General features: G+C 38.9%; 2 protein-coding genes and 1 long non-coding RNA gene across 3 annotated transcripts; all 3 read left to right on the top strand.

Annotated features, from left to right (window-relative positions):
• Positions 1 to 19,594: 19,594 nt before the first annotated feature.
• Positions 19,595 to 66,658, top strand: LOC150080907 (glutamate receptor ionotropic, kainate 2-like). Its single transcript, XM_090380851.1, has 4 exons — positions 19,595 to 19,936; positions 60,099 to 60,254; positions 66,068 to 66,322; positions 66,438 to 66,658. Exons 1-4 carry the CDS (start codon positions 19,831 to 19,833, stop codon positions 66,656 to 66,658), a joined length of 738 nt encoding a protein of 245 aa, XP_090236977.1. The 5' UTR covers positions 19,595 to 19,830.
• Positions 66,659 to 66,744: 86 nt separating this feature from the next.
• LOC150080906 (glutamate receptor ionotropic, kainate 2-like) lies at positions 66,745 to 87,020 on the top strand. Its single transcript, XM_090380850.1, has 11 exons — positions 66,745 to 66,783; positions 66,966 to 67,121; positions 67,214 to 67,363; positions 68,972 to 69,076; positions 69,469 to 69,582; positions 71,264 to 71,467; positions 82,843 to 83,204; positions 83,293 to 83,491; positions 83,902 to 84,127; positions 85,854 to 86,122; positions 86,967 to 87,020. Exons 1-11 carry the CDS (start codon positions 66,745 to 66,747, stop codon positions 87,018 to 87,020), a joined length of 1,878 nt encoding a protein of 625 aa, XP_090236976.1.
• Positions 87,021 to 95,960: 8,940 nt separating this feature from the next.
• On the top strand, positions 95,961 to 104,757 carry LOC150080905 (uncharacterized). Its single transcript, XR_016547440.1, has 2 exons — positions 95,961 to 96,026; positions 104,253 to 104,757. It is a non-coding gene; the product is annotated as an uncharacterized LOC150080905 (long non-coding RNA).
• The last annotated feature ends 17,139 nt before the right edge of the window (positions 104,758 to 121,896 follow it).

The raw sequence follows: 121,896 nt of genomic DNA, 5'->3' as shown, positions 1-121,896 counted from the left end.
GCAAGATGGCGTAGTTTATTTTATGACAGTGTTCAGAGAACTACGCGCTTAATTGTTAAAAACAACAGCGGTTGATAATGAGGTTTTTATATTACCACATTTCAGTGAATTATGATGGTAATCTTTCAACTGTTCTTTGTGTGATCTTATTTTCAGAACAACGAAGAAATATAAAGAAAAAAAGACAGTTTCCCTTCCCTTCTTACGAGTAGAACCATTCTCTTTCTACTGGAGTTGCATTTTATCGGGCGCAGTATGCGAGTCTTTCTCAGATGACAACTTAATAGGAAATTAAATATTCAAAATGTTATCTTGCACTGGTGCTGCCCTCCACCGGAATAAAAGTTTACGAGACCCATTAGCGCCGCATTAAGACAAATACTGCTTGATCAAAGCGCCTATATTTCTAGTAATACACGAAGAATATATAATGCTCTTAAATATCGGCTTTGTGGACTCTTCATACGTGAATTTCCCATCCGAGAAACTTGGCAGTTTCTGAGAATATTCTCGCTATTTTGACAGAACTCTGAGGCGTGTATCCGCACTTCTGGTGAAGGTAATAAATTCGTTGGACTTCCTGTTTACTCACTGCAGGAGCTGGCCCGAACCATGTTGTCATGTGAGCAGTTGTCAGATGTTGACATATGCATTACCACAATGTCTGTGTCCCTGCGTAATGTAAACACGGTGAGACCATAGCAGATGTCCGTAGCAGCAGAGTTGGAGTGGAAAGATGTCGTTCACTCCAGCAGAGTATTGGGATGTTTGCGATTGGTTGTCCGTTATATTCGCTAAGTAATAGCTTTTAGTAGGCATCCCCTCTGGCGTCAAAAAGCAGGCACAGTTGGTCGCACTTGTCGGAAGTATATGCCACCTCATAAGATTGGAAAAGGAGTCGTTCAGATGGAAGATGAAGCAGAAAAATTTGTCCCTTGTAGTGGCGGCTGATCTAAGAAGTACACCCGTGTGCACTGGCTTCTCCAAACGAAGAGTGAGCCGGCCCTACACGCTAAGATATAAAAATAATTGTATTAAAATAAGATTTCTTCATTAAGATCAAGATTTTTGAGATTAATGTGCATAATTAACCTGTGCTTCGTTAACAATTTATATCTTTTTAAGGGAAGAATAATTTATAAGAGGAAAAATTATTGAAAGAAAGAAAGGCATCTTTGTGAGACAGAAAAACCAAAGTATTCCACAAAAAAAAACTAAATAAAAGCTCACATGACTACAATTTATCGAAAACATTAATGGATAATCATCATTACAGACCACTTACTATGAATACTCTATTAAGAAGTTCATTAAAAAAAAAAAAGTACGAGATTTAACATATTAAGTGCAATGTTTATGGATACCAAACGTGCTGCCATCTAGCGGTCATATTGGGAACCTCTTTTTGATTTTTGCGAATAATGATCTTTAATTAGAACTTTTAACGTAAACTGTTAACAAAAGAGAAAAGAAAACAATTAATCATATTTAAATACTTTTATTACTTCCTCTGTGCGCTATATTCTACAATAAATAGTCGGTCACCATCCTTCCACCGGTTTGATCGCAAACAGTTGTTGTTGTGATCCTGCAGTTTCCATTAGGTGTGAAATATCCGCCGTAATTTATCAACAGAGCCATAACAATTAATCTTAGAATTTTTCACGTTCTTTCGAGTGAGTAAAGGAAGGAAGGATCCACCGCAACGATAAGTAACGGTGGTATTTTGCGGCCAATAAAAATCCAACTACGAAGGTCTTTTGTTTAATTAACAGGGTCGATGGATGAATGAATGGACGTTACACGGCAAATCTAATTAGTCCTTCGTTTAAAATGCAGCCACACAGACACGTAACACACACATTTAAACAAATTCCGAAACCCAATAGTCAATTAATTAGCTACAGTTCTGCGAGATGTATTTTTTTCCCCCCCAGTAGACCACATCCCCATTATTTCTGCATCGATTTTTCGATTTTGATCGCCTACATTATCGTGGCAGACCGAATCACCGCATTTCGTTTTTAAATTATGCCTTCGGTTTCCTTATTTTAATGTCTTTAATCGATAATGGATTCTTTTTCTATTATTACTATTGCGATAGCCTCATTACAGTAGTTATTATTCGGTGTTGCAAATTATTATCGGAAAAACAAGGAATTTTTCAGCAAAACGGGTTTATTCTCTCAATTAATTTTGTGCAGTTATTAATTTAATATAAACACAGCGAACTATTAGATTTGAGTGCGTGGTCGAATAAGGCAGACGTTTTAGATTAATTCTACTAAAAAAAAATTCAGTTAAATCTTAATAACCTGTTTGCGACTTGAGACATTTAATAATTAATATTACAAAATATTTATTTTATAATTAAACTATATCTTTTAGCTTAAAAACTTTAAAATTTTCCAAAAGAAAAAAAAATTACTTCGAATGTTGTTTACTAATTTACCGATAGATGGTGCCACGTTCCGCACGCGCTTGTCTATGTTTAAATTCTTGCGTTTGTCTCAAAATTAATTTAATTTGTTTGGTTGGGACAAGATCGTTGGTTTCTTATCAGCTTCCTCGAAATCGCTTTCAGTCAAATAGCTTTGTAAACCTAATTAAACAACTTAATCGATTTACTGGCTTACCACAGGGAGCTGTGGAGGTTATTGACATCAGTATTAAAAATTTATTTATTCGTTTGCAGCATGCGATTTCCTCATTTTCCTCCTTGTGTTTTATTTTCACCCTCTTCTGAATATTTACATATTAATAAGTAAGATAAAACAGTTAACGCGAAGCAGATAAAGCAAAGAGCATGAAAGCGATCAGTTCGAAGATGTAGTAATTATAATTATTATTATGTTAACTGCTCCAAACTGTAATTTATATCCGATAAATGTATTATGTCTGCAGAAGTGTGGTGTGTTCATGGGCCTGGACCATCTACAACCAGGGAAATTGCACAGAATGCAATACCTGAACGTTTAGCTGTTCAACAAGTTCAAACTTTCACTTCAGCTCCATTAAACATCAATCGTGGTGCAAATAACGGAATCATGGACCATGAGACAGTGCCATAGGATAACGTCAGAAGTCTACACTTTCATTGTGCTCTTCACTGAAATTAAGTGGTGGTATTGTAATGATCTGCACTTATTTCACGTGGTTCAGTCCATTGATTATTGTGAATAAAAGACTAACATCGACTTTTGTCCTTAATGACCACTATAATCTGGAAAATTCAATTCTGTCTCCAATTTAGTGGAGAAGGAAATTAATGGAAAGTACAAGATGGTTATTGTGGAGTTTAGGGGCATCAACGACTTCAGCCATATTGCGCCATATTCGTCTGGTGTGCTCTGTGGTTGATTCGCTGTTTTCGGACAAAAAAAACCCGAGCTTCCGGGAATTAAAAACCATGTTCCTCTCTGAGACTGCTTCTCGTGTCATTGAAAATATGGGTAAAATTATGAGGAAGCGTTTACTGACTCGGCCAATTTTCTGAACAACCCAACCATTCGTGTATGACTGCATTGGGAGTACCTGTTTTGTGAAGTGTCTATTTAAAGATGGTGTCAGCAGACGAAGGAGATTATGCGTGCATTACTTCCAGTAGATAATGCGCCACAAAAGTTTCCTTCTTATTATTTTTGCATTTATTATGACTTACAGGGACCTTGTTTTCTTTTGAATCGTTATTTATATCTGTGGTATCTCAAGGTTAGATCGGTCATTTTCTCTCTTGGATACCGGATTATTACTGGTTATGAGGAAACACACTACAGCTTAGTGCAGTTCAAAAGTTCAGTCTCATGAACTGTGTAATCTTTTAGCAGATGTTCGAGTTTATCCTAACGGTGAAGGCACGAATAGCAGCTGGGAAAGACATTCATTCAATCACTTGTAATGTTCCCCAACGGGATCCGTTGGTGTTACAAAAGAGATGACTTGTGAGGCTATCAGGACAATGTCCAAACAGGAGGAATGAAGTTTTCACAGTTTGATATTTATTATATCACTAAGTACACGGTGTGCTCTGGAGTTATTCAGCATAATAGACCTTGATGAGCTCTTCGAATAATTTAGAAATCATGATGCAGTCAATAAAAAGTTTCTGTCGTTTTCAAAGATATTTTGATTCCAAACTGATTAACTGAGATATAAAATAGATCTCCACTATTCAGGAGACAAAAAGAATATCTTTTCTTTCATCAAAGAGTGTTAATTATTATATTAATTATTAACCGTTAAAATTTAAAGTTTTAAAGTCTTCATGCACATCACAGCTGTATGTATTTCCGCTTTTAATCAAAATAGCTAAGTCTTAACTTTATCTCACTCTTAAACTCATAATTGTGGATTGTAACATTGAATTTCTAAATTATAAAAATATCGTTAAACATATTTTATTCAGGTATTTGCGAATTCTTGTTTTCGTAAAGTTAATTAATGACTTTTAATTTAAATGCTTAAAATTTATTAAAACCTTACAAATCGCTTTATATATCACTTTTTAACACTCCTTAATTCTCTAGAAGACTTAAAATAGAAGAGTAATGTAAGTTTTTCGAACCTAAATTGATTTCCATTAACCAGTTGAATATTTCAAATAGATCAGAGTATTAAATTTTGGCAATAAATTCATAAACAATCCATATTTCTTACCAAATAGGAACCGTAATCTTAGTTCGAAGCTATTTAAATAATGGACGAAACGAAAACATGGTGTTTCCCATGACGGATCTTGCAGCGTAGATGGAACATGGTTGCTAAGCGACTAATGAACCGACGAACATTACCATCATTTTGAAGATCCACTATTGAATTTGTTTCCCACGAAAGAGACGCGCAATGTATTAAGACCATCATTCATCTGGCTGTATGATCACATGTGATGTTGGCGTGCATAATCATTCCGTGTATGAAACAAAGCGAACCCGAAATCGGATCAGCTAAAGTGTGGGAAACCTTAAGAGAATGGCTGACTCCGATGGCTTTCCAGTTGAGGGTAGCTTTGCATCTAACAGAAACGATTGGAGACTGTACCTCTTTATAAATTACCGCAAGAATTCAATGGACTATATTAACGTTCTTAAACTCATTTTAAAAAGTAATTAAGATCAACGATTAGCTGGTTATCTGCAACCTACTTTGGACTTTGAGTTTCTCACTTGGCACGGTGCCAGTGTACCAAGATGTAGGGCAACATTTCTTGACGTTTATACACACTTTTAAATCGTTTACCATATTTACTATTCGTGTGTGTCATTAAGGTTATTGATAACCGGTCTATTCAGCAGATCGCGCTAACTAACGCCGAAGCAGTGAAAGTTAACCACCTGAGTTGCAGCAGTCATATCATTGCAGGTTGTTTATCGGCTATTAAGATAACTGTGTTATGTAACTGTATCGCGCCATAAATCACGGGCTGTGTGGCATCTCTGTGCTGGGTCTCTGACTAGTGGCCTACGTATGGTAATTAACTAGATACAATATACAGGGTCATTAAGGGAAGCTGGATTGAACTTTTGTGCTCGCGAGTCACCGCTGAATGCTTAACTGCTGTAAAATTAAGCGAACAGTCATAGAATTGCTACTAGAGTTGGCAGACGTGTCTCTCCAGAGGCTAAGCCCGCAATCATGGAGAGCCACTTCTGGCTACGTTGTACTAGAATGTATAACAACACTCGCACAAGGCCATTTCTACGTATACTATAATCCGTATATACACCAAAATGTTCCTGGAAAGAGGTTGAAAACACGGTTTTAAGATTATCTTGGGTTTATTTTACTTAATTCAGAACGTGGTGCTTATTTCTGATTGTTTTCTGGAAGTACGACAGATTGTAATGTTTCGTGGCTTTTATAGTTATGAGGAGAATTGCCTCTTGATGAATTTTCAACATGGGATTCAAGGGAGGATGCAATTTTTTTCATACGATACATTTAATCTTATTAAAGGGCATTGTGGACCAAAGTAAAATGTCTTCTGTGTTAGAATCTATATGTATTTTGCTGGAATTCAAGTTTCTTCTTATATCAAAGCCCTTTAGCCGTCGGATGGTTGCAAGAGTTTCGAAATAGCGTGGACTGGATATCCAAAACGAGATCTCCACTTTAAAATTATATTAAGATTCAATTTCTGAAGTCGAAAGTCCTATTACTAAAGGGAAGTCCACTTCATTGAAATAATATTGCATAAAGAAAGGCTTTAGTAAGGGTTTTATTAGTATTATAATGGCTAAATAATGCAAGGAAGCGAGCATTTCCTTGCATCTGCCCCCCCCCCCCCCATTATTCGCACCGTTCCGGTTGCCCAAATGTCCAGTTCTGCTTTGAACTTTTCCAAACTATCAGCGCAGATGACAACACGCTTTTCTAAAGTACATGTCATGAGTTCCAGACTTCTGTTGCTCTCCAAAATTTTTTATTTGTGTCCCCTGTTTCATTTCTCTTCTTCCAGTGAAAATATAACTCTCTCTCTCTCTCTCTCTCTCTCTCTCTCTCTCTCTCTCTCTCTCGTTCATTTCAGGGCTTTATACACTTCTATCTGTTCCTTCTCCTAAGATGTCTAGTTTCAAGCTTTGTAATTCGCAGTTTTTAAGTCATTCTTCTTATGGACGTCGATGGGTATCCCTGGCTGACCTGATTGCGCTTCATTGAATCCTTTCAAAAATTTCTACGCGTTTCTACAAATGTGGCGTCCAGACTTGAAAAGGAGCATAATAGCCCTTGCTGCTAATGCGCCAATAAATTGTGCACCAGACTTGAACACAATATCGGAAATGCGAAAACACCATAGCCTTTGTATAAAGGGACAGTGCCATCCTTTTCACTACTTGCGCGGGTCCTATATACACCATAGGCAAGACACTGCATGAAAAAATTCATGTATGACTAAAACGTAACCGCTAAGTTTTTTTTCGCCCTGGAAATCCAGCTAAATTCAACCGACTGACACCTTCTCCTGCACTTTCTCAGTGTCACAGCTGTCAGGGGTGAGATGATGTTTTGTTTAAATATCTAAATAATCTGGTGTATTAATTATTGAACATTCTACTTTCAAATTTATTCTTATTTTTCGTTTAGTTTTAAAGATACCAAAGTTTGAAATGAAATATAGATTGCTAATACGAGAATATTGATTTTACCACGCGACGCATTGAATTATCTGTAGCAAAAGAATGCAGCAGAAATAGAAAATCTGTGAGATAGAGTGGAAAGACTTTGTGAGAGAGAGAAAGAGAGAGAGAGATAAGTCATTAATTAACCTGGCTACTGTCTTTTGAATGCAGTCTCGAAGCTTGAGAGAGGCTTTCGGATCCCCAACCGGGACATAGAAATTTACAGGGTGGTCATAAAGTTCTGCAATGATTTTAATTTTAATAACTAAAGTTATACAAATGATGGAACCATTTTGAAAACATTATATGAAGGTTCAAGTCTTAAAGTTTTTTTTATTATAATAATTTCATCCATGTAAATCTGATTTTTCTTTTGTTATTTTTATATTTTTATCAATTTCTCTTTTATTTGCAGATATTAATGACCCCAAATGGCGACAATTGAAGAAAAAGTTGACTGCGCGCTTTGGCTTGTAGAGTTTGAATCAATAACAGCTGCGAGAAGAAAGTTCGCTACTCATTATGAAAAAGATGCACCTCATAAAAAGTCAACAAGCAGCTGGATGAAGAATTTTAAAGAAACAGGTCAGTTAATGACAAACCACGATTTAGTGGTTTGTCATGATGGCGGCCGCATTGAAATTTGATAATTGAAAACTGCATTAAGAATAAAACTTTAATACCTTTCATATAATTTTTACCGAATGGTTCTATCATTTGTATAACTTTAGTTATTAAAATTTAAAACTGGTGAAGGACTTTACGACCACCCTGTATAACGATAGGGCAATTTTCATATTTGTACAGAGTGAACAGCTGTTTTGAAGAAAAGTAACGCTCGACAGCAAAAAATAAAACCCGGTATTTTGGATGTAGAGGGAACAATTTTTGTAATGTCCTTGTAACAAGAGAGATTAGGAGTCAGGGTAATCCCTAAGAGAAATGTGTGATTTATTATAGAAATCTCTCGTCAAAGATGAGCATATGTGCAGTTTTTGACTACATTATTTTTGTCCCATTGGAGAACTAGCTGTTATAGACAATACTATGCAAAAGATTTCAACTAGTGGAAGAAAGCCATTGATATACAAGAGACAAGAATGGGAGGGAAAAAAACAACCCATAAGCTTGGTGTTGTTGTTAGATTTGTTGGTGCATCAGCAACTTGGGCTATAATGCACACATAAACTTGTTTAGAAGACCGTTATTCCAGGCATGATCAAAATCTTAGAAACGTCAAGGATAATTCCTTGAGTTTCACCAAAGAGTAACATAACTAAAACGCACACGGCCCAAAAAATACGAACCATTGTGTTAAGACAGTCAGAGACAGAAGAAATAGCAATAGATGCAAAGAAAGCTGACGTGGTGTTGATGAAGTGTTGTCTCCTTGAGTATAAAGACCGCACAGGCTGTTCGACTGCAGTAATCTGAAGCCAGATGCGAAAACTGCGTGTTCTATCAGGCTTTGAAGAAAGTCTTATTGCGAGTGCGCAATAAGACCTTCTTTAAGAACTTAGCAAGAGCCACGATTCAAGAAACGAAAGACATTACTGGCTTCCACCGGTATCAACGGACCCAGTCCGTTGATAACGGTGGAAGGATAAATGTCATCCAAGGAGTACCTGGATTTTGTATCAGATTTACTGCACCCTGCAATGTTACACTTTTATTCCTAAGGTAATGGCCACTTTATAGATGAAAATGCACAGCGCATCGTGCCATAATCGTGAAATAATTGCTCGGAGAACATGACAAGGATATTCACCATCTTTCTTGGCCCCCCACAATTATCTCATCTCAATCCTATCGAATCTACATGCCAGTAAGGCTCCTCTGGTTGATGGCATATACCGTATAATCTTAAGGGAGGCGGAAAGTGAGTGCATTGAACCACTGAGGCTAATTATCAGAGCATTATTGGACTCGGGAGTGATTGTTGGATTGAAAAGTGCCAATGTATCTCCAATATATAAGGGTGAAGTGGGAAATTACCGGCCGGTCAATCTAACTTCAATAGTAGGGAAAATCATAGAGGTAATGATCAAGAGTGGAATTCAGAATTGTTTAGATAGAAATGAAATTCTGAAGGATACTCACATGGTTTTGTAAAGAGAAAATCATGTTTAACAAATCTGGTTAGCTATTTTGACAGGGTCACTCATGAACTGGATTTAGGGAATAATTTCGACATTGTTTATTTGGATTTCAGCAAAGCATTTGACTCGGTCTCACATGAGCGGTAACTTTATAAGCTGTAACAGGTTGTAATCACAGGGAAATCCTTAAATGGATAGCAGGATGGCTTCAGGGCAGGAGGCAGAGCGTTGTGATAAATGGTTATTCCTCAGATTGAGTTGGAGTAAGAAGTGGGGTTCCAGTATTAGGACCACTGTTGTTTTTGATTTTCATAAATGACATAGATGAAGAGAGCGTGATGTCTAAATTTGCAGATGATGTAATGGTAGAGTAGTTAATGATCACTGCCAAGCAGAGCTTCTTCAGAGTGACATAGATAGACTTCAGGGATGGTCAGAAAATGGAATCTATGCTTTAATCCAGAAAAGTGCAAGGTCTTAAACCTGGGGAACAATAACCCCGAAATAACCAATATACACTTGGTGGAGTTGAACTAAAGGCCTGACGTAGCCGAGTGGTCAGGAGCGAGAGTGCATAGCACGCGTTCCTTGAGTGGACCGGGGTTCAAGCCCGTGACTACTGAATACGATAAATATTTGTATTGACTATTTATTGTAAACTCTACTGACTTGGTTGTCGTGCCGGAGTATAAACAGAAAAAATTTTTAAATTTTGAAAATTTAAAATCAGTAGTGGAAGAAAGGGACTTGGAAGTTACGATATGGTCATACATGAAAGTTCTCAGAGATTGTAGACAGTTTTCAAGGAAAGCCCGTGGTGTCCTATCGATGATTTATCGGATATTTACTAGTAGAGATAAGGACGTCATAAACTCGTTATATAAGGCTATTATATTAGACTACACTTGTACTCATTATATTAGACTACACTTGGAATTCTGTATTAAAGTGTAGAGACAACACCTAAAAAAAGACATCGAGCTTCTTGAAGGGGTTTGAAGATAACTGGCCTGTTGGCAAAGGGCATCCATATGAGGAAAGACTTCGAATGTGTGGTTTGCACAGCTTAAAAACTTGACACCTTAGACGAGACTTGATGTGTTTAAGGCTCTGAGGCAAAAGTAAAATGAATGAGGAGAAAATGTTCACGGTTACAAATAATTCTAGAACTAGGGGGCATAAATTCAAGTTACGGGAGGAGATGTTTAGACTGGATTGCAGGAACTTTTATTTTAGCCAGCGAGTCGAGTTATAAATTACTGGAATAAGTCACCTACGTGGGTGGTTGAGGCTGACGGGGAAATTCATAGGTTATCTGAACAGTTACCTACAGGAGGAGGGAAACGCATAGGTTGTCTATTTCCTTTTCTTTTATTATTATTATTTTTAAATTTACTAATTGTTATTGTTTTATTCTTTTTTTTTTTTTTTTTTTTTTTTTTTTTTTGCTGGTACAACATATGGCATAGACTTCCTTGTACCATGTAGCCGTTACTAATACTATTGAGAATGTGTAGTATATACTGAAGAGAGTTAATCGGCCACGACGTCTTCTTCCTTCAAATTTTTCGCAGCTACACGATATTATCTGGTCACAATTAGACCACAACTCGCTGTAGACTTCCTGTGGTTCGAAACGAAGGCGGCTCGATTCGATACTGAATAAAGGATCGACACTGACGGAATCCATATTGGCGATCACTGATCAAACGGAAGGTTTCGAGATAGTTTAGGAGTTCGCGGTTGGTGAATTTCGCCATTTCTTTGGAAAGAGTTTTTTTTTTTTTTTTTTTTTTTTTTTTTTTTGTGATGCAGCATCATAAACAGGTTGTAACAGAGGTGGAAGTATAGATGGATGGAAGTTGCAGCCAACAGTTTTGGCAAGGATCCAGAATGCTCGACTACCATTTGGACAAGATGAAAGTTTTCTGTTAGCCTCTTCAAAATCGAGTTTAGTTTGATTAATAACTGTTTAACAATTATTGCAGGCTCTAGTGTAGGCAGAAAATGAAGCTGGAGATTTGGATACAAAGCTAATTGCAATAAGCAACATTTTTATCTTGAAGAGGCTTCGCACATTTATTGTAAACCAAGGCTTTGGCAAAGGATTTGATATTAGGGTATATGCGGATTGAAGAATTTCATCTATATGTTGACATATAGATGAAAAATATAAAAGTTACAGATACAAAGGCGAAGGCAGAATATGTTCGACATCGATGCTCAATATACATTCAGCGTCTGTCCAAGAAGAGTGCGGGGATGCTGTAGATTGACTGGAACAGGAAAGGAGAACAGATCATCCTTTAGTACAGAAGCCACGTAGGACGATGGTGAAATGAAGGTCTAAAATTGCAAGATAGCGTAGGTATCTGCAAAGACTTTTGTTCTGTAGGCCTTATCAACACAAATTGCTTCAGGGTTGATGTTTAAGTCGTTGAGAAGTGCAATCGTGTTTGCTGGGAACATGGGAACTGAGCGAGCTGATTTGGTTGATGGTAGGTCGGATCCCAGATGTTTACCGTTACTTATTCTTCTGTTATTCTTTGGCAGGATGATGAGGTTATCGATGCTGGGAACGTCTAGCCTCTAGCCTACCGGAAATGAGCTTAGAGAGGATAATTATATTGCAAGTGGTAATGATCCGCATGCAAAGGATCATTCCATGCAGCCAATGTAGTATATCCCTAGAGATAGTAAGGGGGATGTCCTGAAGTCCTATTAAGGGATCTAAGAAGCGAATACTCATATTGGGATCGTCGGCAGATTTAAAAACTATACTGATAGTCACATGAAGATGAAAATGGCCATGAGAGAGAGAGAGAGAGAGAGAGAGAGAGAGAGAGAGAGAGAGACCATCACCAATTTGTGATCTATAGTGCCTAGAGGAGCACTAATACTAACTGTTTACTTTGAATGGTTGTTTGTGAGAACATTAAGAGTGTTGGATATTTGGGTCCAATTGTCCGGTATTCTGGAGCCTTCTTCACCCATTCTCTTGTCCTAATTTCAGGAATCTCGCCCCAAATAGTGTATCACGGCTATCATGACCTAATCCCCATCTATACACACACACACAGAGCATAGTAACCTTTACATTGCTACATATTGACACACCACTCCTCCAACCTGTATAGTGACACTTTACTCTTCGAAATTATGATTAAATTCATGCCTGCGCGGTAGCACAGCGGATATAATTACCGCCCTTCCATTAGTTGGTTGGTTGTTGAAGAATTTTAGGCCATTAGCAACTTAGTGCATATTGTGCAGCATATAATTCGATGTGTTTTATGGTCGATTTACTGTTTATGGACGAAAATCTCGTTTCCGGGAGGAAAAACGATGCTACCTTCCCCTGAGACCGACTAACTCAGCCGCGTTGGGAGAAAGCCCCATAAAATTTCTCGCGTCATTAAAGGATTCAAGCTCGGGTCTTTTACCCGGTGTGGGGGAGGACGGCGATTATACCACCTATGTTACCTACAAGAGGCCCACCCTTCCCACACCTGCGGAAAAACCTTAGTCCCCCCCAGAAAACCTTAAGCCCCCCCCAGAAAAGGAAAATCGACCACAGAATGCATGCAATTTTACGCCTCGCAGCCCTAGTCTGTTTAGCGCTTAACAGTCACAGTGGGTGGCGCTTGAGGAGAGCAAGAAACAGATGGTGATGATAATAATAATAAAGTGTTTTTCATAGGGATACTGATGTCATTAAAGCCTGTGGGGTCATCTAAACCTTTTAGTTTTAGCCTCATTACATGTTGGAAGGCATGTCCACTGAACTCGTTTATGGAATAGACTTAGAAAAAAAAAAAAGGGATTTAGATCCCGTCACAACAGTGTGACATTATATTGTCATATAGATGGTATAGCCATTCATAAAACAGATAAAATAAACTGTTGGTCACATGTTACGCAATAGAAGACACAAAGTAATGCCACATCATTCATCCCAAGTTAACCCACAAGGCATATTGACAGTTAAAATGGAGTGCGAGTGGGAATCGCGAACTCAAGAAACAGTTGGCAGAACTGGGATAAGTGTAAGACTTCCAGCCAGAGGAAAACACTTCACAGAATGGGTTACCATGGTTGCACAGCTGTTAATAAGCCGAAGATATCGCCTAGAAAAGTGGATCACTGCATATTTTGGTGCAGACATTGGACTTTGCAACAGTGGAAGAACGTGATGTGAGGTTACGAATAGAGCCACACAGTTCACTGCACTTGGGTGTGGCCTGCGTCCAAAAAACTTGCATATCCAAATTGTAGTGTATCAACAATGAGATTCAGTGTTGACAATGTGATCATATTGGCCTGTTTTACTTAGTTTCGATTGGTTTCTGGTTTAAACCCTGAATGCAATTATCTACTGCAGCATTCTGGACAATTCTGCCTTACCTGTATTATGGCAATGTTTTGAAGAATGGACCATGTTTGCATCAGTTTGGTAGCGTTCCTTGTCAAAAAGCACAGTCGATACAACAGTAGTGTGAAGAGAATAGTGTGTTAATTGTCTTACGGCACCAGGGGATTCCCCCATCTCCGCCGTGTGAGGAGAATAATGTGATGAACCCTGCCGTATCTAGCCCAGAACTCATATTTCAATCCATCACCTTTGGGATGTTTTGAAACAAAAATAAGAATTAACCAATCCTGTACGAGAGTAAGAGAAGCAATAATCATACAACTTGTAAAAAAGTTGATCTAAAAGCAACTTGTAGAAAAGTTGCTTTTAGATCAACTTTCTTAATTTGGGATTCTTCGGTATTCCACAATTTTAAAGTATGCAAATAAAAAAAAAACTCTGTAAATACTGTACCTTTCAGGTTAAGCATACAAGTGTGCCATGTAACCCCGGACACATGTTCCCTGCCTTTGAATGTAAATATCCCCATAGCTTACTGCTGTCCAGTGGGTGGCGCTTGAGCAGAGCAGATGATCATAATAATAATAAAGTGTTTTTCGTAGGGATACTGATGTCATTAAAGCCCGTGGGGTCATCTGAACCTGATATCGATTCGTTTTAGTGCCTCGATACATGTTGGAAGGTAGTATATTTAAAAGATGCAGCTACTTATACTGCCGAATGAGAATAAAGCATGAAGCTTGTTTTAAAATATTTCTTTGTATCAGAATAGTATTTTAGAACATGGAAATCATATTCTTGTCTTCATTGTTTCTAAGAAAAGTAGGCAATCTTCCGGTGTCCATAAGACCTTTTTTTTTATGCTTGGTACCGCAGAATCGCGCTAATTGAATCGAATACATCATTGGACATTTTAACACTTGGTTGATTTCCTCAACTTATGTTTGTTCCGTTGCTTCAGGAGCTGATAAGTTTCATTAATTTCTTCTTCATTTATCTCCTTTTTTTCTTCCTGTGGAAACGAGCTCCGAATTAGGTTTCGATGATACCTCTTCTGTCAGTTATCCAATGAGAAAGATGTCATTGTCTACCGAAATGCGCTTTCCCAGAATCCTTTTCAGTCATCAACTTCTTTTATGGTGCTTCCCTTTTGTTACAGTGGATCTCAGCTTTTCTACCTCTTTTATTTTCCATCACAGACAATGGGCAACACAGTTCTGTACGTATGGGGGCGCGCACACACGAACAAATGATTAGCTACCACAAAATGCATTGTGCCAACTGAGGATGTGTTTTTTTCCCCGGGTTTTGCATGTTATTGTAGTTGTAGCTTGCAAATATGTAGACAATAGATCTAGCCCTGTATAACCTTCCAATGAATAGAAATCTTAATTATATTGACGTTCGCATAACGAGATTTCATTGTGTACCCAACTCCATGATTTGTAATAGCTTCCACGATGATATTTTCAACTATGATTAATATCTCGTGCTTTTAAACCAGTCTGTTACAACTGTTATTAATCCCCTTCTCTATTGTATATCCCTCATTTCGGTCCTTCCTTCATTTTAAGAGATTTCAACGCTCATCATAATCTTATCATATATACACTTTTTCTCCCGGAAATTCGGGTTTTTCTTCCAGCAAAACAAACGAACCACAGACACGCGCAATGTAGTAAATCACTGATGCACCTCAAGTCCTACAACTTCCTCCATACTGTAGCACTTTACTGGTTGTAAAACCACAAAATTCCATCATACTCCAACTGAAAGAAAAAACTGTTGAATTCTCTAATTTTAAAATTTACAATGTCCTGTTTAAAATTCAAATTAAATCTCCTCTATTGTCTTTATACCAGAATATATTTCAGTGTGAATTTTCTACATATTTCATCAGCCTGCGAGATGGCCTAGAAGAAGAAAAGATTTAGATAATCCAAGGAGCAATTTCGGATGATATTTGACAAACAGAAATAAGCACCGGTGGCTCTCCTAAATGTAATTGATAGAGGATTAAGAGTACTATCTGTATGCACACCGAAGAGGATTACTTTTCTGTGTAAATGATGGCGGATAACGAATAATCCAGTTGCTTGTTAAACGGCCAGATGCGGAGGGTAATCAAAGAGCTGAGTGATGGGTAACAGGGATCCCGGAGTGGCGTCTTGAAACAAAGCAGAAGGTCAACGAATTACAGGGCCATTAGGTAAACGAAATCACTGATGCAATGACTGATGGCAACAGAATTATGTGATAGCGAAACGTGCGCAAATATTGAACGTTTCGTGGAAAATTAATTGTCTGATGGCCCTAATATTCGGGGAGGAGGAGGAAGCGAAGCCAGCTAATAGCGAACAATTAAGCCACGTTATAAATATGGCCGAGGTAATTGTGCTAATGAGAATTAATCTATTGCAGATATCTCAGTCCTGAAGAGCTAATTAATTTGCATAGAGAACGAACGGTTTATTTATTTATTTTTTCGAGTTTAATAGATAAACGAAATTGTACAATAACCCGATGAAAACAAATATTTTGCGCTCTTCCTGTTCTTTTTGATTCGGTTGCTAGGCAACGTGTCATAAGGAGATTTGCCGAATACGTAAAGATGTTGCCTGCATCGAGATTAAATATTTATACGGATAATCCTATTGTCTCATATTCTATTCTGGAAACTTCCTTCGGGGGTTTGCAGAGGAAAGGTGTAGTAATGTAGCTACACAAGCGCCATCTGGTCGAATGTGAACGTTTGGATTTTATAATGGCATCGCTTTATGGGCTTGTAATTCAAGAAGCCTTGATTAAAACGTAGCTCGCGAACAATCTAGTAAAAAAAAAAGTTATAAATAATTCAAGAATGTTTTGGAATGTTGCCTGTAGATGGCGTGTTCGAAGAGTTTCAGCGGGGTGCTCAATATTAACGAAGTCAACAATGGTTTTCGGTCTTGCACTTTCAACCTTTGCCATTATTTTTTCTGTTCATTCACTTTCTCTTATTTGCTTTTATTTTTTTCCTCTCATTTTTATCTCTCTATCTTTGGCACTCTCTTGTATATTCTAAAATATATTCTATAGTTTGAAACAACATTTGTGTATTTTGTGCACAAAATCGTTAAATGATGCATGGAGCGCTGATGAAAATTTCATAAAGGGTGATCGAAACGTTTTCGTTTAATCAGGATTACAAATCGAGACACTGCCCTTCTGCGCACTTATATATATCTTTTTATGGGTGGGGAGAATCTGCAAACAGTGTTCCTACAATGATGGACGTGGAAGACTCATCCGCGATATGAACACTGTTAGAAATTTATTATTATGGCACAGCATTTTCTGTGTGTTTGTTTCTGTTTAATTTCTCTCACAGAAGACTGTGTTTTACGGCCCTCGCTAACGACCCTCCTGCTTGCTGTGCCGTGATTTACTGTTTCAAGTCTACAGATTAGACACGCGGGAACAGCACATAAGTGGATGAGGAAGGAACAATATTTCAAACTAATTGTGCCGTATGCGACGCCAATCTCCCGTCCTTTCCGACAGTGGGTTCGTAAAAATCGTTATCACTTTAGTCAAGGAGTTTCATCACGAGTCGGGACTTCGTTTCGCTAATGTTAACTTATTGCTTCGTTAAGAAAAATCATCTTTATTTTTTAAAGATGACGTCACAGCTTCGGATTTGATTTCAGAAAAATATTTTAAGACACAGATTTGCCCCTTTTGGTGTTGCATCACTATTGATGCATCTGCGACGAAGGACGTGATGTTATAAAGTTGTTTTATACTTTTTTTTTAAAACTTAATGCAGTTTGGCGAGTTGAAGTTTACACATCTGGCGTGAGCAATTGTAAATCTCTCTGAAAGTGGAATATTTTCTTTAGTTTGACATAACATTAATGGGGTGTGTTAGAGGTATTGGCAGTTACTTGCGAGGACCTTTTACAGAAGTGGTGCTATGAGAACTGTAACTGCTAATGTAGGTTGGTTGCTTTGGCATTTTTTCGGTACCAAGGATATGTAAGTGAAAGTGGTTATTCATGTGGAATGCGTTAGATGACCGTGAAGCTTTTCTGCTTTGTTGAATGCATTACTGTGTCCTTGAGCCACATTTCAAATGGTCTATTGTGGTTATCGTTGGGGTCAACCAAGCTAAAATGATACAAAAGTACGCTTCAAACAGAGTAATGGGGAATATTCCTGTTACTATGGAGGTCAAGAACAGTTGGCACCATAATAATGTTCACGACAGCGAAGCTACATTCGTCTACTGTGAAGAGGCGGGGTGGGGGCGAAACCCAGTGTGTGATTTTCGAAGCTGTTGTCCAGCTGTTAGTTTTGGAGCAGTGGTGATTAAGGTCGCAGTACGTCAAAACAGGTAGCGATATATCAAATGTCTTTCGCATGTATGAATATGCATTTTGAATCTCTTTTTTTTTTGTTGGGGGAAATGCCACAGTGCTGGTTTTAAAGAATGGTATTGCTCGTTTAACGTGGAACGAAAAAAAAAAAACATTGAAAACATTAATAATCGAGGGGATTCAAACCTTCATAACTTTGGCGAATATGAACACTATTGCTCCACAGGATGGGGGGGAGAGAGAGAGAGAGAGAGAGAGAGAGAGAGAGAGAGAGAGAGAGAGAGAGAGAGAGAGAGAGAGAGAGAGAGAGAGAGAGTAGGGGAAGTGGATACAAATTGAAAGGGATAAAAAAACTTACATGGAAACGGGTGGATAAGAATAAAATGGGGAAAAATCATTAATTAGACGAGACGAGAAACATAATCCGACCAAACTTTCTCGTATTATACACCGTAATTAACAGACAAAACAAATCGATGACTAATTAAAGAGGTCTCATTTTAGTCACTTTATTCTCCCTCTCTCTCTCAGCGTTTCTCCTTCATTAAGACGCCTGTTACTTTCTTTTCGATAAGTAGTCATTCGATGTGCATGTTGTCTGGCTGGCAAGTGGTGCTTTGTTGGGGGCGTTAATTATACAATCCCGCTTCTTTTTCTTTCAGTCTGGATTCGGTTTATCGAACCTATCTGCCTGAATGTCTGTGCCCTTTCAATAGTCTCACAAAAGAAACTAAGCATTTTATTATATACATTAATCATCGGTAAAAATCCAAATTAAGATTCATCGCATTGTTTTTAACCATCTGCGCAAAGGGAACACTTCACGAACCAACATTATATAGTTCTTTTATTTATTTACCATTGAAATGACTCCGATTTATCTGCGTGTTTTGTGTGGTCAATATCTCTGAGCGAACGAAGTGCTACTTTTTTAATATCTTTGTCATGCACAGCCATTCTTTTTAACTTATAACTTTAGCGTTATATTTTATACGTTTTTACTATGATTGAAATCATCACCATCTACCATTGTCCCTTTCATTATGTCTTATTATCATTTGATATTGCGTTTTTATTTCTATATGCGACTATGTACATGGTTGTGTGTGTGTGGGGTGTAGTCATCAGCCACACTAAATGACTCCACATGCTGTAATCGCGTTTATACCTGTAATACGTCTGAATGAATAAATAAATCAATACGAATTCATCACAGGAGGGGATATAAGCAAGAGGATGCTTCGTGCTAACGGTAAGCTCTCGCATCTAGATAAGTCAAGCAAATCACTGCTCAGTTTCGCTCCTTTTATGTATGACACATAAGCGACCTAGCATGGTTGGTGCATCCACACTCGCTCTCTCTGTGTAACAGATTAAAACTAAGCTTACGAGATCACAACGTACACTTTGTGTACGAAGCGGTGTGCGAGATTTGTCTCCAAGTGATATTTCTTCCATGGGATATCACTCCAGCTGTTGCTCTCTTCTCACTCGACCTCCCCACTATAAAATCCCGATGTTTTAAGTCGCATATCGCTCCGTAGCAGCTCACCACGCTCCTTACTGCTGTCAAAGTCGATCGAGTGCGCGCATGCGCACACCGGAACAATTTGGAGCAGTCACAAGAAGAGCTCCGGCAAGCTACTGCTGGAGCCTAAGGAAAAGTCCTTTTGCTCTGGACCTACAAGGAGTGAAGTGTAACCGCTCATATCGTTCTGGTCAGTCGGGTCGTCAACGAGAGATATCCCCACAAACAGAACTCTGTTCGGCCCTTCTTTCTATCGGATAAGAGACGGAGACGGATCAAGAAGGATATGACAACCCGTTCGTCTATCCGAGCAGGAAGGTTTGGATGGAGATGACAGGACTGTGCTTCAGGCGCCAATATGAAATATCAATACACACGTCCCTGGGTCAACATCCTACTGGGAGCTGTACTGTGCTGCCACCTGGTGGCTGTTGGTGCTCAATTACCGGACGTGGTGAAGATCGGTAAGTACAGTTTAATCTGACATAAGCTTGTAGAGCTTTTAGGCCTACTTGAAGTAGCCTCCCCAAGTGCATATATCCGTAAAATAAGGCTGGATATCGCTGTAGGAAAACGGACTCGCCCCTTTCAGTCTTATTTTCGGAATGGATTAAAATTTGCTTTAATGATATTGTAGAAATCGAATCATAGTACACTCGTGCTTGTCAGTCGAGTACTTAGCTCTTAAGAACAGAAGAAATTATCCAACGTTCGTTTTTATACAGATTAATGTACATATCTGTAGTAACTGGATCACTCAGAATTACCGAATGGGGTCCCTTTAGGCGCGTGCACAATTTATACGAAATTCTAAACGCGTCGTTAATCATATACGAGTGAATCCTTCAGTTTCTTTTTCACAATTCTGCTCATCCATTCTTGTAAAAAGGAAGGGGTTGAATTGGCAGATATTAGGACAAAAGAAATCGAAGTTTTAAATTGATTTTATTCTTAAATATTTTTCTAGTTATTTTCAGGGTTCGTAGTCGTACAGTAAATCGGCAATTATTTCATCCGGTGCATTCCTTTCGCAACCTGCATTTGCAGTTTTAATTGGCTATCAGCGAACCTTTTCAGAACTTGTAATTCATTGAACTCTGGATCGATTAGATTCGCATTGTAGCATAGACTGGCACATCGCAATATCCGAAATAATAGAAAGACTAAAAGTATCTAGGGAGGTGTCAATGGTGTGGATTGCCGATTACTTGTAATCTCCTGTAAATCTTTCTTCCCTGCATTTCCCGGTCAGGATCCGGCAGTAGAAGACACATCTGTGCGAGTAACGCGAGTAATTGATTGCCCCATCTCAGTCATCCCATTCCGTTGTCGTCACGATACGGACACCGAAAAGGTCAACGAGAGATAATCTAAGTTGGAAACAGTGTGCGTTTGGATGAAAGAAAAAAGGGTCTTTCTTATGGCGATAAAGAGTCAAACCGATCATCTAGAACTCTCTTTCTTCGTACATGAGTAGCTTTCTGTTAAAGGGAATTATTCTGTTTATTTTTAAGAGGGAGGAACGAATGAAGTAGTAGGAATGCTAATAACATTTCAGTATTCAAGATTTCAAAAACGCTGAAAATAATTTCAGCAATGGTTTAAATCTCCTAGAGTGAGATTTTAAATACCTGATGCTTTAAAAACGTATTTCCATTAAACTAAATAAAAATATGAAAATTTTACTGTACAGGGAGTTTAACACTGATAACATTCCAGTAAATTATTATTCTATTCTATTTTAGCGCATTAAATACACTTTTAAACCATAGTTTCTTTTTTTTTTCCTCTCGAAAATAGTTTTTCATCCCGAAAACAGACGAACCCATCATAGAACAGGTACAATTTACAGAGGATATGCACATCATTGCCTGCGACCTGGGCGTGTATTCTCTTGATGAATATCCAACCCCAGCTTTACCAACGAAGTTCACTTTTCTCTAACCAGATATGGCATTTAACATATAACAATTTGTGATTTTGCAAACAAATATCATTTGCGATTTTAAATCCAAAAAATTCGCAAAACAACCCAATATACACTCAGATGAACACCACAGTATGGATTATCGAGCCCTGGAATATTTGGGATAACGTTTGCTTTATTTCAGCTCTGGTGTGGTCTAAAGTATGCTGTCAGGCAAATCTCCTGTCCAGTTAATTGATTACGAGATCATTTGTTACAGTTGTTAGGAGCTGTACGACTTACATTACCATCACAGATATCCAAAGTACCAAAAAGGTTAAATATCCAATGTCCCATAATATTTTATATACCCGTTTTTTGGAGAGTTTGAAATACATAGCAATAGTAACTGGTACAGTATCATATGGTCGCATCTAGCTTTTTCCATGTTTGTAAATAAACACGAAAGGGTTCTTTGGAAAACCATTGCTGGCATTGAAACTAAATACCAGCCAATCATACAGTATTGTATAGTGCAGCTGAAACTCAAGAGGGAAGGGCTGGAATAAAGATAGCAGTCGTGAACTGTGCATGGTATTCGATCTGAAATAATATAGATGGTCAAATAAAACGTAGAAATGTCAGCAACTGGGTTTTGTTTCAACCGCTCTGTATTTGTCCGATATAAATACATAAACGGGTGCAGTATGCCGCGAGCTGTACAGTACACAAAAGTGATTCCCTCAAAAGCAATGCAGCTTGCTGTAATGTGGTTTTTCATTCCAGTATTTTGAAGTGGAAGTTCTGGAGAAAAGTTTTTGACGTGAAACGTTGTCTGTGTGAGCAACAGTTTATAAGGACATGAATAACATCAAGCTGGTTCGACGGAAAGCCACATTACCGGATTCTGTTGGAAGATGCTCAAACATCCTTCTTAATCTGTAAGATTAGGATTTCTTTGGGCTCATGAAATAAATTCTGAAAGGGAAGCATTTTTATATTGGCCATGATGTGAAATTTGAAATAAGGTGGTGGTTTAAAGATTGCATCAAGCACCAAAATTGCATCAAGCCATTATTTACTTTTATTCTGCTATATTTTCAGCACCAATAAAAGTTTAGAACATTATAATATTGTGTAATTTTTTTTAAAGATTTTTAAAATTTCTCATTTTACCATCATACGTATTTGAGTTAAAGTGCGATACAAATGATAATTTAAGGGAAACATTAGGAAACGAAGAGCTGATCAAAGAACCACACCAGCGTGTTCATTATACACCCATTTTTAACATATGGTACATTCTATGCAACTTTTACTGTCCTTCGAAGTACTTTTTCAGTGGAAATTATGAGACACTTTCACCCTGGAATGTTGTATTAAATCACAACTACTTAAGATTATTACAGGAGTAATTCTCGTAAACGTGTCTTCTTCATAAACTGCATTTTTGAGTCAATGGACGTTAGCGGGATAAAAGAGAAAGTGTTCTGTCCGATGAAATTCGACTTCGGATTTTGAAATCTCACATTTTTATGATTACGTGTCTTATCAGCAATAAGTTGAAAATTTTCTGATAAATCATAACGTTTCCCTTACTAATAAGAAGGGGGGTGTTCCGTTTTATACACGTAGTCATGGTCAAAACTTGCAACCGCGGTGTCAGTTCTGCATGAAGAACAGGTCCAGCAACTTCGCTCAAAAGTGGTGCATTAAATCCGGGCCATGAAACTTGACCTCTGTAGATCTCACAGTTAAGCGACAATCAGAAAGTTCCTTCTGTATAATTTCAGCAATATCCTGGGATATGCATCTGCGCAGGTAGTACAGTTGTTGTAATCACCGTTCTTCTCACACCGAATGGAAAAGGCCTGGGTTCGAATCCCACCAAAGACGTAAACTTTTATGGGCCTTTTCACTTCATGGTTAAGTTAGTCGCCTTCAGGCGTAGATAGCAAAGGCATTTGGTCTGCTGCTCCTAAGTCCATCGTGAAGAAACTTTGGGGAGGGGGGGTCTAGAACTCTGGGTCTTAAAGTGGGCCGATAACTGGGCCTGCCTTATACCACCTCCAAATCACAGTACTACATCAACCTCCGAACACGCCTATCCAACAGTTAGAATCTGGGCAGAAATTCACAATGGGACATTTGTTTGCCTTGGCATTTATTCTTTCTGGTAAGATACCACAAGGATTTAATGTTCTAAAGCCACATTTATCCAGAAAATCTAGAGATGTGATAGAGTGGTTGATTTGAAGACAATTATATATATAGGGAAGAATTAGACGGTATATACGTAATGGTACGGTAATTCGCGCTCCACCATTATTTACACCAACATTATGGTTTTTATACGATTCTATTCAACTGGGCATTCCACGCACCCGAAACAGTGTTGAAGCTTGGCATAAAAGATGGGAGTGTATAAGATGGACGAGCGCATGTTGGCGTATATAGGATCATCGAGGAATTTCAGAAAGAACAGCAACAGGTCGATAACTTGGCTGAATGCATACTTAGTGGTGAATCCTGTTCAAAACGCAGGACGACAGTCGAGAGAGACACGAGAATGACGACAGTTGTGATGGATTGATTACCTTCGCGGTATTGCGCATAATGTATCTTTATAAATATTATTTAATTTTAAAATTTTAATGTTTTTAGCAGCTGTTTTGATTACACGAAAAACATTTTTTTAATTCCAATCAGTTTCTGAGATATGGACTCTAACTTTTTTTTTTTAATATAATCGCTATGTCGGGAATCTGGCAGTCGGGATTTTGGGCGGCACCGGTATATATATAACCTATGTAGTGAAATTCAAGTGTGTGTGTGTTTATGGGCCAATTTGCATGTTTTATGGGCTGATAAATCTGGAACAACTCACGGGGGAACTCAACATCGTCCACCGAAGGATGGACGATGGATGTTATCTTGGTCAACCTCGCTTTCAAGGAATTCGTTGACCTACTCTTTGTGTTTTCCTTACCCATCAAGATAATTCTAGATACTTGACCTATGGCATCTCTAAAAAGCTTGCAGATCTCCTTCTTATATATTGAAGCAGTCAAGGTGTCTATTTCAAAGATGTGGAGATCAATGCGGCTGTTCATCATGATGTCTCCAACCAATTATGGTTCTCATGACCGATGAGAGAGAGAGCTACTTGGCTGTGATTCACCTGCACTTGGGACCATATCTGGCCATCTCATCTTGCGACGATCATGTCATCATTCTGCCACTAGCTATTTTGCTCCAAATATTTCAAATGTCTACTCATTCTAGAGAGAACCGTGTTTTTTTTTTTATTGAGATAGACAAGGAATTAGTGCTACATATGTAATGCACAATTTTATGAACTGTCTAATTTGCACATTAGAAGGAGCTTAAAATTGTATTCTGCTGCACTATTACCGTTTATGACGTTTAAATCACATTCAGGTTATCGAGTTCACGTAAAAATGTAAAATTACATAATTTTGTTAAAGATGTGTGTAGCTCGTATCTTAACTTTAAAATAATGGTGTGTGTGTGTGTGTATATATATATATATATATATATATATATATATATATATATATATATATATATAACGTAAACTGCAGCCATTATCAATCCACTACAGGATGGAAACCTCTCAACAATTCATGTTGAGGGAAATGGGCTATAATCGCCACGCTGGTCCAATGCGGGTTGGCAGATCGACCGTATTTAGCAGTCAGAGGCTTTAACCCCGGTCTACTCAAAGAGCTTGTACTACTGCACTCCCCCTCGTGATTGGCGCACAATAGCCTTCAGCACAGCTTTTGCCCTCAGTACAGCAGCTATCCGACGTGGCATTGATTCAACAAGATATTGGAAGGATTCTGGAGGTATGGCCAACCAAGCTGTGTAAGGTGGTCAGCAATGTAGGTATGGAGATGATTGGTATATCCAGATGCCTGATATGCCTTTCCATAGTGTCCCACAAGTGTTCTATGGGATTAACATAGAAGGAGTTCGGAGGCCAATCGATAAGCTGGAAGTCAGAACTGTGTTCCTCAAACCATTCCTGTACAACAAGTGCCCGATGGCTCGGCGCATTATCATCTTGGAAGACACCATCGCCATTCGGGAAAAAGAGTAACATAGCGGAGTGTACACAGTCAGCAAGCAATTGACGATAGCGGAGACCACTGATGCGTTGTTCCACATACACCTGGGGGCCAAGTTCCTGCCAGTGAAACGTTCTCCACACCATACAACCGCCTCCACCGACTTGCCTTTTGATACCATGCATGATGGATGAAGAGCGTCACGTTGTTGACGCCAAATTCGCACACGACCATCCACGATGTGGAGTAAATAACATGACTCAACACACCTTTTTCCAGTCTTCTAACGTCCAACTTGCATGCTCTCTGCAGCAGTCCAGTCTTTAAGGCCTATGAACCTTGGCTAGGAGAGGATGTTATTGTTATTTGGTTTTTAGGAGCATTAGCAACTAAGGCCATATTGCTCCGGGGATATGCGGTGGTCATTCCCTGACCTTTCCGCATCCTCCGTATTTGGTGGTCACGGGCTCGAACCCCGGTCTAATCAAGAAGCGCATGTTAAGCACTGCTGCTCCTGCCCACCTGGGTAAGGAGGTGCCCTAGGAGAGGATGCCGTAGTTGTCGTCTGCTGGTATAGGCCTTGCATGCGACGCATGGTCATCTCAGATATTGTTCTAGGTTGGCCCATGTTGATTGGGTGGTAAACTCTTCCACAGTGCTGCGCATGTTCGAGTCGTCGGGCCCGGTGCTCACCTCTAACATCAACCTTTCGCTGACCTTTGCAGTTTTGCCGTGGGGTCTTTGTTTGACCATTTTGACGCCAGTCCTGGTACACTTTAACTACGGCGGCCCTCGAACACCCCACCAGTTCAGCCGTTTGGGAAATCGAGGCACCAGCTCGTCGAGCACCCACAATCTGTCCTTTATCAAAGTCCGATGCATGCCAAAGTAAATACTTTCTGGTGATCGCTGTGGATTTTGCTGGGGCGTTCGACTCTCTCTGGTGGCCGAGCGTCCTTGGCAGACTCCGCAAAGCGCATGCGCCCATAAACCTTTACAATACTATCAAAGCATACCTGTCCGAAAGAAGAATTGAAGTCGTAGCACCATTCCAAAGAATAACAAGAAATATCCATAGAGGATGCCCGCGGGGGTCCGTTCTTGGCCCCCTGCTTTGGAATATAGTCTTCGACGACTTCCTTGACACCAACTTGGGGGAAGTAAAGTGTCAAGCCTTCGCAGATGACCTTGCACTGATGGTAGCGGCAGACTCCAGGGGCCATCTGGAGGTACAGACAAACCATGCCCTAGAGATCCTACAACAATGGGCAGAAGAAAACTTCCTACAAACTGAACTGACAAAAACAACGTCGATCCTTCTCAAAGGATCATTAAATATCAGAAGACCTCCGCAAATTAGAATAAAAGGAAAAACGATAAAGTTTACCACCCAAATGAAATATCTAGGTGTCATCCTTGACAACAATCTCTCCTTCCAACCTCATCTCAAGCAACTATGAATAAAAATTAGAAACTACTCTGCACTGGTTGCCCGTGTTACAAGGCGTGACTGGGGCCTGAAAAAGCGAACACTCTCTCTCTCTACTATAAGGCTACATTTATACCAGCAATCTCATATGCTGCTCCAATCTGGTTCCACAAGACAGCCATGGCCGTAAATAAAAGAATTCTTGATTCAATCCAGAGATCAATCTTTCTAACAATAACCCGTGCATGCAGGACTGTCAGTACGCATGTGCTCCAAGTGCTGGCTGGGGTTCTTCCACTGGACCTGGAGATTGTCAGGTGTGGCCTGTCATACTACCTATCTAAAGGGATGCCCGTCACATTCATGGGGTACACCATCGAACCTAGAAATGACAGAAAGACAGAAAAGACCCGATTATTGGGGCATCTAAAACAAGAATGGCAAACCCGCTGGACAAACAGCACCAAAGGAGAAGTGACAAGGAAATTTCTTCCGGACATACACAAAGTGTACCCTAAATCACCGCCTTGGCTCCACCCAGGACTGCACTCCACTTACATCCTGACGGTCATGGACCTTTCAATGAAAAACTTGCAGCCTTTCGGCTTGTGGAGGACCCACATTGTCCATGTGGGGAACGCGAGATCTGGCAACATTTGATGCACCAATGTCCACTGTACGACGACCTACGTGGAATCCTAATCACCAGACTAACTTACTTACCTCAGGACCGGGAACACCATCTTCTGGACAGCTTCGATGAATATAGTGCGCTCGCCAAATTTGCACAAGACTTATTTGCAAGAAGGAGAACACAAATTGCAATCAGTAATGCACGCCGTTAGCCCAAAGCTCCCTGCACATGAGCATCCAAACTGAACCAGACTATGGCCGTTTTGGTGGGACCTCACTCTCTCTCCTAGGATTGAACATCCATCGCAAATGATAGACGATCCGACACCATATATTTTATTATTATTATTATCATCAATTTATTTCTCTTATGAGAACACCCGGTTACAGCCACAGGCTAGAGGGTGAACATACATATACAACTATGTTACAAAACATACATCTATGTTACAGTTATAAAATACATGAAATACATAATATCTGATTTATAATTATCTGGAATATAGAATATTTCAATTATTAATTACTTACTACCGTAAACTGGTAAGAACTTAATACCATGACAATTGAATCATACCTTTTGCTTAAACAGACACAAGTGAAAGTTTCACCGTATTTACATAAACACAAATATTTACAGCCAAACAACGTACAGCATTTGTAACCACAGGAATGACTGCGATACAGTAAAATAAAAAAAAAATTAAAAAAAATTTGAAAGTTCAAATTTCCAGCAGTCGTCTTCTTCTGTGGGATTAGAGTTGTGTAGGTAGGACAATCCTGACATCTATTTCTTGATGGGGTCGGGTTTCCTAAAGCCCAGTGGCTTGTGCCTGGCCGAACAAGGTGCTGGAACTGTATCCTTAATTACATCTGTATTTGCAAGTAAGAGTTTCTGAGAACTTCCTTTCTGTAGGATTTGCAATTGCAGAGCATTTCAGGATTGATATTGAGGTTGTTGAATAGCTGGATGGTGTTTGCTGGAAAGAATCTTCCGAGGCTATCTAACTGCGTAAATGCCGATTTCAGTTGTGGTTTCTTTTCTGCAACTCTTCTTGGTTTTTCGCCGGGTATTTTTATCCACTTTCGGGCTTTCGGTGCGTCCAGTCGTCCCGTTAAAAGCTGAGCGAGGGTCATTATGTTCCTTGATGTTATTGTTTGTCTCCAGGGTGTGACCTCTAAATTGGAGTATAGTATAGCTCTTGAGATGGTAAAAGGCTTAGCTGAAATTCTGTTCAGCCATCTCAAGAGCCAGTATTCGAGTCCTAGAAAGGCTTTGATACTGCATTCGGGAGCTGAAGACCAGATTTGTGCCGCGTATAGGGGAATAGGAGTAACACATCTGTTGATGTATTGCTTCATCAGACCGGGGTCTCTAATACCGGTGAGCTCCTGCCTGGTTGCCCAAAGCGCCGCGTATGTTTTGTTACGGATGTATGCGAAGTGCGGGCGGAAGGTCAGGCCTTCGTCCCACTTGAGACCAAGATCAATAGTGGACATAGTGTTTTTTGTTATGCGGTTCCCGTGGTTTCCCACAAATCCGCGTTAAATACTCTGTTAACATAGCAAAGCCAGTCAGTGTGGGTTATGTGTGAGTAGTGTGTTGTTTGTGTTGTTTGACTGGCCTCTTCGTTACTGGGAGGCGCGATCACCAGGAAGGAGCCTCCCAGCATCCGTCCACTGGCACGAGGAGCCGGACCAGGGAGTAAAAGACATCTGACGGGCCGTCCACACTCTTGCAGGAGCGAGAGTGGGGAGGGACAAGGAAAGAGCGGAGAAGAGACAGGACAGTGGAAGACAGACAAGATAGCGAGGATGACAGAGCGTAGGCATCCTCCCAGGCGAAACGGAGCAGGAAGAGTGCTAGGTGCAGTTGTGGGAGTCCTGAAGAAAGACTGTGGGTAGGAAGAAGAGAATAGGTAAAGTTCAAATTAAAGAGTCCAGGATCGTCACAATGGAGAATCACGACAGGGCTGTCCGCCATTTGCAGTTTCATGTCTGGAAGTTTCCGGTGCTGGGTATCAGTTGCTGTCTAGAGGAGGTTATCCAGGAGTAGTGTTCGGGAGTTGCAGGTAATGCCAGCGACGACGAAAGACCTCGTTGGCATAACTGGTCAGTGCACGGAAGGCATCATTAGATTCCAATAACTTGGTTTCTGGCCGAAGTGATGTAGTGTGGAGGTCTAGGAGTAGTTGGTTTCTTAGATTTAAGTATACGTTACATGAGTGCATCACGTGATCCCAGTCTTCAAGTTCTCCGCAGGTACAGAGGGCATCCTCGACTAGGCCGAACTCTAGAAGGCGTCTCTTGAAGGACCCGTGGCCAGTTAATAGGAAGGAAACATAGACGTTAGGGAAGAACCAAGTGGAACGTTGCTTGTTGATGTAGGTTACCACAGGAAGGAAAAGTTTAGTAGTTGCACCAGTTGTGGAGTTATTCCAGCGGGTTTGCCATAAGTTTATGAATTGTAGCCACACACGTTTATGTTCCTGTTTGATGTTGGTATCGGTACGGGTTTGAATAGTGAGGAATTCAGCTTCCTTATTCTTCTTGATGGCATGAGAAAGTCCGATAAAAGCGACGTGGAGGTCCAAAGGGAGGCGGCCTGTAAGTAGCTGTAGGGCGGCAGTTGATGTCGTTCTACATGCGCGGGTCATTTGTAGTAGCATAAGTCGTTGAATTTGCTGAATTTTACGTTGAGCATGCACTAAAGTCATTCGGTGGTACCATACTTCAGCTCCATATGTGACAATTGGTATAAATACTGCTGAGTATAAAAGGCGTTGAGTTGGTCCTTTAAGACCCCAGTCCTTGCGGGTAAAGCGTGCTAACATAGTGATGTAATTTTTTATCTTTTCTTTGATAGCCTGGATATGAGGAATGAAAGTTCTCCTGTCGTCCAAAATTACTCCTAGGTACTTCACGGATCGGTAGTTTTTCAGTGGGCGGCCATTAAAACGTATGGTAGGAGGTCTGGAGAAGTCCAGTTTGCCTTTTAATAGGAGGGTTTTGCTCTTCTCAGTGGAGACTGAGAGTTTATTTTCCGTGGCCCATACGGACAGAGCAGCGAGAACAACCGTAGCCTGGGTTTCTATGGTGGCGCGGGTGGGGCCATCAATGATAATAACCATGTCGTCGGCATAAGAAAGCTGAGTAGTGTGTGGGTAGTCCCTCAGGAGCCAGTCGTCGAGTATCATGTTCCAGACAGCTGGCCCCAGGATGGAGCCCTGGGGACAGCCTCGGGTTAGATGTCGGGTGATGCAGTGATATTTTGTTTTGATGCTGACCTTGCGGTTAGAGAAGTAGCTTTTGAGGCAGTGGTAGAAATTCCAAGTGCAGTTAGAGACTCTGGCCCTCTGAAGAACGCCCGGCCACCACACTGTGTCAAAAGCTCCTTTGAAGTCAATGAAGATTGCCAGTACATAAGTTGCATCCGACTGTTCTGCAACTTTGAGGGTTTTGGATAGAGCATCAATTGTGGAGCACCCTTGTTTGAATCCAAATTGAAGCGAGGATGCCAAACCACTGGCTTCATATCGGGGTTGGAAGCGGGAGAGCAGCAGTCTCTCAAAAACCTTGCCGAGAATGGGAAGCAGCGCAATCGGGCGATATGCCTTGGAGGTACCTGTGGGATCCTTAGGTAAGAGCCTCAGATTAGCATGCTTCCAACGTGATGGGAAGTTACCCTCATTCAGACAGGTGTTGAAGAGCTGAAGAAGTATCATTGGAGCTATGGCCCAGAGACGTTGCACAGTCTCGCCTTCAATAAAATCCAAACCAGGAGCTTTACCTTTTTTGATTTTTTTAATTGCTGCATCGACTTCTTCTTCTGTGAATGGTTCCTCCATAATATCTGGCTGGAAGCTGGAATTTTGTATTGCTATCATCCTGTGGATGTCAGTATCAGAGTTGGTGTTGTCCTGATATATTAGTTCATCCAGAATCCGGTTGATTGTATCTTCCCAGTGTGTAGTCTCAGACGAGTCATCAGAGCGGACAGAGTGTATGACATCCGTGGATCCCAGCTTATTCCTCACGAGTTTGTGGACTAAACCCCACGGATTCCGGTTCCCCTCAGTCTCGACAAGGGAACGCCAGGAGCTTTGCTTGGCATGGTAAATTTTGTTAGTATATTCACGGCGGACTGCTTTGAATCGGTCTCTATACTGTTCTGCAATGTGAGCAGGTTCAGTCCTTCTCTTGCGTTGGAATTCTTTCCGAGCGCGCTTCAGAGAATTGCGCAGGTTAGCGAGTTCCTGCGACCACCATGGAACAGATCTTGGTTTCCTGGAACATTTTTTCATGGAAGCCTCTGAAGCTTTGAGGAGCAGACTCTGCACAAAGTCTGTTTTCTGCGCACTGTTCATTGATTGGTAGAAGTTGCTAGCTGGGTCATGAAGAGCATCTTGAATTACATTGTCAAACTGGTCCCAGTTCGCTGTTTTAGTAGAGAATCTTACAATATCCTGGATAGGCACTTGACGAGGGAGGGCAGAATCGGTGACACTGTAAGTGATGAGGCGATGGTCGCTAGTAGTGGCTGTGTCATGCACCTGCCAATGGAGGAGTCTATTGCGAAGAGAAGAAGTAGTTAGTGTGATGTCCAGGTTAGACTCTACAGTTCCCGAAGAGTAGGTGGTTGGTTGTCCTGGTCTGTTGATGATTTCAAGGCTGCGTGAGGCAATGAATTCATCTAACATATCTCCTCTTGCATCGGTAGAGGTGTTGAACCATTGTGTTGACCGGGCATTCGAATCTGCGGCTATGATGACATCAGTGTTCTCCAGGAGCAATGTGTGACTGTGCCTTTTGGACGAGGATGCCGTTCACAAATATTGCCATTTTGTTTGGCTTTATTTTATTTGTGAAAGTCATTTGTGCCGTCTTTTTTTCGTTCAACTGCAGTCCGATACAATCTAGATACTCTTGAAGTTCTTTTATTTTAGTATTAGCCACTTGGTTGTGGTATTCAGCTGATTTCTGATCTCCTGAGGTAATAAAAAATTTTATATCATCGGCGTATGTGATGAAGTGCTTCTTGTTCTGGGCTAAGAAGGGTTCGAGGGCTATGGCAAAAAGTGTGGCGGACAATACTCCTCCTTGCGGGACACCTTTATCAACCTCATACGTTGCGCACATGTTTTCGTTTGTCACCGCAATTTGTCTGCGCCAAAGAGTGCTCTTTAATAAATGGAGGGCATTTCCTGTAATGTGGAAGTAGTCCCGCAGAATGACTATGAGAGCTGGGATGGATATGTTATCATACGCGGATGCCACATCTAAATAGACTACGTCCACCTGCTGCTTACTGTTTAGTGCTTGCTGGATCCTTAGCAGTGTCCCCATGCGGACTCCTACTAGACAATGATCTCTCTCTGGACGGGACTCTTTCTCCCATGTGCGACGCAACGACTGGACCACATGACCACAGCAACTCTGCTGCAGCACGTTGCCTGGCGTTCTGAACTGGGCACCTTTTCCCAGTTCACTTTTAAAACCCTATCCCTAGGCAGGGAAGGGGAAGAGATGGGCCTCTGTCTCATCCTCTCCCCTGCCCCCCTTTTCTCCCTGGTGGGGCTTGCTCCATTGACACTCCTGGGATCGCCTTCTCTTTCGTTCCCATACTTCTACCTGTTCTCCCCCCCAATCTTCAGTCTTCCCCCACTCTACCTTTACCGACCGTGAATGTCCCACTGCAAGCTACTAAACTTCAATGTGGAAAATTAAACCTAACCTTCATTTAAAACATATCTCGGCCTTATCTAAACCTCTAGTGTCAACCCCATTTTTTTTTTTTTTTTTACATAGGCCCTAGCCACTGAAATCTCAGGAAATTAGGTGGCAGGGCCTGCCAGAGTAAATAATGTAATACTGGTGTACCTGGTCTGCCTCCACGGGGCCAAGTGTGGGCAACGTTGGGCCTCAGTAGGGGTCCAGCGGCTAAATGACCAGATGAACAACGGTACACGACAATACATATGTACAATATCCACACACTTTTAAATCTCTGGCCTCAACAGTGTTCTGTTTCACATGACAATGTATACTACGCGGAGATGGGGGAAAACCCCTGGTGCCGTTTGACACGAATACACTTTACACAGTCCGGTAAATCCTTCCTTTTACCAATAACGCTCGGAATTTTACTACTTACTGAACCACTGACACCTTATCTATGATACGTAGTCGACTAATACTGCACTCTCGTACCTCATGTAGTGAACGGGTCGCATTCAGTTTTCATAGGGGTGGTCATAATTCAGTGATCACTTAGTGTATATTAGCGTATATATGCCTATAAGTATAAACTTTTTCTTCTCGTATAGTTTGCGTTATCATCTTATAGTTTGGAGGCTTGCCCGTACAGAGCTTTTTAATTTGATTCAAAGTCAGATCTTTTCCACCGGGTGGAAAATATCTGACTTTGAATTCCGCCAACGATGTAAGGAATTTCTATGGGCCTTTTTCACAACGTGTCTGAGTTAGGCGGTCTCAGGAGAGTGTAACATGATTTTGTCTCCCGGAAACTCGGGTGTTTCATCCAGAAAAACAGCAAATCGATCACAGAACATTATCAGTTTACAGCATGTTATATACAGCGCAAAAATTGTCAGTGTTTCTTCACAGCGAGTCCCGGTCTGTCTTTGCCTACATTGTAATTTGGAAAATGAATAAATCTCGAATGTGAAGCACTTTTCCAGAAGAGAAGTGCAGTTCCGTCAGAGAATTGAATAATTATCTATGCTATTCCAGAAATTATTCTTCTCTCTTCTCTTCTGGGGAAGTGCTGCGTATTCGAGGTTTAAAAGTAGGCAATTCTTGGTGAAGAAATTTACAATGAGATGTATAATGACGCCTTTGGGCAACCTCTCCTTGCCTTTATACGCATCTACATACAAAACAAAAATAGTTTGCATTAATTCAAGAAGGGAAAAATCAGAAATCAGTATACAAGAACACTGGTAGAGCGGGTGCTTAGGGCACCCAGTTGATCAATAGATCGTAGAACTTCAATTCTGCACTGGACTCTGTCATAAATTTGAGATTTATTGTTTATTTAACAACTAATAACCAAACCAGTGGCGGCAGCTAAAAGCCGAGAGGCAGAATTAATAAAAACGAAAAGTAGCTCCCTCGTAAAAAGGTTGACGACCCTTGCTGGATGATATTAACTTTGGCTTCTATGCGAGCACCATCTAAGAGCCACTCCACAACATCCTACAAAAAGCAATATGTTCATGAATCATTCACACCCTCGGGCGCCACCAGATGGTGCCCAAGTCATTACGCAATCCCCAGATTATCGTTATTTAGGGCTGCTACTCTTAAAGTGAAATTGTTATCCGATGTCGATAATATTACTTTCTTTTTTTTAATTTCTGCCAATAAGACAGTTGAAGAAACACGCACTTCCATAAAGCTTTAATTGGGCTTTATGGAAGGCTTAAGAATTTGCAACTTTTTCTGATTGAGTAACCGTAAACGTCGAATTTTTAATCAAACCACAGAAATGAATTTTCTTTTGAGAAAGCTAACAAATACTAAGATTGCATACATCTTATGATTCTACAAATTACAACACTGCAATCATCAGTCCACTGTGATGGAAAATATCATAACCGTTGTGAAAGTAAATAAAACATACTCCAACTTCGGCAGTGAATCTCAGATATGGTTTATGCTAAACAACAAGCATGAAATGTGGCGCATGACCCAATGTTGACGTAACAATTGTAAACTGAGCGCGAGCTTCAGCATGATGGAACGCTAGTTGAATATTAGCAAATGATTCCATTTTAACAGTATTCTACTTAACATAACAGCGTAAATTTATAACTTTTGGGTATTTATTTAACCAATTCGGAACTGGAAGCATTGCTTGGCTCAATTTTGCTGTTAGTACGTGTGCAATTTATTATTATTCATTAAAATAATCATCAGATATAGAAACGACTGCCAGTGAATCATCGGATAGAGTAGTAGATGAACTGGCATTAGTAGTAATTATGTACTTAGGATTAAATATTTCCTCTCATCCTTTAATTGTCTTCCTATCCATCTTTGTTGTTGGTGGTGGCATGGAGGCCGCTGTTGTTATTTCTGGGCTAGCTGGTCGCGTGATACGCAATGCACTAAACCTTCTCTACTCCTGGATAACTCAATATATTCCTCCTTGGTTGTAGCCTTTTTATTGTGCCTCGGATAGAACTCTCTTCTATTCTTTGTTAGGAAATTTGTGGCTTCGGAGCTGTCTAGTGCAGCTGTATTTCTCGAGCATCTGGCGACTTCCCAGATTATTTCCTTTATTATGTTCCTATCTGGCGTAACAGTGGCCTTCATTGATCTTCATTTTCAGTTGGGGATTGCAGCACAAACGACTACACGCAAACTTTTCCTATTTCAACGTTTCCTGCAAGACTTGTTAATACATATTTAATATTTACATACCGATGTAAATATTTTTTCCTGAATAATTTATTGCGGCAGAGGGCGCGCAGGTGCATTAGTTGAAAGAAATTTCGGGATAAAGTATAGCGGAGATCGTCCAGGGAATGGGATAACGTTGCAGGTGAGCGAGGTCCCTGGAGAGTTTGGTTAGAGACATCACGTTACGAATAACAAAGTTGGAGGGTGGAATAGCGCACGTATTCATCTACATCTATTATACACAACACCTCGCTTCACTTAGCACTTCTCTCTTTCTACCACTTGGCCTTTTCGGTTTTATCCGTAATCTTTCTTTTTTTGGTCTTCTTTAGTTTTTCTTGGCCTCGCTTTAGTAGTCAATGACCGTCTTTCTTTCTTCAATTCTTTGCTCTTTTATTCAGCAATCAATAGCTTTTTTCCTCTCTCTCTCTCTCTAATTTAATGTAATAAAACACAATGCAATAATCTCATTTAGCAGTTGGGCACATCACTTCAATCCTTATATTATCAAAAAAATAGAACAAGTCCTTTCGAAAATATTCATCGTTAGCATTATTACACTTTTATGCGAACTCAATACACTCACTCGCCCAAATTACAGCCCATGCACTTCATGGCATGGATTTCACTGGATGGCTTAGGGAGTCCAGCTCTAGATTTGACCATTCTCCCATCAGGATATTTGTCAGCTGTTGTATTGTGGTCGGTAGAGAACTGCGAAGCTAAACTGACCTTTCCAACAAATTGCATACATTATCAAGTGGATCGGATCTGAAGAATTAGACTGCCAGTTATATGTCGAAAGTCATGGGGATTTCTCCGAATCATTTAGATAACATTTTTGCATGGTGGATAGTATTAATCAGGCAAACGATGTAAAGAAGTGAAATTATTTTGCAACGCAGAATTGCGATGTATTAAAAGAATCCATCGCAATCCGGGTGAAAATAAAGCATAGCAGAGTGAAGTTGTCCTGATACGACAGAAAGATAGTCATTAGAGATAACACTACCTTCAAACGGTATGAGCGGACTCAATCCGCAACAACAGAACGTACTCCATATCATGATAACAAAATCCGCTTGAATGGTGGACACAAGACAGTCGGAATGCATGGCTTCGTGAAGTTCACGTCACTTTTTCACCTAAAATTGGCGCAAAAAAAAGTGTAAATCGAGACTCATCAGACCTGATGATCTTTTTCCACAGTCCAGGCTTGGAAGCAGTGGCTTTCCTTTACTATCAAATCTCAGATTCTTCAAGTATCGTTGCATAGTTTGGTTGTATAATGGCTTTTTAGTCATTTGTTATACAATGGAACTTCTATTCTGACTCACAGGTAGCTTTAAATTCCAGCGCTCTCCTTCTTGGAGTACCAACTTTGTGCAGCGTTTCTTCCCTTGAGAGCTGCATTCTCCTTTTATCCTCTACTCACTGAGATGCTTGCTTTCGGCAAATCAGTGATGTCCTTTGTTTTCTCAATTATTGCTCGTGCTAAACGTACTCTACCAGAAACATCTTTCTGAAAATCGAAAAGTTCACCTGTCTTTTTCATGACTGAATCGACTAAGAGGCTTCATGGAAAGTGCACAGTATTTACCTCATACAGAGTTCCTTGGTATCAGATGGACACTGTACCATATGACAACTTATATTTCTACACTGTGCGTTTAATCATCTGTTGACGCCAATTGCAAAAGGTTTCGAAATTTGTGGCCAGTGAGTGCATTAAAAGGATGCCACACCATGTCGTTATTTACTACCTATTTTATGAGAACACTGAAGAGGCGATCCCTTACTCTAATAGTCGTTGAACCAGATCGGGAAAGAAACAGATAAAATTTGAATTTGTTATTTTTAATTGACGAATATTGGAATCCAGATAACATCAAGCTGATAAAATCAATTCCTTTCCAACTCTTCTTAAAATTATGATTAATTTTGTCTTTCATTATCTATTTTTTTATTTTTATAACTACTAAGGGGAGAATTTTTCTCAGAATTTAAAATATAAAATTCTTAAATGCAACATGCGAGTCACCCCACACATACGACTCGATCAAAAAGATTATAGTTAATCTTCCATAAAGCCTTGTTACATTTTTAGAAGAGAAGAAATCAGTGCTTCTGAAAATATAGAAAATGACATCGAAATGTGTGAATTATAAAAATTTATGAAGACGAAAAAGAAACTAAGAACTTCTCATTAAAAAACAAATCTTGAATTTCAAATGAATGTAGTTTTTTAACTGAAGGAATATTTTGAAGTTATCTTACCCAATTTTCAACAAACCAATTTCTGTATTAATACATAGAGCACAAGTCTACCTTTCAGTAATTACCTTGGTGTGTTATTTTGACTTTAAATTAATGTGAATGAAAATATATGATACTGGCAGATTGTATTAATGACGTTGCTCATTTTTGGAGAACGTTACCTCTAGATCCGAGACGAATAAACAACTATTTGCATAACAGGTTCTTTCTTCCGAGATAAATTAAATGCACTTTGCACTTCTCTACATAGCCTTTTTTGTAGAACAAATTATGTAAATGTGATTAACAAGTTTACTTAGAAGTCTGGAGAGTGTTTCAAAAGTTTAATTTGCGACAGTTAAATTTTTTTTGGTAGATTGATACTTTTTTTGTTCTTGTTTGGGAATATCAATGTGGATATAAGTTACATGACGAGAAATCTTTCTGTTATTTGATATATACACCTGCAGATTATCGTTAAACATTATATATATATAAAAACATAATTTGTAAACTTAGTTACAGAATTTTTTTTCCCTTTTCATTTGCTAAAAGTTTGGATTTATTATAATCAGCCATCTTGCCTCACCATGCGAGATGGCTGCCACCGTGAAAAATGAAAGACAAACAGTATTGGACAGATGTTGCCAGCCAGCTGCTAATAGCAAACATAAACGTTCTTTTTTTATTCTAAAACACTACTGGTTTGTCCTCTGATTGGTTCTTGACCTCTTCTACACATAATGGGCGAAGTAGATTCGAGATTACCTTATTCCATAAACACGTTTACGATTCTACAATTGGTAGCTTCTGTCTTCAGGTCAGTGGTTACAAACTGAGGATAGAAAACCCACGTCTTCGGCATCTGTGACCTTTCTTTTCGCAGTGACATTTGGATATCGTTCATCTTTTAATAGAAAGAAGAATTTTGTATACTGATTTTATTTAGGAGGAAATAATTTAGGTACACAAACGTAAAATTTAAAATAGCTTATTCTCGTTAGAAAAAGCAAAGACTGTCGAAGCTCTGTCAGGGAGAAGTGGCAGTCAAAGCGACAATTGTCACGAATGCATTTCTTTTCTCTCTTCAGATCATCAATCCCCGCAGGGCATTTTAACCTCAAACTTTTCATTGTAAAACGTCCTACAGGAAATTCTAAAAGGCTTTATGACTTCACCATTGTTCATAGGGTTTGCAATCTAAAAGTATTGAGACGAATAAAATGGGTGTTTAAAGTAATTCTTGATCCCCTGGCATTATTTTCTCTCGGAAATATTTCCTTCTGATTGGCAGCGCCATTGTCTTTTTATCTGAGGCTATTCAAGCCTAAACAACAATAAGTCAGCAAGGAAGATCATGAGTCTAACACTCGGATAACCTCCTTAAAGAAGCAATTTTTAATTCTCTCTCACTCTCTCATTAGCAGAACAAAGTACTTCCTCATCATTTTTCACTCTCTATCCAACACCGGAATTGTTTTGTTCCATAGCTCTCATTTTTCTCTTGCTTCCTTCCACGTTTTTTTTTTCTTTCTTTCTCTTTCCGATTTGAAGTTAGCGTTGTGGAAATTCTTTAGAGGAATTTCTACCAGAGACAGCGATTTTTGGTGCTTGCATTGTAGCAATATGAAGTCTGCAGTCTTCGTTAATACTTTGGTCTGCTTCGTGGACTTTATTTCTTTCTGAATAAGTACAATGAAACAATTTTACACTTTAATCTCCAAATACTGTCTTGCTATTACTCCTATATTATACTTAGTTTGTACGAATTAAATTATAATGTTGACATGGAGCTACAGATTTAAAAACCAATGGTTAACACCAATATTACCATACGCAGTACACGAGCCAAATCTTCTCCGCTATCAATTTCTATCAACCATAATGGGGATGTTAACTCGCTGGTATCTCGTTTTATAAGTAACTCTCATATCGCATGTTTCTGTTTAATAAAAAAAAATTGAACGTTCTTTCCTTGGATAACAGTGACGCAATTGGCCAAATCAATATCATCACCGAATAGGGGATGGGAATGAGAGAAGCAATCTTTAAAATTCTGTCATTTTATCTTTTTTTTTTCTTTCTAAATTTTATATCTGCTGGAAGGTAGCACCACCATCGCCCACATCTCAGAATAAAGCCTTCTATTCCTCTAGGCATCTGGGTACATCTTCTTGATTTCTGTTCAGATCGATCCATTTGGGTAAATGGAAAGAGAGAGGAAAAAAAAAAAGCCGGAATTTATCTTCTCCATTTGGTCACATACGCGTGTAGTTAGTGTGTGTATGATTACTTATTTATAAAAGGGTACCTTTGAGAAAATTTGATTGGGCCGAAGTTCATCTGTGCATGACAAGAAACGAAAATATATGAGATAAGAGAACTGAGCTTAACGTTGAAGTGTTTTTTATGCGGTATTTTTTTCTTTCTTGCTTGAATCTCTTGTTTCTCTCATGAATGCTGATTAGTCTGAAAGCGATGTTCTTTAATATCTAAGAAAAGATCAAAAACTGACATTTTTTTATCGGATAAAAAAGAATAATGTTTCTTTTTTTATTCTTTTGCTCTCACAGAAGATTGCGTACTTCTTTTGATGGCGAAAAATAAAAACCAGTCAACCAAACAAACGTATGTTGTTGATTTTATTAATATTAAAAAATGTAAATTTTATATTTATAGCATTTCCCCGTTTTACAAAACTGAATAGAATTTATAAAATGTTCTACGTAATTTAAACAAAAGAGAATGGAATACACATGCATGGTATTTTTTTAAAATCTTTGAGAAGGAAATTCATTGATATAAAATTAAGGACTTTAATCATCGGGGCATGACTCAACTGAGCCAGAAGAAAGAAAATGAAAGAAAGAGCTCTAGTAATTCGCAACAAGCTGGAAAAGTATGGAGTAAATCTAGAAAATGCGGAGGTCAAGCGCCTAATTATCACTGAAACCAGAATTGTTTTTATCATTACAGGAAAGTTGAATCGAACGAACTACTTGTGAAACTTGTGTGTGTTACACCACCAGGTGGCACCCATAATGACGTTACTGTTGGTTTTTAAGCGCATCAGCGATTCTTAGACCATATTGCTCTGTTCTGTACTATCTGTAGAAGTGTGTTCACGACTGATTTCCATATTGTGCGGGTTGAAAATTCCGAAACTCCAGTGGAAAACCCTACTCCCTCTGTCTGAGATCGGCTAACTCAGATCCGATTGAGAAACCCTATAGACAGTGGTTATAATCACCGTCCTCCCCACACCGGGATTCCCATCAAAAAGCCTTTTATAGGCTTTTTCCCCACTCAGTGGCTGAATTAGTGGATCTCAGACGTGGATAGCAAGGTCCACTCCCCAGAAAACTCGAGTTCATCGTCTGACAAGACACACAAATCGACCAGAGAACACACGCAATTTATGGATATATTACACATATTGCCCTTGTAATACGGATATATTACAGATGAGCAAGTTCTTGAGTGACCTGGATATGACACTTATTTTGTTTCACGTTGTCCTGAAGCACTATTAAAAGGAAATTAACCAGTAGGGTGAGGACCACCTCTTCTAGAAGAAGAATAGGAAGTTGACAGTCTCATGTGGATTTTAGTTCCGTAAATGTGAAAACTGTGTATATTGATCGAAACTGAAGTACTAACGTGTGTGTGTGTGAGAGAGAGAGAGAGAGAGAGAGAGAGAGAGAGAGAGAGAGAGAGAGAGAGAGAGAGAGAGAGAGAGAGAGAGAGAGAGAGAGAGAGAGAGAGAGAGAGAGAACTCGAACTGCTAATTCAAAGCGCTTTTGAAAGTGGGACAGAATTAAGGCTTGGTAGTCACTAATGCTGTATAGAGAAAACAAATAGCCCGTTCTAGAGACCACACAACGCACTGATTACCATAGCCACCAAAGAAGATAACAGACTGAGCAAAATAGGTCCAAGAAAATACCCAGACTCGTTTTATAGAGTTACTGTGGTAGGATGTTATTTAGGGATGCCCATCTTCAGATAGTATCCTGGTAGGAAACCGTTAGTGACTATCTGAATCAATTGTAAGTTGAAACTTCTAAGTAGACATCGCACCCATGCTGAGCTTACAAGAGAGACACTCCAGAGAAGATGGATAGAAGTTGGAGCTACATCAGAAAGACATCAAGAAAAGTTATTTCGAAAACTTAGCCATCGCTTACCATGGTGCCGAGATTGAGAATAAATCTTGAGGCAGTGGTAGTGGATAAGGATAATGCAGAGTGGTGATCATGTCATAGTCCATGTATCAGTTAGTTGCACTTAAATGGCTTATGCCGATGGAAGGTTTAGTACATACTACAGTGTAGCTAGAGCGAAGTTTGCTGGCGGTAGCATAATGGTCTCAGCTTGTTTAACGTGGTTTGCTTATTGGTTGTTGTCTGACGTACATGGAACTGTTAGTGCTAATCCCCACAATAACATCATGTACTATTGTCTTGTCCACTCTTTGGAGGAGGTATACATTAGTATGAAATGTACCCCCATCACACAGATGGGACAATAATGTAGTGGTTTGAACACCCACTTTTTTCAAGCTGTTTTCAAGTAGAAATGAAAAGTATTTGGATTGAGTATGGAAAGAGTTAATAATCAGCGAGTATCAACTGTAAAAATTACAGTGACAAACATAAAGCAGATCAGAAGAAGGTATACCACAATTGGGAGAACTGGTAACTGTTTTTATGCTGTGTAAGGAAAATCGACGAATATCTTTAATGCTTTTCAGAAAGTTCTTTCATCAACCAGTACTGGAAGTCGGAAGCTAAGTCAACTCAGCAATATTGCTATCTAAACAGGACACACCAATTTATGTGGTATCGTGAACGGTAGGGTTTGCTACAGCAGTGGCTTCTTGTTTGGTTTGACAACTTCTTTCTACGTTGCTTGCCACCGTATTATTTAAAACGGGTGTTCAGAAAGCCACGCGATGAAGTTAATCCAGAGCGCATCGTGCCCCTTGTTCCAGTCGGGTCGAGGTACTCTAGCGTGGGTAGTGTTTCTTTTTTGCATTCCAGAGTGCTCTGTCAGCTTCATTTGGAACTATGGATACTCTTGCATATTCTTCCGTTGTTGATGTATCTTTAAAGAGTAACGGAATATGTCAAAACAAGAATAAACAAAAAAGCACGGAACATGAAGAATCCTTTCCTTCTAGAGTATTCTCATTATTGATTATTATCTATGCTCGATTATAATAGCGTAAAAAAAACTGACCGTCTTTCTTATTTGATTCAAGTTTTTAAAACTGTGCGCTATTTGAGCATCTTACATAAAATATTGTTGTGTATTACTCGAGATAACAAAAAAATCTTTTAGGCTTGACATTCTGCCAGATTACTTCATTGAACCCTAAATTTCAGCATTTTTTCTCCGAATGCTCTGACACTGGGCTCCAAATATATTGACGTATTGTAAATATTTTAAGAAATACGTCCGGTTTCCATGGATAGCTCACTCTTGTTGAGTTTATCGAATGAAGTTATCGCAGTAGAATAGAGAAACATTTGCTTTTTTCCAAATAAGATGACATTACTTCAACCTCGATAATAAACAAGTTGTGGAGGTGTTATTTATTGATCGCTAAAGCGCTCTAGCTTACTTCCTTTTTTCCTTTAACCGATAACACATAGTCAATTCATCAGTACATTTGGTGATGAAGATTTATTTTTAACTCTTTGGTAGAGGGGCGCACCTTGCAAACACCCCAAGTTAATATACGATTCAAAAACACTGTAAATTTGTTAGCCGGAATGGAAAACCGATGTTTTCTGTACGCAATACGAAAAATATGAGATAAAATGATTATCAGTTGCTCTTTCTAGACACTGTGCACGCTCTAGATATAGATTAGAGTCTAATTTATCACGGAAATATGATAAATTAGGTGGAAAGCATCTTGGAGGTCAATGTATTTTTATCTGATCTGAAATACCAGCCTAAAAAATGCGATGTGTAGAGAGAGAGAGGAGTGCACGCTCGAGAAAGAGTTTTCTAAAAGGTTTCTCAAGTTCACGTTCGCCAGATATAGCAAAGTTCACTAATCCGGGGATATGACACAAAAATCCAGATGATGTAAGGGATACGAGAGAGCTCCATTATAGGAAAGAAAGCCCGTCAAGGCAGCGAGTTAACTCGGAGGGTATAAATTCGATTTGAGTTGAACCGATCTGATCTGTAGGTGATTGATGATACGCCACTTGGAATGTAAGTTGCTGCACAAATAGGCTTACAGTGGGAAGGAAACGCATTCAGGATGTAACACGGACGGACAGCCGACAAAAGTATTATGACAAAGACGGAACAGGTGGAAATGAAACTTGACACGGAGGAAAACAAGAAGTGATTGGAGCACAACGAAAGTAATCTTATTGAGCGGTTCCGAATAACAGAGAACTGCGTGAGGCAGAGGAGTTAAGTACAGCAATTCCTTGTAGAATATGTACTTGGCGCCGTAATACTTAACAAATAGTGGTTTTCTGTAGGGTTCATGCTGTGTAAAACATTTGTGAACAAGCCTTCAAAGGCATCGGTAGTGACAGACATTCATCCCGTCTTCGGTGGTTGGTGTCTTTACTGTCACTTCGGCCAACGTCTTCCAAATGATTGCGTCCATTTCCATTTCAGTCTACTGTCCCTTGAGAGCTGTTTGTCCTCTTTTTGTTTTGCGTCTACCGGAGTCTTCTCTCTCCGTGGGATCTTTTGCTCATCAGTGTGATTATTGGCCTTGCCTCAATATTATCCTTACACTTCTCGCTGGATTTGTTTCTTTTCTGCTCGCATTATTGTAAGCATCCAATTTTCATTCAAATCAGTACCATAATAAACTGTCTAGAATATTTTCTGTCTGGCCCGGCAGTTGATGTTTTTATTCAGAAAGGGCTCCATCCATCTACAATCGTAAAACTATTGTAGATAGATGGAAACCTAAGCAAATTCTTGCTCATTGGGCAATTCACTATCTCATAAAATTGTTCTTTAACAATAATGAACTGACCATCTAGGCAGATGACTATTGCAAGTAGGTATCTTGCCTAGGTGGCACCATTTACACAAATGACATTTATTTGTACCACTTGCGAAATAATAGTTTTTATCCTACTTATTTTAAGCCTTAATATTTCTTTCCAGTTCGTTTTTTAATATGTTCATAAATTTCAGAGATAAATATGAGTTCAGTATTATGCATTATTAGAACTATAAGCTATAAAATTAAAGTTTGTCTAATCCAAAGAGCATACAGAATGATATATTATTCGTATAAGCAAAATATTCTGGAGGTGGGCTTTACCGATAACTGGTAAAAGAAAAATTAGGTAACTTATTGCATTTCCTTATCAAGTTGAACTACCATTTAATACTCCACAGTGTAGGCTGATTCAAAATGCCCATGATTTGAGTGCGAGCACCGTTGTTTAAACTGTTTTACGAGGACAAGGGCGATGGAATACACCTCTGGACCAACGACAAATGAAATCTCTAAACAAAGGATAATTAACCATTAAATGGTAGATCTAGAGACGGCATGCATCCAACTCTAACGATGCTGTTAGCGGTCCTGCTGTTGCGACAGTTAATCTTACCTAACATAAGACATGCAGCATATGCTGTCATGTTTCAAAGCATTATCTGTAGAAGTTAGTCAGGGCTCATAAATTGCATGGTGATGATTAATGCAATGCGCCCGATTATCACCCGATGATTCAAATCACCCGATTGGAAGTAGGCGATAATTGGTCGGAAGAACGCCTTATCTAATGAGCCACGACTTTCTGAATGGTGTTATTCACTTGCGTAACTAACGCAGATGGACAAATGAAAATCTGTATCAAATTCCGAAAGTGCCCTCGTACTCGACTGTGGTAATTTGGAGAATATTGAATCCTGACTAATTTTCCCCTTGGACCAAATGGCTTTAAACAAAATTTTAGACCATCCAGCTTGCTTCTGGTGCATTTTTTAAAATCTTCATTTACATATATATATATATATATATATATATATATTTTTTTTTTTTTTTTTTTTAATGGTCTTTAGTCCTTTAATGGTCCTTATCTAACTCTAGAATCGCCCAACCTGTTCATGACGGGGAGTTAATTATTTTAAACTGTATTTGCGTTCGCAGTTTCACCTTTGACACGAAGAAGCCATCTGAGGTATTTATCCATTTATCCATCAAAAAGAAAATCCTTCTTTCCGAACCATCCATTTATGAACATCGTCTTAGTTTCCAGGTGCAATAAGGACCAACGGCTCTAGCTGCACGGAGAGGCAGTTTAAATGCGTGTAGAATGGAGGTCGAGAAATGGACAAAGCGAGATAGCATAAAGCAGAGAGTCTTAACCAAGACCAACGTGTTCCCTGAGGGAGTTCGCAAGCCATCAAAAATACAACAGAATTTATTTTTTCGTCTGTTCTTTTCAAGTCGTTGAAATGGACAAAATGCTTTAAAGAAGTCTTTTGAAAGTTCGAAAATTGAATTTTCTGCTCAAGTTTCATTTTCAAATTTTGAAACTAGAACAGGGGAGTTGGGATGTCATTGCAAATTAGGAAGTGAATTCCCAAAAATATTAAGAACTCGTGATACGATGGAAGTTATTAGTAATGGATTAATAAAGATATTGGTGCAATCCACATAATTAAATGAAATTTAAGTATTTCGTAACACAAACATAATAGTTAATTGCATAATATCTATTACAACAGATTTTTTTTGCTATAAAATAATATGAAAAGAGATGGATAAAACTTCGCTTGCTCTTGCTAAAAATAAACCAGATTGCTGTCAAGAGATTGTTATTTCTGTACTCTCTGTTTTGCCTGTGTTTTGTTCCAAAGGAACAAAACATAAAAGAAAGAGGGCTTTACAGTAGCAAAAGAATAAGAGAAACAGCGTAAGAATTAATGTGTTTAAGAAGGAGGATGGGAGAGCGTGTTAAAGATGGAGAGTAAAATATTCTCTTCTTCCTTCCAACCATCTTTGTTTTCCCATCAAATGTTTTTTGATTTGTTACTATTATTCCCAGCCTTGCTGTATGTTTTCTCTGATGGACGGTAATAGTGGGTACAGAAAATGGGTGGATCCTCGAGCTGGCAGAACTCCAGAAAACAATAAGAAAGAATAAACAAAAAACTATTCTCTATTTCGTCTTAAATCTCGTTTTATAAACAGAAAGTATTGGACGAAGTTAGACTATACAGTAGTAAATATTTGAAGAAACATTGGACGGAAGATGCATTTCTTTATATTGTCAGTTTCTTCAGTTTCCACGGGGATTTCGAACTAAGAAGTTCCAAATTCCTTCTTGTTAGGCTTATGGTTTGACTGTATGGGATTTCAACGGCATTGCGAATAGAGGATTATCATGTATTCTTAAAAACCCTGTTTTAGCCTGAAGTCTGATTGGATTTCTGTTAGAACAGAATAGATCCAATAAGGGAAAAAAGTTCTCCAAGTTCGCTCGTGTATTTCGCAAATTAATTCTATTAAATAATCATTACGTTAAGGGGATTTCTTCTTCTTAGACTACATTCCTCTTTCACTTGGGAAAAAGAAGCTGAAATGAATCTTTTTTGCTATATAAAATTAACGCACAATCCTTTGAGAGAGAGTAGATAGATAAAGAATTTAATATTAATCATCTCGGCTTACGTTGAAATATTTAACAAGATGTAATGAATCACCGAAAGTAGATTTTTCCGAATCAGTGGATTTTATCATATTGCTGTTGTTTTTAGGAAAATTTAGTTTGGAAATGTTGACTTTTTTTTTGCGAATTCATTTATGAAAATGTGTGGTTGACGAGCTCGGCCAATTATCGTTTACTGCAGAAGGAAGTGTAACCCAATATCGTTTACTGCAAATTTAAAAATTGCAGTCTCCAGATTCGGATCTGAATCTACCAGCAGAAGATGGACCTCTAGAAATCTAACGTTATTAATTTGAAAAACGAATTATCTGTACACATCACAGTAGTAAGCAACGAAGGCCTAACGTGAAGCAGAATGGTTGATCCAAAATAAACGTACCACGAGTGGTTAGTGACCCCAGAAAGTACAAACGTATCGGAACAACCATCAAACGAAAAGCGTTTTATTTTGCCCAAGTTATTGCGACTGTGAGACAGGAAGCACGTGACAAATGGCCTGGGGAAATAGTCCGTGCACGTCACCAACGGTTGAAGATTCCTAGGTGATGAAGATCCATCAGGCATAAACTTGCTGATTCCCCTTCACACGTCCGCAACTGGAGCAAGAGATGTTCGACAGAAAAGTGAAGACATTATTTTCTTTTGACTGCGATCACAGGACTCCCTTGCCCATGGCTGAATTAATTTCTTTCCTTTGTGTTTCTTACCAATGTTAAAGAAAGGAGAGTATCAGACGATACGTCTTACACCATACGTAATACCGTGAAGAAAGGTTTCCTTCGCTCCAAATTGTCCTTCGATCACACGCATCGTATGTAGTTCCATGTCCTTGCACGCGATGAAGATTAGATCATAGACAGCCCTGATTATGGTGCATTGAATCTGTACATATTGTGTATGCTTTAAAGGTTATTTATTTTGCTGATATGAAACAGAATTCTCAGCAACTCCATTATTACGTCATTTTACATGTCGGACAGAGCCTCTTTTTGTACAATAGCTATGAACAAACTGGGTCTGCTACTTATTGCATACAGCTCATACTGAGGAGGCTCTTGCACAAGTTGCCTTGGTATTTCACTACTCTAAATAAAAGGCGCTGCTCCAGTGATGGAGTATATTGCTTTTTATTTGAAGTGTATGCCAGACCGAGGTTTCGATTCTTTTAAACTTACTGTGGTCGAACTCGCAACCTCGATTTAGCTTCGGATTGATCTCTACCCGGACCTGGTTGTTGTTGCTGCTGCTGCAGGATTTAGGTGCATCAAGTACTTAGGCCAAATTGCGTCGAATATAATATGTTTGTAAATTGCATGTGTTCTGTAGTCGATTTGCTTTTTGCTGGAAGAAAAATCTGACTTTCTGGGAGACAGACCATGCTATCCTCGCCTGAGACTGACTAACTCAGCCACGCTGTGAAAAAATACATATAAAAGTTCCTAGCGTCATTGACCGGATTCGAACTGAAGTAATTTCTACCTAGTGTAGGGAGGACGAGGATTATGCCAACTGTGCTACCCACGAGGATCCCAGATCCGGATTCTAATTTCATTAGACTCTTATGAGTTGGCAGGTAGGCCTGAGCAACCAATTGACGATATATACTGAGTAATCACTGAATTATAACCACCCCTATGAAAACTGAATGTGACTCGTTGACCACGTGAGGTACGAGAGTGTGCAGTTAGCCGACCTACGTAGCGTAGACGAAGTGTCAGTGGTTCAGTTAGGTAGTAAAATTCCGAGCGTGATGGATAAAAGGAAGGATTTATCGGACTTTGGATAGATTTTAAAGGACAGCTTGTTGGTGTTATTTGGTTTTTAGAAGCATTAGCAACTAAGGCCATATTGCTCAGGGGATATGCGGTGGCCATTTCCTGACCTTTCCGCATCCTCCGTATTTGGTGGTCACGGGTGAGATTGTGGGTGCTCGACGAGCTGGTGCCTCGATTTCCCAAACGGCTGAACTGGTGGGGTGTTCGACAGCCGCCGTAGTTAAAGTGCACCAGGACTGGCATCAAAATGGTTAAACAATGACTCGACGGCAAAACTGCAAAGGTCAGCGAACGGTTGATGTTAGAGATGAGCGCCGGGTCCGACGACTCGTACAGGCGAACAGGCTTAGCACTGTTGAAGAGTTGACTACCCAATACAACATGGGCCAACCCGGAACAATATCTGGCATGACCATGTGTCGCACGCTCGCACGTATGGGTTATACTAGCAGACGACTCCTACGGCATCTTCTCCTAACCAAGGTCCATCAGCGTAAAAGACTCGCTTGGTGCAAAGAGCATGCAAGTTGGACGTTAGAAGACTGGAAGAAGGTGTGCTGATCGGATGAGTCACGTTATTTACTCCACACCGTGGATGGTCGTTTACGAATTTGGCGTCAACAACATGAGGCTCTTCATCCATCATGCATTGTATCAAAGTGCAGGCCGGTGGAGGCGGTTGTATGGTGTGGGCATGTTTCACTGGCAGGAACGTGGGCCCCTGGTGCATGTGGAACAACGTATCAGTGGTCTCCGCTTTCGTTACTGACTATGTACACCCTGCTATGTACCGAATGGCGATGGTGTCTTCCAAGATGACAATGCGCCGAGCCATCGGGCACTTGTTGTGCACGAATGGTTTGAGGAACACAATTCTGACTTCCAGCCTATAGATTGGCCTCCGAACTCCCACGATATCAATCCCACAGAGCACTTGTGGGACACTACGGGAAGGCATATCAGGCGTCTGGATACACCAATCACCTCCATACCTGCATTGCTGACCGCATTACACACAGCTTGGTTGGCCATACCTCCCGAACGCTTCCGACATCTTTTTGAATCAATGCCACCTCGGATAGCTGCTGTACTGAAGGCAAAAGGAGGACCAACGAAGTATTGGGTAGGTGGCCATAATTCAGTGATCACTCAGTGTATATCCACAATGTGCGAGATAGTGCAGTATTTGGTCCAAGACTGTATCCATTATTACTTAAAAACATAGCAGAATGTTTTGCATCACTTGTTCCTTTTCAAGTTGTTGCAAGTAACAGAACGTGACTTTAAGAACTGTCTTTTGCAAATTGATTTTTTTGCTCGTCTGCTTAATTTTCAAATTTTTAAACTATAACAGAGGAAGTGAGATGGCAGAGCAAAGTTGGGAAATGAATGTGCAAAAAGATTAAGAACTGATGATACGAAGGAAGTTATTATTTGTGGATTATGAAAAAAAAATGGTGAATCTCACACACTTAAGTGAAAGATATTTCGTAACACAAAAATAATATGTTACAGTATTACCTTTTCAAACGCGTTTCCATGGTAGTGTTCTCACTTAACTCCTTCATCCAGTCCGTCCAGCACACGCGTACATTTTAATATTTTTTCTGAAGGAAGCGGTTGCAGAACCTCTGCTGTACATTGTTCTCCAGAGCTGCGCGCATTTATTAGTCAGACAAGACTAGTGTTTGAAATATTACTCACATACAGCAGTAGTAGGTCACACGGTTTGCTGCGCATATCTGTACAAACCAGAAAGATTCTGTGGCCATACATTCGAGGCAAGGACAACTGGCATAATTTATCCTGAAGTGCACTCCGTCACTTCCCTTGCGACTCTAGTGAAGTAGGTCTGGCTGAAGAACTCGATAGCGAGCGAAGAATATTTACCAAGAGCGATTAACGATTCTTTAAGAGGATAATTATTCACCACATAGGTCGTTTTTGCTCACATTGGGGTCAGAGGTATAGGCATCAGTAGTTACGACTATAAGTATGTTCACTATCCATTAAGTTAGGTTAGGTTAGGTTAAGCGCCAAAGCAACTGTGAGGCGACAGTATCTTGAGTATGTGAGTTTGTCTTTTTCTTGGCGATACACCCAGATTTCTGGGAGAAAAACCACGCAACCCTCGCTTGGGACTGATTCAGGCACGTTGTGAAAAAAAAAAAAGCCCATAAAAATTGTTCGCACCACTAATGAACTCTGGACTTTCACTTCCAGTGTGGAAGGATCGTGATTATACTGCTTCTGCTACTCTCGAGGGTTTATACATCAGGAGTTGGACAGCTTCCATTTATATATATGGTTGTGGAACCACATCCATCATGCCCAATGTCACACAAAAGAATGTTAAATGCCCCATTGAGTAATCCGTTGCCTATTGTAACTGGATTCTGAAACTGTAGAAGGACGGTATGCCTGTTCTACATATGCTCCTGCATGATTACTAGGTCAGAGGGGCTTACAATGTCATTTCCACAATGAATGAAATCATTAGCCGTCATGCGAACGCCACGAGCAGTCGCGTGGGATTACAATATCTTCTCTCACGCATCTAGAATTATTCATCCAATTGAACTAACCGACATTACCCTTAAACATGATCTAAACCCCTTACACGAATTGTATCTTTTAATTTTTTGCAACTTCAGTCATCTTAGTGCTGGTATCGAGTTACCTTTTATTTTCCCAAGAAAGAGGGGGGAATTAAGAGCTAAGACAATGAGGCATCAATGTATCGTGTTTGTAAATAATATGCATTCTTACCTGCTGGCATGTTTAAGAGGAAAAAATGGAGTTTTCGAGAGAGGTAAAAACAAAGAACGTATGATCGACACTAATCGTGCCCGAATGGTTCGAACTCGATTGAAATGGAGCTGTAATTGAAGTTTAATCAGTGAATTAAGTCTTCAGTATGCTGATGAAAATGTAGTGCTGATTTAATTTTTGGAAATTGCTTTCTTTCTCTGCCACATTGTGTTTTGTGCACCGAACCCCGATCTAAATCTCATCTTCAAGTCTAAGATTGACAACGTGCTACTGGGATGAAGTAGTGTTTGTAGATAAACAGCGAAGCAGAAATTTTTTAATGTTTCGCGTTGATCCAACAAGAGATTAGTGACGACATTTTACTGACTGTTCGAAAGAAAGTTAAGCAACAGACTTTGTTCGATGTGCATTTTAATGAATTTTTTTTATTATTATTTGCTCTTGTTGTTGTTTTCGAGACAGAGGTGGTGGGATTCACAATTTTCTTGCTTCTTCTGCGGGTAGAACTGCTGCTATCTTTAAACTGCGTTCTTCTTCTTCTCTTGCAGCAGTTTCTTGAAGATTTCTGTGGGATGAAGTGGGATCAGTGTCTAGAGATTCTTGATACTATGTCGAGACAAAGAAAAAGAACAAAAGAAGTTCAGACTTAAGTTATTGGCAGCATCCGCAAGAAGAAAACCCGAAGGGCTTAGAATCCGTTGTGGAAGATGCTTTTCCTTTTGCCTCACCCTGGAAATTTCCGGTCTCGTGTGGAAACTTCTTTTTTAAAACTGAAACTGGTTTGTCTCCTTTATTTTCATATACAAGATGTCTGTTTTGTGACTTCGATGACCAGCAGGTTACCAGACCACATTATTAGCTCCAGTATTAATCATTCTTTTCTACGACTGCGAATTATCTAAGCAAGTTCTCGAAGTGTCCTTTTGAAGCATGCGGTGGATGTACTCAGACTAAATGGCAATGTTCTTGACTTCAAATAAGTGAGGAAGTTATAATTGCCTAGAGAGAGAGACACGTCGTACAGAGATGAGGAGGAGGGAGTTGTTGTTAATGACGTACACCGTAGAATGGATGGCGCATTAAATGCTTACTCTAGCGAGGGGAGTTGGAATCTGTGTACTGTTTAGTGAATTTGAATGATGAACAACTCCGAGTGAGTGCGTGTTACCGTAAGAGAATGACGGAGATATTATAGGGTCTGTTACTTGCTATGATTCGCAACGATACGCAGTGATTCTAATCCAGAGGCTGTTCATTGTATAAGAGAAATCCCACTATAATTTATTCCTACAGACCAGTTGGGTACTGGCAAACATTACGCTAGAATTTTGCTAGGCCGAAAGGGTCGAAAGGCTGGGGGGAAAGTCAGAAATAGGACAATAGAGAAAGCGTCCCCAGGAGCGGCCTGTGGGGCAGCTCATGCCCCACCGGGAGGAGAAAGAGGGGCGGCAGCGAGGGAAGGAGCCAGAGGCCGTGCCCTCCCTCCCTCCCCCACCGCCTGGGAAAAGGAGTGAAAATGAGCCACGCAAGTGCGCCCGGCTCAGATCGCCAAGAGGCGTATAGCAGCTTTGCTGCGCAAGTCATCATGCAACGGTGTCCCGTCCAGAATCATGGATAGTCTTTCGTGGGATGATGTCCTGTCCAGGATTTATGTGTAATCATTCTTGGGATGGTGTCCGTCCAGGATTTTAGGATAGTAGCTTTTGGGTTGATGTTCCGTCGACGATTAATATATATCATTCATAGGATGATGTCCCATCCAGGATTTTTGGGTAGTCATTTGTGGGGATGATGCCCCATCTGGGGTTGATGTGAAGTCATTCATGGAATGATTTGCCGTCAGGATTTGATAGTCTTGTCCTGGATTGATATGTTATCCTTCATGGGATGATGTCTCCTCTAGGATTTATGCACATGCATGGGGTTAACTCCTGTCCATGATGTAAGTCCTTGTGGTTGTTTCCGTTGAGGTGTGAGATCGGGCACGGCTTGTAGGCAGGGAGAGGCTTGCTATTCGCTGGTGGTTTTCCAGAGTCTAGTGGTTCGTCAGTGATGCAGGATGCCCAATTTATTGGTTATTTTTACAGTTGTGGCTGTGGGTATGTCCGTCTTCTTGTGAAGAGGTCCTCGGCGAATTGAGTAAATGCTTTGTAGATGTCCTCTTCGATTAGGACGAAATGTTCCTGGTCCTGCAGTGATAGGTGGATGTGCGTAATAAGTCGGCAGCGAAGATCTTCGTACAGGCAGCAGTGGTACATGGTACAATTCCTCGTGTGGAAAAAGAGATCTTGAATTGCGCTATTTAAGCAATTAGCCTGCTTGTATCGCCCCGAAAAGGATTTTCTATCACTAAATACTCATCGCCAAACTATCCTCAGTTTGTTTCTTTCTTTACCCACAGATTTCAATTGGTTGAAATATTTCAGCCGATTTTGTTATAAACTCAGAAAAATTCCGTTATACAAAACTATGTGTTTGTTGGCTTATACGATTTTAATGTTGAGAATTCAGAAATGGCAAATATATTCAATCTGGCGAATGTCAGAAAAATATACAAAAGGAATAAAATTAAAACTGTATTCTAGAAGACGTTGCAGTTGTTAATTATCCAGCAAATCAAACTTGCGTTTGACTTGCTAGATAGTGGCTCTGAATAAGAGTAGAACGTGATGTAATTTAAAATTAAAAAATTAGAATAATCGGAGTAGGAAAGTAAGACTGAGAAACTGAATAATTTATTACTCATACTCTTACATCTATAGTATATAACGCGAAGACTCGCATTATTCAAAAGTAAATATGAAATTTAATGAATCAAATGAACAGTATGGAAATGTATTCCTAATTAAAAAAACTATTGAATTATTTAATTCTTTGGAGAGCTAGGGACTAGGTTTATAAGGAATTGAAGAAAAATAAAATGTCCTCTATTATCACGCATCTATTTAATATCTGATGGTCTCCTTTTAAGAAGGGCAATCAAAAAAGATAGGGATGAAGCTAATATTCTGATAAGGTAGAGTATAGTTAGAGAACATCAACAGAAATATTTATGAAGTGCTTTGGAGTTGGTAATCTTGTTTAATATTAGTGCGTATGTGTGTTTGTCATTTTTATACGACGCCTTATTTTTTCCTGTAGGAGGCACTGGTGCATAAGATTAAATTTGCACCGAGTATGATAGGAAATTGCAGATAAATTATAATTACCCCCCTAATATGCACGTAGATGTGAAGAAAGAGACGCAATTACTTTCTAGTCGGCCACTCAGCAAACTGCAAAAAATATTTATTTTAAAAATCGATTGTACGAAGCAGCCAACGTGATGACGTCAGACCACACACGGAGATCAACGAACTTGATCCCTTGTCAGCTTCGCTTAATCCTTTTTCTTTCCCCGCAAGTTAGATGGCAGTGGAGAGAATCAAAAGAAATAAAACCTTAATTTATATTTCTTTTACCGAAAGGATCGCATTCCTGCAAGATCCCTCCCTTGCCAAATGAATGCTATATGCTCTTCTTCTTCTTCTTCTTCTTCTTCAGAACATTGCTTAAGAAAGAGGTCTTCGTTACTCTTTCGGTTTTGCGTTTTTGCTTGGGGTGATGTTACTACGCAGTTAGTCCTAATTCTCTTTTCGATAATTGGAATTCAAACAAATTCGAGAAAGCGGGATGAAAAACGTAATCCAGTAGCTACCACAGATATCCACGCTTTCGCGATTTTGGTATTAGGAAGTGGCAGTGATTTTCACGTGAGCTTACAGAGGCATCAACCGTCATCTCTCTTGAATTGGCGTATAAAACAAATCTGATGCTGCAAAGACATCACAAAATGATATCTGAATCTCACAGAGACGAACGTAATCTTCCATTTTTGCAAACTAACGAAAGGAACTTATAAACTTAATCGAAGTACAGAAAAACAGTGACTGAGGTTATATAAAAAAAGTATATTAGATAAAACAGCGACTTTGTATTTGACTGAAAATAATATCAATGGAAATTTGAGTTTTTTTAAAATTTTTACTCAGAATCAAATGTCTCAGACGTTACTTTATTTCTTCTTCCTCTCTACGCTATTTGATTGAAGATAAAGGCACGTAATTGTATTCGCCAGGTTGCTGTAGAGAAGTAATTTATTTATTGGAGTTTTCCTTCACTTCACAATGAAAATATTGGATTCGCGTTCTGCTGTGAGCGCAAATAAGGATTTTAAGAGAATGGGTTACACGTACATCCTTCCCGGTTTTGTTAAATTAAACCATTGAGCTTAAATGGCAATTTATCGGTGAATAAGGATCGACCGGGTTGTTGATTGAATGTTGGATATCGTTTTCTGAAGCTCTTTGTAATGAATGTTTGAGATTCTCTTAACAATTTTGTATTAAGCGACTGTCTGTTGTGATCTTGTTTCTGAACTTGAGATCGAGACATTACGGAAACAGTTTATGCTACTGTCAAACTATTCTGTGCACCTTTCAAGAAGGTGCATAGAATGGTATTTTGTCTGTAATCGGCGGTACTATAATATCATTAGGTTGATTCAACAATTGCTTTTATGAACTTTGAAACTAAGATGTTAAAATTAATAGCTAGGGTACACTGACCTATTCCAGTGTCAGACAGCGATCCAGAAATTCTTTTGAAGTTTTCATTAAAAGAACATAATTTTAACTAGACATGTTTTAATTCCGAAAGAATCTAGAAATTATTCAGGAATTCAACAAACTATTTATTATTACCATTAAAATATATTTATTGCAGCCTGCTCTGTCGAGGACAGCTATCATCTAGAAGGACTCATCAGAGTGGTTTGCAAAGATTAACTACCTGTACTTTTACTGTGTGAGCAAGGCTGATATTGCCGTCTCTCAAAAAGGAGAAAAAGAAAAGGAAATTTAAAGAATAATTTGACGAACATCTGCTCATACGAGTCATATGAACCTAATGAGCAGACAATGTTTGCAAACGACATACTGCTGGGCTACCAAGGTATTTCAACGAATTTTAATGGCAACGCGGGATGTACGAGTGAGTATATAGCAGTTGTACACTACATTAACAGAAGTAAGTGGACATCTGCATGTTTCAAAAAACGTTATTGGTGCGCTATTTTAACACCGATTTCCCCATTCAACTCCAGTTGCTGGTTTGTTGGCCTGGTCCGAAGCCAACGTTCCAGTTCATCCCCAGAGTGTTACGTGGGATACTGTCAGGTTAGTGAAGCTTTTGCATGTCCATGTCTTCAAACCGAGGCACTACAAGTTGTGCAGTATGACATAGTGAGCTGTCATGGTGCAACAGAAATGATCCTGCTCGTATCACAGTGTAGAAAGAACTTACTTGTCCAGAATGTCAATGTACTGCACGTCATTCCTGGAACAATGAAATAGCATTCAATAAAATTTTGTTTCTTTGCATCATTTGGCCATACTAATACTGACAACTAAAAGAACCTCTTGGACACTTCGCAGTTGGGAACGCACATCAAGGAATTAATGTTCTCCTGGTATCTGCCAGACCCAAACACGGTCATTAGATTGCTTCCCCCCTCTGTGATTGTCCATGCCATGATTTTCCTCCATAAGAACGTTTCGGGGACCAATTGTGATGGGTTCTGCACCAGGCAAGTTGACGTTGTGCATTAATTGCTGTGATGTTTGGATTGTATTGATATTCGCAGAAGTACTTTACTTGTACTACTATCAGTTCTTGTTGTTTCCTCGAACTCTTAGTTAACTGATTTCGGTGAGTACTGACAGGATTTTTTACTACACCTAAGCGCACTCTGGTCTCTTTTAATTATTTCTGTGGTCTACCCCAACGTTTCCCTGATATTATAACACCAACACCATAACCTTTTCATTTGATCGTTACGTCGGAAAGCTTCCGTTGATGAAGGCTACTGCAGTCTTGCTGCAATGGCCCAACGAGATTGATTGCTATATGATCACTTTCTGTTGGAAATTGCTACGCTGAAAGTCTCGATCATCTATCGTTGATCTTCTTTTATAAATGTTGTACATATTTCTCTGTGTAAAGGATTAAAACTAGATATTCACATCTTAATGCACACCGACTCAGTGCTTCACCCCTCATTGTAAAAATCTTCTGATCGATTGGCTGGTCGAAATAGATCTCACAGCAGCCACTATATTCGTTCATCATGTGGACTTCATTAGCCTTCTCAAATTTTGTTTCGGAATCTTGTTGTAGGTTAACAACCAAGCAGATACTTAGAAATACTATACCGCCTTCTCAAATAACTATGTCATAGGAACTTGTACATTAAATCTCTTAACCAGCGTTCCCCTTCCATCATTGACTCCAAAGCAGGTGCCTAGGTGGCCACACCCTTTTCTCGGCTTTGAATTAATCTGATATTCGTGCAAACACGTTTCCTACATTCTGTAGAAGTACCAAAATACTTAAGAGTTCTGATCTCTGCTCCTTTCCCCAATTTCTATAACGCAATTTACAGATGTAGAAAAGCATTATCAAAATTAACAGATAATCAGATTTCTAGATGGAAGCGAACCGAGTTCAGATTTCCTCCTGCTTGAAATGTTGGCCTTATGCCAGAAGTTTACATATTGCATTTGATTGGTACATAATGGAGAAATGTTGCGCATTTTATATATATATACAAGACACTATTCTGCCATTGTGCGGCATGCATTTGAAAATAATATTTATTCCACGTTTATTACTTTTCAGACATAGATTTATATGTATGAATTCAAATATCCTTGCTTACCATCCCAAATAGGACACAGCTAAAACAATTCGTTTAAAGAACAGCTTCGATAAGAAAGAAGAAGAAAATCAAATATCACTTATGGAAATTAAAACAGACTAGGAAGATTGTAAACGTATTTCTTCTTTCTGTTGGAGCGCAGGCATTCCCAGAAGGTCCCAGTTCCACCTTTCTTATATTAATATTTAGATCGGGGACAAAAAAAACTATATTCAATCGCAAAAGAAATTTGCAGATTCCATAATGGACTTAATGGTGTTAGGATAAAAATGGAAGTCTTTTAAATTTAATTTTACAAATAATTTGAATAAATAATTATTTTAATTTTTTGATGATATATTTACATAACATCGGCTAAAGATGTCCATGATCATTGCTGTCAAGAAATGGAGTTAGGGATCAGAATTGAGATCAGAATTCATCCTACAAGACTCCCGCAGAACACAGCTCCAACCAGCCATTTTATTTTTAATTTAATTAACTATTTAATTTAAATTAATAAAATGTAATTTGTGTTAGGTTATTCGGAATATTGCAGAAACAATTTCAAATTTAAATCAGGTTTTGAATTTAAAATTTTAAATCGAATTTAAATCTTAATTATTTTATGAAAATCTGAGAACGATTTTGATGCATCGATTCCTTCTTTTATTTCGTTCTTTCCTTAATTTAAATTTAATCTCCTGACTTCATTCTACTAATTAATACACATACTTTGATGTTATTTACTCGCGAATGCGTTATTGCATTTCTTCTTTATTTCTTTACTTTTTTGTTTATTTATTAATGCAAATTAGTAATTTATAACCCCGAAGGGGATATTTGTGGTTTATTATATAAGCCTTGGTAAGAGAGAGGGTGAGAGTTTCTCTTTAATATACATTTTCCCGTGTTATTTTGCAGGCGCTCTAGTGGAAAGTAATCACCACGAAGTGGAGGAAGAGATGCGCTCCACCATTGATCGCATCAACAGCGATGGTAGTCTCTTGCCACGTATCCGTCTTGTGCCCAGCGTGCGGCAGGTCAATCCCCAAGATATTTTCCATGCAATGAAATCAGGTATGTTAGAATGATTGCTTCAGATAGATAGATAGATAGAAACAAATATAATGGATAGATGGGTCTAAATCGGTAGAGAGAGGGAGAGAAATAATGAAGGATAAAAAAAAGGGGAAAAGTGAGAAATAAATAGGGAGTATTTGTGTTTATCTGTTATGAACACTGAACGGCCAAAATATTAATAGCCTTGCCCAATTTACAATGACATCTGAAAGGAAATATATTGAAATTAGAGAATCCATGATAGTGTCACGCAGCCTTAAATACTACAAACTATCAAAACATTATATCGAAATGGGTGTAACGCATTGTACAACAAAGTTTTAAGCAGGGCGCATGGTTCGGATCCGAGAACCTAGGCCACAAGAAGTATGGAGATCACGGGACTAGCAAGGCTACAATGTTCGTAATCTATAAAAGTGTCCAGAGGACGAGAATCCGCTTCCGTGTCGAAAAATTGCAAGAATACTTCAATTTAGGCCGAGCTCCACAGTGTTCTTGAAAGATGATTGAACAAGGAAATGCTATGTTGAGGTTCCGCAGTCGTCACCCTAACTGCAAACCATTTGTAATCCCATAAGTGATGACCTTCTTCCGAAATGTTTACTACGTTTAAGTTGAAACAAACCGACTTCACATTGCTGACTGCAACGCTCAATACCAGGGTAAAATGCTTTGGCAATTCTTAAGGAAACATAATACCCATGTGGTCGATGCAAGCCAGTTAAACTGAACGTGCTTCTATTATCTTGCTTTTCAATTTTCCAGAGGGAAAGAAAAACAATTGACGACCTATTAGCAAATATCTGCAATGATAGAATAATGGACCCTTGAGATCAGCGCCTCAAGTTATTCAATACTCTACATACAATGAGTTGCATTCTCTCGTGCTTCCTATAAAATGGAAATAGAGAGCAAGGAGACGCTTGAATAGGCAAAACAAGCAATCGTTTTTTCAATGAAGACAAGTTCTTAATACAACGGGCATTGCATCGATTTTTCATAATGTCTGGCTATTACAATGAATTGCTTAAATATTTCATGACACAAATTAATGCTGAAGGTTAATTACAGGCGTCAAAAGATCACACGATTCTGCTTGAGTATTCGCAAGAGCGAAAGTAAATCTTAAAAATACAGTAACATGCTTAAAAACGGGCCATATCCATATAAAATTCTCCAACATTTTGTTACAAAAAAGTACATCCACCCACCTGTACTTGTAGAGACCGCAGAATACAACGGTGAAACTATCTCTTTTGTGTAAGAATAAAACGAGTACCGTTATAAATTCTAGTATAAAATACGTTTCTGCACCTGAAGCAGTGTAGCGAACTTTTGAAATCCGGTGTGCAGTACAACCAGGGTCAGGATTTACTCATTAACTAGCGAGGGTGCAAAAGTGTCGTCAGACATAACGTGGCTGCTTGTGTTATTACACAAGCAGCCAAGTGAACCAAAATGATTTGGGCAAGGGGTATTAACACAACCGGTGAAATAACCAGGCACTACTTTTTATCGACACAAGAATAAGAGATGGAAGCTTAGATTTCATGAAAGAGATAAGGTATACTAGTATGTATAATTTTCAGGTATTGAACGCTTAGTGAGAGTTGATGGACCAAAGATGGTTCACCAAAACTTCGGGCCACCCGAGAAAGCTCTCATTTGCTCATGTACAGTATTGTGTTCTTTGGTCGATTTTTCCGATTTCTTGAAGAAAACCCCAAGGAGTTAAAAAAGAAAAAGTTCCTCGTATCATTGACGTGATTCAATCCCGGTCTTTTCTACCTGGTGTGGGGAGGCCAGTAATTATAACCACTGTGCTAGCCACGCGCAGACTATCAAATGGAACAGCTGTTTAAATGAAGGTTGCGTCCCTCCATTCCCCAGACAACTTCAATTTTTTTTCGCTCTGATATGTTTCTTTAAACTAATGTCGAAGCAGCTGAGGCTATAAGATGTCTATATGTAATGACTGTAAATTGTTTGTTCTATGATACTCTTGCTGTTTTGCTGGATGGAAAACTGAAGTATCTGAAAAAAACCATACAATGCTCGCCCGAGAATGACTAACTCAGTCACAGCGCAAAAAAAAGCTCCTCCTTCCGTCTAGTGGCAAAATTTCCAATTTTTCGGGTCCTTACTCCATTATGGCTTGAGTTACTTTTCTAAATTCCACATTGGAAAGTCAAAACAGTCATGATTTTACCTAACGGCTTCATAAGTTCTCATTCATAGGCTCACATTGACACTTGAAGGGCCGATGAAGTATCTTATAAAACGTTCAGTTTAATTAAACCCGAACTATATTCAGTCATTTTGGTGGTGGGAATTTGTATCCAACGATATATTTTGTTTCCTGAAGAAGAAATTCCTTTTTTAGGAAATGAAAATAAGCGAAGTTTACTCAAAATGCTTTTCGTATAGTTGGAAATATAAACAGTGTATTTAATAGATTATTTTAAAACTGGCATAACTATCTTTTATAATCGAAGTTCTCATTAATATTTAGTAAGGGAACAGACTGATCATTAGGTGCCATTGTCAATTCATGTCTTAGGCATTGAACAAAAGAAAGATATATTAATTTAAAATAATAATTGTGTGCAGTAGCAAATATGGGTTGGGTTGTCTCCACCCTTTGACAAATGAATTACATTGTACTTGTTACTTTTCGACGAAGCAAACTTGGGTTTAATTAATGTAATTAATAACACAGACTTCTCGTAGAACAACACAAAAGATTTCGGTAATCAAAGACGATAGGGATTTTCTCTTTCAATTATCTTCTTGGATTTGTTTCCACACTTCAGCAGGGGGAGCAGCGTCGATGTGAGAGAAGTTTAGTTTTGTCATCGGTAGAGAATTTTCGTCAAGAAATTTGTCATCTCGAAGAAGTCCAGCGTGAAATCATTTTGATCCCGCGACAACTTTAATTTGTTCCTGTCTCTGTGAGAATTCCAGCATTACCGTGGACCGTGTTCCCTGTTTAATATACATCTTGTTATTTGGAATTATGTGGGCTTTGCGATATAATTAAATTTGTTCTCCAAACACGCTTTCAGCTCGAAGATTAAAAGAAAATGTTCCAAAACTCCCGTTGCTTTTTTCTAACCACAAAAAAGGCATTAATTCTAAAGGAAAAAAGTTCCGAAATCAACGCTTGTATAATCCTCCCCTTCCCCATTTCTTTGTCATTCACTGAACAGTTCTAACAAGATTTACACTTCAGATTTCTTTTTTTTTTGTCATCTGGTGGCGGTTTCTCAACTTTCTTATAGCTTCAGACTTTAATTAAAGCGAGAATATCCTAGCTTTGTTTACTCCAAATAGAGAAAAATAATAAAACAAAAGGGAACTGGATAGTTATCTCTGGCTGGACTCTTTTTCAATTTTCTACAAATAGGTACTGTGCATTTGCATTTGAATTGATTTAATCGTGCATTTTTGTTCCTACCCCGAATCATGTTATGTTTGCATATATATTATTGAAAAAAGATTGTATTGTATTGTACTAGTTAGCTTGTTACTATTGGGTTGTTTTTTTCCACAGTAATTTGCACTTATCTGAAATTGAAATCAGTGAAAAAATTATTCCGAAAGTTTTTTATAATTTTTTAATAGTGTGAAATTTTCTCAATCGCACAGAAATTTTATTAAGAATGAATTTAGCATAGAAATAAATTTCTATGCTTATAGTATGGAAAAGCGACTTCTATTGCTTCCTTTCTTTCTGAAAGTCCATAAGGATTCCTTTTCATTATCTTCGCAGAGTTTATTATTTGCCTGTTAAAAGTCTGTTGTCTTTGAACTGTTTTTTTTTTAATCGTTGCAAAATTGTATTGTTTTAATGAAGAATTTATTGAATATTATTGTATTTTCTGTTCTGGTTGACTCCCCAACCTTTTTTCCTTAATCTCTAGAAGAGATAAATAGGCATGCGAATTCGAAAACCATTCTTTTCTACTTTTCCCCCAATATGTCACTGTTTTATTTTTCCCTTTTATTTCAATAATATTTTTAATCGACTGCATTCCCTCTTTTGTAGTACCTATCCTCTTTTTACCACAGACACTCTTTTCAGGCCCTCGTGGGTAGTACAGTTGGTAGAATCGCCGTCCTCCCCACACCGGGTAGAAAATACCTGAGTTCGAATCCTGTCGATGGCATGAGGAATTTTAATGGGCCTTTATCGCAAAGCTGCTGAGTTGGTCGATCTCCAGCGAGAACAGCATGGTTTTTTGCTCCCGGAAACTCGTGTTTTTCGTCCAGCAAACAGAAAAATTGATCACAGAACACACGCAAAATTGCGGACAGTATAATATAGCCACAGAAGAATATAGCCTTAGTCGCTGATGCTCCTAAAACCTCACTACAACAACAACTCTTTTCGGAAATGGATGTATTGGATGTCCCATTTTCAGGCCATCGTCATCATCATCAGCCATTTTCAATCCACTGCAGGATTGAAGGCCACTCCAGCAACTTTCCTGTTTTGTGCAATGACCCATTTACTACCCACAAACTCATGAATTTCATCTGTCCATTTCCGTCGTTGTCTTCCAGGTTTTCTTCAAGCTCCGCTTGGGTACCATTCTGTTATTTTCTTAGTCCATCTGTCATCATGTCTTCGAGCTATGCCCTGCCAAAGACCATTTTAGTTCTTTAGTTTTGAGGGCATTTTCAGGCCATTTCTTATAAATTCTAGAAATTGTAGCCTTGGACAGTTCTTTGATTTTTCACAGTTCTTGCTATTGTAGTCCAAATTCCTCACGTACCAACAAAATACGTTTTCGAAGTCTGTTTAGCGGTTTTCTCATTTCGTTGGCTATGCTGAAGGTTTATGGCATCACTATTAACTCGTTTGATTGTCCTGATTTGAATATTTTTTTCTGTATACCCATTAATGTAAATGGACAGAATTTCTGATATTTTAGTGCTAGTAATTACATCATTATTTATTTGCATATCAAAAATCACAGAGCGCTTACAAAACAGATCTGTTATTTTCATGATATACACAAAACACACACAAAAAAGTCTCATAAACAACGAGCACTATTATTTAAAAAGCAAATAAAAATGCTTTTTGTAATGATATGACGTTAGTTGAAAACATCCCAGAAGATATATAAAATTTAAGAAAACTGTAGAGTGTCAAAATAAGAAGAAAAAAAATTTAAATTGCCTCTTCTCAGAGTTGATTTTGTCGGAGAAAGTGAGAACATTATGAATTCATTTCCGCGTGGCTATTAGATGGCGCAGGGTGTTTATCATATTCCAATGAAGGGTTGCAGCAATTAACAGGTGACTACGTTACTTGCAACTTCCTCCGCTATTTCTTTTCATCGAGGGAATGCGTTAGGATATAAACAGCATTAAAATTTCATTTCTGCTTGAACGAAGCAGTAAGATGGAAGCAAGGATTTCAGAGACGTGCGTGACTCTTAATTAGGAAGTTGATATCGTAAATTGGATGAACTCACTAGTAGTTACTGGGGTAAAGCAATATAAGCAGTATTTATATGAGTAATGAAAATAAATAGCAAATAACTTTCTTAATTCGCTCTTCGGTTTATTCAGAGGCAGATTGTGCAATTGCAACCATGTTAGCTAATTTTAAAAGTAATAAATATAAATTTAACTGTTTCTCCAGTAACCTATAGCGCTCAAGAGTTTTCATATAATTGCCAAAGGTTATTAACCTTTAACTTGTTCAGGCTTGCGATGTTCCTTCCATAATGTACAGTTTTAATGATCGTGTTTTGTCTGTACGTGTGTATAAAACTCTGTTACATTTTCTTGTATAGTTTGCTCCTTGCTGGAAGAGGGCGTCGTGGCTGTCCTTGGTCCACAGTCCCCGTCCACAGCGGCAGTTATCCGCTCAGCTAGCGAATCCCTCCATATACCCCACATACAGACGAGCTTCGACCTGTGGACATCCTTGACTCCCAACTATTCCGTCAGCACATATCCCTATCAAAGCACGCTCAGCAAGGCCTACCTCGATTTAGTAACCGCACTCAACTGGAAATCGTTCACGCTTATTTATGAAAATAACGAAAGTAAGTTTTATTTTTTAAGCGAGAAAATATTAAACAGTGCGCTAAATCACCAGTCATTTGAATATGCACAGATTTTGTAAATGATGTGAGAGTTGGTTCCCTGTTTCTCTTGAAGGTTTGCTACGCCACCAAAGCCTCCTGAAAAGCTCCGTGAACGAAAAAGTCAAAGTGACTCTCCGACAACTGAAGGCAGGTCAGACTTATAAGCAAGTACTGAAGGACATCGGAGGCAAAGGAGAGACAAACATCGTCATGGATATTGGAATCGATAAGTTACACAGCGTGCTCAAAGATGTAAGACTCAGTTATATTCTTCAGAAAGTAATCCTATTCTAAGTCAATTGTCATTATGTGTACAGTGCAATCACCGGCATAATTTATTAATAGAATTTGTTCCGTTTACACAGGCACAAGATGTGGGGATGTTAACAGAGTATCACAACTACATCATCCTGAGCCTGGTGAGTATGAAATGATTGCTATAATTTTAAATCTTTTCTTGGTTGATTCCTTTGAGACCGTTCATATTTTCCTTTTTTATTTTGCAAGGATACATAGCCAACAGTGTAAATTAACAATCCACTCTGCTAGTATATTTCTGTGAACTGTGTATGTGTATGCTAAGGTTTGTATGTTCTTTAAGGATCTGCACACTGTTAATCTTGGATATTTTCAACACGGAAGAACGAATATCTCTGGGCTGAGAATTGTGGATCCAGCGCATTACCGGAGTGTAGATTTAGTAGAGGAAACGTCCCCTCATTACAGGAGGGCCAGTCATAAATACGCAGTGATGAAGGTAAGGAATAATCATTCCAAAAACTCTTAATAATTCTCTATTATACTCTGTAATCATTGTTCACCCTTTTTTGTTTTTTTTCTAAATTGCAGACTCAGATAGCCTTACTTCGTGATGCGCTCCATTTGGTGGCCCATGCACTCCATAACATGATGGACACGCAGACAAAACCGATCAAAACATCATGCAGGAACCCCAAGCCGTCGTCCGCTGGGATTTCATTAGTCAATTATCTAAAAACAGTAAGCAGCTTTAAAGCATTCCTTGTCATTATAGCTGCATTAAAACAATAATGGTAAACGCTTGAAAACATTTTAATCAAATTGAAATTTACACATGTGTACATAATATGCAAATTTGCAAAGTTCGCCATGGTACAGCATGGTAAATCATTATTATTTAATTAATATTAATACTACACACACACTGGCCAAAAAACACGAACCTTTATTCATCGAATCGGGCCACCTTTGTTTTGAATGACAGGAAATGTGAATTGCGGCATGAATTCTCTATGGTGACTTAGCGCGTTTTGATGTAATTGTAACCATTCTTCTAGCATAATATCGCGCAGCTGCTACAAAGTCGAAGAAAGAAGACTTCGTTGCTGAATCTCTCTCTGTCTGTCTCCAGCATATCCCACACATTCTCAATACGATTGAGATGAAGCGAATGTGGGGGCCAGGGAAGATGGTGGAAATCCGTGTCATGTTTCCTGAACTATTCTTGCAAGATGCGCTGTTGCATTGTCATCCATAAAGTGACCATCACGTTTGGAAAAAAAATGTAACGGTGCAGTAGATCTGATACAAAATTCAGGTACTCCCTGGATGACATTCGACCTTCCAGTATCAAAGGAACCAGTTCGTGCCAACAAAACATACCATGATACCACCTGCAGATGTTTGGATTGTCTTTAACACGTCCATCGCTTCGTGAACAAGCGATGGACGTGAAGACACGTCCATCGCTTCGTGAAGTTCTCGCTACACTCTCTGCCTACTATCAATGCAAAACCAAGTGTATCGTGATTCATCTGACCGCATGACTTTCTTCCATTTTTCCGGCACCACTGCAAGGATTTTTCTGTTTTTCTCTGAAACAAGTGACTTCTGGAGAGGTAGGCGATTGCGGATACCCAATTTCTTCAATTCCGTGCGCATGGTAAGGATTGACATAAGGATATCTTATTTTTCAGCTCAGACGTAAAACGCTTAGAGTACAACGGCTTCACTTCACTGTTGAAGTATTGTTTTTCTGCCACATTTACGCCTTGGAGATATGCAAGAACCGCTTGCTTTCCAGTCATTAAAAACCTTTGAAATTGATGCTTTTGAGAAACCAGTTATGTCTTTCGTTTCTTGAATCGTGGCTCCTATTAAACATGCACCCAATAAGACCTTTTTCAGTCTGATAGATCGCACGTTTTCCCCATTCTGGCTTCAGGTTATTGCAATGGAACAGCCTGTGCAATGCTTGTACTCAATGAGGCAATACGTCACCGCTCCACATCACAGTTTATTTGAATCGACTTGCATTTCTTCTGTCTGTGACTATCTTTAATACAAAGGTTCGTATTTTTTTGGCCAGCATGTATGGATTTTAATATTATGTATTGAGCGAAAAGGTGTTCTTTTTGAACCAAAAGAAACACAGAATAATATCAGTTCATTTCACTTTTTTTAGGAAATTTCTTTTAATGTCCTAATGATTGCTTTTTGTCACATAGTGAATATTATTTTATCTGTGAAGTACTATAAGGCCACTGGGTGGATTTTCTCTGCGCTTTTGCAGATGTACGTGTCTGGAATGGAATAATCACAAAATAGTTTCCTTCTTTCTTTCTGTAGATTCATATCGGTGGAATGAGTGGTAATGTTAAAATTGACCCATGGGGTCATCGGACGGAGTTCAAGCTGGACGTAATTGAATTAAAGAAAGAAGGATTCATCAAGGTAATTATGTTATTTCTTTTCGTTTACACAAGGAAATCTTGAATGGAAAAAATTGTTCACATTTATGTATCTCGCAAGAAGTACTGCAGAATATTCAGTTTTGGATGAAAAGTGTAAATCACAGTAATCAGAACCGGACTGACTGATTTTTAATACTGCAATGTTTCTTTTGTATTTTACTTGCAATTTTTAAATTATTATTAAAATGAGAATTACGAAAGTTTTGAAAAGGCGATCATTTTAATTCCCCTCTTTCTAAAGATTATTTATAGCAGACAAATGAATTGATTCCAATCAAAAAGAAAGTGAATTTCTTAATTTTAAATTTAAAACTAAATTCAAGTGAGATAAATCAACGTTTTCATGTTACGTCTTACTTGTTTTTTGTTCAGGTAGGTGTTTGGACTAAAGACACGGGAGTTTCGTTCATTCGGAATTACACTACGGTATACCATGAGGTGATCGAGTCCATGAAAAATCGAACCCTGAGAGTCACAACCCTTCTGGTAAGAACCGAGTTTATGCGGTTGAATGAAATTAACATTTTGTTTATTTCAAGTACTTAAATAATTTACTTCATTACTTTTTGGATAAACAATGAACTTGGTCAAAAAAGCAATCGCAATGCAAATTGGAAACTCGACCAACCAAATGAGACCGTCCTCAGAAATCTCTATGTTAAACAATTAATATTCTTCCATAAGTAAATCTTGAGTTACAAGTATGCATTAATATGGTGTTGAGCTACCCTTTGCTTTTAAAACAGCTTGTATTATACGTGGAACAGATTCAAATAAATCTTGAACTGTCTTAAGAGGAATATTATACCAGTCTTCATGGAGGACTATTTCAAGCTGCTTGAATGATGAAGATGGAGGAAATCTGCTTTTCATTCTCGTCTCCAAATATGCCCACAGTGGTTTAATAATATTTAAGTCTGGTGATAATGTAGTCTATGGGTGATGATTTTCCTCAGTTTTATGTTCTTCAAACCAAGATGGGTACTCTGGCTGAGTGTATTTGAACATTATCTAGAAACATGGCATCGTTTGTGGGAAACAAAGTTTGCACCTTGGGATGAATATAGTCACTCAGAATATCAAGATAATCAATTGCAGTAATTCGCCCGTTCAGAGTGATAATAGGACCTGAAGAATACAAGATATTGCTGCCCCAACCATTGTTCATCCTCCTCCTCCTTCTTGTTTTACTATTCGTACAATACAGTCGCGATGACATGCTAAACGTAAACTCTTCCCGATGTTGGAAACAGTGTGAATGATGGTTCGTCTGAAAACGTGACACGTTTCCAATCATCAAGTGTCCAGATTTCGTGGCTTGGCAATAGTGGCGGGCTTTGCCATAAATTTGAACTCTATGAATTTATCGTCGAACTGTTTTGATAGAAACTGTATTGCGACTCACATTAAGTTCTGTAGTTATTTTTGAGGCAATAGTTTTATGTTTTCGGGCTACAATCGGTTGGTCTCTTTCAGTCAACTTCGATTTTTTGCTGCAATTCGTCCTACCAGATTTTATTTTTTCGATGACTCTGTTAAACATGCACCAACAATTTGTCTTTGGAACTCGGACATTTCGGTCATTTTCTTCTACCTCTATCACCTGTAAATGAGCGCAGCTTTTATCGTCTTTCCTTTATAGTACTGCCTGCAAGACAAAAAAATTCATCACTGCATGTTCATGAACACCCCATACAGCCATTACAGAAACTAGTATTTTCATGTCAGGTATTTCTGTTATATTTTTCACCTCCTGTATATATGTCGTTCCCTAGCAGTTGACAGTTTGCTCAATTGACAGGTCAATCGACCTGTCAATTGAGCAACTTTAGCCGTGATCTTCGAGAGTCAGTAGGGCCAGGGCAATATAGTCGCTATCTTCTCTGATGTCATCAAAAAGGGGTGTTACTATGGTTCTTTTGGAGAACATACTGCACTTGCTAGAAGAGTTCCTACACGTTCAATGTTTTTGATTTATTGATAAGTGTCATTTTGTTATTATTTTTATCTATTTTTAGATAGCGCAAAAAAAGCCTCTAGGTTTCATAAACTGTAGGGCTAATACCAGTACTAAACCACTGAAATAATATAATATGTTTATAATTGATAATGAATTCTGGTGACTTCTGTCGTAAGATATAAAACACATGTCAAAACGTCTTTCCAGAATCCTCCTTATTCCATGTTAAAAGCGTCTGCAGACAAGCTAATGGGCAATGACAAATATGAAGGATTCTGTGTGGATCTGATTTATGAGATTTCGAAAGTATATGGATTCCGGTACGAGATCCGTCTGGTACGAGACAGCTCCTATGGAAGCAAGAATGAACTTGGAGAGTGGAATGGATTAATCCGAGAATTGATAGACAGGGTGAGTATCAAATACAGTACTTGATAAAAATAACTAGTGATTTTAGTAATTATACATATTAATAATCGTATTAGTTACCTTTGTTACGTCAACGTACATACTATATGGATTTCCAGTAACTGATTACAATGATTTAGAATAAAATGTCAGTTGATTTCATTGTGAACATTACATAAAATCGTTATAACCGTAATAATTAAGGAAGCATCTACTATTGAAACCAGTTTGGATATTGAAAGAGCATTTGATCTTTGAAGACCTACATATTTTAGGGCGAGAGGGCTACTTCTTGTTCAAAGTTTTCTACAGTCCAAATCATTCGCTACCAAACTACTTTTTCCCACTCTTTTTTTCAAGGAAGAAGGAATCCTGCAGGAACTTGTGCCCATCAGAATAAACAACGTAATTCAGGATATTCCAAGTACTGTTTAAGCATATATCTATGCTGAAGAGCTCTCCAATTTTTGTCACTCAGAGAATATATCTACTATCGAGAGGAAACTTCAAATTGAAATTAAGAAAAAAGAACTATTTTATTTATTTCAATCTTGGCACGTTCCGGGCATCACCAGTTCAAAACAGTGATTTGTATGTAGAAGCTAATGAAACACCACTCGCCCTTCGAAGAAAAATAATAAAAATTCTTCTTCTCAATTACGCAATTAAAATCCGAAGTTTTCCATCTTGTACCGTTTAACCATTTCTTTTCGAACTTCGCTGGATAAATCATTACGAAAGTAAGCCTATTGAAAATAGGCTTACAAATATTTGTAATACAAAAGTTTGGCATTATAAGAATGCAAAATGGGATGACCTGCGAGATTTCTTTTCTTCTTTTTCTTGGTCGGATTACTGTTTCAAAACTTCTGATGTCAACGTTTGCTCAGATCGTGTCAGTGAAATTATTCTTGTAGGAATGGAATCCTTTATTCCACACTTCAATTTAAAATCTCGTCCTTCATCTAAACCTTGGATTTCCAATAAATGTGCTTAGTTTTCAGAAAACTTGCTTCTAACATTTCAGTTTCTTGCCAAAGCCATTTGCCCATTTATACTTCCACCTCTGTTAAAATCTTATGATTCTACTGCCTCCTCAGCTAAAGATAAAGCTGCTTTATTTACTAATTTATTCAAGGGAAGAATGTTTGCATATCGTAATTGGGTTGTTTCCAATTCTTCAGATTCATTTCCTGCCTACACCAAAGCTCGTAACAATTACAAAGCAGTTATTAATCAATCCAAACTAGATTTTGAACAGACTAAGAATAGAAAACTTGCTTCTTGCCCACCCCTCGACTTGGGCACCTATACGTGGTGAGGGGAACTGTAGGGGGGGTAATATTTTATTCTTTATTTTTTTATATTAGTATTATTTTTTTGTTATTTTCCTTTTGACCTTGGAAATCTTATTTAGATTGTTAGGCACCCACACGCCTTCCAAGGCCACCTGACTGCTATACACTGTATATCTCACGGAAGATTCTCAGAATCATGAGAGCAGTTTCCAGGATTGCTCTCGCTAAATTGTGGGAGAGAAAATTCTTAACTAGGCAAGGAAGGCGTGTGTTATTTAGAATAAAGGACTCAAAGGGAAAATACAACTGAATTAGGTAGCATATGATCATGATATACAAAGTTAAATCAGATATACCTTACGTATATTAGTCTTAATTCAATTACCTTTCATTTGTTAATCCGATTAGACAATTACATAAAAAACATGATTCATTCTTCTTCCCTTATATCTTAATTAACTCCTAACACTTATACATTCCTTTACCTCTTTTCTTTACTCCTGGATACAATACTGTTTCATATAGTAATATTCAAAATGCTACATTCATCATTCAACTCTTATTCTCACTGCACTGTTACCATATACTTATGGTAGACAAATCTTCAGTATCCTAATTTCCCTCCTTGTTACTAATCATTCAATTAAGCTAATTGTACATAAATTTCATCTATTAAAACACCATATTCAGCTTTCCTCATATACCTTATTTATCTGTCATTTAAACATATTCAGAATCTTTCTTTAAACCCTTAATTCCCTTCTAATCCATTATACATTCACAGCTCTCTCAATGTTCCCCACATGCACAACATTTCTCTCACTTTCCCATTGATACATTTCTTAACCTAGCACCTATCATATTCTCCGTCTCTTTAGTTTTTTTTGTTATCTGGACTCTATCTCTATTACTTATTCCTTTGTTTCCCTTGCATTATACACTGATCTTGTTGTTGTTGTTATTTGGTTTTTAGGAGCATTAGCAACTAAGGCTTAGTTGCTAATGCTCCTTTTATTTGCTGATGCTATCGAGGCAGTGTTAGGTGGGTCGGAAAACTGCTAGCTTGGGGGGAGACAAAGACCAATAGATTGACAGTAGCCACTGGCAGAGGTGAAAGAGATTCTAGCACTGCTTCTATTAGAATGAGCAGAAGCCTGAAAAACAAGATGCATGGTATTTCAGAGACTGCTGGGAGCCATTGTGGTACAAGTAAACACATGGGTTGTGTTAGGGTAGCTAAGAATAGAAACAGGTGCAGGTATACTTGTGTGTACACCAATGCTAGGAGTTTAGTAAATAAATTTGATGAATTTGAGGTATTGCTCAAAACATCGAAGGCAGATATTGTTGGGATATCAGAGACGTGGTGTCACACAGATATAAGGGATGCGGAACTGCAATTTGGGGAGTACAACGTCTACAGAAAGGATAGACAGGATAGGAAGGGGGGAGGTGTTATGCTATTAGTTAAGAAACACATAAAAACCAAGGAAGTGAAGCCAGTCGACATCGCTGGACAGTGCAGTGTGGAGTCAGTTTGGTGTGACATAAGCATTGGGAAATCAAAATTGAGAGTAGGAGTGTGCTATAGGCCTAATGACTCTGATGAGTATAATAAGGAACTGTACAGGGAAATAGTGGGCCAGTAAATCAGAGTGTCTTATAATGGGAGATTTTAATTTCCCAGATATTGACTGGAATTTGGGGGCTGGATACTCACACACTAGCAGGGCTTTTGTGGATTTATTGGATGATTGTTTTCTACATCAGCATGTTCGGGAGGCAACTAGAGGGAGGAACACTCTTGATTTGATTATCAGCAGTGATTCTTCATGCATTAAGAATCTGCAGATAAATGAACCACTAGGTGGCAGTGATCACAGTGTGCTGAAGTGGGATTTACTCAAAGAGGTAACTACCATTAGGGGTAAAGGGAAGGGTTATTGCTTCCGTAAAGGCGACTACGATGGACTGAGACAGTATTTAAATTCTATACAGTGGGACCAACTGATGATGTTTTCAAAGATCCAGTTAATTTCATTGTTTTCTTTTGTTTTCATTATAAAAACAAAAAACAAAATTCTTTTCTTTCGCCTCATCACTGACGTCATCTCACCCATACACCGATGTTACCAACAGCAAATTCAAAATGGGAAGCATTCAAAGAACTTATCTTGGAAGCTACTAGGCTTTACATACCAACTAAGAAATATTGTTCAAGGTTTAGGCCAAAATGGATGTCAGATGAACTAATGAGGCATATGGCAGAGAAGAAAAATGCATGGGATACATACAAATTAACACATGACACAGAAGCCTATGATAGATACAAGTTGATATGCAACCAAGTTACAAAGGAGGTTAGGCAGGCGAAGGCAGATTACGAGAAATCCTTGGCAAGGGATGCAAAGAAAAACAGCAAAGAGTTCTTTACTTATGTAAACTCTAGAAGGAAAGGGATGAATCAGATTGGTCCACTTGATATTGATGGGTCAAGTGTTGATGATCCTGCTCAGGTGGCTAACAAACTAAATGAATATTTTGCATCGACATTCACACATGAGGAGTTATTCAGCGAGGGGAATGCCAGAGGTGTATTCAACTCTAGCAGTAAGTTACAGAATCTTGAAATAACTGGGAGTAAAGTGGAGGAGAAACTGTTGAAGATAAACACAAGAAAGGCACCCGGGGTGGATGGGATCTATCCAGTTATATTAAAGGAGGCAGCAAAGGAAGTAAGCAAACCCTTAGCCATAATTATGAGAGCTTCCTTGGACTCAGGGGAGGTACCCATAGACTGGAAATGTGCAAATGTGATCCCAATTCACAAAGGAGGATCAAAGGCTGACACAAGTAATTATAGACCTGTGAGCTTGACTTCTGTTCCAGGAAAATTAATGGAGGCACTGGTTAAAGACGCACTGCAGGATCATTTAGACAAGACTTCAGTTATAGCTCAGACACAGCATGGTTTTGTTAAGGGGAAGTCTTGCCTGACCAACTTGATTGGATACTATGATGCAGTCACAAAAGAACTGGATGCAGGGAATAACTTTGATATTATATACTTGGATCTTAGAAAGGCTTTTGATACTGTTGCACATGGAAGACTGCTACACAAATTGGAGCAGTGTGACATTGGAGGCAAATTGCTGCTATGGATAAAGGGGTGGTTGAGGGGGAGAAGACAGAGAGTGGTAATCAATGGACACTGCTCATCGTGGACTGATGTTATTAGTGGAGTCCCTCAGGGCTCAGTGTTGGGTCCATTATTGTTTTCTGTATTTATAAATGATATTGATGATGGTATATCGGGATTAATGTCCAAGTTTGCAGACGATACAAAGGTCGGCAGGGTTGTCAAGGACACTACTGACACTATGCTTCTGCAACAGGATCTGGAAAGGTTGAGCAGATGGGCTGAGAGGTGGCAAATGAAGTTTAACATTGACAAATGTAAAGTACTACACATGGGAAACAGCAACCCCAGAGCAACGTATCAACTCTATGGTACAACACTGACAGTGGTAGAGAATGAAAGGGACTTGGGGGTGGTTGTGCAGGCAGATATGAAGTTCTCTGAGCAGTGCAGACGGGCTGCAAGAGTAGCTCATGGAGTATTGTCAATGATATACAGGAATTTTTCCAGCAGGGATAAGGAGGTGATTATTCCATTGTATAAGGCGATGGTAAGGCCACACCTAGAGTACTGTATACAGGTCTGGAGGCCTCACATCAAGAAGGATGTAGAGCTGCTGGAACGAGTACAGAGAAGGGCAACAAGATTAGTGAATGGAACAAAGGGGTGCTCTTACGAAGAAAGGCTTAAGTTTTGCAAATTACAGTGTCTGGAGACTAGGCACCAGCGAGGTGATCTGATAGAGGTGTATAAAGCCTTGAATGGTTTAAGCATGCTCAATGCTGATGGGATTCTTCCTCTAGCTCAGAATAATCACCTGAGAGGGCATAAATTCAAATTGAGGAAAGACAGATGTAGGATAGACGTGCGGAAATTTGCCTTTAGCCAGCGGGTGGTTGGTTGGTGGAACAGACTTCCATCCCTTGTGGTGGAGGTTGATAGCCTAAATAAGTTTAAGGCTCAGCTGGACAGGTATTTTGAACGAACAGAGGGGTGAAGTGGAAGTGGTTTTTTTTTTTTTTTTTTTTTGGCTGATGCTGCATAAGCTTGCTTTCTTGCATCAAATGCCTATACTAATACTAAGGCCATATTGCTCGGAGGATATGCGGTGATCATTCCCTGACCTTTCCGCATTTTGGTGGTCACGGGCTCGAACTCTCGGTCTAATCAAGAAGCGTGTGCTACGCACTGCTGCTCCTTCCCACCTGGCTACGAAGGCGCCCCAAAACGCTTATGAACCTCTACACTTTTCTCCTGATGCCCCAACACGGTCCGTACCAGATCAAAATACAGATAAACAGAATACGACTAACGCAGCCAAACGGCCAAGGATGGAAGAAAAACCAGGACCAATCCCACGCTTCTTGGTTATCCATTCAACATCTGAAAGACCCATTGGAAAGATGTTGCCGCCTTTATTCAGAAGGGACTGGAAGGGTTGGCAGGTTCGCCGAAATCAGTCAAACTGCTACGCTCCGGCGATATCTTAATAGAAAAACGGAAAGCACCCAGCTTCTTCAAGCCACCTCCATCGGGAGAATTCCGATTATAGTTAACCCTCATAAGACCTTAAATTCCTCTTGTGGCGTGATCTCCGATTGGGATCTTATGGAAGGGTCAGAGGAAGAAATCTGTTTTGAACTTAAGTCACGAGGAGTGACAGCTGCCAAGAGAATATTTGTAGGAGGGATGTGAATCTAGTACCTACTAGAAACCAGATCCTTACAATTAATATGTCAATATCTCCTAATGAGATTAAAAATGGGTACTTGAACTGTACAGTAAGTCCATATGTACCAAACTGATTAAGATGCTTCAAGTGTCAAAAATACGGACACTCGCAAATGGCCTATCATGGTTCCCTTGACTTCCTTTCGAATCGCCAATTTCAAGTCCGTTTAGGATCCACACTCTCTCGAGAGTTTTGTCAGGAGGACAGAGTCCCACAAGGATCCACTCTAAGTGTCTCGCTTTTCACAATCAAAATAAACTCTATCACAGAACGACTTCCACCCACGGTAAACAATGCCCTCTATGTTGATAAATTTACTATATTTTGTCATTCATGCAATATGAGTGTTATTGAAAAGCAACTGAAGAAAACAATTGATCACCTTTCATCTTGATCATTGGCTAATGGGTTCAGATTTTCATCACAAAAGACCGTTTGTGTACACTTCTGTCGCAAATGTAATCTTCATCCTGACCCTGATGTCTTGGACAGAATGGGCGCCTCCGTAGCCAGGTGGGAAGGAGCAGCAGTGCGTAGCACACGCTTCTTGATTAGACCGGGGTTCGATCCCGTCACCACCGCATATTCCCGGAGCAATGTGGCCTTAGTTGCTAATGCTCCTAAAAACCAAATAACAACAAACAACAAACAAACTTGAACAGAACAACATCCCAGTTGCACCAGCAGACAAATTCCTTGGACTTATTTTCAACAAGGGTCGACACATGGATGACTCAACCGGGGTCGAGTCATCCATGTGCCGGGCACTCTGACGTCTACCACCAACCTAAACATCATTGTGATCTGGTACCAACACATAACCAGCAGATCCTTTAACTCCTATAAGGTCCGTGGTTGAGACGCCGCAGATCGGAGTTGCTGTTCCAACACAAACCACAGATGCTCGATGGGATTGATGTTTGGGGAATTTGGAGGCCAGGGAAATATACCTGGAAGTCTTCCTCATGTTCCGTGAACCAGTCTCGAACAATTCGGACGGTGTGGAATGGCGCATTATCCTGCTGAAAGACGGCACCGCCAGAGGGGAAGACCGTTGCCATGAAAGGGTGTACCTGGTCAGCATTGATGTTTAGGTATAAAGTACACACACACTCTCTCTCTCTCTCTCTCTCTACGTGCTTGAGACTTAGCACTTTGTACCTAAACATCATTGCTGACCAGGTACACCCTTTCATGGTAATGGTCTTCCCCTCTGACGGTGCCGTCTTTCAGCAGGATTATGCGCCATGCCACACCGTCCGGATTGTTTGAGACTGGTTCACGGAACATGAGGAAGACTTCCAGGTATATTTCCCTGGCCTCCAAATTCCCCAAACACAAACCACAGATGCTCAATCCCATCGAGCATCTGTGGTTTGTGTTGGAACAGCAACTCCGATCTGCGGCGTCTCAACCACGGACCTTTCAGGAGTTAAAGGATCTGCTGGTTACATGTTGGTACCAGATACCACAAGACACATTTAGAAATCTTGTAGCATCCATGCCACGCCGGGTACGAGCTGTTTTGGCTGCACGTGGCAGACCAACATCATATTAGGTAGGTGGCCATAATGTTTTGGCTCATCGGTGTATATCTCTTTTGGGGATTACCCTGATTTGTAATCTCTCTTGGCACAAGCACATTACAAATATTGCTTCCTCTGCATCTCAATAACTTGGTTTTCTCTTTCGCTCTCGGCGTTACTTTTCTTCCAAACAGCTGTTCACTCTGTGCAAATCGCCCCCCTATCATGGAATATTGTTCCCACACTGGGGCCGTGCTCCCAAAACCTCTAGATTTCATTCAGAAGAGGGCAGTTAGGTTAATAAATGACTCCACTCTAATAGAGTCTCTGCACTCGCTGTCTCGTAGACGTACTGTTTCTGCTGTATGCCTCTTCTACAGATACTTCAATGGGCACTGTTCTTCTGAATTGGCTTCTATAATTCCCGCTCTCTCTTTCAAAACAGTCCAAACACGTGCCACCACCAGTCAACATCCATTTACAGTCCAACTTCAGACTCACTATACCAACTCTTCATCTTCCTCGTTTATTCATTCAACTGCCGTTTTCTGGAACAACCTTCCTTCGTACGTATTTCCTGAAAATTACAGTCTACAGAAGTTCAAGTCCAATGTCAAAAAATATCTTCTTTCATCGTGTCAACCTCCAACCCATGCACGATACTAAATATTATAGATACTAATACCTCTCGTGTTTGGGGTTTTCATAAAAAAACGAGTATCAATTAAAAACAGACACAACTATTGTAGTACACACCTGCACACTTGCTGTAGATTTTCTGTTTGAATGTAGCATATTTTCTGCAGAGAAATACGTAATTTAACTAGCTTTGGAAAGCATCATTATCATCCTCTTCAAACCATAATTTTATTCTACCTCCTTCAGTAGTGTAATTGCATCACAAAATAAATCTTCAGTCGATCGTCATATTTTAAGATCCAACTCATTATATTTCGAAGGGATAAAAGAACAGTTACTATTTGTTCGATTCCAAGTCGTACTGGCATTAAAGGAAATGAATGCAGGATAATCAGCAAAACAAACGGCCATCATTTTTTTATTAAAAATCCGTAATAAGAAATTGATGGATACAGTCCTGGCAAACCCAAATAAATAATAAACTACAACAAATAAAACATGAACCACAGTTAAGTGTATCTAGCTTTCGTCTGAATAGCCATCAAGATATTCGACGTTCTTGCTAGAGCACGGTTTGGTCACACTCATTTGACACATTTTTGCTTTCTCACCTGGGATGACCCGTTCCATGTAATACTTGCAATTACTTACTCACTGTAAAGCATATTGATTGTGTTCACTATTAAAATGCTGGATCTGCAATTCAAATATTTCATCACATGATAGGGAATGATGCAAAGGACATAATTCAATTACACGCCATGTTCTGATCTCTAGTATTGCATTGCATATTAAGTAAAGAAGGGTGATTTGACCACATCAGCCCTTGTGCCATTAAAGCCAACATAACAAAGGAAACCGTTGAAATGTTGTAACGATCACTGTGTCACTGCCACTGAAGATATCCAATATTCGCGAGAGTCTTCGATCAGGAATCATTCAACATATGGGCGATTTCTAGACACCCTGCACCTCATCAGAAAACAGTCGAAGATAGATTTATAGAAGAAAAACCTTCCATAGAAACCCATTTAGTGTTAGTTTCAATCAGAGAGATTCTAATACGCGCTGTAGCAAAGGCATAAGCTGGAATTAGTTACTGTTTCTAATTCCACCATTAAATATTACTCAGTAATAATTCTCCAAATTAATTCGGAACCACTTTCTGATTATTTTGCCTACTGAGTTTGCCAATTACTGCATTAGTTATCCAATGGCTAATTGTGCTTGGCAGTATGCATGATTAGTTTGTACTCATCTAAATCATTCTCCTTCCCCAGATAAAATGAATATTATAAACTTCGTAGTTAAATTTGAATGCCTGGATTGCAAATCCCCTAATTAAAATCAGCAAAAGTATCGCATTGTTGGGCACATAAATATTAATAACAACTGCAATATGGCCCCCTGTGTTTTGGTTTATCACCATAATGCTTATGATGCTATCATTTAGCGACAGCAGATATTGGATGTCGTGGCACTCGGTCATGCATCGATCACATTGATGTCTGCGTCCCCGTAGACGCTATTAACCTTTCAATAATTATGACTGAGTCAGCTGATCGCTGCTTTATCGCTTTACATTTACAGAATGTTTCTAAACGCCATTTTCTTCCCTCCTTTGGGACCGCAGAATGAATCACGATTATCCAGTACGTGCAGAATCGTGCCAGCGTGATTTAAAACTTTAAAATAGTATCGTGTTTTAAAGGTGAACCGAATGTCATACACGTGATTTATTCAAGAAAAAAGAGAGACCATTCGAACGTTCACGTGCCTTTTTGGCTTAGTCCGCCTTCACACTAACATTTGTTTGGGCTTTTCGTCCATTTATACGCAACTTTTTCGCTGGATCTTCATACGAGCATGCGAAATAGGATCCTGTTTGGCTTCATCGAAATTGCAGTTTGCTTCTCTTTTTTTTTCTTCGGAGGTCTATTCCGATCATTAACATTGCTTGCGTACTTGACCGGGTGGATATCGGCCACCGATCTTCAGCCTGTTCCGCTGTAGCTGAAGAAGAGGAGTGGCTCTTAGGGAAGGAGGTGGCACATGCCATTAGCATATGTCCCAGAAGGTAGGGGAGATCATTTAGCCGACACCAGCATTTTGGCAGTGGTCACGGTTCTTCTCATGCGGATTATTTGAGGCAGCCATGAGATTTGCAGTAGATCGGCCATCCTAGTGGTCCTCTGTTGGGAGGGAAGGCGATGTTTGTGGGTTGCCCACTTCAGTATCCAGTATTCGCTGGCGAGGAGAGGTTTCATGAGAGAAGGTGCCACAGAGGCCCATATTTCAGAGGCATACAGAGAACAGTGGCGTACACAACGGTTTGCAGATATCTTATTGTAGGTTTTGAATCCGTAATGTGAAGGAGATGTTGAAGGGCAATCCAGAGCATTTGGCTTACCTTGCGTAGAACAGATTCGATGTGACAGTTGTACCTAAGCTTTGAGTCTAAAGTTACACCAAGTTCTTCGTGTTTAGTTACACTTGGAATGACTGCGCCCGCTTCAGAGAGAAAACCATAATTACGGATTTTTGGGGATTCAGTTTAGGGGACAAAATGAAAGCTTTGATTACACAAGGCTTCAGAAATCGATCCCGAAGCGGGGGAAATAGGTGAATTATAACAATTTGAGTGAATATTACAATCTTGGTGCGAAGTATATGAAACGAAGTGAAAACAATTACTTTTATTTGTTATTAGTTAATAATATATATAATTAATTAATTCTTAACAGGATTTCAGAAATAAAAATTGAACGAGCTTGAAATATAACTTGTTTTAAAGAAAAAACCGCCTTCTTTATTCGTGTGATTTCTGTTAAAAAATTATTGTCTAATTTATTTGTAAGTAATGTTCGTTCAGTTGAAATAAAGGACATGAAATAGAGTTTTAGCCGTGTAGAGTAGCTCTGTTTCGTAAGGTGACATGCCATTTCGAAATACGAAAATGTCGTTTCTAGGGATGGTCCTGAAAAGGTCGTTTTCAGCCTTATATGCGAAAAACTGAGGTAATTTTATTTCCCACTTTTTAATAGGAAACTGATGTTGCCGTGGCTGATCTCACGATCACTTACGAACGCGAGGAAGTAGTGGACTTCACCATGCCTTACATGAACCTTGGAATCAGCATTCTGTTCAAGCGCCCAACGAAGAAAGTGCCGAAACTGTTTTCTTTCTTATCGCCTTTCTCTTCAGAAATCTGGTTGTACACTGCAAGTGCCTACATCGGGGTGAGTCTCTCATTATTCGTGCTGGCTCGTTTCTCCCCCTACGAGTGGCTCAGTGCACATCCGTGCAATCCCAACCCAGAAGTACTGAAGAATCGTTTCACCCTCTTCAACAGTCTGTGGTTTGCTGTCGGATCTCTGATGAAGCAAGGCTCGGATGTTTCTCCAAGGTAAGATGTCCATTGCATTCTCATGTCCACCGACTTTGATCTGCACACTGTTTTTAACTTATAACGAAAAGTGTTCGTTGTATTTAAGGGCCCTGTCTACTCGTGTTCTGGCTGGTGCCTGGGGATTTTTCACCCTCATCATGGTCTCGTCTTATACCGCCAACCTGGCCGCTTTTCTCACGGCAGAGAGAATGAAATCCCCGATAGACAGCGCTGATGACTTGGCGAAGCAATCGGCGATTCGCTACGGTTGTGTTACATCAGGTTCAACAAGGGCTTTCTTCAAGGTGAGTTGGTGGATTACCACGCACTGATTCCTTCAAAATACATTGAATTTCAATTCTTACCATTAACAGATTCATATTTAATGGGAATTAAATGGTTATTAGTGAGGTTTAAACGGATATATAAACAAATCTTTTGTTTATATTCATTCTTGCTTTCTCTCTCATCTTCCCCATTTACATCTATTTCGTTAATGGATGTAAATGGAAGGATGAGAGAGAAAGAAATGTTTATGAAAGAAATTAAATTAAAAGAAATGAAAGAATTGTTTATTTGTGTTTTTTCTACTTTTGTCAACATGTTATTCTCTTTTTCCTCGCCCTACTTTTCAACAATCCACTACTTCTTTCAATCTATTTTCTCCCTTTTCTGTTCTCTCCGTATTTTATTGACGCAGATATATCTTATTCAGGACTCGAAGATACCGACTTACCGCAAGATGTGGGCTGTGATGGAGTCTTCGAAGCCGAGTATGTTTGTCTCTTCCAATGCCGAGGGCGTAGAAAAGGTCAAACAGGGAGATTACGCCTTTTTTATGGAATCTACCAGTATCGAGTACGTTACAGAAAGAAACTGCGACTTAATGCAGATCGGTGGACTTCTTGACACTAAAGGTTATGGCATTGCGACGCCTAGCGGTAAGAAATTTAATTCGAAATTTCTGGTTCTTTAACTTAAAAAGGTTTTTTTCCTTGAGAAGATTTAGCAGTTTTGGGTCAAAGGTTAATCTGCAAAACAACGGACATTCTGGGAGATACTCGGAGTTGTAATCAGATAACTGAGGTTCCTAACATAAATCGACGTTATTTGTTTTATTTTCCAACACCGCCGGGCTCGTCTCCATTGATGTTCTTTGAAAGAAATAGTGAAACATTAATGACCGAGTTCATTAATGTATAAATCAATTAACTGTGTTTTCCTGCTATGATAACGAGAAAAGACTGGATAAAAGGCCTAAAATGGGAATTATTGTTCGTCATTCGAATTAATTTAGGTGGAAATTCCGTTTAATAGTTCTTATCAGGATTGCAAAACTCAACTTTTCGGTCATTAAGGACCCTAATGGATGTTGGACAGAATTAACGACATTTCTTCAAGCGAATCTGCAAATGCGAAATGAGTTTGGTCGAGGAAACGTTTAACAAAGGACAAAATACTCTTTCTGTTCCCACTGTAGATAGCTGACTGTTGCATGGCTGTGGAATAAGTGGTCTACTCGAAATGGACAGCTCACAGCGCATGCGATATCTTGTTTTTTGCAACGCGCAGTTTCTTCTTTTCATTTTCGATACTCCGAACAATGTTTAAAACCATTCAGACCATCCAGAGGATGTCTAGTTAACAGTCCAATGCCAGACCATTCAGTAATTTGAAACGTTTCCACGTTCATACTTAATTAAAAATCAAGATTATTAATTAGGTTAATTAATTAAAATAATTGTAACAACGTCTTATCGTAATGTAATTTGAAGTAAATCAGGTTAATAGCCTGAAATCTTGAATTAGATTAGAGCGTATTGTAATCAGTTCAGTTTCCCAAAAGCCTTAACTATTAAGTTTAGTTATTACTTAATCAGGATTAACTTTTTGAATGTTATTCAAGGTTTCATTTGTTTTTTCCGGCAAATAAACTGCGTATGATAGTTTTATCTAAAGTAATTCATATAATTTGTGTTTTTTTCCTTTTCCGTCTGTGACCATGGATATTAAGTTAAAACAAAGAACAGTTATTGAATTCGCGTCCAAGGATGTACCGCTATCGACAGCCATAACAGGTTGACTAATGTGTATGGCGAGGAGATAATCGATATCAACCATTCCCGAAGATGGATAAAGAAATTTATGAAGGAAGAAACAGAAATCGAGGGCAAGGGAACTAGAAAGTCTTCTACTGAAGTGAGAGATGAAATCAGTGAATGTATAATCATTGCAGATGGACGAGTCCAATGTTAGCGAGGTTGTTCAACTGATGTAATGTCGACATAATGGAGTGGAAAGAACTACATTACTAATGGTCGATTTCATTTCGAGATCTGTTCGCTAAGTGGATTCTCCATCACTCAATAGAAGGCATGAAGTCTGAAAACGGTGGAGCACCAATAGGTTGACTATATTTTACCAAACTGGATTTAAGAATTTGGTTGAGCGATGGCGTACGCGAGTTCGGCGCCTTGAATCTGGTTTAGTTTTAAAGATTTGAATGTCAGTGGGTAATGCTTATAATAAATGTATAAAAATTCGAATTATGTATCTAGTTATAGATCACCTGCCAATAGCTTTGATACAACCTTCATATTATCTCTAATAATGGAATCGCTTTTAATGATTTTGCTAATAATTTAAGATGCGATTTCTTTTTCCCAGGTTCTCCGTACAGAACTCCATTCTCCAGTGCGATGTTGAAACTTCAAGAAAATGGGGTTCTTTATGAGCTCAAAGAACGCTGGTGGCGTCGAAAAGGCGGAGTGAACTGCGTTAAAGATGATTCAAAAATACAAATCTCAGTGAACGAATTAAATTTGACCAAAATAGGGGGAGTATTTGTTTTGCTTCTAGCAGGTTTAGGAATAGCTTGTGTATTAGTGATCATCGAATTCGTGTGGAAAACGAAATCTGTGGCTGAGGAAAAAAGGGTGAGTGTCTCGTCAGTCATTGTGTTTATTGCACTGGATCCATTCCGTCTCTTCCATTATGTTAATACTGGCATGTACTTTAGATAATTATTTTTCTTGACAAAGGATAAATCTTTGTTATAGTTGTAATATATATGACATTTGTTTTTTATTTAATAAGTGTGCTGGGGTACTTGTGGTAATTGTTGTACTTCTTTGATTCATGCTATTCACTGCTGATGATCTAAATATGCAAAACAATTGAAATAACCTTTATTTGTCCTTACTGCTTATTCGCAAATTTCACATAATTCTAAAGCTTAACAGAGACTCCCTTCTCATCATTAAGGTAGCGGATTATTGTGTTTCTGATATCAGTAGTTCCAGAAACAGTAATTAGCCTCTTCCGATCAATCTCGGTTCTCTTTTCACAACCACTTTCATTTCAGTTCTGTTTCCGTTCTCAGAACTCCCGCTTGGTCTATTGGGCGTATTCCTTTGTGTTCATTTAACACTTTCCGGACATCGCCCCTTCAGCCGATTATCAAACACATTGTCTGAGATCATTTGCTCTTGTGGGTTTTATCTAACTTGAGCCAGTGCAGGCTTTCCCACGCCTGATGGCCTTCAGGCTCTCTAAGTATTGTTTCCAACTTTTCAGAGTTATCACGAATTCGATTTTGGCAACTGAGTTACTTTATTTGAATTAAATATTTTAGTTGTTTGTTTTTTAAACTAAACTTCACTTTCTTATCGTCGGTCACGCCACTCGGAACGAAAGTACTGGTTTCGTTTAGCTGGATATAAAATTCTGTAGCAGTTTATTTTATTTTTTTTTTAAAGTTGTGTATTCTTGCTTTTGTAGATCTTTGGCCGGCTAGTTGAAATGTTTACTATTAGTACGAAAGGAATTTTATAGCCTTTTTTTTCGCAGAGCGGATAGGTTAGTCGCTCGAGCTAAAAAAAACAACAACAAAAAAAACACACCACTGGTTATTCTTTCTTTTGTGAAACTTTTGCACTGGTACTAATAAGTTTGTGGCTTTCAGGATAAATCCTTTGAATATTTCCCATAATCAGCTAGTATCCAACAGCGAATAGTTGTCTTTACAGTTAATGGAACCCGATAAATATCTCAATCTACTATTCACTCAACTGAAATAGAAATCTTCACTTTTTACCTTGACTGCAGAAATTTCTTTGGACAATATTTTATTTTTTAATCACTACCTTCTAATGGTTTCTGTAGTATCAAGTTTTTGATGCAGTTTGTGTCCTTAGTGGGAACAAGGTAGAGGATATTAGAGAGAGTCCCTTGTAATTTCTGTGGTTAGTTGCCCTTGTGCTAATAAACCCCCATTAAAACTACTAACCAACCAATTTCTGTGGCATACTAGAATAAATGCAATCAACCCAGATGGTTCAAAAAACTATTTTTGCAATGGCGTACTTCTATCTCAATTTCTAAGAGGTATGTTTAAATCAAATACGAGGCAATCACACTTGACTGCCCATTCAATTTTCCTAAAGGGATTATTGTTATATTTCTCAGATTCATTTGGTGTGTAACATACTTAATTTTCATCTTCCCTTTGGTGGACAACTCATGTAATTCCTGCTCAACGTCCATCCGAATTTGATTTGACTTGACTCTGGGAACAGTCCGTTCTCATCATAATGAAAGTCCTCATTATTATGAGACCGTATCTCAGACCAGGGTAGAGTCAAATTCAGATGGACGTTGAGTATGAATTACACGAGATGCCCGAATCTGAATTAGATACATAAATCTCTGTCCAGTCTTCACTTTATCAGCATATTTTCTCAGACTCAATTTTGTCTAGCAGTACAGTGAGTTTTCGCTACATTTTCAGCTACTTGTAAAATATCAGGACTTTCTTCGTCTCATATTTCACTGTTTTCAAATATAAGTCCAGAGGGACTGCAGATATATTTTAAGTTGAACGAAGTTTGTTGTTTAGTAGTGTGTATTAATGACGGTGGTTAACAGTTGACCTGAACTCTGTTTTTAAGAGATACAGCTAGTGGCGTAACTGTGCCAGTGCAGTGGATTGGGGTCAACAGGCGGCCCACTGCGCGAAAGAGAAAAAGATTTCATTGAGTAAAAATGCAAGTTTTTCAGTTATGTTTACGATAAAATTTACTATGTCTACGAACATTAATTTTTTTCATAGCTGCTACTTCCAGGGAAATTTATAAGGATTTTTAATTCACCAAGCAAATATTTTCGGGGGCGCCCACACTAAACTTTGCATTGGGGGCTCTCTTTTTCTAGTTGCGATACTGGATACAGCCAACCTCTTTCTATGCTGCCAGCATCGTTTTCTTGCCACGACTGTAGAGTAAGAATACAGAGTACCCTGAAAGGGTGTTGTTGTTGTTATTTGGTTTTTAGGAGCATTAGCAACTAAGGCCATATTGCTCCGGGGATATGCGGTGGTCATTCCCTGACCTTTCCGCATCCTTCGTATTTGGGGGTCACGGGCTCGAACCCCGGTCTAATCAAGAAGCGTGTGCTACGCACTGCTGCTCCTACCCATCTGGCTACGGAGGCGCCTGCCCTGAAAGGAAGTACGTATTAGCAATGGCTACATGGTGCAAGAAAGCCTATGGCTTATAGTGCACCAGCAAAAAAAGAATAAATAATAATAAGAAGAAAATTAAAAAAAAAAAAAAATAATAATTAATAAAAGAAGAGGAAATAGTCAATCTATGTGTTCCCTCCTCCCGTTGGTAATTATGCAGCTAATCTTTGAATTTCCTCAAACTGTCAGCCTCAACCAACCATGTAGGTAACTTATTTCAGTAATTTTTAACTCGCTGGCTAAAATAAAACTTCCTGAATCTAGTCTAAACATCTTTCCCTCCCTGTAACTTCAGTCTATGGCCCCTATTCTAGAATCATTTATAACCGTGAATATTTCTTCCTCATTCATTTTACTTATGCTTTTCACAGACTTAAACACCTCAATCAAGTCTCCTCTAAGTTTCCAAGCTCTGCAACCCACATATTCGAGGTCTTTCTTCATATGGACGCCCTTTTACCGATCTCACTAGGCGAGTTAGTCATCTTTGGACCCTTTCAAGAAGTCGATGTCTTTTTTTAGGTGCGGCCTCCACTCCATACTTGAACACAGTATTCCAAGTGTGGTCTAAATACAGCCTTATATAATTGGATTATGACGTCCTTATCTCTAGTAGCAAATGCTCGATAAATCATTGATAGGACACCATGGGCCTTCCTTGCAACCTGTCTATAATGCTCGGAGAACTTCATGTCTGACCGTATTGTAACACCCAAGTCCCTTTCTTCCAATACCGGCTTTAGTTCAACTCCACCAAGTGTATAAATTATTTTGGGGTTTGTTCCACAGGTGTAATACCTTATACTTTGCTGGATTACAGCATAGCTGCCATATTTCTGACCATCCCTGAGATCTATCCAGGTCACTCTGAAGAAGCTGTGCTTGGCGGTGATGATTAACTACTCTACCAATCTTTACATGATCTACACATCACGCCTTCTATCCCCTCATCGATGTCATTTATGAAAATCAAAAACAACAGTGGTCCTAATACTGATCATTGGGGAACCCCACTTCTTACATCAACCCAATCTGAGGAATAACCATTTATCACACCCTCTTCCTCCTGCTCTGAAGCCATCCTGTTATCCGTCTAAGGATTTTCCCTTGTGATTCCAACCCGTTACAGCTTATAAAGTAACTGCTCATGTGAGACTGAGTCAAATGCTTTGCCGAAATCCAAATAACCATTGTCGAAATTATTCCCTAAGTCCAGCTCATAAGTGACGCTGTCAAAATAGTTAACCAGATTAGTTAAACATGATTTTCCCTTTACAAAACTATGCTGAGTATCCTTCAGAATTCCATTTCTATCTAAATGATCCAGAATTCCACCCTTGTTCATTGCCTCCATGATTTCCCTTACTACTGAAGTTAGATTGACCGGTCAGTAAATTCCCCACGTTACTCTTAGAACCCCTCCTTAGGTATTAGAAATACATTGGCACTTTTCCAGTCCAACGGAATCACTTCCGAGTCTAGTTATGATCTGATAATTAGCCTCAATGGTTCAATGCACTCACTTGTCGCCTCTCTTAAGATTATAGGGTATATGCCATCAACACCAGGAAGCTTACTAGCCTGTCGACTCGAAAGATTTTTCATTAAATAATCATGTGAAATTTTAACATAATTAATTACATATTTTTCAACTTCACTCCCATAATTTCTCATTGACGTTAAAGGGTTTTTCTTCTGTAAATATTGATGCAAAGTAACTGTTGAGTTCATCTGCAACTTCAGCTGGGGTATCTAAACTATCCCACGTCCATTACATAAGGGTCCGATCTGGTTTGGCCTTCCCGTCTTGCATTTAAATATGTGAAGAATTCCTTATTCCCCTTCTTTGCTCTCTTTGCCAGCGATTTCTCATAATCTGCCTTTGCCAGCCTAACCTTTTCTGTGGCACTGTTACAGATCAATTTGTAGCTGTTGTAGGCTTCTGTACTTTTTATTGCTCTGTAACTTTTCCATGTTATCTTTTTCTGCTCAAGTAATCTGGCAACTTCATTATTCATCCAAATTGGAATCCTCCTCGTGGAGTATTTGTTAAATGCTATATACGCATTCAAGGTTTCTATGATTAATATTTTAGAGGTATACCATAGTTCAATTGTATTTGCTGTCTATGAAATATCTACCCAGTTAATAGAGGCCATGCAGCATCTTAAGCCATCCTAATTTCTTTTCCTGAAATTATAACCCATTCCCTCGCCTTTAACTATTGCTGCCTCTCTCTTTATCGTCCACCGTAAAACTGCGTGATCACTTCCTGTACTGTCAGCCCTATTATGTCATCTGGTTCATGGATGACGATAAGGTCCAGAGTATTCCTTTCCCTGACATGTTGATACAAATAGCAATAATCTAGTTGATTTAAAAATTTTGTCTCCCGTGTTCAGTTTTCTTTCCATTTGCTCAAATCGATTAGAGGCAAATTAAAATCACCCATAATAAGATATTCACGCTTACTTGCACATTCCATTTGCATGTAGAGGCTCTCATCATACTTAATAGTAGGGTCACTGTGTTATGAAATGCTTGTAAGTTTCTTAAAAAGCAGTCTACGTTAACCTTCAACTACCCTTGTAAAAAATAACTTGTGTTGAATATTATTATTATTAATATCAATTTATTCCCGTTACAGCTATGCAGTTAGAGGACACGAGTTAATATTGATGAAAATACAGAGATTAAACATGAATGACAGACAAATGCATTGTGTACAGAGCCCAGATACAATACACGGCCTTAAACAGACTCTGGTGAAGATACAAAAACAAAGATACAACAAACAAAAGTACATAAGGATACATCAGAGCGTGGATAGCACGGCATTTCACAGAGTCCACGTACAGCGTGACGAGGGCATACATGTCTGCAAGAATGGAAGATCTGTAGATTCTGTCCTTGCAGCGCTTCTCAACGTCTATGGCTAATCTATTCAATATTTGGAAGGAGTTATGTGGAAACATGTTGTTCAGGGAGGACATGCTACGTAGCTTCGATCTGTATGGGGATGTGTTGGACTGGCATCTTATCGTGTCTGACGATGATATTCCATATATCAGGTGAGCTCAGTTTTCCAAAGAGAAGCTGAGAGAGGGTAAGAAGGTTCCTAGAGACGATGTGATATCTCCAAGGAGGCGTATTAAGATTGGTGACCAGAACAGATTTTGAGATTGTAGGTGTTAGCTCGGCAACCCTATTTAGCCATTTCAATCCAGTATTCCAGGGAAAGGAACCTGACTTGGTATGATGGCGGTGCTGAGGACCATATAGTCGAGGCATATAAAGGAATTGGGATTATGCATCGAAGAATGTATTTGATGATAAGGTCCAAGGTCTTTGTCCCAGGTGACACCCAAATCCTTATGTTGGGTGACTTTTTTAACTTGAGAGTTCGCTATAATGATGTTCACATTGTTGGTATTTTTCTTCTTGGTGATAGAGAGTTGTGAAGTTTTCTCTTTGTTTATGGAGAGCCCAATCGCATGAAGGTAATTTTCCAGTTCATGTAGCTGTCGGTTGGAACTCACAGTAATAGACTGGAGAGACTGGGGGCATTTTGGGATGATGAAGAATTTAATATCATCTGCGTAAGTGGTAAAAGTAGTACAGTTTGCTAGGAAGCGTTCTAAAGATGCGGCGAAGAGGGCGGCAAAGAGAACGCCCCCTTGGGGAGCCCTCTCGAGCAGAGAATGCGGTGATTATGGTCCTGATTTCTGATCCATAGGGTCCTGGATTGAAGGAGTTTCCTAAGGAGAACTAGGATGTGGCTAGAGATTTTGAAGTAGTTGTACAAAATGCATGGGTGGACAGATTGTTAAAGGCCGCCTTAATATCGAGGAACACAACATCCAGTTGCCCTTTGTTGCTTAAGGTACCTTCAATTCCGAACAGTGTGTCCATGAGGTTGGTGATCGTGGATCGTCCAGGTAGTATAGCATGGAGGTTTGTGGCCAAACATGTGATGGGTGAGAGCAGGAAGTATGGCTTTTTCCAAGATTTTGAGGAAGGTGCATCCTACGGAAATTGGTCTGTAGTCATTAGGCGATTTTGTATTAGACTTTTTTGGAACGAGAGAAACATTGTGTTCCAGATGGCAGGGTAAACTCCTGTTTCAAGGACGGAGTTGAATACGTTAAGCAAGAGGTCTGCGATATACACTGCATAGTTTAATCATGAAAATAAGGAATCCATCCGGGCCAGTGGTAGACTTGTTGGGAAGACTGTTGATGACCTCAGTAAGGCGTTCCTTTGTGATGGCTATTTTATCCAGTGATGTCTTAGCTGGTGGATTAACCCGAATAAAGGGGTTTGGGGCAGGTAGGGGCTTAGTTTCGAGCGAGTTAGCCCACGCGAGGAAGATGTCAGTGGTCATGGGGGACTGTTGGTTCTTGTTGGTGTAGATTCTTTTCCCAAGTTTCATTCTGTGTGTAATCCAGTAGTTCTGCGCCTTCCTCCGAATGCGTAGGAAGCGTGCTCGATGTTTTTTTATAGAGCTGGTAGTCGGCTAGATCCTGTGTTCTTTGCCATTTCCTGTATAGTTTGTTTCACGATGAAGGCGAGTTTTGCGTCGCTGGTAAACCAGTATTGTAAATGTTTCCATATTTGCTAAATTTTTTAATTTATTGAATTAATGCATAAAAATATTCCTAATCGAGTGGTAACATGAGAGTACAGATTACTCGCTTTGTGTGTTCGAATATAAATGATTCCAAAAACATGGTAATATTCTTTGTAGTCTCCCTCTCTTGTGAATTCCTCTTACCGTATGTGACCATCCTAGAATATAAAGAGAGAACTAATTTATTTTTACTTACTGCACGGAAACTTGCACTTTCCTATTTATTCGCAAATCTCAGGGCGGACTCTGAGATTTTCGGATAAATGGGAAGCTCTGCTCAGTTCTGCAGATCGACGATAAATGTTGGAAAGTGGAATGGCGTTTATGGGGAGAACGATGCGGCTTACCTGTCACACAGCAAGTAAGTGAGCGTTGCGTGTATATATCAGATTTGCAAGGTTTGCTATCCGAAAATAAATTATAATAAACAGGGCGTTAAGTACATACACGTATTAATACTGCCAAAATATTCATAGGACACTGATATAGCTCAAAGAGGTAGGCTGTTCTGAAGCACAAGGCAATAAACCGCTGCAGGCCACGAAAGAAGCAATCTTGCTATATTTAGCCTCCGCCTGTCGATATGACAGTGGACTCAGTCAATAAAACTGGCAATAGACCAACCACCTGTAGAGAACAAATTGCCTCTTTAGCTTCCAGCTGAGAACGGACTGGTGAGCCAGGTGAGGTGAGTTTCAAGATATGCTGTATTGTTTGGAAAGAAGTGAAAATGGTGAAGAAACGGAACCTTCGATTAAATGATGTAAATTGGCTTTGTAGATAATAGTTTTCAGCCAGGTTTAATGGAGAGCAACTTCTTAAAATACCCATTCTGAATGAATTTTGTAATAATTTAATAAAAATGCGAAATGAAGTGGTCATTATCGTATCCATAAGAGGATGACCAAACCAGCAGCTATTACCGCTCAGTGCAGATGAGTTTATTTGTATAAAATTCATTCAAGTTCACGAGTAGTAATTTAGCTTTATTTAGATCATGAAGTGTGCAAATGCACAAGACAATCAGTTTATTTTAAAAATTGGATTAAAAGTTTTACATTTAATCACCATCTTCCTTACGATTTTTATCTTCTTACTGTCTTTCTTACACACTATCATTCTTACAGAATTCAGAATATGCGGAGGAACGTCCAATATTTACCAATTTTATGTCACAAAATTAAATTATTTAATCGTAAGGTGGAAGGAGAGACTTACTTCATATATAGATATTCTTATGTGGATAAATGATAAGTAGAAATAAATGTTATTAATACCCGTTCCCTGAGGGGATAATATAGATGATATTTTTCTAGCAAAATAAACACCAAGGTATTCCGTGGGGTATTAACAACACGGACAAAATATAAGACCAGATGAGTGCGATTACATCGGCGAGGATGTTTATGGAAGCCTCCTCGCTTAACTAACAAAATGAAATGCGTGAAAAAGAGGGAACATACGAATTGGTTTTTAATTTCAAAGTACTGCAGTTAAATTGTTTTTTGATATTTCAATTAAATTTATCGACAAGTGGGAGAATAACTTGCACGTACACGCGTCTATTTAGATTCAAGGATGGCAAACAGATGCAGCTAATTTGCCGAGTGTTGACTCAGCAAATATCAATCAACACATGTCTCTGATATTTGTGCTGTTTAAGAACAGGTACAATTATTGGAAATCAGTTTCAATAGAAAGCCTACACAAACAGATTGTCATCTGACTGCATATTTTGCGATCTTAATTTCTTTCCAAGGAAATGAATACAAATTAACTGTCATTTAATTATCAAGAATCGTGTTTAGAGGAAATTTGGTGCGTTGACAACAACTCTGTTATTTCATTCTTTCTTTCCCAATTCAAACGCATCGTGTGACTTCTAAAGTGAAATAAATAACGAACGAAATTTTTCCACACAGTTCAAATTGTTTCGAGAATCTTTTCACGCCAACAACAGGAAGACAAGTTGAGTAATAAAGTTCTTATCCTACCTTAATGGTGCAGTTTAACAGCTTCATCAATCCTTGTTTCAAAATCCCTACCTTGCTGGGCGACTAACACTACAATGATCAATAAAAGTTAAATCCAGTTCCTACGAAATTTCCTCCAGGGTAACAACTACAAAGATAACTGCGATCTTCAACCCATTTGTTTTCTATAGAAACGATTAAACTATATCGAAGAAGGCTCTCCTTTCTACAAGTGTAATTCAAAGTTCTTCTCAAGACTCCACCAGACCGATGAACTATCATTTGGTTTTTGCCTGTTCCATTTATCATCAACATTTGTGTTTGTTTTTAAATTTACCCGTCAGTTAGTTCTATTTTTAATTAGTAAGTTCCACCAAAGGTGCCCTGAATTTTTCACAACGAAACGAAGTCTATTTATCAGCTTTGATTTTCCTACCAAGATTTAACACGCACCCTACAGATGGTTTCAAGATGAACAAAGAAAGAAATGTATACTGTGTTTTAAAAATCAACGTATGCATTTATACGTTGTCAAAATTTAAATATAAAACGTTATGTGAAATATAGGATTGCTTATGAATCTTAGTAAAAGATTCGCAAGCAATTTGTAAGTCAACGAAAAGAAGTCACATTTCTGTTGATTAACTAATATTTTGTTTTATTCCAGCAACTTGAACCAGACTTGCGGTGAGATTTAGAGGCAGCTGAGTTTACTGGTAAGCATGTTCTATATTTAAGATTAATCTTTACGTGTTTCTATCACCCCATTTTGTTGTCAGTAGGCGCGTGAGAATACACTGATTTTTTTTTTTTTTTCAGTGTTAAATCAAAGTGACACTTTTCGCATTGAAAATTTTCGGTTTTTCCTTATTAGAACACAGATGTACACAGATGGGACATCAGGACCAAAAACTCCATCGAAAGTTTGAAAAAAATATCTCTTATACTTTCATGTTCCCTCCCACAAAAGAAAAGTTCTGCTTAGACCCCTCTATGGTGATTACAAAGCGAAGAGCTGAAAAGAATGAATTTTTAAAAATGAACAATAAACTTGTAGAAAGATAATGAGGAGTGTAAAAATTATTTTTATTCTTCGCTGTAGGAAAAGAACCGAACTGCCCTTCTTGCTTTTTGTTTCTACTATTTTACTCTCTTTATCACTTGGTGGTCCAACTCCTTCCTTCCCGTATTGGGGCTTAAGTGAAAAGACATCACTCGGAGCTAAATGGAGCATGTTGACTCCAGTACAACTTTAGATGACTCACATTCTATTATATTTCAAGCTAAAAAGAATAAAAATTAGCTGCACTCAGCCTGTTATACCTTCATGTTTGGTGATGTATTTCATGAACGATTCAGCTTCTTGGAAAATTATTGCCCTTCTTAGTCTAGAATACCATAGAAGTCACGGTTGCCTCGCCGCAAATGATCAAACAGTTAAATCAGGCAATCTTTTATTAGACACATCAAAGCCTCATCAATCAGAGGAACTGTTAAAACAAAAGCCTTTGCAGGATTACCAGTTGAGATTACCCTGAACACGCCAAAGGATGTTATTACAGAACGGGATCTGTTGTCCATCTCGAAAGAACTGTTATGGGAGCTGGAAGATCAACAAGTGATACACATTAAAATAATTTACATTTAATGCTCACATCGGTATTAAATGTAAAAGTCAGTAAAAGAAGGGCATTGAAATTGAAAACTTCAGCCATATCAGTCATAATTGTCAGCAATATGGACGCTTTAAGGCACGTCGGGGAGACACCATCTGCTTGCTATGGATCGAAAGAACACGACCAAGGAAACTATACCTCAGCTTCTCTCTCCTCCTCATCCAAAAATACAACGAGACAGCAAATAGGGTCCCTACTCGGATACGATAAAATACAGATGCATGCAACTACTACTTTTACTGCATGCCTTCGCTTTTCTATGCTGTAGCCATTGTAATTCTCAGCTATACCTCCAAATCAAACTGTAGACTAGAGCGCAGTGATCTTATCGACAAAAACAGCATTACGAGAGAGAGAGAGAGAGAGAGAGAGCAAAAATTCTGTGCGTACGATATAGCAGTCTTAATCGATTTTCTTAAAAAAAAAAAACCCAAAGAAGATACCATGTACGGCTCAATATAAGCGAAAAACACGAACATAGATGAAATGAATATAAGTGGTGCTGATATTCAAGACGAGAATATACTAGAACTTCGTCCCGAAGAAGATATGAACATACTTCGGCCCATTTGCCCAAAGAAAGAAAGATCAAAACGTGATCAATACAAAAATTCTTACTCAAAAGAGAAGTCAGAACAAACAGATTAAGCTATAAAATAATGCAAGGCGTTATGCAGAGGAAATTCAGATGAAACAAAAGATAATATTCAGCAGTATATGCAGTCAGCATATGTATTCAAGAAACTCATCCAGCTCTCACCAAATTTTCAAACTTATACATTATTCCATAAAGAAAGAATTTGGAGTACAGTTGCTAAAGGAGAAGTTGTGGGTGAACAAGGCTAGCAAAGCAAGCATAATTACAAACAACCAGTAGCATTGAGATCAACCAATTGGAATTTATATCGCGATCGCATCACTGTCCCTCCCCCAAATGTTCCCCTCCTTCGGATAGGAAGACAATCTTGCTATATACAGTTCCAACCTCCCTACTGTTTTGTATGAGATATGAATGCCTAATCATTTATGGGGATTAATTCACATGGACAGTAGAGGTAATGTGACCTCAAAAGCTACAATTCCTCAAATAAGTAAGATAAGGCAGAAAGGAATTAAATGAATTCCTAAAATATCTAACCACAACTAAAAGGATTGCGTATATAAAAGCTAAGGTTGAAGCAAGTTGATTCGGAGAAAGGCAAAGAAATATTCTTGGGTCGCGTCTACCCTCACTATGATCTCGAGTCCTGATTTAGTGCAGAAACCAATTCCGGTATTGAATAGCAACTAGTATACGATCTCTAGCCTCCTCAACAGAAATCTTGGTCGATTCTTTTACAATTATACCATCGGTTACATGCTATAATACAGATTTTCAAAGATTGAAGCTGAACGAAACAAGTTGAACTTCTCATCTACTGTATCTCACTTGTATAATTTACCATTTATAAAGAAGAATTAATTACGACCTTTGCAAATGTACTAAGAGAGCTACAGGATCGGATGGTGTATATTATGTCATGATAGAACAACTGAACTACGACTGTCTGGATATCCTACTGGTATAATCGAGAATTTTCTGAATAATTTATGTCCATCTAAATGATGGCACGAAATTGTACCTGAATTCCAAAATTGGAAAAAAAAATCTTTCTTGTAACTACGTCCCATTTCATTAACCATCTCTTTAGATAAACCATTAAACGAATGGTTATTTATGAGACTGACATAGTTGCTTTAAAAAGCGAATGTTTTATCACCTCACAAACTGCATTTAGGAAAAATACTGTAGATTAACCCTTGACTTATATGTCAAAGTTCAAACAAATATATGAACTCGTTTATTATAAATTTTTATGATTTAATTATTATCTTTTTAAAATTTTTATGGTGATGGTTAATCTATGTATTGAGAAAATATTCGATAGAACATGGAGTGCATAGTGTTAGGGTCAGGCGTCACCTGAGGTTTCCCACATCTGCACCATATGTACGCTGTACCACTGTAAATGACAGAAAAGTGTTGTGTGTGGTATATGACATATTGCGTTAACATGGAGTTTCAGAATTCTGCGAGATTTATTTGAACTACTATACAGGACACCTTCAATTCTCTCGGAACTTTTCAAGCGCGATATAAAGACTCGCTATCTATAGCACATGCACAAGAGGAAGTAGTTCCCGGAAGGCCCAGTACTAAGTGCACCCTATTTCCCCTGAGAGTGAATAATATCACAAAGGTTATACCGCCTTCACTGGAAATTTTATATGTATGCAGATAACCTCCCCATCGCATATCAATCACAAAGTATGGATACGATTGAGAGCTGCAACTCCAGTCGTGTTCATTCCCATTTTAAGTAAAATAGAAACGTGGACAAGGAATTATGGATAGAGGATAGCTGAGTAAAAATCAATAGTTATCTACTTCTGTAAACTTCATGCTTTTCATCCGGAACCAGTTTTATATTTAAATAATTTTCCTCCATCAATTTCATGAATACAAAAAAGAAAACAAGCATCGAATCAAGTGCTTATCAAAACTTAACATCTTGCATATGGTACAGGCAATGAGATGTGAAGCCGGTATTTTTTCATTGCTACAGTTATATAAAACTCTGATTCTATCTCGTGGGATTATGGATCTCCTGTATATGCTTCAGCTAGTTACGACCTCTAGATATTGTTCACCACAGTGCTCTTCGCATAGTTCCAGGCGCCTTTAGAACGCCTCCTATTTAAAACTTGTACGAGGATGCATCTGAGCCTTCGATGCGTCTCTGACGAGATTATCTACTCTGCATGTATGCAGCGAAAATATGTAGCCGAGTATCAGACTTAAATTGGTCCATCATCCATGAAACACGATGGGTGGTTCACTGCGATTGCAGACCAATATGATTTATGTCTCAAGATACCTTGTTCGAGATTGGAAAATAAATTTCTGTCATATTTATACTCAAAAAAATAAACTCAGGGCTTACTTGGCTGTCAGCCTTGCTATTGCGTATCTATACCCTCGTAATATGAAAACAAAATATCCTCAATCTTTAAGTTCCATAAGCACTGCATATCTTTGAAAATAGAAACATTTGTCAGATTTACACAGACGGATCAAAATCGAACTTCTCGGCAGTATCGTGTTTGTTGTATCATTACACAGAACTAGGTGTTTTGAAACTAGACTAAATGGTATCGTAGTGTTTGGAGAGGGAGCGCCACGGATGGTTCCCCACAACTACGCCATAAGTACTCTTGTGAAGTATACATACTCTGTAAACGCCAGACAAAAGTATTGTACAAAGTATGTAAGAAGTATTATGTTGGGTTCTGTTGTTACAGTCTGGCTTTTGGCCGCAGGACCCCTAATGGTACCCCACGTTGCCCGTACACACCGCTAGGAGGTAAGCCAGGCTGCCCATTATTCTCTGGCAGGTCCTCCTATCCAATTGCCTGAACTTTCAGTGACAGGACCTATATATACAGGGTGTTTCAAAATTTATGGTCAATAATTTAAAGGTGAAAAGTACAGGGATATTCATGTGTTGTTGTGGCGGACCCCAGGGTTCCCCCCATAAGCCGCTATTGTACTTCTTGTGTTGAAGTGTATGCCAAAGCGTATGGGCGTGTAAGCGTTATGATGTGTTCTGTTGTTGTGTTTTCGGCTGGTGCCTGGCTCTTAGTAGGTGAGAAGCAGTAACACCTGGTCACTACGTCCTACCCCCCATCTCCGCCACGTGGAGGCTGCCAGGATCAACTATCTCCTGCTGGGCAAGCCCAGGGCATAACAACTGAAAGTGCCCGAAAAAGAGAATGAAGTGGAAAAAGAGGAATACAGAGGGAGAAGTTTGGGATCTGGGGAGGTAAATGGATAGAATTGAGGAGAATCAACAGAGGGACTCTCCAACAATTAGAAGTGAGAAGAAGTAAAGCAAGAATAAAGTAGGAAGAAGTGGAGAAGTGAACTAAGTTCTCTAACCATGGGAACCTATCCCATGGAAAATCCCATCCTAAGAACTAGGATCAGCAAAACTTCTTAATTTACAGTTTGCCTAATCCCTTGTAGGCAGAAATTCTTCAGTTGTTGAAGAAATAATTGATCTTCTAACAAAAAACACAGTGAAAGCAAATTCCACGAATTCTGAAAAGCTCCACAGAAAGACACTATGTGCAATATGTACAATATCCTCTTCAGGAACACAGCAGAATATACACTATGTACAAATACGTCCAATGTAATGCCAGGGTAATGCCATAACCTGGCCCATTAAATAAAAGGTTTCAGGGTTAACGCAAAAGTAATATACATGTCCAAATCCTAGATGAGATCACATTAGGCACGGTTCTAAATTATGATGTTTTAAAAAAGTTCTTGCCTAAATACGAGCTCTAAGAGAGCCCAAAAAGTCTAAGATAATCATCCAATAACAGAGTTACTAGGAAATGTCTCGAATATGAAATATCAGTGATATTCACTCACAAAGAAATATTAATTCCAAAAACGCTAAAGGCCAAATAGTATCTTGATGAGTAGAGCAAAATTCCTTATACAGTAAATACCTATTGTGCTGAAAACAGTTCCACGTCAAGAACAAGTCTATTATAAAATCCAGGAAAGTGTAGCACTTAATGATACTAATCAGTTGCAAATATAGAATCCAATCAAAGATGAGAGATATTTCTTTCCTAATCCAATAAAGAATCCAAGAAATCACAGGAACAGCAAAACTAGGACCTAATTTTTTCTTCTTTTAAATGCACGAGAAGCAAACACAGTTAAAGCATTAAAAGCTGTCTGAGATTCAACCAGAATTTTATTGTTGCTGGAGTCTAAGTTAGGAACTACACTAAGCAGGTCACGTCGAAAATCGTTATAATAATGAAATTGATGAAGAATATGATTAACAGTTTCTTCCTGGCCACACACAAACAAGATGTTGTTGGTGAAAGTCCCAGTTTGTGAAGTTTAGTATTTATACTTCCATATCCAGTTAATATAAACATACCATATAATCCCGGCGAAAACCACCACTTAACTCCTCCTTTTTAATTTCCCTTGCTACAAGGAAAGTCCGTTGTGACGGCACCAATATCAGATGAAGACCACTCCTGCTGCCACATTCCAACAAAAAGTTGCCTTAATCTTGTCTTCTCAGTTTTAATGGGAGCACTTAGATCTCATCATAGGTCAATGGTATTTTCTTCATTAGGTGGTTTATGGTAGCTGTACTGAACTTCAAAATGGACAGGTAGTTTCTCAAGCTGCACGTTTGTACCAAGAAGCATTTCCGCGCCGAGGCAGCCCAACAGGCGCATATTCATCAGGGTACATCAACGCCTTAGAGAACATGGGCGCTTCGCACACGGAGTGTGAGCAGGTAGGCCCAGAAACATAACATCTGATGTTGAGGAAAGGGTGTTAGAAATTTTATCATTATTTTAGGATTGAATACACTAACCCGTATTTTTGTCTGTAAAATTGAGTGTGTTCTATGGTCGAATTGCTTGTGTTCTATGGTCGATTTTACTGTTTTGCTGCAGGAAAAAAACCCCAGTTTCTGGGGAGAAAAACTTTACTATCTACGCCTGAGACCGACTAACTCAGCCACGGAGTGAAAAAAGCCCATTAAAGTTCCTCGCGTCATCTACGGGATTCGAACCCGGGCCTTTTCCACCCGGTGTGGGGAGGACGGTGACGATACCACTATACTACCCGCGCAGACTGTTAGAAAGAATACATTGGACATGTGGACGTTCATATTGACATGTTAGAAAGAATAGAACAAAATCCACGAATTTCGACAAGGAGGGTTGCTCTGCAACAGCGTGTACTGAGTCATAGCAGTGCGTGGAAAATTTTAATCGCCAATTACTGTACCCCAGCGTGTACAAGGTCTCAGCAATACAGACTACCCTCCCAGAGTTAACTTCTGCCAGTGGATGCAACAGCAATGTGTCCTGAACCTCCAATTTTTAAACAAACTTTTTGTTCACTTTCTGCGAAACAGGCAAACAAGAGAGCTGTACCTTCAGTTCCTGCAGAATGTTCTTCCAGATCTCCTTGATGATGATAATGTTCCACTTCAGCCGAGTCACAACTCGAGAAAAATTTGCCGATGCACCATCATGCATAAACCACATGTTCTGGCGTTGCTGAAGTGGAACATTATCATCATCAAGGAAGTCTGTAAGAACATTCTGCAGGAACTGTGAAGGTACAGCTCTCCTATTTGGCAGAAAGTGTGGTCCAATTAGAGGGTCTCCTAGTAGTCCTGCCCATACATTCAACAAGAAACGCTGCTGATGTCGTGACTCGTGAATTGCGACGGTTATGAAAATTAACTGTCACAGTTAATTTTCAGTTAACTGTGACAGTTAACTGAAAATTAACAGTTATGAAAATTAAAAATACCATCACGAGTAAATCCAGCTTCGTCAGTGAACAAAATATTGTTTAAAAATTGGGGGTTCAGGACACTGTTGTTGCATCCACTGGCAGAAGTTCACTCTGGGAGGGTAGTCTGTATTGCTGAGACCTTATGCAGGTCTCAGCAACCATCTGGTTTTGACAGAGGTGGGAGCAGAGATGGGCAAAAGTTGCGGCCAATAGCTTTTGCAAGAGACCAGAGTGCTAGGCTACAATTAGGGCAAGAAGCAAGTTTTTTACTCTTAGCCTGTTCAAACTCTAGTTTGGACTGATTAATAACTACTTTACAATTGTTGAGAGCTTTGGTGTAGGCAGAAAATGAATCAAATACGTGGTGTTAATAACGGTGGTGTTTCCACTATTTTTTGAACCCATTGAAAAGTTCCAACAAAGACAAGGTTTAATACTTATTGAAAAGTAGACCATTCAGTTATCCAACGTATTCCAACGAATTTGGAATATGTTTGTTATTCCAATATATCGGCGATATGTTGGATACTACAATATATTTGATGATCTCTCTCTTACCTCACAGATGGTAAGTTTCAATCTTATCATCTGTGAGGTAATTTTATTGGCTAAAATGAATTCCATAATAAGGAAGTGATTTTCTTTATCAAAATGTATGAATAATACGAAAACCTTAAGGTCTGACTGGACCATATGTCTTGCTGATTCAGCGTTAGAAATATTGCAATATTTATTAAATGAGGACCTGTTTCTATTATAAATATAATCTATTGTAGAACTGTTAACGATCAATTTTTAATTTAACTTATTCTTCTATTTGCTGTTCATTTCTACTTTAAATATAATCTTCCTTTAATTTTACTTCTCAGAAATTGCCACCTGCAGGGGTCTTTACCGTGGGTTTCCATAAAGACCTACAGCATCTCTTGAAAAAGGAAGTGACCCGACATTTGTCGTCATCTAGTGCTCATTAAAGAAGCCACTGCTCAAGAGAAACACGTTGGATAGGCAATAGTCAAAGAGGAAGCAAAATGTACAGATCGGTGTTAGTGGTGTCGTTAAAGTAATCTTGCTGTGGACATGAGATATATGGGAGCAGCGAGCGGATGGAAGAAATCTTTTAAAAATTTCAATTAACTTCTTGATAATATATTTACACAACTTTGGTATGTCGAACGCATTTCGTGATTTATGTGGAGCGAAAGCGATTTCAATCCCAGCGTCTCAGATTCGTCGATGTACTCCGAATGTTTCTGTCACCGGATGAAAAACTTTTATGGTGGAAATATCTCACTGTTCTTATTTTATTCACGTAATTCAGATGTATATAAGGGCCACTTATTTATAACTTCAATAAAAATAGACTGAAATTTAGCAGTCGATAAATGTTGGTTATGCATTATTTTCCTGTTTTCCACTTTGTGTTTCTGTTATAACGTTGTAAATAATCATCCTGTGAGAAGAATGTAGAAGGATATTGGAAATGTAGCAGCAGTTTTAGAGCAGAAATAATTTTATTTGTGTCATTTCAAGTGACGCATCGTATGAGGTGTCATATTTGTTGCTATGAAAACAAGGGCCTTTCCTACTATATATCTTGGCTCAGATTAAAGTGAGCCAAGACATACAGTAGGCATTTATTTCAAAAGTGCTCCTGCTGCTCCTCTGCATCACAGGTTCATACATTTTCGTAACTTCAAAGGTATTTTTATAGCTAAATTATTCCTACTGCTTTTTAGCTTAGATTAAACCATAATTTAATCTCCTCCCTACTAGAAACCCGAGGATAGGAATCTTAGGTTTCTTGATGATATAAAGCCCGTATTCATTAATCACAATTGGCGAATTTGGACAGGAATCACTGGAATAACCACCGTTCAGTCTAGGTCTGCATTCTGAAAGTTTAAAGCATTTAGAGAAACTTATTTTGTGATGGCAATTTTGTAACTACTTAGTAGTTGGCTACGTATAAATATGATGCTATAGCACAGACCTAACTTCTTCGTAACCTGAGGCTATTGCCCTAAACAAATTATGCATTTAGAAATTAAATGAAAAGTACGTTGATATAGAAATATCGTTACTATCGGTGGCATTTGCTGATAGCATGAACAAATTGATGAAAGAGGTGGAAAATGAAAGCGAAAATTTTAATTCCCAAAGACACTAGTTTTCGATGGCAATTTTATGACGAGTACTCCGGGTTAAGGGTTAGAATTAGACTGATATCTCATCCTGATGTCTGTATTCAGGCATCGGGTTGAATATCAGCAGAGAAATAATGTAACTTATGGTAACAGAAGTGTGTCTTGTAATTATAGGTTTTTAAGAGCATCAGCGACTAAGGCCAAATTGATCCGAATGTACTGTCTGCGTGCGTTCTGAGGTCGATTTTTTGTTTGCTGGATAAAAACTCGAGTTTTCGGGAGAAAACACCATGCTACCCTCGGCTGAGACCGACTAACTCAGCCACGTTATGAAAATAAAAATTCCTAGCGTCACTGATGGGACTCGAACTCGGGTCTTTTTCCACCTGGTGTAGGGAGGATGGTGATTATACTAACTGTGCTATATTAATATTCGTACAAGGTGAGTACAGTATAAAATTTAACCTCCTATAACGAATTAAAATATAGCGTCATTAATTCAAATCTTGATCCGGATAACTGGATGGACCACATTGCACTTCTGCAGAACTACCTCTCCAACACTGAGTTTGCTGAGAGAAAAATATAGATACGTATAATTATAACACCAGGCCCATTCGCTACTACTGAGTTTGCTCCTACTGATGACCTCTCCATCATTTCAATCACCAGATAGCATATCATAAAAGCTATAAACTCCCTGCGTCCACCTAGTACGGCAGGTCGAGATAAGATCCCTCATTTCATCATTAAATGCCTTAACCCCTACATTCTGGATGCATTGCTCTCAATATACAACTCATTCCTTTCCACACGAGTATTACCTGCCCAATGGTATGAATACTCTGTGATCCCACTGCCTAAAATTCAAGTGCCAACAAGCCCAAAAGATTTCAGGCCAATCACAATTTCTTCCACCCTCCTCAAACTCCTAGAAAAGGTACCCATTCCAGCATTAAGCCAACAGCTGATATCAAAGAACAAAAGCAGTTCCACTTCGCAGTCACAAATATATCAACCATAAAAAACCTCATGGCGACACAGGCATCCATCCTTCAGGTCTTCGTCGCCTGTTACCTCCTACCATTGTTTGGCGCATAATGGCCTTTAGCTGCCGTTGCGCCGTAAAACATACAACAACAACCTTCAGGTCTTCGAAACTAAATCCGAATTAGCTATTGTGTATTACCACCTTAGGAAAGGAACACCAGCTAAAATAGTAAATCTCCAGCTGGATCTTGCAAATGACCCCAAGATAGAGAAGAGGAGAATCACCCAACACCTACAAGCGATATGGCAACAGAGCTGGGAAACCACGCAGAAAGGAGACATCACGAGGCGATTCCTCCCAACTATAAACCATACTCACCCAGAGCCCCCTCCCTGGTTCTCACCTGGTCTGCACATGACGTTTATTATCACTGGACACGGCCCCTTCCGTCAGAAACTCACAGCTATGGGGATTGAAAGAGACCCGCGGTGCCATTGCGGAGAAGAAGAGTCCTGGGGGCATCTCATGTATGAGTGCCCTGCCTATGACAACAGTAGAATCAAGTTTGCTACCGCAATTCAAAGGAATCCACGTAACCAAGAGTCCTCGCTGCTGCTCGATGAAAACACATACAGGGCACTAACTGTGTATGCGCAGCAAATCTTCGCACTGAGGCTAGCCAAGATTGCTGAAATGAAAACAACATTGGATCATGCTGCCCAAGGCTTGAATCAGACTGGCGTGGGTTAGCTCCTTCTCCGCTAGAGGACACTGCCTTGACAACTTGCTAATCCTTTATGGGTAGGAACACTGCTGGTACCATTCTGGTGCGGGACTGCTGGCACTCATCGAGTGCGGGATACTGCTGCAAACCCCTTATAGGGTAGGATCAGCCGGCACCGTTCTGGTGCGGGATTGGTGGCACTCTGGAGAACTTCTGAGTGCGGGATACAGAGTCCATTGGCCTCTGGTGATCATGCAGGGGCACCTGTCCCCTGCTACTTTAACTCCCACTCCCAGACCCCTATTTTCACCTCACAAAGAGCGGACTGCTCCTTAACTTCAGTCCGTCCTCCTTTCCCTCTTTCTGTTCCTTCTAACTCGTACTCCTGCTCTGTTTTTCTCCCCCCCCACTTTTTTTTAATATATTTTTTTAATTAATTAATTAATTTATTTATTTTTTTATTTATTTTATTTTATTTATTATTATTATTTTTTCACTTGACCTTTGTAAGGAAGCTTAGGCAACCATGGCAAAGGCCAGCCAGAGTATAATGGGCAGCCTGGCTTACCTCCCAGTGGTGGTGGCGGGCAACGTGGGGTCCCACTAGGGGCTCTGCGGCCAAGCAGCCAGAGACACAACAACAAAACATAACACTACTCTGACAGAAACCAGACATTACACTTTTTCTGGCTTTTACAGAGATTCTGTACTTCTTCACAAAGTACCATGGTGCAGATGTGGGAAACCACAGGTGGCGCCTTTCACAAAACACTATGCCACTATGTGTACGCCAATAGTAAAGTTGCCTTCGACAGCCTAGACATCACAGCCCTTCTCAGTCTTCTGCAATCCTCCTTAAGGATAAATAGGGATCTATTAACTTTCTTTACCACTTTATTTAGGAACAGAAGTGTTCACCTCACAATAAAGAAGTCCTACTTTACCCGGAAGATCATTGCAGGAATCTCATAAGGTGGAGTCCTTTCTGGTTTCCTATTCTCAGCCATTTTTATTGTTCTTATGTGTTCCCTTGACGATGATATAAAGTCACTTACCTTGATCCCGATGTCAGCAATCGCTACTTCAATTACAGAGAACTTGACAATGGCAATCGATACTTCAGTTACAGAGAACTTGACCACCCTTAACTTACTTGCAGATTATTGAATTAAACTATAACTCTTCTAAATCTGCAATAATGATTTATTAACTAAAACAGCAATCGACAGTAATCCAACCATAAGTTTGTAACATGAATGAGCAGCTAAATGTACCCAGGCTCCCGAGGTTAATTGACATCAAGCGTTTAATGACTACGGTAAAAATGTTCACAGGAGTGATAAATGCCCCGAACAATTGGGATTTCTGTCAGTGGCACAACTCTCTGCCGTCCTTGAGGTCAGACCCCACACTAATCCTCAAATACAACGAATAATCAAATAATCCTCTGAAACTTTGTAATCGTTTCCTACCTATCCAGGCACTCCGAAGACAGAGAAGGCACTGCTCTGTCTTCGGAGTGCCTGGACAGATCCAGGAATAACTCCTTCCCGATCTTGTGGCTTAAACTGTGTCAGATTACCAAACGTCGACATCAGCCATCCACCTCTCCAATGCGTACCATGCTGTGTTTTTAAACGGCAACAACAATTATTCTCATCTGTTATTTGTTTGATCAAAATCCATGGTTCGATTTATCTTCCCTGCCATTGTTTTTAATTGTTAATGTTTTGTGCTACGATGTTCATATTTTTTCTCTTTATATTTTGCTATTTCTTACGTCTTCTTTTTTATGCACCTTTAATTTTTGTGTAACTTAGAATTTCTTATGTAACTTTTTCATTTACGTATCATTTTCTGCCTTAATCTAAAACTCCTGGCCATGTCCCCGTGATGAGTATTATGGTTCCTAGTACTTGTATTGTACTTAGCAGCAATAAATATAATTTATTTATATGCATTTATTACGTGAAAGAAATTCTACAAACGCCGTTTGGAGAAATGTACTGGTAGTCTCATTTCCAAGTGTTCATCGCGGCCTCCCCTTCACTAACAATTATTACTCGCCTTCATTAAATTGCTCAGTATCAATATGGAAATCCACCCTTCGAACTGCATGTTTAAATTCTGATAAATTCGAATACTGAGTTTTGCAAACAGTCCCTTTCAAGAAGGTCCATGGAGTCGAATGTATTCTTGAGAACGGACTAATTATTACAGTTCAACAGAAATGAGATGGCGATACATCTTGTTGTGATATGGTTCTCTTAATTTAACGTATAACTGTGACGTTTCACAAAAAGCTGGCGTAGCTCTCTTCCTCTCCCTCCACCGAGAGATTCAAGATGGCTGACAGTGTAGTGTTCTCTTGGAAATTTGATTTTAGAAGGGGATATTTAGTGATTTATGTGACCTACAGTCTTCTAGGATGATTTCTGGAGTTGTCAGGTATTTTGTAAGGTAGATATTTATATCATTTATCAATAGAGGGATGATTTAAAATACTCTATTTATGGCGGTCATAATAGCGGCTTGGGGGGGGGGATTGAAATATTAATATACCGATTTATGGTGATAAGATTGTCTAGGGTACATTTCCTGAACTTTGGGATTAAACTAAAAGGTTTATAATACTGAGATTATTATTTCTTGGAATTAATTTTGTTTGAATTGATATTGAATAAAATAATTCAGTTAGCGTTGATACTACAAATTACTAATCTGGTTATTGTTGTGATTCTTAACTAAGACAAAGAAAAACACACCTCATCAGTCGGGTGTCCTCGTTCAACCTTTGTTTCAGGTTTATAGACACACTCACAGCTTTCGAAAAATCCAGGGTAAGATCGCTGCCGGAATGTTTCTTTCGCCACATATACTCTCCGAGGTAGGAGTCGAACTGATCATTAACTTTGCTTAATGACAGTTGCCGTTTAATGGCACTCCATGTTCCTTCGATTGTGTTAGTGTTTGCCCCTGTTTCCGGGTCGCCGAAATGAATTGAGTGGTTTACAGAGAGAGAGAGAGATGTTTAAACCTTTCGTCTCCCAGATAATCATATGACTTCCAACAGTCCGATACTATGGTATTGGACCGTTGGAAATCATATGATTGTCTGGGATTCTTCAAATCCTGGTGAGTCCAGTGGTAAGTTGTTAATAGCCTTGATCAGTAGTTGATATAAAGTCTGTCAAGTCCGTATTTGTTGTCACTTGAAGTTGAGGCTCTCCCACAAGGGGTGGCCGTAGTATTCTGCAGTCGAGTCCTAGAAAGCTGCTGTCTGCAACTTTGTCATTTTTCTTGTAAGGCTATTTGCCATTTATGAGTTGTGTGGTGGCACAAGATCAGTGGCGCTCCATCGCGTTGTGTTCGTTAGTAGGAATCCTAAAGTTAGCAAATGTTCAGCAGGATCTGAGGGGGGAGGCAGTTTTCCTCTATTACTGCCCAAGATACCGCAGGGTAGGTTAAGGGAATTAGATGAATTTGTATATTCCAGTGGGTATAGTCATCAATCAATGATACAGTAAGGAAGTACGCTGACGCAAGTATTATATGATAAGTGATCAGGTAACTGATAATGGGCAAGGATTAATTCATAATGAAATTATTGAGGACTCATTTATTGGAACAGTGATACATACTTTTTCAACATTACCTATGAAAAAGGAAGAGGTTGATAAGCAGATGAATATTTATTTTCGTAAAGCTGATGAAATTTGAAGTTGGCCGGGACAGTGAACAGTTGGTTGATAAAGCGCCCAGGCGTTCATATGTTGATATTGTTAGAGAACCTCAGAGACAGGTAGGTTATCTACAACAGAAAAGAATGAAATGATACTTAGAGTTTCAGATAACAGTGACTTTAAAACCAGCTTGGAAATTAAAAATGTAGCGACAAATACTTTAAAAACTAAATTTAAGACGATCGAAGTCATTCGGAATGGTTAGAATAAGGGTATCTTACTTGAGACGCTTCAAAGTCACATTTAATAAATATCTAATCAGATGACTTGTGGGAATAACTACGAGGGGAGTCCTAAGGAAAATAACCCTGCAACTATAATTTATGATATTTCTAGGAATTGTTTAAACCAGGAAGAGATTGTTGAAGATCTTTATTGAAAAAATCTTCTGCAGTTGGGGTTAACATTTGAGGAAGTTAAAAGAGGAACAACTTTTTACATTTACGACTAGGTCAAGAAATACAACTAAGGCCATTGGTTGATTAGCTTTTCTTCTAAGATATATAAATATATAGTTACATTAGAAAGAATATATTTGTCATTTAATTCGCATGAATACCGGTCGTTCAGAATTGTGTCAAAATGTTTCTTATGTCTTGGTTATGGGCATACAACAAAGTATTGCTCTCTTAACTGCCCATCCTCTGGACATTGTGCAGAGAGTGGACATGTATTTGCGGGGTGTCCAAATAAAGATCAGGAAGTGCTGTGTTAATGTAAAAGGAGAAGATGAGACATTCACCATTCAATTAGAGATATTAGCTGTCCTGAGAACGTAAGAGCTATGGAATTAAAGTTAGAACAGCAAATGAATAATTCATTAATTCAAGACTTAGTAAGAAGCCGCCGTAGTCCTAGTTATTCGGGAAGTATAGAAGACATTTATGGGAAGTTCTGTTAGTACCAGTATAAGTATTATGCAAATAAATGCACAGCGCTCAAAGCTGGTAGGGTTTTAGGACCATCAGCGACTAAGACCATATTGCTTCGTCTATACTATCTTTAAAATGCATGTGTTCTGTGGTCGACTTTCTGTTTTCTGGAAAAAATTCCAGGTTCCCGGAGAAGAAACCATGCTACCCTCCCCTCAGACCGACTAACTCAGTCACGTTGTGAAAAAGGCCCGTAAAAATTCCTCATATCATCGACGGCACTCGAACTCTAGGTCTTTTCCACCCGGTGTGGGGTGGTACACAGTTGGTAGAACTCCAGTCACTCAGGGAACGTGTACTTAGGCACCATCGCGCCTGACCACTTGGCTACAGCGGCCTAGATTAATGAATGGTAAAAGTTTCTTCAATTTCTAATCCTTTTAGTAATTAAATGGAGGAAATAATGAAGCCAATGATTAACATGATACTAATATGTTAATCATTGGCTTAACTTGATTTGCACTTTTGGGACTGTTGAGTGATCATTAACTGATATTAACCTACAAAATAAGTTATTTTATGTTCAACTTGTACTTATTTTCTGATGATAATACGTCAACCGAATGTAGTCCTGGTATGCCACAGGTCGCACTAAATGAAATCCTTTTGCAGAAACTGGTAAAACCCTGAAGGAAGCATGTAAACTTGAACTATGGACTGTACCACTTTCGCAGGTCTGAAACTTCAGTGTCTATATTAGCTTATTTGTAAATACAATGTGTTTCTCTTTCTTGTAAATTCAACCAATGTAATCACCTTGAAAATTCATAATGTAACCGTCCTAGAAGAATCACGCTGTTGCAAGGGTGCACACTGATGTGGAAACAAAATGATGTTATGTTAATAATAATACTCGAGCTAATGCATCTTTAGAAGAACATATCCTTATTCTAAGAAATCTACATAAAGGTCAACAACTCATCTACAGTACGGCATTATCTGAAATCCTTCACTTAAAAAGATGACGAAGGCCTCCATGGCGAAAATGAAAATTCCTAATGATGGATGAGTTTTACCACTTGTTTGCAATTGTTTTTTTAGAGCTTGATTGGGCAATATGAAATTCATCGCTAGTGAATCATCCACTTGTTATCTCAAACGATCATTCTAAAGTAGATAAATGAATTTGCTGGAATAGAGCGAGCACACTAAATATCCAATTAAAAATCCCATATCCTAAACTACACTTTAAAGCAGGATTATCTTGCTGGCTTATCCACCCTTTTGATGTGGAATCGTTCTGTGTTGGGGAGAGGTAAAAGAGTTTCCCTCAGGGTCACTTCCCTTCATTAACAAAAACACCGATTAGAAAATATTATAGGTGTGTTTGAATAAAAATCGGCTCCAGTGGATAATGTATTTAAGGTGACATGGATTTGTTAAACAGTACTTCTACACACCATACAAATTGGTCTGGTCAAATGACGACTGAAGGGTTTGTAACTTTAACTCTACTTATATTAACACCACCACCGAAACATTCATTTATTAGGTTTTTAAACAAATATTAAAATCAAAAAACCATTGAATCTCTTAGAGACAAAATGGATTTCCCTGTTCTTGAATAATTTGACATATCCGTACTGTGTCTACAAATAAAAGCTTATAAATTAAAATTCATTCTGTTAGAGTCCCAAGATCTTCAACCACTGAAAGTTTATTTTCGCAATAAAAATTGTCTGCATTTGTTCAGTTTTCTTACAGACGTAGCTGTAAATAAAGATTTGTTTCTCTATTAAATCTAAGACAACTTGTTTTAAGAAATTCTGTCCAATTTGAACTTAGCTGGTACGCTGTCACAATGGACGAACGCTTCCTTTATCTGCAGACTACAACACCCATTTTAATCTCACCATGTTCACCATCTTTACAACAGTCGCCTTTAAAATATCATCCATTTTCTCTCGCAACATTATAGATTTTGAACAACCCATCCAAGAAAGAAATAAAAAGGAGGAAGCTTGGAAAACCAATTTAAGGGGAAGGCGTGCACACGGCTCTCTTTGTTATGGGTCGTAAAATAGATGTACACGATATCCAATCTAAGATACAACACAGTTTAAAATGCTGTAGTGTCTGGATCCCGGAAACAGTGCTGCTGCTTTGAAGAACGAGTGAAACCGGGAGAGGAGGGTGAACTTTAAGATATGTGTAGGTTAGTAGAGCGAGCCTGTAACACCAGTCGGTATTGGCAGAAGGCTAAACTCCTCCACCAACAGCTGCTTGTAACTGGATCCATTGCCATCAATTATTACAGAAACAATACTTTCCATCAATAATATTATTTTAGGAGACATTTCCACATTTCAAGATCGTCTTTGAATTTTAAAAGATTCGTCTTCTATAACCTACAAGAATAAAGGTAAAGACTAAACAGCAGTTGTAGAGAATGAAGTGATTTCTATTAGATTTTCTGACAACTTTAATGCTGTATCTCCAGTATTCATTCAAGAATTGTATTGGCTCCTACCACCATTAGATATTAGAGTGAATAGTGGTGCCCCTTTTAAAATTAGGGATTTTTTTAAATAGAGAATTAATGTCAAGTTTTGAAAATTTTCAAGCAAACTAGTTTAGATTTTTAAGCAAGTTTTAGGATCAAAGTCTTTAGCAAGAGTTTTTCGCTGGTTCAAGGGATTTAAGGATGGAAAGGTAGATGCCAGTGATGACACAAGAGATTGAGCTGTGTTGATTTATAAAAACCGCCAAGACATCTGTAACCATGAGGGGTTAGTATGTCATATTTGTAAATTCCATGTATTTTTTTTAAGGTCGCTGGATGAAAAACTCGAATTTCCTGGAGTTAAAAAAATATTGACTAATTGTGGACTAAATGGAACTCTGGTATTTTTAATACAATATGAAAGAATAAAATTCGAAGCTACTGCGCTACCGCAAAAGGAAAGCTTGAAGTGAATTTTCAGCAATTTACAGAGTTAATGAAAAGCAGTGATCCGTTTGGTTCATTAGGACAGACAATTAACTTTAAACTTATTTGCTGCAGAGTTAAACTTAGCTGTGGAAACAGTCAGCCTCATTTTGATGGAGCATTTGAATGTGAGCAAGGTGTCTGGCAAAGTTGATCGTTTGAGAAAAATTAAGTTATATCTGATGATGGAACAAGAGTGTATTGGTATGCTCCAGAAGAAAAAAGGACCGGGACATTCAATGGGAATAAAACGCAAATCCCAGAAGTCAAACAAGCATACACATGTTAAAAGTAGAAACATATTTATTTTCCTTGATATCAATCGTAATCCAAATCAGGCAGATAATTTTGCTTATTTTTTAATCAATTTAATATAATTTAATTAATTTGAGAATTATGAAGAGATCCTGGTCGAAGTATGAGATATTTGGGCAACTGAAGAGATTATTCATTGTAACAATGTGCAATTCTTGACATTCTTCCTGTACTACAGTTTTTGGTGGAAAGGAGATCATTCAGCTTGATAATCCTAGTGTCCACCATGTTCAGGTCTTCCATTTCTCTTTCTTTTCATTGAGTTTTTCAATGAAAGGAAAGAAAAATATTTTGTCACACTCGTTACGTTAAAAAGAATATTTCAAAGGGAGAATTGCAGATTTTTTTCCCAAGGATGGTATTATTTTTTTGGTATTATCTTCTCTTTGGATGGTATTATCTTCTCAACGGACCGTTAAGGAGATAATGTTTGTTGATGTTTGCCAATAAAGGTAGAATTACTATAATATTAGTCTCATTACTATATGGCTTTACTTAGTACGCAATTAAAACGACTTACAGTTAAATCCAATGGCTGAGGATACGAAACGCAATCATTGACTTTAGGTAAACGATATATTTCGAGTAGGCACATCCTTTTAAAGTGAACAGTAAATATCCCTTAGATGATAGAATAATTACTAGTTGACTCCAGCTTGATATTCAACACAAACAGACAGGAATGCTGTGATTTTAAGCTCGGTAAAGGTCGTAAAGCGGATGCGATGTTTAATGGCATTTCACTCTTAGTTGCTTCGAGTGCTTTAGGAATTAGTCACCGATGGAAACCTGGGTCTGCTATCGTGGATTCATGAATAATTTAATTAACAGTAGGTGTGTGAATGAAAACCAACAGTTAATAAAGAAATGGCTAAACGGAATTTCAAATAAAGTTCCACTCAGGCAGTCGACAAATGGACTACCCTACGAGCTCGCTTATACGCATGTTGCTCGTTTGAATCGTATTAAAACCAGCAACATGTGTTCACTAGTTTGACAATCCATGCCGACCACTTTACAACGTACAAATTCCAATTTGATGATACTGGATCCAGGCGCTGAATGGCTCATTCTCCCATGTCACAAACATGTTGAGTCGTGCCGATATCGTAGGAGATTAGTAGCCATGGGAAGAGGGAAAACTGAACTGAATGATCCTTGAACAAATCCGTCACCGTTGCGGTCTGTGACGTGGAGGATTGTCTTGTTAAAAGATATCACCGATGTTTTTTTCAAGTTGTTGTCACTTCCTCGGACGCAAATTTGGGTTGTGGTGCTTGAAAGCGACTCACTGGAGTATACAGCGTTCTCCAGCTAACAGGCACTTAAATTTAGGGAGGGGGGCTACAGAGTTCGCCATTTCGAATATAGAATTCTGAGTATACTGTTGGAAACTATATTTTTAGTGGGAGGAAGGTATGTTGGAGTCAAACTGAAATTTGATGTCGTAAATCCTGCCCTGGTCGGTGTGTGGCAGTGTTCAGACTACCACACGATGTTCGTTGGATATGAGAGGGCAGAACTTTCGATAAAAGAATGATTTCGTCGATTCGTGGGATTGCTAATCGTTGTCCCGAAGTGGGCAAATTAATCAAGTGGCGTAGTCTGTTTTTGAAAGACTTTAGTTAAGATTGCTATTCCATTATCCATCTTGTTGATTCGGAGTCGGCTTACCTGCTGGTTACTCCTACGATCTTATCGGGTGACGTTATCTTTTATACAACTTTTAGGATCAGTGAGAAAATAAAAGTTTTCCTTAATGAGGAGCTAATTTTCGCACAGGTGGATTACACTGGGTAAATCCATACTGCCGAAAGCTGCCTGGAGATATAAATGGGCATTATAGATGATTCAGATTCAAAAGCATTAAGGCTGAAATTTGTCGTTAAGAGTGGCTCGGTACAATAGTAATTAGGTCTGCTTTTTCATTGCCGAAATACACAAAACACACTGTTAGCCTTATTGCCTCCAAGGCATTTGTGTGGTTCGATGCATTTAAAATGGACACTGCCATTGGCAGATAATATTTTAACGCCATTTCCCTCTGCGATCTTCTAATGTAGTAAATGCAACCTGTAGTTTGCTGTCAAAGCTGGTATATTTATTTTGGTGTGATTCTGCTTCTATGATACAAATAACGTCTGATCTGTGGGGCAGTAGCATTTGCTCAGCTCAGCAGTTTCTTGTGCTTCCTATATTTTTTAAAAATATTTTTGAGTCAGTACATGCAGAGGACAGAGAGAGTGGATATACTTAAAGCTGCTTGACTATGTACCGTGAGAGGATCGTTGCAATCCTGACTGGGACAGCGTGCGTTTTGCTGTCAGGGTGTATGAGGTCGGTCAAATGAATCAGAAAATACATAGATTGCTGGCTGGGAAGGAGATACGAGACGCTGAATGAAGGGGTTGCCTTCACAGAACTCTTTGAACAAAGAAGTGAATGTAGTCTGCTGTAGGGTTTATTTTTAAGCACATCAGCGACTAAGGCCATATTGCGCCTTATACAGTATATTGTCTGTAAAGTTGCGTGTATTCTGTGGTCAATTTTCTATTTGCTAGACGAAAATATCCCACGTTTGCAGGAGAAAAAACCATGCTACCCTCGCCTGAGGCCGACTAAAAATCATCGGCGAGATAAGAACTCAGGTCTTCGCTACTTGGTGTAAGGAGGACGACGATCCTACCAATCCAGCTACCCACAAGAGCAATGTATTCGTCATTCCTCTGCATTCTATCTAAAATCAAGTACATGAGGCTCTTTTGTTTGCTTCTATATTAGTTCTCACATCTTTCGAGTTGCTGCGATCATCATTCTTCAATTCCACCTTTTTTTTGTCTACAATTAGTCGCTGTGGCTGGAGTGATGAAGTAGTGTATGATCATCAATACAGTTCCGATGTCTTCTGTGGAATTTGTTTGAACTTGGAGAGTGGTGAACTTGTGGGAAGAGATGAGTGGCGTGAGCAGAGTTTTTAAGCTACAGGCCAACCAAGCGCGTTCTCAGAAGGACATATTTTACACAAGTGGTACTTTGATTTCTTGGTTTCCTACGGAATTTTCAATTTTTGATATGTCTGTTACTAGATTGGGTCGATACTTGGTGGAGAGACAGAGAAGTTTATCGCGTTTGGGAATTTTAGATAGTAGCAGAACACGAAGTGGAAGATGGACTGTAATGCTGCCCCAGGAGGAGTAGGGTGGGAGTGAGGAATCGACTAGATTGTGGCTAGAGTTTGGGACAGTGGATGCGATGAGCTGACGGCTGGATTTCTCTCAAAATTATAAAATAGGAGTGAGAAAGCAGAGATCTTAGGCAGAACATTTCCCGATGTTCTCTACTGGCAAACAGAGCCAGTATAGAGGAATCGTTTTTCTCGGCGAGTGATATTTTAAAAATATCCCCTGCTCCACCGCCTTGTCTACACACAGCGAGTACTGATGGGCTACACCGAGAGCTGTTTACGGTCCTCACATGATTCTTATAGCCTCCCAGGGGAGTATTTTCACTTTATATTTCTAGTAGCCAGCGGGAGTGAAAGTTGGAGACATTTTCTACGTCAAGCGGGAGGCAAAGTCAGCATATTTGGCGATGGACGACGTTAACACTGGAACCACTGGACTCGTATCTTCACTGGGAAGACAGTTGCGGCATATAACAATCAAAATAACAAGAAAATGTAAGAAGTGATGTCTGTACCGCTTTACTTCCTATGTTCTTGCTTAGGCAGAAAATTTATGATTCTTGCATCACTCGTGAAACGAGAAGATATTTCTCGATGTTTGATAATTGTATAATATTACAATGACTGTATACTCCAATTATAAATCAATATTTGTTTGATGATGATGATTTATAGTTGTATATGTGTGTGTGCATATACTTGCGTTTTAAATACGTTTTATATATATTTTTATTAATAAAAATATACTGTTTATATACGTGTATATTTGCCATAATCAGGGTTAATAAATGTTTTTAATTTAATGAAGACGACCGAAGTTCAGCATTACGAAATACCTGAGAAGTTCGAAGTTTAAAGAAATAAAAGGCAATCTGGATTTAATAGTAACATAAAAGCAAAATTGCTGGTGTTCGAAATGGATTTTTTCCTGGAAATAGAGGCGGAAAGAACATTTGGTTCTTCGCACATGAACAGAATAGTATGCTTCACGAAGGGATAAACGACTAGTTATAAACCCTGAAGATTCAGTTTTACTCCTTAATGATCTCGTACATCACCACGGGGCCATATCCCGTCTACCAGAAAGAACAATTGAAACTATTTTGGACCAGAGATCTTCATTTACAAGTTGAATTCTCAAAGGACTGTATGCAGCAATCCTCGAGTTAAGTACAACCTGCAAATAGCTATCCGGTGACAGCTCTTCCATCTTTTAAATGAATCGCAAGCGGTAATAGAAAGTGCCTAATGGAGTATAACCCAAGGAAAACTACTAGAGAAAACTGTAAAACGAACAAAATAATTAAAACGGAAGAATGGAGAGAGAGAGAGGAATTAAAAGAAGACTCGAAAACAGTAGAACTATAGATAGGCAGCAAACACTAGGGAAATACTGTAATTACAGAAACAGAGAACATTAAAAAGTCATCTTAAAGTAGCAGAAGTTTCAAAAGCTCTATGCAAAAACAAAATTAAAATCTAAATGTTAGGGACAGTATGAGTTCATTCCCAAAGTTTTTTTCATAAATACATAATAAATTCCCCGAGGATGGAAGAACGCATAACATATCACCATCAACACGCTTATTTGGAATGAGTGTACAAGTTTTGCCTTATTTAGAAGTTTCAGGTGGTTGGCAGTCAAAGTTCATCTTGAAGTGCGCGAAGGGATGGATCGCATTTTGGATTTTGCAGATGGTATCGTTGACTGAATAGCGTATCAACGTCAACAATAAATTTAAAGAAACGCTAAAGAAAACCATACAATAAATTAATTACAAGTCTTTCAAATATGGAGAAAAAAAAACTCCTGATCATTTAAACACGTTTTGGTGATGTATATATTGTGTTACATTTTTCAGGTGCCTTTGGTTATCAATATAGAGTGCAACAGTGGCTGAAAACTCTTTTTACTGTATTCAAATCCCTGATGGCCAGTACAGTGCTTATAATCACCGTCCTCCGACACCTAGTGGAACAGGCGTGAGGTTGAATCTCTTAATCATGAATGGGATTCGAACTTGGGATAATTTTTATGGGTTTTTTCCACAAGATGAAGAAAAAATGGTTGACAGGTTCAAACCTGTCAACCATATTTTTTCTCTTGGCGAAAATTCCAAAACAAATAAGATGGAACGAATAAACTTTGCAACAGCCAATCCAACTTATGCATTTTAAGATTTCCAGCAGTAAACTTTAACAAATTTATAACGCAGTAATGCAGATTATCCTTAAAAACAAAACATATTTCTACGAGTTTCTTCTCTGGCAACTGTTTGCGTGATCAAAATGAATTATAAATATTTTTAATCCCTTTTAATGTTTCATAACGCCACAGTAATTATAGTTATAAAACTAGATTTTCTCTCATCTGTCCAACAGATATTACATTTCTAAGTCACTATTTATTTCTTCTTTCTTCGAAAGGACACTTTAGAATTAATTAGCTACTTCCAGTATTGGGGGGACGTTAAACAGCAGACTGCTTGTTGGGGTGAAATAACGATGTATTTCCAGGTGAAGTAGAATTTTTAACTTTTGTCATTAAAACGAGAAAAATAATTATCTGCTAGGCAGAGCGAAACAGATGAAGATAGGGTAACGACTTCAGCATGCGATTATAAATTTATAATTAAATCTAGAAGCGATTTTTTTCAAGATATGTCGATTCGGAAAAGAGTTTCACTCGGCCGGATTTAATCAAAGATCTCTAAAGTCATCTAGAAAATCTCTCGTTAATGGAGAAAAAAAAAAGTCTTCTGGAAGTCATACTCGAGAACTGAGGAAGTTCTAAGCGAGTATGTTGAATATATACGTACAGGAATTCAACAAAACATTAGAATTACGATTGGATGCTTGAATTTCAATTGGATGTTTGAGTGATTCCAGTAAAGTAACCCAATTTAGGCTTAACAAATCGGGTTAAGTAGTTAGCAACACAACATCACCGAAGTAAAACAAAAATATGGTCCAAAACCTCCAACAGAAATCCCTTATATGCGCAGATGGAGAAAAAAACCAACTATATTTCTATTGTTCTACAGCGGAAATGAAGTCTTGGCAAATTTAAACACTCCAGCGCAGTACATATCTTTGAAACTTCGACTTGCCAAGCGGACTTCCCTTCAGAATATAAATGAAGACCTGTCAGAAGAAGAAAAGATGTCCTTTTCAGAAAGAGGACACAAATTTATATTTGTCAGTAGGTGGGCGTGAAAAAAATTGCATTCCGACAGCTGAATACCTTCTACAAATTGAAATATGGAAGAAATGTGTAGGCTATTTGAGAAATCTTTTTAAATTTATACATACGGGACAGACGTGACGAATGTCCCAAATATACTTTTACCTAATTTACGGAAAATTCAAATTCTGCTTGATCGAGCGATGTTGTTCTCAAGGAACTCCTGTGTAGGAAAAAAAGATTCCCCGTGGCAGCAGTATCTGTGAGCAGTTATGTCACTCACGAAGCTATGGAACATCCGGAAATCCTGACAGAAATGATACATTAAAGACGCGACTCTCAATTCTTTTCACGCTTTCGCCAC

Source organism: Mastigoproctus giganteus, chromosome 9, assembly GCF_048544385.1.
Source record: "Mastigoproctus giganteus isolate SK-2022 chromosome 9, ASM4854438v1, whole genome shotgun sequence".
Lineage (NCBI taxonomy): Eukaryota > Metazoa > Arthropoda > Arachnida > Uropygi > Thelyphonidae > Mastigoproctus > Mastigoproctus giganteus.
The sequence above is the reverse complement of the archived record's forward strand: the minus strand, read 5'-3'. Positions and strand labels throughout refer to the sequence as shown.

Coding starts and splice junctions, on each gene's coding strand:
- LOC150080906 (XM_090380850.1), top strand. CDS start 66,745: ATGTTAACAGAGTATCACAACTACATCATCCTGAGCCTG. Junction 66,784..66,965: donor ACTACATCATCCTGAGCCTG/GTGAGTATGAAA, acceptor ATGTTCTTTAAG/GATCTGCACACTGTTAATCT. Junction 86,123..86,966: donor CTGTGGCTGAGGAAAAAAGG/GTGAGTGTCTCG, acceptor TTGCTTTTGTAG/ATCTTTGGCCGGCTAGTTGA.
- LOC150080907 (XM_090380851.1), top strand. CDS start 19,831: ATGAAATATCAATACACACGTCCCTGGGTCAACATCCTACTGGGAGCT. Junction 19,937..60,098: donor ACCGGACGTGGTGAAGATCG/GTAAGTACAGTT, acceptor GTTATTTTGCAG/GCGCTCTAGTGGAAAGTAAT. Junction 66,323..66,437: donor TATTTATGAAAATAACGAAA/GTAAGTTTTATT, acceptor TTTCTCTTGAAG/GTTTGCTACGCCACCAAAGC.